The following is a 144,179-nucleotide window of genomic DNA, read 5'->3' as shown; positions in this document are numbered from 1 at the left end:
ATTTTGATGCTACTTATATAACTAATAATTCTTGTCAATGTTTATAGTGATCAGCCTACTAAGAGCCCTCGTTCATACATACTAACGTGTTGTGTTGTTTGCATTTCCTTTTAGCTGTTGTACAGTTGATGTTTGTTATTTCAACTAAGTAGTCGCTTCGTCTTTTCTCTATAATATTTGATTAGTTATTTCTGTCATGTTTTCTTAACCCTTGATATTCGAGTTTTTGATTTCGTTTTGACCTTGGGTTTCCTTGGTGACAATATGTCATAGTCTTCATGAAGTAACTACCGAAGGAAGTCGAGTCTATATACTTTGTAAACTTTGAGAGCTCCGAAACGTATTTATTGTTGTATTTGTCTCCGTACTTAAATAGGTATTAATTAGAAATTTTAGAAAATTTGCTGACATCATTCTAATTAAATATTTCAGCATTTTTTTTGTTATATTGGCTGCAAAAATTGCGTTTATTACCTGCTAAAAGTACTCATTTTGTTTTTGAAGCTAGGAGGTCCGAGTGTCAATATTTGAATACTCTGATTTTAATTACTACTTGTAATGATTGTTTAAGAAAGACCGAACCACGTAGAGTTGGGTAGAATCTTTCAATCACAGTTTCATAATTACACTCTGAGTCGATGCGTTCATTTTTGTACGTTTTTATTTGTTAGTTTGGTTCAAATTAATATAAACGGACACCATTTTATAAAAATCAATTATACTTAGTAGTTATGAGATAATCATAAGTTGTCGAAATTGTAAAGAGAGACGTTTTAATAGTTCGCATATCCATTAAAAACTTTTTGAAACTCATGCAATACAGAGGTTTCTTTGTTCAATTAAAGAGCTAAGTTCCTTCTACCGACAGACGTGAAGTTGTGAAAATTGAGACTTTTTCGCACTAATTAATTTGCCCCTAATAAACCTTTTGTTAATTAGTCTTTTTTTTGCTTCTTTTCACAGATGGGTTTCCCGCCTGATTTATTTTGCGAGTGTCAGAAAATTTTTGTAGTTTTCTTTTTGTATGTCAGATATATGTTAAGTAGATATTGGTAGTCTATAAATGTTTCTTTTTTTCATTTCTTATAATTCATTTTCTTATTCATTCATAAGACCATTTCTTCATTTCTAATTGACCCTGCTGTCATCACAAGATGTAGGTACGAAAATCGAATAATTCCTTCACAAAATTTTCCTTAAGATGTAAAGTAACTACAAGAAGCATTCTAATAAGACCTGGTTAGAAAATACAGAGTTGCTTCCCTTCACACAGCATTTAAATAACTTTATAACCATTGGATGGCCTTAATCTTCGAAAAAATCTAGAGAGAAGTGTAACCCGTGAAAATAATGTTTTGATTACCAAAATGTTTTTTTAATTAGCTCCAATTTATGCATTATTCCAAAAATGAAGTCAACGTAAAACAAGAGGAAAAAATTTTTCAATGTTCACACAGACATGACACAAGACATAAGACAGACTGTGCACAATAATCATCATCGTTTGTTCAGACACCACCACCCCCGGACGGAAATCGGACTTCAACTTTTAATGAATAATAAGACGCCCTACAAACATTATTGTACACAATAGATATACTATATGGTACCCTGAACTTTAGGTAATTCATATCAGAATTAACTTCTTTTTCATTCGCCATTTTTCAAAACATCATATTAACGATTTTGCCATTTTGTTGAAGTATTACTCCACAGAATTGGGCAGGAACAACCTTATGGATGTATGAAAAAGTATTGGTGCCCAATAGAATGCTGAAACATATAGAAGCATTGTTGGACCTAGAAGGTCTGCTGGTTTGGACCCCTCCTTTTGTCTTCAAAATTATGTTAGGGGCAAAAATTGACAAATATAGCCTGAAAATCTCCTTTTTTGCCCTGTCCGTTATAACCAAATCTCCGCATCTGCACTTTAGGATGTTTTTGGTGTAAAACAATAAGATAGGAATGTTCTCTTTAATTATCTTATTATTTCTTCCTTTTTTACTTTTCAAATCAAGAATTTGTTTTAAAAAAAACGGAGGTTTCGGTTATTCTTTACTTTTAGCTTTATCAAATCATTGTCTGTTCAGGCGAAATTTATCATAATCGCATTTTTTTTCTGCATTCACATCCCACAGTTTATTCATTTCTTCAAATTTTCCATGGGAAAGTAATATTTATGAAATGACCTTAAAATAACTCTAAATTACACTTGTTAGAAATAACAAGCCTATGACTTTCTAAAGACGGCTTTACATGAATGTTTGCTTAGCTTAAAAATAGGTTAGAAGTTCCCGCCAAAATATGGCCGACCCATAATTATCATTGTAGCCTCCTACTCTAAAATTGTCACTTAATCAGTAAATATATAAATAGTGAATTGACAACCATTGAAGCGTTGTTATATTGACATTATGACGGAACCTAATGGAATATCCTTTATTCTAAAGAATTGTTAATATTTGTTTTAAAGAACAAGCCAAACTTGCCAAAGGATACAAGCGCTTTGTTGACACAGACTAAATATTGACACGACCTCCTCAACACAGAAAGTCTGTCCGAAAGAAGCTTGAATTTATCGTAATTAACACCTGGTATTTGAATATCTCGTTAGCTGATACCTGACTAATGTAAATTAGAAATTCCGTACTCACCTTTTTGTTTAATTTAATGATCAGTTGCACACCTGTGAATACATGCATGTTGGCATTTCAGATTACTTGGTAAATTTTCTCGCTACCTAAATTTATTTTAAAAAACCGCTAAGTCGCTTGTTGAAAGATAAGACGTATAGAAGATTACTCATTAGAGGAACACTTGATTTCAAATAATTTCGGAGAGAAAAAATATTCATAAATTTGAGATAGTTATTTAAAAATATTTTTTTTTCAGCATTTTGATTTTAGCTTTTATTGTCTTTTGTAACAACTCTGAAATCCTTTAAAAAGAAATGGTAAAAAATGAAATTAAATAGCAAAAGGGGTACCTATGAGAAACCACAGTTCAATCAATAACTCAAATCTAAGTCAGATTTGAGATTTTATATAGCTTTCGCTTTTATCAGGACGTTATCTAAGGTTTGTGTCCTTTGTCACCACTTGAGAAATCTGTCCATTGGTACTGTTACTAAATTCAACCCCAAAAACAACCTTGTTTTACATTATAAATGTGAGAACCTTAAAATGGTGTTAAGGATGCATGTGGTATAGATATTTTTATAAACGTATTAATAGCACTCAAAGAAACCGCCGTGTTTTAGATGAATGTACAGGACTCTTATAAAATGCATATTTTTCTACAAATTTGAAGGATGTTTTCTTAAACATAACGATTATTCTAGTTCTTGCACTTTTATGTTTAGACGAAATCACACTGTCAGATTTCTGTTTAGACCAAGTCACACTGTCAGATTTCAGTTTAGACCAAGTCACACTGTCAAAACTTTTTTGGCGCCAGTTAGTCACACTGTCAGGTGGTGTCTGTTTAGAGCCTGTCAGCCTCACTGTGATGTTTCTGTTAAACTTTGTCACTCTGTCAAATTTCTGTTTAGACCAAGTCACACTGTCAGGTTTCTGTTTAGACCAAGTCACAATGTCATGTTTCTGTCTAGACCAAGTCACTCTGTCGATTTCTTTTAGACCAAGTCACACTGTCAAGTTTCTGTTTAGACTTCGTCACACTTTCGGGTGTCAGTTTAGAGCCAGTCAGGCACACTGTCAGGTTTCCCTGTCCCCCGTCTAGAATAAAATGTTCACGACATGTGTTTCAAGGAGTAACCTCTCACCAGCAGGATTAGAATCAAATATATAGGAAGATTTAAATCCGAACATCACGTGTATATAACAGAAGCACTCAAAACTAGAGCTATCGAAAAAGGAAGCCAAATTCATCATCGAGAGCTTCAATTATGTTCAATGCAAGAAATGAAAACGACTGTTTTAATCTATCAGCACAATATCCCTATCTAAGTCGCTTACACCTATTTGGAAAATTGGTGTAATAGTCCAAATTTCTAGAAATGCGCATGAATTAACGTTGAGAAGATAAAACAAAATATTTTGAATTGTCTGTGGCCAAAACAACAACATCAAAATACACAAACAAAATTCATCATGGCCAGTCGTATATATTAAACCACTACTTGCAATGTACCACACCACCAGAATCGTGATATGAACTGAAATTAGTTAGTTTTAATAATATTTCATTATTATTTCAGACAAGTTTAACGGGCTTAAATATAAATATCAGCAATGGTTTTTAATTTTTTTTCCGAAAGCGTTAGTTTTCCTCTTTTTTTCCATTATAAATTATATTAGTCTTCCCTGTCAATGTACTGTCTTGATTTAGCTATATACATTAACTAATTTACAATTGACACTCATGTTTTACAAAAAAATGATAATATATGATAAAGCCAATGTTAAAAATAATGAAATTGAATATAATGAATATCACAAAATATCAAAAACACAATAATACTATCGACCATAAATATATAAAAAAAAAAAAAACTATCATATATGATATTATATGTCCTGTCTGTTTCAAATATCACTGAAATATCAGCACAAATTAAGTAAATTAATATAATGATTAATAGAACAGCCTTTCGGGTGTTTCTAGAAAAGCAGAGGACGCTCACCCTACCGTTGCATCTGGTCCATGCTACCAGTTTTTAGTGGAGTCCGAGTTGCTCATTTGCTTTTGTTACTTTGTATGTATGATTTGAGTTACTTTATGTTCTTTGTTGTGTATGTCTGTTTTCAATGTCTGATCTTTGTCCCTGGATTACATTCTTTTGATTACCGCTATAACCTTGGTTCCCTTGATTACTCTTAATGAAATAAACGGACTATAACCAAAAAGTAATTTTAGGAGACACATAACATAAAACATTTTGTCACGGCGAGTGTACTAACAAATCGATCTTAACTTCAGGTGCACTGGTAGGGTAGAAGGTGTTTTCTTCTATAAGAAATATAAGTTGAACCACGCATGTTATATCAAGTTAATCAAACCCACATCTAGGATGCCAGTAGGGTTAAAATTTGTTCTCTTTTTTCGATATCTTTTATTTGTTTGTTGGCTTGTTTTTTATTGTTCTTAATTTTTTAAGATCTATCTGCAATGGAAAGTCAAATGTATATCTGTCGTAAAAGTTGCGTACTTGAATGTACACCAGGACTTGATATTGACTACGTAGTTGGTTGACATTTCTACAAAAATGGCATTAACCATGCAGTATATGTCTTTGCTCGTATTGACATTCTATTAAATGTAAAGACAAGGACATCATAAAATCATAAAAAATGTTCCTCTCTGATGTCATTATTCACAACAACTTTGGAAGTACTTTACGATTTTTACTTTTGAAAAAAAATTCTAAATTTTACTCACTGAAAGTGCTTTAGTGTTTTTAAAATTGCACAATTTTTGGCAATATGCATGTACCAAATATGTCCATTTTAAACCATATTTCAAAAGCAGCTGAAACCTAAATGTACATGTACTTATATTTTTTTTTTCGTATATCACATTATGTAATGTGCTCGTCAAAAACTACTGGGTTAGATAATTTTCACTACTTGAAATATGAGATCACATTACAAGGACAAGTGATTGCTACTTGTACTAATATTTCTCGTAAATCACTTTATGTATTTTGCCCCTACTTACAAAATTCCTTAATCCCTATAGTAAGTAATACGATATACCCGTTATAACATATTAAGTGTTATTTATTTTCAAATCAAATAACCGCAGTAATACTTATTACATAAGATGTTTATTTTCATTTTATTTACATCTTAATCCCATTTCATCCATCGTTTTGATCTATAAATCTGCTACCACTCTAACGTGTAAAAACCAACAAGTCTGAGAAAAAGTGTTTGTTTATAATCACTAGCAATTCACACTGAATTCTTTTCCTTTATTTAAAAGTAATCATTGCTTAAGCGAACATATTTACTCGTTAACTAATTCTCATTCAACTAAGATCTACTCGTTAGAAAAATTAACAATAGTCGGTGAATAGTATAATTTTCAACGATTCTTTACTTTTGAGGAAAGAAAAATAAAAAATGGTGAGATTTTCAAATGTTTGTAAGTTATTCTATTATCTTTTGTTCCAGAACGACAAAGCTCATCAAATATTTGGATCTTTTCATTTTCTTCTATTTGCACTATTTCTGATTAAAGACTGTGTATTTATATAAGAAAATCAGGAATTCTAAGGATCCTTTATATATCTCTGTTGATTTGTGTATTTTTCCACAAAACTTCTTTCTTTGATACTTTGGAATCACTTCTATTGCTTTAGAAATGTTTCTTTCATTTGGCCGACTTGACTTCTCTAACAATTTGTAGAATTACAAAGCCTCCTTATTCTATTTGCACAATGATAAATAGTTTGGTAAACCTCTTACATCTGTAGGCATCATAATTTTATCAAAACAATTCAAAATTCTATGGGAATCTGTCACCTTTTTGTAGATAATACACGATAAATAAAGCAAAAATATCATCCTGTATCATTTCACTGAAGCTTACAATTATTATTAACAATGTATAGACATTCAGTTTAAGCCTTTTTTCTATTGTTTTTTTTCTCTTTCTCGATATTTGCTTCCAACGGAGTTGCATAAACAACTATTTTTCACTTTCCCATATAAATATCTTGATTTTGGACAATTTGTTCAGTTCAAGCTTATTTTTTTTTCATTTATAGTCTATTTGTCTAAAACTCTTTTCCACATTGCCCACACTTGTGGAGTTAAAATTCTTTTTCACATTGCCCACACTTGTGGAGTTAAAACTCTTTTCCAGATTGCCCACACTTGTGGAGTTAAAACAAAATCCTATACACTAGTAAAAATTGTAAAAAAAGTTTTCAAATACTAGTAAGATTTTTTTTATTTTTATACTAGTAAAAACTCTTACTTTGGTTAAGATGTTAACACTAGTAGAGAGATGTTAACACTAGTTAAGAGATGTTAACACTAGTTAAGAGCAAAACATTCTTAACCCTGCCGCATATTTTGCGCCTGTCCCAAGTCAAGAATTGCTGGCCTCGGTATGCATTGTTTTGTTTTCACTTTACGTTTACGTTTCTGGAGGATATGGGGGGAAACTATTTCGCTGTACCTGTATATAGTGTTGTTTTTGTTTTATAATGTCTTGTGGTGTGAGGGTTTCCTCGTTATTCTTTGAAGACCCATGGGTGGCCTTAGGCTGACATTTTCATTCCGATGGGGTTGTCTCTTTGACATATTCACAATATCCATTCTCGTTAAATTTCACTAGTAAAGATAAATAAAATCTTAAACAAGTAATTAAAAAATCTTATAATAGAAAAGATGTAAAAATAAAAAAAAGATATAAATAAAATAATAGATTCAACTTGTTATTTAGAACGTTCAGATATTTTAAGACCTCTTGGGTACTTAACACCTTGGCACATGACTGATCCAAACATTGAGGATAAATTTCACTATTATTTATGGTAAATTTTTGTTTTTGTTTTTTTTTCCTTTCTTGTAGGCCTTTATGTTGTAATCTCAACAAAAGTATGGCTTATTCGAATTCCAAATGTTAAAGTTGAATATGTTATGAAACATTTATTTCATCCAGTTATCTCCCTTTTTTATAAGAGCCATGATTTTCCATGTTACTATGAGTGGGAAATGCTTTATTTACTTCAAAACATATTTTTGGTAAAATTTATGATATTGTTCTAATCATTAAAGTCTTCAAGGTGATGCAAATGCAATGCATGCTTTAAAAGCGGAGGACGCTTACCCTACCGGTGCACCTGGTCCATGTCCCAGTTTTTTTTTGTGGAATCCGTGTTGCTCATTTGCTTTTGTTACTTTGTATGTATGATTTTAGTTACTTTATGTTCTTTGTTGTGTATGTCTGTTTTCTATGTCTGGTCTTTGTCCCTGGATTGCATTCTTTTGATTACCCTATAAACTTGATTCCCATGATTACTCTTTAACATCACCCCTTGTTTGACTGATTTTAATGTTGTATGTTTTTCTTTTAAGATGTAAAATTTCTTATTTTCGATGTATAAGGGGGATTGGATAAAAGAAGCATGTGTTCAAACGTCAAAACGTTCCACTCTTCACAACAAATTGAAATAACCAAGATCTGCTTTAACCAATTTTACTTCAGTTATATGTTCGAAGTACGTATTTGAAAATAACGTCAAAGTTGACCATATTATTTCTTTTTACAGGAAAGAGTTTATACAAAAATTGAAAATGTAAACGGTTTGCATAAAATTCAAGCAGTGTAAACTTTTACGTTTTCTTTAACACGAGTTAGTATTCAAGACAAAAAAGACATCTAAAATGTACAAAAATTGAATTTACGAAAAATCACTTTTTAATTTCAATTTTTATTCCTAAAGTCTGGACTCCGATGAAATTTTTCAAAAGTAGTCACTGGATAAAATGTTTTTTTCTAATTTATCTCGTGTAAATTGTTATTTATTTATGGGAACGAAAAATTAAAAAAAAGTCTTTTGATAATTAGGCTTGACATAGTTTATTATATCAAGTACCAGAAGATCGTCCCGATCAAGGTTGGAAATCCGAAACTGGAAAGTTATTGATGAAACCTATCACTTTAATCAATTACGGGACAGATATGATCAATTTCAGAACATGTGTTACATACTTAATACCTTCGCCTCCTGTTGTCAAGTTATCTATATCAATTTATCATAGCAATTTACTGTCGCAACTCATGTTCTTTATTGTAAAGTTATCAAAGGAAATATTATTTTCTTCTTCAAATAAATATGAAAAATGTTTCTGAATTAATAAGGTCCAAGATTTAGTCTTTCAAATGCTCGATATAAACGTTATAAGCGAACATTAAGACGAACCCGTATATAAATGATGGGACATGATTTTAAGATAATTCTACGGGTTTGATGAAGATTTGCAAATTGTTGAAGTTAACTTTTGGTGATTTTATTCAAATTATGCTTCTGATACATATTAATTTAAATTAAAATAAATAAACACAAATATCAATGTTTATGGCTCAGTTATTAATCACATGATAAATCGTTATGATTCTTACTATTGCTTAAGAATAATTCTATATTGCTGATTTTTTATCAATAATAAATGAATAAATATTATTAAATATTACATTTGTACACTTAAAACATGATATACTGTATCGCAAAATGAAGGAACAGAAAGTTATAGTGATATGATCTCAAACACATGACAGTGTTGTAATAATATCTAAAATTAAATCAAACGAAAAAACATCTCCCTTAAAATAAGTAAAAAAACCCAACGTACTGCACTGAAATAAATTTGTATGCCATAGATTTAAGAAAAAAGACTATTCTGAATATGATGGTGCAAAGAAATCAGAGTATAGGTCTTTTTTCTACCATACCCTGATATTGCAATTTATAATACGAACTTTCCTTTCGAATATAGTTTTTCAGTTTGGTAATTTTGTTATTATCTTCATACCGTTGTCATTGTAATTACTTAATTTATTATTCAAGTATTTAAGAAGCATTTAGACTATGTGAAGGTTTTGGTCTATGGTATTCTTAAGATGTTCTATAGTGTCTTTCGTGTTTCTATGGTTTCCACGTGTATGGTTATGTACATGTCCATTCTCAAATCTCTTTCTGAACTTTTTCTTCTAAAAAGCATTCAACATTATTAAAAATACTTTTGACAAAAACAATAGTATTGAGATTGCATTGTAGTAAGTGATACTGTTTTAGTTGACTGGCTATTAAGTTAAAAAAATTACCCGAAAATTATCTCTATGCCGCCAATGTGTTCTGAAATAAGTTGGAATTGACTCTAAAATGCAATGACTGTATTTTAACAATTGGAAAGTCCGCAAAAATGCTGGAATATCACCTTCCATCTCCCTGTTTCTAACATAGACTAAGGTTAAGAATAATTTTGTATGTATTCTATTTTCTCTTGACATAATTCTTTATCTCCTGAGTTTTTTTGTGTTTCTTTTGCGGTACTACCTGCTTTCCATACTGTTCATTTCACACGAGCAGGTGCTAAATATTTGTGGTCTTGTCAATGTTTATATTTTCATTCACACTTTTTCTACAAAAATATTATCTAATATCGGTACTTTACTGTGGCTACATAACGCTTGCAGTTTTAAAAAAAATCATCCATTCATTATTTGTTTTTAAACTTTGCCTGATGATTAATTTTACCACAGCAGGGATGGTTTTAAGAATTTTTATATGGCTCTAAAACAATAAGTTATAACTAATGACGTTCAATATTTAGCACTTTAATGATATGTTCGTAGTTTTGTTAAGTCTTCTGTGTGTGGTGGTTTCAATTTTAATTAAAATGCGGAAATGAGAATCAAAACATCGAATTTCTTTCATGACTTGCTACAGGCGACACAGTCTAATTATTAAAAATCTCCTAGGGTCGGGGATGAGTGCTTCTTTGTTGGACATTTTCCAATTTCTTTGATAAAAAGTGTAATTATATTTTCCTAGTGAGGTGGCGTGGAGTTGTTGACACACATGAAAGTTTAAAATTCTAAGTTAGGTGCATGGTTCCTCAAGGCAATGATATTCGAAACAGTAACGTCCTCTAATAAAAGACAGTAACATAAGATACTCGAAATCGCCATTAAAGAGGACACTTAACCGTTTCTGTAATTCAGATGGCATGCCAAAAACAAACTTCTAATCTCAATTAAGCTAAGAAGTTTTTTAAAGGTCATTAGGTGACGGATGACTCAAACACCATGTGCTGCTTACAGTTTGAATATAAAGAGACTTCTTTTAAATTGATCAGCCAGATTGGACAATGCTTAATTTTTACTATCATCCTATGATTTTATTCATTGTTTAAAATTATATGAGACTGATTATTTTATCAACTCTATCAGGGAAAGCTTTTGGCTTACTAATATGGTTTAAAGTTTACTTGATACCATATAGTAGAAGCGGCTTAAGAGCAAATTTTTCCTTACATTTAACTTTGTTATGATTGATATACACTATTTTTATTTGGTGTAGATGTTTACACCTCAGTTGAATTTATTTGCGTTGGACTATATTCAAAAAGACAAGGAAATTTTTGTTATACTATGTTTTATATTCCTCTTATCTTGTCTTTCTGTATCGATAACCGAGTTTTATTCTGGGTCTAATATGTTACCCCCAAAAGTTTTGGCAGGGTATCTGACAGCGACGTTATGTGTGGCTTGTGAATATATTATTTTATTAAATTGAAATATAGCCATTAGAAATGGCTGAGTGCGTACCTTTTATGGCTATGAATGAATATTGCATCGGCTTAATTCAATGGATACTCGGCGTGATAGAGAACAAGAGAGAATAGGACGGCCATAGCAACCATTGTATAGCCGCCAATAATTTCAATCAGATAATGAATTTACAGAGCGATGAGAGTTATTGTCAAGAGAAAAAACTTAAGTTCGCTGTATGGGTTAGCTGAATGAATTATTGTGTGTAGGCATAAATAGGTTGTAATTTCATTGGAAGATTTAATTCTGCTTTAGAGTAAAACCTGCTGGCAAACGTCAGCTGGGTTTTTATTTGTCATACAAACCGTGATTATGCTTCAATTGAACAAGCCATAGTCACAATAAAAGGAAATCCTTTACTTCTTTACTATACATGCCCATATAACTTTTGATGAGGTTTTCTACCATAATAGCTCTTTCATTACAGCTGAAATACTAAATCCGTTTTTTTCAAATCTTTCGATCGAATCCTGGTTTTTGTATTGATAAGTTTAAGTCGTCAAACTCTGTCGTTTTCATTTGTCTGCCACACTTCTATTTATAAGGAACGGAATTATTTCAATGGATTTTTGTAATATTTTTGTTAAAATCTGTAATTTTGTGAAGTTGATTTCTTTTTGGATATAACTTTCATTATTAGTTGTGTGACTTCGAGTATATTATGCGGTAAGACATATGGTTTGTTCCCATCGAACATTTCGTGATATATTCGAATTTTCATATATCATTTTGAGAGCATTTAAAGTGAACACGCACTTTTCTTTAGTTTCAAGTTCACTACTGTACGCTTATGGTAATAGAATATGTAAACTACTATTCATATAAAGTACATGTATGTATAACTATCTGTTGTTTAATAATAATTAGTTAGCATTTTCGTTTATTACTATTTTTTTGTAATGTCGTTACTTGCCCAACAAATTGTAACAGAAAATATTAACTTTGTGAGGTCTGGGTCCTGAGGTGTAAAAAATTTGTTATTTTCTCTGACGTCAACAAGACATGCATCAGTGAGCATTGATTTTTCCCTTACATTTCACCATGCGGGAAGGCACTTATACTAACTGCAGGACTGTATTACACAACTAACCACACAAGTCGCAATGCAAAGAATTTTGTATGGAGATGCAATTACTCAATCCATTGTATATATAATAAGTGTCCACGAAAACTTAAAACAAAGTTATCAAAAGTACTACATTCAACGTTCTCAAATCATTAAAATATTCCTTAAAATACTATACAGATAATTTAATTTAATACATAACATTTACCAGCACGTCGTGTCTGACTCTCTCATCTTATCACAAGGTTCAGTTAGATTCCTTTTTGTTTTGTCATTGTTACATTAGAATATCTAAATATCGTTAATAATGTGGTGTTTCATATCACCCTTAATTAAAGCATGTGTTAAGAAAATTTATTATTCACTCTTAAATCTTTCATTTCAATGCGTCGCATTCAAATATGTTTTTACATTTTCATCCTAAATTAGTTTGAAACACTGTGTTTTAATTGTGTTTATGTTTTTGTTTTTTTTTTTAATTTTTTTTTTTTGTTTTTTTTGTTTTTTGTTTTTGTTTTTTTTTTTTTTTTTGTTTTTGTTTTTTTTTTTTTGTTGGTTTTTTTTTACTTTTTAAGTATTTAGACTGCCTTATTATTAAACTATTTCTGTTTGATTTGTGTTTAAATATTTTACTTAGATCAGTTATCTGTATATTATTTACAACCTTTTTTCCAGGCGGGATATTAATTATTTCTTTTATAAACTGATGGGCAAACAACTTTGTCTACATAAGATGTGATTATTTACTTTGACTTTATAAATCCATGGTGATGATTTACCGTATTATTTTAACAAATATATTTCATTATTTTTATATGTATTATAACAAGTTTTAATTTTTATTTGTTTTGAGTATATAAAAATCAGAACAATTATAGCATATTTAAATAACAATGTTCGCAGGCTTCTGTATGGAATTTTAAACAAGAATTTTTACTTTATTGTTTTCATGAATATTAATTCAAATAGAAACATTTCATTATAGTATAAGAAAAATGGTCATCACTTCTAATCTATTTCCTTTTTAGCAAACAAAATTACTGTTGTAAATATACAAGTATTGATATTTATTTTTTTTATATTTGTTAAATTGAAACAAATGCAGTTTCAATGAACAAAAATTAAATTGATCCTTATTCTGTTTAATATTTCTCGATATTTTTAACCTATGTAATATTTGACATTAGCAAAATAAAAATCCGTTTGATATTTTTGAAACATATCCTTTTTTTTTCATTTTTGTTCTGTAAAATTGTTTACAGGATGCTTGCAGGAATAATTTTATATACAAGAAAAAATCAAACTTGAACAAACATAGTACGACGCCAATAAAATAAAAAAAAGTAAGTGGTTTTATTCAATAAAAGTTTTTCTCTTTTGAAACATCAAAAACCTCCAAAAGAATAGTTTGTTGGATCAAAACATTTTCATATTTTTTTCTTTTTCCTTTAGGCAACTTTAGCATGTTAAATTGATGATACAAATATTTTTTTTAACTATTCTCATCTTACTAAACTCCCCAAGAAAGTAGTTATTATATCAAAATTTTCTAGATGTGATATGATTGAATGTAAGGTCATGATTGATATTAGTTATAATGAAGATGTAAGATTTCATCAAACTTGATCTAGCCAACATAAAGGGCGAGCAGCTCTAATCAGCTAAATAGATGGCAGAAACTGATGAAAATCGCTTATTATGAATTCTCAACATCTATCTATCACTGGGGTTATATTGTGACGATAAAAACCACCAAGATTATCTCGCCTATGGCCTTTGTGTCCACCGTTATTTTCCAAAATTATACTATTCAAATCAAGGATAATATTCCACAGTGAATAGGGTAAATGACGCTCTCTAACAATGGAGGAGAAATCTGATCGTGTCATATATTTGATCTGGACAAGATTTCATCAAATGCCCTGATTACTGATCATTGCTTCCTAACCTTAAGTCATTAGGTGGTAAAATTTTACAAAACGATACATTTTAATAAAACACATCATGGTGTTGACATAGGCTTGATTGGTAAGGAAAAATCGTTCTTTGGCAAAGCAGAATATAAAAACATTGCCAGAAGACAAATAGTACCATTGATTAACTCTGTTGGTTGACCCTGCTCTCCTTTGATACAAAATGTGGTCTTATAAAGCCCTTCTTTTATCAGAAATTGAACCGAGAGATAAACTAATGAAGTTATGTTATTTGGTTTAATTATCCATAAATTATAGCGCCTTCTCTCTATTTAATTATTTTAGGTTGTCACCACACAAAGAAATATTGGATTTATTATTTGTTATTTACTTGTTAGTCTTAATTTTCAAGATGTATGACTTGGAAACAAAAGCAGAATATTTAGGTTTTTTCTGCATAATTTCTTACAATAATCTACTTATTTTAATATCGTGATTTAAAATTTCCTTTTTAAGCATTCGAATATCTCAATAGACTTTCAACTGTGCTTACCTATTCAATTATCATATTGTAAGCTTGGTACGAATTGTTCTGCATTGTCTATATAAAAATTATATACCTTTCGCACGATTAGAAACGAAATACTTTAATTCATCAATAATTTGCAAGTCATTATCTAAATATTTGCTAAATTTTATAATTGAATATTTTACAAAAGATCATTTCAGTTTTTAAAAGTGGACTTAAAGGCCATGTAACCCGTATATTTTGTTGTAAATAAGGGTCAAAATATCAAAAACATTTATTTCATTGCATTGTGGCAAATCAATAGACGCAAATCTGCAGATTAAGTCAAATTAAGTGTTTTCTAACAAGATAATAAATTAATACCCTTAAACATGCTTTATGTGGTAGGGATTGATTTTAGAATAATTATAATTATCACATTTAGAGGCGCTAAATCAGCCGCTAGACTGGGCATTATCTCTTGAGTTCACCAATTACTGAACCCTAATTATTGAAATAGAAAATTAACATCTTTTACCCGTTGTGGTTTTAATTGAGATAGATGCCGGAGACTTGCCTATCAATATTGTGACAGTAATTGAATTTTGTTTTGACATGATTTTCATACGTTTATTTCCTATGTATGGTGTAGTAGAGGGCTACTGGATTTATTCACTCTCTACAGTCTTAAGGTGTAAAGTATCATTATCAGCTATTAATATTTCCTAATTTCCGATTTTTTTTTAATTTGTTTCATAAATTGTTTACGAACGTGTCGAAAACAGGTCCATTTTCGTGCGTAATACTATAATCAAGATGTTTATTGCTGTAAAAAATAATCAAACAGGTTAATACTTTTTATGTTCTTTTTAACTATAAATTTTACTTTCCACAGTGTGGCTGTTGATATATTATATCTTGTATTATTCGTATTATTATCGTTTGCATTATATATTTTGTATAAGTAAACCTTGATTAGCACACTTTTTACTATACATTGAGACTGAGAGTTACTTTACATTAAAATAATTACTGATGATTTACAAAAAAATTTAACTACAGAATGCAAAAAAAAAATAATTCAATAAAAATGTGGTTTCTATGGATCATGAAAATAGCCATAGTTTGAAAATGATTTACTGTCTTTATATAAATATTAATGTGATTTTCAGTATAATATTTCAAACGTTTAGAAAACGATATATATTGACGTAATGGGTTTTGAAACACCAAACTATGAATTTTAGATATCAACATGAATACAAATATGACAGAAAATTGAATAAATAACACCATTCAAAATCGTTTTATTAATAATATGCAAATAAATATTGAGTTACCTTCGTTTCTTCTTTTCAAAATTTATATTTTTTTATCGAAGTCTTAAAGAGCCGTGAAAAGTACATGTATAGGAAAAACGTATAATGCCTTAACGGTGTTTTAATAGTAAGACATCACAAATATACTTTTATATCATAAATACAACAATACTCTAGCAATGAAAATACATAAATGTAAGCCTTTGTATGATTACAAGATAAAACTGTTTATTATTCAGAAAATAATACATTGTAACAGTAGCACAGTGCATTACCGTTTCTTATTTATTGGATTAAATGATGTATACAAAACAAGAATGTTTCTTTGCAATAATGCGATTTTGAAGAGACACAATTACAAAAAAATTCTACATTTCAATACTTTGAACAAATATTTTACCCATTGAAGGCTACAGTAATCGTGTCATATATCGGGTTAATTGCTCACATGTGAAAGTGTCGGTGTTCGTGAACAAAGGTGTTTTACTATTGGTAAATAATAGTGTTTGTATATGTGATTTGCTTAAACTGGTGGTTTGTAACCTTAATATCATATAAAACGTGCCTTATTAATGTTGAGACTGTATATGACATATGAATTTGTACTTGAATGTTGCATTCAAAAGAAATTTATTTTATGTATTTTCTTTCATGTTTGGAATGATACTTGCCTAGTAGTAAATATTTAAATTTTCAGTAAGACTAAAAACTGAATAATGTGTAAATGATTCGATAAAAGGACAGAAGGAAGGATAAAATCGCGGAAAAAACTTTTGCTGTAAAACGTATTCTTTGGTTTGAATAGCAGGGATGATATTCCGTTTTTTCTTATATGTTCAGTTCGTAGGCGTATATTTAGGTAGATTTTTCATGATAGTACAATGAAGTATGTACACATTCGTCAGTGAACTATATTTTAATCATTCTTTTATCACATATTTTTGAATAAAAATTGCTGCCATTTCATTTCAACAGAAGTGTTGGTGTAAAATTAATTGCATTATATTGCTTATTGTATAAGAATATATGTTATGTAATTTGTCCTTTGCTTATGCCAAACATTTTACCGTCTTCTATCGTTCGAATTCAATGGGAAAATTCTGTGGTCTTGGTTAAGCTTAAAATCATATAATTAAAGTAATTATTTCGATTGGTATATTGTGGGTGAACTCTATTTGTCTCAATCAGCCTTTGTTTCTCTCGTCAAAACATAATACTTTTCTTTTTATGGTTTTTTATCTGTTCGCGACTTGACGCGTGGAATATGAGTTATATTTTACTAGTTGAAAAATGAAATCTGAGCCATGGAGAATAAATCATATTTTTGATAAAATCTTTCACTTTTGTATTAATTGGGGTTTTTAAATATGTTGGACAAAACGATGTGATCTAATAAAGTTCCAGGTCTATCTGAAATGTCAAAAATATGAGAATACCCTTCTGTATGTTGATCGTTCGACGAAGATTGGCCAAACCAGTACTGACAACAGACAACCAGCTTTTCTATGAGAAAAGATGATGAATCGTAGTGAGGAAAAATCAAAACAAAGTGATGAAAGTTGGTAATCAATTATCTCCTCCTTTCGGTTTTTTACAAGCCTGAAACATGGCTAATCAGCTGATTGGAATACATGAGTGACCTTTTTAATTTTAAGATCAATCTTAAAATCTTAATTAATTTGTAATAAAAAGGAATATTGTTTCTATATGCTTTTTTAATATATCCCCTACAAGTATTAAAGCAAGTAAGAAAGCAAAAATATACTCAACCCAACCAGATGCATTTTCTTTTCTTGCCTATATTCATTAATACGACTTAATATGTATTTTCCTCATGGATTCCAGTTACTTCAGTCGTTACATAAGTATACTTCATAAATTTTATTCGACCTCCGCTATTTGTTGGAGGAACGAAAGCTTATGACAGATGCCTTAGTGCATTTTATTGTTCAATTCCTTTTTGTCTCGAAACAAACGTTAACCCAAAAAAATGTAAACGATAGAATCAATTTGTGTGGGTTTTTTTTCTGTTATATTGTTTTTGATTTTGTTTTTGGTTTTCTTTTTGTTTTTTGTTTTTTGTTTGTTTTCTTTTTTCCTTCCAATTTTTTTTTCAATCAAATTTAATTTGTTTTGAGTTCTGGCTGATATCAATACCTGTATTAATTCAAAATAACTCACATTTTTATGTTCTCATTGCAACTGTCAAACGAAATAAACGCCTTGAGATGAAAGTTTACGAAATATATTTGTGTTAGTCTGATGGATGAATAATAGCTAGATTTTACTGAGTTTGTTCCATTTATGAATATTTAAAGTCAGCTCAGAAACGGCAGATTTACTGCGCCAGAAAACAATTTGAAGCAATCTAAATGACTTATTAACTATCAATGTCAACGTTATAGTACTTCCGGTTGTCATTTTCAGCCGATCACGCTTGTTAGTTATTCCTGAATTAATGTGGTCGCTATGGTGATACGTGAACGGCTGGAAAAGAATGCAGAAGGCCAACCCCTGTCTCGGGTAATTTGGTGAGAATCATTCCGAACAAAGGTTGATCACTAGTCCCGCAGTGTCATTAAATTGTTTTTGAAATTGTTGCGACCCGTCAAAGTTCAAATATCATAAATCTTTATTGGTAAATAATTATATCGGCTTATTTTCTATTTTGAATTTCAAATTAAACGTTGAATATATAATTGATTTATTATTTTGTAAAACACACGTAAAATATCGAGCACTTTCTTTTTATCATTATCACATCAATATCTTGCATAAGACAACAAATTTGTACATGTCTTCGTTGTGTTGTGAATAATAACAAGGATAAAATACACATTTTCCATTCCAATAGTGGAGGTCAATAATTGGTTTTACAATATCATTGACACGTTTGGTATTGTATGTAAATATACATGCGTTTGTTAAGTTGTTTATATTTTAACTACATCGTTCTGTAGCTCGTACTTCAAATCAGTTAAAAACATTCTTTTAACAATTTAATCGAGCGGTTTAAATGATTTAACTACTAATGGTTGTTAACCAATAATTGTTCTTAGCTAACTGTTTTGTTTTTTTGTTTTGTTTTGGTTTGTTTTGTTTTGTTTTGGTTTTTTTGATTTTTTGTTTTTTTGTTGTTTTTTTTTATTACTACTGTTTTAATAATTGATAATAATAATTGTATCATAATATATTTATTACTTATTATACAGACAGTAATGCGATATTTACATGTAACATCACTCTTTCATGTGTTTATACTGATGCTAATCAATTAAGTTCTTCATTGCTTTGAAGGAAGGACAAAATGTCATCTCCCAAAATAAACTATATTTAATTTACTATTTATACTATGTGCTATTCATCAAAATAACATTGTACTTTTCACTTTTTTCAATGTCAATTCTTTTTGGAAATCGATCTTTTATACACGAATAGGTTCATGTCCTGTAGAATTTTCAACCCTAGTCTTTTTACTATTATTCATTTGCCTTTATGTGTTAAAAATTGTTTAAGATACCAAGCCAATTCATACGTTTCTATCGATACATGTCTTTGTTGGATGACTTGCCTTTTTTAAAAGGTCAAGTCACTTTTGCTTCGGTAGCTAAGACGAACGAATACTGATGTTAATAAAAGTGTAAATACAAACTTTAAGGAGGTAGACCCAGGGTAAGGGACATGACTCCTGAAATCAGTGATATATTTATATCATATTCATTTGCATCAAAGCCTATCAAGCTTTCATTTGAAACCGAATGAAATCAATCCAAGTTACTTTGATGCTTACACGAGATTGATGTAAAATGCTGAATATAATCGTTCCAGTGATATGTAAGAGTTGTTTTTTTGCATACTTTGTAAAATGTTCAGTACATTTATTGGTAGTTTTAGGCCAAAAGACATAATAAAATGTTTTAGCAAAAATTGTCGATATATGAAAATAAACACTGCAGACAACATTCATTGCCAAGAAAAAGAAAGTTTTTTGTTGGAACCTCAGCTTATGCTATGTATTTTTGTTTTGTTAACAACTCAAAAAGAAGATTTATTTGACGAACATCTATATAACTTGCTAAACTAACAATTAAAATTGTAATTATAACATATGCTGAAACATGTGATACTTCTTTATGGAAAAATGCATTTTAATGTGTTTTAATACATGTGTTGTAGTTTCCCATAATAAGTGAAAAACGGTATCTTCCATATCAAATAGTAGTTTTCTAAATCAATGATTTTATCAGAAATGACTTGACAAGCTTATGTCATAAAACAAATCGAATGTCTAGATTTCAATTATTTGATTCAATTCAAATATTAAAATTTCTGAAAATAATTGTTCTTTCAATTAGAGAACAATATCATAGTATCCCAATTTTGTCAAAACTACTTAACTGATTAGGGACGAAATGAAGCAAGCACCTGAATGCTATTTTATAATGTCAAGGATTTGTACAGAAATCCTTTTTGAATTTTGTCAGGCATAAAATTTGTTCTGATGATAAAAAGAAAAAGTATTGAAGTTTTGACATCTTTCCAATATGAAGATAATTACGCGGTGCATTCAATAAAGCTATTATGCTTTTAAAAATACATATTGTGGATCATTCAGATAAATATTTCATGCTCTGCAATACTATTTGTATTTTTTCACAAGAAATTAATTTGTACAGAAATATATCTCCGTCATGTATTATATGTGCGTGTAGTAGTATCCCGCCTTTAGATATATATATATAATTATATAGCAGTATAAAACGTATTACATGCATCATTGAGTTCTCTCTATTCAATGATGAGATGTATTTAATATAAAAATGATTTCTGTTCTTAGCGACTATATCTAAACATGATTTTTTTTCTTTTTTCAAGTTCATACACTGCATCTGATTTCCTAGTAAAACTTTGTTTTGCATATTAAACTTCCGTGTGAATGTAATTTTCAAATGAGGCTAACATATATCCATCGAGTATTTCATTGTGGTTGTCTTAGTTTTTCAATGAAGTCAGTTTTGCTTTTTTGTAAAATACTTCAACGAAGATACAAAATTTCTATCTACCTATTGTTGTCGATTTTTACATTATTATTTTTCTTTGCATTGTTTCAATTTATTTAGCAAAAAAATAAGAAAAGTGGGACAAAAATAAGTTTATATCGAACCCATGTTTAAATCTTAATTGTGACTTCATTTCTTATATAATTATTTCTTTCTATATTGTTTTTGTAATTGTTAAGTTGTAGAAAAAAAACAAGGAATTATGCATTACTTTTTCCATAAGTAGGTTTTACAATGTATACTAAGACAAGGTCACCAATATATGCAGAACATTTTTCTACTCTATGTAAGTTGCATCTCCAATCAATTTTATTATATATGTAATGTAAGCCCAGTTAATCCGATTATGCCGCGTGTCAGCTTTTCTAGTTTTTTATCTTCCAGGTTGTTGTATTTTACATAAATGTCTGCATAAATTTTCTATGATGTTTTGGAATTCTGCTCATTGAAATTCTCTATCTGTTTTCTAATGTCATGAAAGAAAGAATTTAAAGCGTGCGCCTGTTGATTTTCTATTTTAAAAGGTATTTCATCCCTGACTAAAACATCTTTACTATCTTGTTAGGCGACTGGAAAGTGCAACGTATGCTGCTTGTACATTACATGTAGTATGACGTACAATGCACTTTTAAGAGTAAAAATCAAGCTGAAAACGTGAATGAACAATAATTAATTGTGTTTATGAAAACCGCAAATAAAACCGTACATAAGAAAAATAGAAATATGATATTTAACTATTTATCAAAGATGAACACCGTACCTAAATTAATATTTATCTTCATGAAGTACTAATTTGTATCTGTTATGATTATTTTAGTGTCTTTCTTTGCGTTTCTGGATCCTCGAATAAATATACCACGTTAACATGTTACTGAATGTACGTCACCAAAAAAATGCTGCTTTTTTGCTGGTTTCTAAATTTTGAGTTTGCATATATCATTTTTCCATTAGCTTCTTATTTTCCGGGTTGTAACATCTTAATACAAATATCGTTTCTAGTTTAAAAGGTTTTTCTTCTATGTTTTCTCAATTCTACTTCTGGCCAAGATACAAAATGTAATCAAGTTTGGTTCTAAACGTCTTGTCAATGATTCATTTCTAGAAGAGCAGAGGACGTTTTCCATACCCTTGTATTTTGACCAATGTTCAAAATTGTTAGTATAATCAGGGTTACTTATTTATTTATTGTTTCTGTGTATATTTTGTAAGCTAATTTTTAGTGTCAGTCTCTGTAAGAAACAGGCAGTGAGTGAAATATGTATGAAAAACCCACCATTTTGGATGTTCATTTTGACTATTTGCATCATAAGAAACAAGGAAAAAGCAATATTTTGCATATCATGTTGGTGCATTGAGTTATAATTTCATTGAAATGCACTGAAAAAGAACTTAAAGGACAGATAACTCGGCCAAAAACCTCATTTTTTTCTGAATTTCTGAGCAAAGCCAATGATGCAGAGATTAAATAATATAATTTTCAAATAAAGAAAGTATCCTCGAGTGATATAACATTGTCAGGTCGGTGGGTTTTTGACATGCATGGTTCTGATTTTTCCATTTTGCCTTATTCTTACAAATACTTACACTTAAGGTGTTTCTCAGTTTTGTTGCACTTATATTTGTCCCGGGATTATGGATATCCTGTTAATCGTCCAAACCAAATCTTCTTTGCTTTATCTTATGGAACTTTTTTAACATCGTCGATCCCTTAAGTTTCATTTTTTAAGTTAATGGTGATTTAGATATGATTAATTTTATATTATCTGACAAAAATAACAAGTTTTGATTAGCGTCTTGTTTCAAATCTGATTTTGAGAATGAAAATAAACAAGTCTTGTGTTTTTAGAGTGAAAAGGGATGATACCATTAATGAAATAACAATTACTCATTCGAGAAATAAAGGAAATTGTTTCTTTGTGATAGCATGCTACTACTTAGATTTTGTAATGGCGTTATTATTTTTACATTAAATAGTAACGACACTAAGAAGGTCGTAACTTTTTATATATTTATGTTATGAAAAGGGGGGAAACTTTAAATCTGTTTAAGTTTTATTTTATTTTTATCAGTAACTTTTCAGTTTTGAAGAACTATGTTTATATAATGACATAGAAATTTATTCATGATATTCAATATCTTTATGCAGTGGTATATCTTAACTTACATCGCAAATATAAAAAAACATCTTCCGGGTAAAAAAACAAGTGCAACATATTATAGTAAGACATGTTCAGTTTACATATATGCCCAAAAACAAGTCTTGTTTCAAGATTTCGGAATGTTTGGAATTCAAGAAAATATGTATTATCCCAAAATAAAATTGACAGTGAACAATTGTACTCTCAAGCGCACGCATTCTCATAAAATGTGATTGTACACGACAAAATTGTGTTCCACTATTCAGAAAGATATGAAACAAGGAAACAAGAAAAAATATCTCCAATGAAAAGACTATTGTCTGTAACAAAAGGAAGTCATTTTTAATGTCACATATTGACAATTTGAACAGACAAATATAGGCAGACAAAAATTATTGCAGTGTGTAGTATTTAAAAAGGTTTTTTTACATTAGAGAAACCAGATAATTTTAGGATTACGAAATCTACAACTGTGTAGCTTTTTTGCAGTAATGCTGTAATACTAAATAACTTAAGATAATTAAATAAAGTCGTAAACCTTAATTGGAATACGTGTTTCGTGATCCCTGGAAAACAACTCTGCCTATGAATACAAGAAGAGAAAGCTCTGCCATCAGTTGACCGGTGAACGAATTATCTTTAAATTTGAAATGAATAAGTTACAAATGAAGGCAAATGAAATAAATAAAAGGCACAGAAAACGGGATACCGGTCGGGGCTAACTTACTTTATTCTCATAATCGTCACGCGAAATTCTATTTAAATGCTTTTATATCAGCCTGATTTCATTAAGTCTTGCCAATTACGGAGTAATCTCGACCGTACTACAGCGTTAGAGCGCTATAACAGGGCTCTCAAGGGGATAATGACCAAGTGCTTCCGAATTGTTTCTTTCCTATTATGTTCTCAAAGCACTTCTGGTACACGGAAACATATCCGTGACCAGGATGAAGATGGGTATTTGATGACGTAATGCTTCATGAAGCATGTGAAATACGCGTTCTGTCCACATATTCATTTTGCCTAATGAGACAGGGGAAAACAAAATCGAAAACAACAATTGTAATAATGGAATGAAACTTATTTAAAAGAAATGTGTATTTTGGATATCCAATTGTAAATGTTATTTGGTAGTTGTTTGAGGCTTGGAAATGTATTGTGAAAATAAATCACATTTTTATTGGCATATTTTTGTATAAAACACTGATGATTTTCAAATACACAAGTATGTATTTTTTTTCAAAAAAAAATCATGAAAAAACATAAAACAGCGAAATGATATAAATTTTGTAAATTCGAATAATAAAACAAAAAATAGAGACGCAGAGTCTGTTTTCCTTCGTGCAGACAAGGAAACTAAATTCAGCTAAAACAATTGGTTAAACAATGAGGATATTAGACGGAAAATAACGATTTTTTTCCATTTTCTGGTGACGGCAAATCCCTGTTTGTTTCTTCCGGTACACCTATGAGGAAGTATATGATGATGGTGCGTCAACACCCAAAGTCACATGGTGCACTTCATGTAAATTCAAAACAAGCAAAGGATGGCCCTAAAAAGAGTTTGTTTTTACTATTCAATTTTAAATAGTACAGCTTGAATACTTTGCTCTGCTGTATTTTGCAAATTCCACAATGTGTGTGATAAGGCGAAATGGTTATAAAAAGAAAAACAAACCTATATGAAAAATCTTACAACATCAGTCATAAACCATAAGAAAAAGCTTTACAGCGGTGAACTTCATACATATCAAACTATCAACATCTATACAAACTAGAAATAAAGAACAATAAAATTATTTAGAAATAGGCCATTGATTCAGTATTAAAGAAAAGTATGAGTGTACAACTTGCCCTGACAAATTACAGCATTGAAATAACAAGTACACACAAATGTAGTCCAATGCAGAAATTATTATCTAATAAGGCATGGCAAAAATATGTTAATATCCATTGGAAAGAGAAATTAAGGCAAATGTGCTGAAAATTAATGAAGCTTATTGAAATATGGAATTGGTAATGGATCATGCAATAGTGAAGCAAGGGTATTAAATAAATATTTGCATTACATTAAAGATTTGATTTGAAAACAAATCTTTTTTATCAAATCAACCAAAACGATCCTGCATTTAAATAATTATAGGATTGTATTTCTATCAAAATATTGAAACCTTCTCTGCATTTGGTTCTTAAGCTTGCTACAGTGACACAATTTCCAAAACCATGCCAAAACTAGTCCTATTATGACATTAACAGTGTTTGAAAATGTTATTTAGAACATAAATGACTATGTTTATTTATTGCTGACATTTATGCCTCACAGTGAACAAACCATCTGCAACACATGTGCTACAAGACAGATTAGTGATATAGTAAATATATGCACAGGCGTGACTCGGTATACATAACATAATAAAAAGTACATGGCTATAAAAACACCAAAAAAAATCGAAAAAGTTAATCTATAGTAGAATGCATGAAATCTTGTGTTTGGGTCAATGTTTTAAGGAACAACAATTATTGATATATTCTGAATGATTCAGGTGTTAAAAGAAATAGATACATAAAATATGCTGGTGGAAAATATGACTAAAAGAATTAATTTTCTTACTATTTTTGTTTGAGAGATAATCAAAAAAGTGATAAATTAATGGTATTTATTACAGTAGTGGACCATGCTTGTCAAGTTTGTGTGTGTGTGTGTGTGTGTGTGTGTGTGTGTTCTGAAAACAAACTGGTTAATTTGGGTAAATAAGAGTAATTCATTGACTAAAACATAATACTGACATCAGGAAATGTCCCTTATTTATTCTACCAGTTTTCTTCTTTCCATCGCTGAAAACATGTATTCTATTCACTACAGTATATTATATGAATATATAAACAAAATATGTCTTTTACTGAGTAAAATATTCATTTAACAGACACCAATACATGGTAACAAAAATAATCTTGAGGACAAAAAGAAAAGAGAAAATAATATATGTCAAAAAAGTATTTTCCAAGTGAATTCCAAAATATTGCTTAATTAATAGAATAATCATTGTCGTTTTCTTTTTGACCATTTCTTATAACTATTGCCTAGATTTTATAAGTTGCCTTCTTTTAATAACAATCATGTATAAACATTGTGAAAATTTCTGATAAAAATATAACAACATTTATTAATACAATGACTTTTAACATAAAAATAGTCATAAGTAATAATGGTAAAGACATTTCTAAATTACCTTTAATCACTTTGCAAGGTTTTTTCTTTAAATATAACACATCATTTTAACTGTGGACTTCATTAATGAAGATAAAATCGTGAATATCTGATCAATTTATTCATTGTCTTGTATTGTACGGTAAATCTGTTGCCTTCATTGTAAACCACAATACGTGATCACAGCAGTACAATTCATATACATTTAGTATCTTTATTATCGGAAGATTGGTTGGGAGTTTTCTTAGAAAGTGTGCTGATGCAATACTTAAAGCGTGTAGGAAGAATCATGAAATAGATTGGAAATGCAATCAAGTAAAATCACGATTAACACAGTACAATTATTTCAATTTTAAACGTTTAGTGACAAATAAGAAGAATACCAATAAAAAAAACCTTAAGCATACATTGGGAATACAGGGTAAAATATTAACAATACACACTGACCAGAATTTTACTTAAAGTTTTAAGATTGAAGGTTTTAATAGAGCAACACAATTATTACCACATAAAGTGAAAGATAAATAAATTGTATCAGAATTTTAGTACCAGAGAATTAGTGCAGAGGTCTGGATACAGATTTTTTGGACATCACATCGAACAACCAGAACAGCCCAGCAGGGAGGTACATCAGTCATCCATAACAGCCCGGTAGGCAGGTACGTCGGTCATCCATAACAGTCCGGCAGGCAGATGTCCATATCAGCCCGAAATATCCATAATACACAACAAATTATTGACTTGCAGTGATTGGTAGTGAAATGTTTAAAGTATTGAAACATACGTTAAACGTGAAATGACATTATGTTGTTCATATTATATGCAATAACACACCTCCATCTATATAAACTATGAGTGTTCCGAGGTTGTTACGCGTTTTGTATGAACTAAATCATATGATATCCTAAATTTCTTTTAATTGTAGATGGATAGGGTAAAGTCAGAATAATGGCATCCTGAAACAGTGTTTTATCTAATACAAATAAATCGATGATAAAACTGTTCAATCACAGACTTTTTGAAGTCCATGAATACCAATCTGCATGACATTCTGAACTTGATAAACCGATCGTCTGTCTAAACCGAACCAAATTTGAAGTCTAAGAGATGTTTGGTTTAGACAAGTTTCACTGTGTATTACAACCAAAAGAAAACTAATGATCAACTGCACAAGTTATTTATATGTTGCGTAAGACTTTGCGTCTGCATAAATTTTTAACTGTAATCGAAGCAACACTTACAGATTCTATTGGGAAAATTTTGGCTGAATATATCAATACACGAAAGTAACAATGTTTAAGATTTCACGTTTGGAGAAATTAATCAAGTTACACAATGAAGAAATGAAAAGTTATTGGAGTAAGTGCGTTATCATAACAAAGCATTTTAAGAAGAGAATGTAGTAGGATATCAACAGAAGTAACCAACATTATGTACAGCAACATTGGCGGATCCAGAGATTTTGAAAAAGGGGTGGTCGTCTATGCTACTTGTACCTGCTCACTTTTGCCCAAATTTTGCACGAAATTAAGACAAAGTTCAAAAAAGTTCACCACCTCTGGATCGACCATCGGACAAGACAATTCAAACTGGACAGGGCAACGTCGACATTGGTTTTACTTTGGTGGTTCAGGGAAAACATTTAACCGCAATTAAAGAGTTTTTTCCGAGTATCTAAACAATACAAACTCGGGAAAAAAATATTATTTTAGGATAAGCTTTTTTTTGTTTGAAGTTTGAATTTTCTACACAGATCAAAGAAATAAATATGTCTATTATTGTACATCAATAAACAGCTATCTTTATCACAATCTGCAGTTGCTAAATCACTGTATGTCCATAACAATGATTCTGGTGATGTCGTCAAACATTCTGAGTTAATAATTCTAAAATGAAGGTATTTATCATAAATTAAAAAGCATAGATTCATGTAAATAACAAAAGGATGATGTGATTGTAAACATCTGACACATATCTTTATATACGTAATATTTATTGGCAAATATGAAAATGTAATATTAACATATGTGATGGAAATCAAAGGATGTTACATTTTCTTCTTGTTGTCAAATTATGTGTTTAATGTCATTGCTGTAGTGACTGCGGGCGATTCTTTCAAATGAGGCAGAGTGTTAAACATTTTGTTTGTAGCAATATTTTAATCACGGGCCAATCAGAGAGGTCGTAACAGCTTGCACATGATAATTACCAAGGTCGATATTAATACCGAAGATGACTATTATTTTCACATATGTTTAGGACAACTGGAATGAACTTGAGATTAAGACCTAGAGAGACAATTTCTTGTCTGTATTGTTGTAAACTTTCTATTTTATCTTGTAAAAGAAGGCTGTTCAGGATTAAGAAATAAAATATATATTTTATAATGATTAAAACATTATAAACACATGTTTGGGTTGTTATGTTTTATATAAAATTAACTAAAGAGATTGAGAACGTGTCAAAAAGTGTTGTTTTAAAACTTAGTCGTGATTTTGTGCTTGACTGCTACGCTTCAAAACTATCTAATGTTACGCTCTAAGAATCCACAGCTTGAGACAAGGTTAAACAAGTTTGAAACAGCGAAACTATTACGTGTCCTAGAGAATCTGGAAGATAGTCAGACCTAAAACCAAAGCTGGCATCACAAAAAATGAATTAATCAATGCTTGAACTATCAGAGTGCAAGTGAAGTAAAGGGGTGATTAAATATTCAATTAATAATCCTAGGGGCTGACAGTCCCATCAATATTAATGAAAATCTCCGCAGTTTGACTCTTAAAGGATTAAAATCTGTTTAAATATTTGATGTGACGTCGCTAGTAGAGATATTTTCAAGTGGGAACTTTACAGCCCTGTTCAATGGCAGGACTTGTAAGTGGAGGGTCCATTATATAATAGGTCCTTCTGAATGATGGCGATTCTGGTCGTAATTGTTCCAGGAACAATACAAACAAAGAAACTCGATTATTTCATTCGTTGCCTCCCCATCATTGGAACGGAAATTAATCTCACCTGTACAATGGATGGTCCTTCATTACATCAGGTGATTTTCTGGTTCAAGAAAGGAATTTTAATGTAATGAAGATGTCCAGCCTTGTCCACTTATCTTAACGACAACATTGTACCAGAATTTAAAATTGAAAGACGTTTCAAATTCCATATGCAATTTAAAATTCAATTAGAATAGGGTGTCCATTGCCCCGTTTTGATCTAGTCCCCTGACCTTCAAAAATGCTTATCACGGATATTTTTGCTTACACTCTGCTCATTTTTGTCTATACACAGGAGATATTTCACGCCAACTTTAAAAAGAAGAAAAAACGATGCTTGATACAAAAGTTTGTTAGATTTAAGGTAAATCAGAGCTTGAAAATTACCCGGTATGTAAATATAAAATATCAAGAAGCTTTGATTGGGGCAACTAAATGCACACAAAGTACAATAACACAATTCAGACTCACCAAGAAATTTGTCCATGAACTAGGATTTAGATTCATCGATGGGGTGATCGTAAAGAGTAATCAAGGGAACCAAGGTTATAGCGGTAATCAAAAGAATGTAATCCAGGGACGAAGACCAGACATGGAAAACAGACATACACAACAAAGAACATAATGTAACTAAAATCATACATACAAAGTAACTAAAGAAATGAGCAACTCGGACTTCACTAAAAACTGGGAGCATGGACCAGGTGCACCGGTAGGGTAAGCGTCCTTAAGCGTAAGTTTATAACTGGTGCTACTGTATAACTTATTTTCAAAATTCGAAGAAACATTGTACTAGTATTAAACTGCAAGAATAAGAACAATTTGTATGCATACAAAGTAGTGTTTCTACGTGTCATCAAGAAAATAGAATATATATAATCATTCTTGTTTATTATACACGTTAAGGTCATTAGTAATGTTCGTAGAAAGGAAAATCAAGGGAAACAGCAATGGAACGGTAATTAAAAAAAAACGTAATCCAAAGATAACGACTAGACAAGGAAATAGGCACACACAACAAAGAACATGAAATTACCGAAAAAAGACACGCACAAAGAAACAAATGTAAATGAACAACCCGGATTTCCTAAAAACTGGGAGCATGGAGCAGGTGCATCGGTAGGGTAAGCGTCCTCTGCTTCTATAGAAACACTCGCCGAGTTGCTCATAAAATATCACGCCAGGGGTAGATTAAAGAGGAAAATTATTACACTATGAAGAATTCAGGTGGATACACAATAGCGGATGATTTTATCTTGTAGCAACAACCTTGTATATAATTTTGTGGCAACATGGTCTGTCCAACTTACTCTTGTGTAAGTCATGGAACCCGTTTGAAAAAAAAACTCTTGAAGTAAACTCTGATCATTGACTTTCTTTGCTGTCATACTTGATCCAAATGTCACTAAGTATATGTACCATTTTACCTCACAGAAGAGAATTGTTTTGTCAGTGTAAATAAATATTTGTTTTTTATCTCATGGGTGATGTCATTGATATCCGACATATTTGCTGTTCACTTTATCATAATATGGTGCGGTCTTCATATTTTGCTTTAATGACTAACGTCATTGATTCCATCGATTTCACTCCTCTCTTCCAGTTGTGCATCTTTAACTTGATACTGAAAAGGGGTAAAATCAAGGAGAGACGACATTTCGAATTTTAACCAATTAAGTACCAGTCCACGTAAAATTCAGACACTGCCAATAGTAAAGTGATTCATGGCGAAGAGAAACTCTCCAAACAAACCATGCTTTTTCAGTCTACATATGCTATACTTCCACATAATGATAATCATTTCTGCATTCAGATCTGCACTTTTTAGAAATTCATACATTCATCTCCCACTGAAATCAACCAAATGAAACCAAATCAAGAACGATAACTCTTGCATAGTGCAAATTCCACGTGCAATCTATATAATTTTTATCTCAGTAGTACAACAACTATGACTGGTTATGTGACCAGCAACTGTTTCTGAGCGAGAAATAACATTGAATTTGGTGGGTTTTGACATGCATGAATCACCTGCTGTCTGATAATTACTCAAGTGCAAAATAATCGCTGGATACAAACAGATCATGTCTTAACCCCCCCTCCCCCACCCAGCTCCCCGACCCCGAAGAGAAATAAATCAAACGAATTCAAAATACATCGATAGAGTTAGCAGTTATTAGTATGCCAAAAGCGCTGAAGATTGCTTGCCACTGATTATTATAATACTATAACTGCATTTGTCTTCCATTTTTTATTCATAATTGAATAGAATATAAGTTCAAAATGAATAAACAAGTATTTACATTTACATTTGGAAATTTGAAATATGAATCCGTGGAATAACCTAATTAGTACAAGAGTACAACACTAACAACACAAACTATAAGAAATCTCGAATCTAAAAACCCCGGAATGAAGTATTATGTATGGAAAGTACGTATTTTTATAAATCATTCGAAAATATATTCATGTTTCTATCATAATGGCATAAAATGAATGACGGAGAATTATCGTGCTCCGCGTTTACATGTAAGATGGTCGGTTATCGGTAATGCTTTTCAAAAAAATGACCAGACCCTATGATGTGGACAGTACACAGTAAATCCCACTCATTTTTTCAAACTCATGATGACGTCAGAGAACAGGGATTTTTTTCTGTATCAACAAATGATGAATTAAAATAAATGTTCCTAGCAAATCAATTAAAATATGGACAGACTTTAAGTTTTGTTTGATGCATACTTTGTTTATAGTTTCGTTCTTACTATTTTCGTCCTTGATAAATTAGCATTCCCTATTTTTTTTTTAGAAAACATGAAATGTTGATTTTTTTTTTTTGATTTTTTTTTTTGGCATTTGTCACCCACTGCTTAAATCTTCCATGGATACCTTCTTAATTAGATTGTATTTACTATAGATTCTTTCGTTCTAATTTTCAGTACAGTAACTGGTATACATACTCGTATAAATTAAATCAGTTTTAACCAATTTTATGGAGAAATGTACCTTTCTCGCGGAAGTACCAACTGAGCTTGCTAAGAAAATAAGCACGAAACGGTCTATTAATATTTTGCATCGAAGTATGGAATACATGCATTACTATTTTTTAGATTTGAAATAGTTGAGAATTTGAACAGAAACAAAATGGTTAAGCAGGAGAGTGACAATACAAAATCACGTTTACTAGACTGGTGCTATGTATAGTTGATATTTAAGTAATCACATCTGTAAAAGTTAATTTATTTTCGACTGCACTAGACAAATACATAGAAGAAAGAGACGGGTCGAAAAAATCCATTGCATTTTTATGTCGGGAAATATCCAATTTTAATCTTCTTTGCTTATTTCAGAAATTTGACCTTAAGCTATTCATGGTCGCCTCATTTCCATTGTCAACTTCAGGTGTTCTTAAAACCCCGGTGTTAATTTCCGCTACGAGATCTCGTGCTCTGCCAGTACGAGGCTAATTAAACTGTCCATTCCAGGGCCACTTCCTGTCACAGAACCAGCATGCCGGGCTCCAGACTCCCAACACTACGAGCTAACTAAGAAATAATTAGGCTGTTACGATAGAGAAATTCTCTTGCTGGGGTTAATTTCATCAACTCGTTGCCTTAAGTGGGTGAGAATTTCTTGGAGACAGATGAAATTCTAATTAAAACTTTAGTGCAATATGATTTTATTTCCGTTTCGTGTCCTTAATTAGGGTCTTAAGAGTCGGTCCACCTAAGAACCATGCAAATATCGTCACATTTCTTATTTGTTTTCAAAATATCAACAGCAAGTGTATGTTAGGTAGTGAAAAAATAATGGACTAGGTCAAAACTGTTTATTTGAATTCCAATGGAAAATGTCCTTCGCTATTTGTTTTTCATGAAATGATTGTTTAAGTGATTTTTACCACCTTCCAAACATCATGTTATTAGTTATCAAAGCACTGCTAGGAAATTCTGAATGCATATAAATCATTTAAAATGTTGCCAAAATATACTAGTAGATTTATCGCCTACTGCATGATTCTTCAGTAAGCTTGTAACTAAATTTTCTTGGGGAAAAAGCTGAGTGTGTTGTTATTGATAATAATTTAGGCCATAATACAGGTTCCTACCTTTGTGCAGAAACAAATCCAACAATACCTGAACTGTTTTCGGTTTTCTAAGAACATCTCCGTTGCCCAAACTGATATGTCTTGTATCGGATGTTCGGCAGCACTTATTTTGTCTGATATAAAAATAGGAGATGTGGTATGATTGCCAATCACAGTCATCCACCAAAAGCAAAAACAACGAACAATTTCACTTCTATAGTTCACCACACGGTCTTCAATGATGGGCAAAACCTATGCAATAAAGCAAGCTGTAAAAGTCCCCAAAATAAATTAAGTGAAACTACTCATGTAACACTAAAATAGATCTTATCTTAAAAAAAACGTAAAACGAATAATAATGAAAATAAAAAAACAACGACAACCACTGCACTACAGGTTCCTGGCTTGGGCCAGGCACATAAAGAATTCTGCGAATTTAAACGTTTTCGTGAATTTTTTTAAACTTTTATTTAACACAGGCAAACGTTTCCGATGCAACAGAATATGATAGATTAGAATAGAATATTTCATTTTCCAATTTATATCCAATAATTTTAAAACATTGTAAATGTTGTCTTGAAACTAAAGGAATCGGAGCCGCGTTCTTTTAATATCTCTCAGCAGAACAACAATAGTTTTCGTTTTTATAGAATTTTAAGCAATGGGGAGTAACTTTCTACAAATTTGTCATCCAACAGACTGGTTATTATCAAATTAGAGTAATGGACAACAGTAGACTTCAAATCTAAATATACAATTTATTAGAGCCGCGGTAAGTACTTGGATACTTCTAAATGACTTATTTCAAAACATTCAGGGAATTACCGAAGTTAAAATGTTAGTCATTTTCCCTTTCCTTGCAAAAAGGGCTTGCATTCGGTAAATATGAAAAATGACTATTTGTTATGTCTAAAGAGGATGAAACTATACATTTACTTTTTTTATACTGTATTGTTTATTTTGATTTGTTGCTTGACTAATTTGTTTCTGATTTTTTTAGGATTGTATTGACAAATTATGAAGCTCAATGCAGTAGCAGTTTTATTTTAAGCCCGGTATAAGATTTACTTTCATATTTTGTTCCGATACAAAAAAACGATTTTCCAATTAGGAAATTTCCAGAAAATCTGAATTTGTTTTATCTTATTAAGTAGGCATATCTAAATTAATTTACACGTGTCAGAAATCAAAAGAAAATAAACTTCATTCATCGTTTATTTATGATATTCTCTGATCACATGATTTCCTTACTTCCGGTTTACTGGTACAGAAAATATGATAAACCAAATTTAATTTCGACCGACCCGTCAACGATAGACTAAAGTCTCAAACTGTCTATCCTTTCCTTTAAGAAATAATTGAATTCAACCCACCGTAAATAAAATGTAATTTGTAGAAAACAAAACCAGCATCTTGCACATGTTGCCCGCTGTGCTCATCATATCATCAAAGGTGCGAAATTGGATTACCTAAATTAGTATTTGATCAGTAATACGTTACAAATCTCGACCAGAAAAAGGAGTTTCTCTTCTGAGTATTTATTTCTGTAAACACTGCTTTAATTTCCTCTTGTTAATAAACTGTTTAAGACGTTATGTACAAATATAAGTTGTTTGAAGTTTTACATTTTGCGAAGACAACACAAAAATAAGACTCAATATTTTGTCACAGAATGCTCAAACGATAATACTTCATTTTCTTTGCGTAAAAGCGTGGCGACTTTCTGTTCTTTGAAACATTGAAAATTGCCGTTATTTATGCCAATAAGATAAACCCATTTTGATAGACTTTTGTGGGTCGTTACAAGCAAACTACGGATGTCTCGTATTTTTTTTTCATAATATAAGTCATCTGTATTGTCCGGATTTTCACGGCTGAAATGAACTTCTCATGAGATTGGTCGGACTACATGCTGGTTTCTCTGTATGGCGATAGTGAATCTGACAGGAAAACGGAACCAGTAATTGTTCGGTATTAGGAAGGTCGGCCGGATTTTTATGGCTGAACTTTACTTCGTAGGCGATAAGCCATGCTACATGCTGGTGTTCTGTGCATTAAAACACCAAAACCAATCGATCTATATCGGAATAAGCGGAAATCCTCAAATTCAGGTGTGTCAATTTTGAACATTTCAAAATCTTTATCTGTGTGTGAAATACAATAACATCAGTTATAATTTTGTTTTATCTACAAGATATATCTCAGTTTTGACGATTATGTTCTGTTTTGAGACGGAAACAGTTCATTATTTCACTACGTTATAATTTGATCGCAACGAATTTCAATTCGCCATTCAGTCGCCCCTAAGAAATACAAAAGGCCATTCGGTACGTGAAGAAAGGGGTTGCGTGTGGCATTTTATAGAAATATAATAAAGGTGTTAAATTCATTTCTACGGGTCTTTTGTCTACCCTACTCATTTTAGGATTTCAATTAATAGCACGAATACTAATGAACATCAGGAATTATAATTTTACCTGATAAAAGGGATTACTGCTCATTCTTATGCTCAAAACAATTTTTTTCCGAGTAGATACATCAAAAATGCCAACTTTTAGTTAATTTACCGCGGAACCACAATAGGACAACACAAATTAATGCCAAAGACACGATCTCGTCGTGCAATGGCACTGTTTGAAAATTCATAACTTCTATTGTCAGCTTTGCTTGTAGTTAAGATGGATAGCATTGTGAGATAAAAAGAGTAGCAAGGAAAGTGATTAATTTGCTAACATTCTGATACTCAATTCCCATTTGCAAAGAAAATACAATGCTCTTTTAAGATCTTTATATCTAAACAGGGGGAATAGTAGCTTAACATCTATGAAAGAAACAACGGTACGAATAAGACACGCAAAAGTAAAAATTGCGCTTGTATCTAGAGCGATGGCTTTCATTTCATGCCGATTTTAGGGAACATTGCAAGCTATGTTTTAGTATTTGCCATTCACTCGTGAGTACGTGGAAAAGGGGGTCATGAGAAACAGATAAATATAATGATGTTTATAGTTTAAAAATTCTTGAAAACTACTATATGGGCTTAAGACAAGACACAGACCCATTCTTGGTAAACAACTGAAGTAAAAATCTGTAACTCCGTGTGTTTTCTTCGTCCATGTTATTTTTTTTTATGAAGTCAATTGAACAATGAATAGATCTTCGTAAAACATAAATTATTTTTGATGAAATAAAGAGCCAAAAAGGTTAGAACCGTCTCTCCATTGAAGACTGAATTGTTTTGGTCAAGAAAGGCGTAGAGTTGACAATAGTACATGTAACGGTATAAAAAAAAAAAAAAGATTAACCAAAGTACTGTAGTAAAAGAAAAGGAAACGGGTATGGTTATGTATCACCGTATGATCTAAACACAAAATAGCAAATAGTTCAGGGAAATCGTGCACCTAATTTCGGTGGATCGGCCATCATGCATCTCACAATGCTGGGGTCTTTTTTTTTAATTCAAAAGGACAATAAAAATGATGTGCTATTTCTCAGATCAAAGGGATAGATGATGGATGGTTTGTTAAACCTGTAGATTGTAAGTATTCGAATCAAGCCTAGATCACGGTTGTGGGTAAATCAACAAGGAAACTGGTGAGCGTCATTAATACTTTTAGATCTTAATAAGAAATCCTTCAATTCAGGTCTTGAATGCACATTTTGTAATTCCGACTGTTAAATCGTTTAGGTACCAATGTCCTTAACATGGACGTCTTTGTTTAGTTTGTTAATGTTCATAGCTGCAATTAATTTTCAATTGTAAAATTAACATCGATCCACTTCAACACTGTATCTAGCAGACGACTGACCTATTGATGTGTTCGATGGTCACCGAGGTGTTTCCGAATGTCCTGCCAAGTTTATTTCCGGCATCAATACTTTTGTACCTAGCATTTATCATTGATTGGTTTCGCTGTTGGGTGATTTAATATGGTATCGAAATTGAATACAAAATGAGACTTTTTAGCGTAGAACTTTCTCAACGTAGCTGTGTTTTGAACCCGGAAGGTGACGAGTTGTTGTGTAATTTCTGCTAAAACAGCAAGCAATGGTCTGGAGGTCTGCTGAGATTGCTTCGTGAAATATCCATGTAGTCAAATGTTGCACCGACAAACGACTAATAAATATCTTTCCAGCTTGCAGAGAATTTTGTTTGTAAAGAGAGGGGGATGAATAAGTGTTATTTCTTGTTTTTGTTTTCCATTCTTATGTTCTATATTGCTTCTATAAACACAATTTCTTCTACTAGCCTCTCGTAATTACCTTTTACAGAAACAACTTGGTTTTGTGTATACAGTCTCAGCAATCGTTTAGCGTTTATATAGTGAAAATATTAACATCGTCACAATACTTTCTTTTTATATACGCAAAACAACTGCTTTTGGGTGCAAGTAATGAGTATATATAAATCTTACTCTTTTAAAATATAGTTTGTACACTGCAGGGAATTTTTTTTTTTTTTTTTTTTTTTTTTTTTTGATTGGTAGCTTCTTTCAGTTCTGAAACTGAGGATACCGATCCTATAACAAACAGACCGGCTGCATTCCAAAGTGTATTGTTTTCTGCACTCAATCACCGCGGTTTGACTTTCACGGTCGGAAATCAGCGTTCGAGTATCTTATATATATTACCTAATGAAGCAGAAGTGCGTCCTTTGCTTGTATATTTCTTTTGAAAGTAATCCGACTTCATCCTTTTACGATATCAAGCTATACAAGGTCGGGCAGATGGAATAATCTATGGACTTCGACGCCAAAACCGGGGATTGAAAAATTGTCATTGAATTTTCAATGTTTTGGCATCGTTTGGCAATTGTGTTTCATTTACTGAACGTCAAAACATCCAATAATAAAACCGAATTAAATTCTTTTTATTGACTCAAATGAGATGTAATGAGTCGAAATAAAATTCGAGATTTGGATATATTAGTTACGTGTTAATTAATAAACAGCTTCTTATTCAAAATGTATTACATTTTATTGACGGAGATTTTCATTTCATTTAAATTTAATTAAAATTTAAACTCAGGTTATTTCCCTTTAATTATTTATTTGACAGAAACGGATTTTAGTCAATAACTTTAGAATACCTGATCAAAATTCTAAAAAAGAATTAAGTTTTTTTTCAACAGACTGTATTTCCTTTCGATCTATCCTTGTCAATTATTTCACTCTCTTCAATTTTCATTAAAGCGGAATTAATTTTTCCAAACGCTGTTTGTTACAGGACAAAATTTTAATAGGAACATTACGATAAAAAACTTACAAAGTTCTTGATATTTTGTCTCGAAATTCAAGATTCTGTTGCGTTTGCGGTATGGTGATGTTTCAGTGACAAGTATTAAATATTTATAAATCTTACACATGCAAACTATTTTCAGGTGACTTTCACATGATTTCATGATTTGGGATTTGAATGTCGTGCTCACGGAATCTCGTCCCTTGATTTACCTTTACTAGGCTCGTTTTCATACGTCAGCCCCCTCCCCTCCCCCCATCACCAATACAAATGGGAAAACATTAACATTTTTTTTTTAATTGAAATCCTTTTTTTTTACAAATTCAACCCCAATAATTGTCATAGCTCGCTTCGCTCGGTCTTCAATTCTTTTTACCCCTTCCCTGTAATCGTATATCCACCCTTGCTTAACGTTCTATTCTAACCCACGGAGTCCCATCACTAACATTATATCTTGGTCATTACTATTGAACGGTGCACGAATCTTAATGTATCCTTAATGTTTCCTTGAAATGTATCGGGCTTTATATGGAAGACATTTGGTTACGAAATAGTGTTTAGTCTTATTTTTTTGCTTCTTTCGATATTTTAGTTTTATTGTACTATCTTAATTTCATCCGCTAAACATTCTTGCAATTGTAGTGCAATTAATATAAAGAGAAATGGATATGGGGATTATGTCAAAGAGGCCACAACCCTACCGGGATGAAAAGACACAAATAAGTCTTCAATGAACGACGAAGAAACCCTCACACCACTGAGGAGGCCGAAGCTGGACCCAAAACAACATTATACACAGATACAGCGACAGTCTCATGACTTGGTTGTGAAGCATTTAAAACAAAAACGCTGCACGGTAAATCCGAAAGTATGCAAAATCTCCTTAAGGACAAAATATGCAGACATAATAATGAAAACTACTTTTAAAATTTCTGAATATAAGAGAGATAGTAAGTTATAATAACTAAACACATTTCAATTGTGCTCCAAGATATTAGTGTGTCCATTTATTGCATTTTTTACACTTAAAACAAATAAAATTGTTCGATTTAATGGTATAGTAATGACTTGTTACATAAATGATTTTTGTTCAGAACAAACTTTAATTGAAATGGTAAATTACTTATCCTAAATTCAACTATACAAGCGGTAAAATTGACTTGGAGGAAAACAATATAAATTTCACGATCTATAAATTTGGTAAATAAGACATTAAAAGGTTGACCTTTGGGCTATTTTTCAAGTGAGGTCAAAATTCTCAGTCTAAAACCGATTATTTTTTTTCCGCCTGAGGGCAGTGTTAAGAGAATTAGTTACGGTTACGTTCCAGAATGAGGCGTTAGTATTTCCGATTTGAGTGTTGAAACAAGCGATAAATGAGACGGCTTTGTCATAATACCTCAGCTGCATGCATACCTTTGCTGTTATTCTTACACTTTCCAATCACTCCGTATTATATCATTTCCGTCCGCTAATGGACACAATTTCATTCTGGAATGTGAAACCACTCTGAGCACTACTTGGGTACGGATCGGCAGTCATTAAAATATGACGATCTTCATGTCAGCATGTTCAGTGCGTATTACTCTTAATTCAAGTCTTAAAATGCATTCTGTCAAAATTTTGATATAAACCTCAATGTAAGAAGCAATAAAATGGCATATTTTTACTACTCAAGATATTTCTACGCTTCAAATGAATGCATAGCAAAGAATTAAATCGGTATTTATAAGGGTTTTTTTTTATAAAATTGTGTTGCATAGTTTGTCTTCCAAAACAAATACACTCGGAGTTATTTACTTTTTAATACATTAATTTCATTTCTAACAGGTGCAGATTTTTCTTTTTCCGTAGCCCCTCATTAAAAATGCATATATTTCCATAAAATTGAACGAGTGTCACTTTCATATATCCGTAAAACTTGGGCTAAGTCAGGAAGCGGTCTGGGTAAGATGTTCAGCATTATCTTTCCCGAACGCACCTTAATCTGCATAAAAACTGACTACTACAACGTTCTTAATTCGAAATCCCTTTTATACAAGAGTAAAATCCTGTATTATATACCGTTAATGAGTTATACTTATTCCGTTAATAAGGCCAGGATTTGAATTGCATTAGAGCGGCTTTGCTGAATATTTGTGTTGAAAACTTAATCATGTTTGAGCGAGAGAAAGCTTTTAAGAAAAAATCCGTGTATTTCTTAAGGTCCATTAGCAAATGAGTAAAAAGCCTAGAAACCGGAATAATTTCTCAGACTTGTGTGTGCTGACCTCAGAATAATTAACACAAAAGTAAATTTACTGAATTTAGAAATAAGAGTTTTTATAAGGTGTTTTGTAATGTATAAAAAATACGTGCGAAAAGCAGACTCAGTATATTGTCATAGAAAATAACCTTTGATAGGGAAATATTTTGGAACCCTATATGCTGTTACATCAACCAAACCATTTTTTTTTCTGTTAGAGTTCTGGTTTGATATTTTTTTTTAAATATTTACTAATAATACGTCATACAAATGTAAACCAAACATTCAAGTCTGTTTTTCGTGCAATTTTTCCTTCATAAAAAATAAGTTAATACAATAGAAATCAGTGCGGCTGACTACTTAAACCAATTTAATCTAGCTTCTATAGGTGTCACTCAATTGAAATAAGCAGAAAAATGCAATTTTAAACTTTTTTTATTTCAAACGACAAAACTGCAATTCTGTTATGCATGTAGCTTGAGTATGAGAATCCATTCTAGATGTGTCATTGGTTTCAACAGTTTATGGTGCTTCCTAATATTCCCTTGAAGAACAAGGCTATGGGTGCAAATGCGTAGAAATGCCAACAAAACCATTTAATGGGGCTAATATTCCCTTGAAGAACAAGGATATGAGAACAAACAAGTATTAAACCCGCTTAATGGGGATCGTTTTTGCTAAGAGAATTCCTAATAAGATCATAAACCATCACCTTAACATCAAAAGGTTTATTTTGGATGCTTGTCGGGTCCATGGTACTCGGCTCAAGGGAGTGGGTCTTGACTTTTCTGATTTATGTTCATTCCTCTTGGCTTATGAACTAAATAATTCGTATGTCACGACAATTAATAGCTTATTTTATCTTTGCAAAAACATATATTATCGTTGTGGGGGCATTATCAAAATTTATCACCGGGTTTTTCGATAACTTTAACCAATAACAGTAAATACTATGAAAATAAACACTCCGATGACTAGCAACCAAGATTTATCTCAAACAGGAGAAAGTGTTAGCGACCAAGCAAAAAGTCTGGACGAGCAAATCCTTCAGTTCCCGTGAGAAGCCAAAACGATATATATATATATTTATTCATTTTATCAGAGAAAACTTGGAAATGACATTAGAAAAAGTTTGATGGACACTTCCATGTATTTTATTGGGCTGACTTCTGATAACTTTATATATATAACACAAGCGTTGTGAATATTGGATCATATTCTTTTATTGAACTTTTTATGTATCTATTTTTTTTTTTGTATTTTATCTGCTTGATTCTGGTCTACATGAACATAATGAAGTTCCAAAAAATAGAATACTTTTACTCCTGTAGTGTTCTGTTTAGGTAACTGTACATGTAAAACTTGTGAAAAATGAGGGATTTTTAGTAATCCAATATTTCCTGCTTGTATTTATTATTATTGTTTGTTACTTCTCAGTTTTAGCGCTATAAACAATTCACAATTAGATTCGTCCGTAAAACAACTAATGAAAATTGCACACCTGCGATAGGACATGTCAACACTGCTACGGGGTTGACACAAATACTGCTGCGGTCACTAATTGGAAATAAAATAAAATGTCCAACTGTAAAATGTCTCAATGTGCCCTTTTCCCTTGACCTAGTTCTTGACCTCCCCACGCATGATTAATCGAGCTCCTGAGAAAAATCCATTCGGATGATCCTTTGACCTCGGTTTCATATTAATGTACCCGGAAAATCTCTGGAACAATAGCCGAACTTCATATTTCTTCAACACTTCACCACAGAAGAATAAGACCCTGAAAATAAATGTATGGGTTATTAAATTGGGAAATTAAATTGTAGAAACGCTATAATCATTTTTTGTAGTCCTCAATACGAATATTGAACCCTGAAAAGGTGAATGCAGTTTTAATGGCACTCTGCAATATTGTGACAGGAAAATGTAAAAATAGCTTAATTGGCAAGTTCCCTTGTGTTCTATCACAATGCATGTTAATAAATATATCAAAAATGTCTGGTACATGTAGCTTACTTATTTAGTTATGATATGTAATTAACTGCAAGCCTCAATGAAACCGAAAAAAAAATGTGACAGCCTTGGAAGAGACTTTGAAGTGTCAAATATTAATGAACTTAAGTCCTGAAATATTAACAGCGTTTGGTCTAAATCCGAGTAGAGATTGTTTTCTTTATTTCATAGACATATTTTTTTTTCTTATGCTGAGAGTAACACTCACATATTATAGTGGAAATTTTCTAGGAAGGATAACTTATGTGATGATATTCGAGTTAGTCGGTTTTTGCATTTATCCCAGTATTCATTTTGATCCATTTTGTGAGAATTTTTTTTTTATTTTGTGTGTATGTTAATGTTTATTAAAGATTATACACTCACTGTATTTTTTTTCTTTTGCTTATACTTAACCATGTTTTCATTTTCTGCTATATCTGTCACCATTGTGTAAATCTAGGCAAATCTTGACCTATTTTTTCTATCTCAATTCTTAATATTAAACCGATTACAAATTTTACACGCCATCGTATTTGAAACAAATGTATCTGACAATCCCTTTTGAAAACTTCCTGCTATTTCAAATGAATATTTAATTAAAGAAAACATTAAGATGCATAGTTAATGCCTTTCAAATTTTAAGTCTTCGGCATGATAAAGTTGTAGTCGATTTCAGACCTGCATGGTTACTCATACATTACTTTACACACTCTGAATACTGAGCCATTTTTACGTATACTATATTTTAAATTACTTCATTTTTATATGTTGATAAAACATAAAGTTTTAATAGTAAACTGGAAATATGACTTAAAGTTATTTCCCATCTCAACATTATCTTGACAAGACATTATGATACAAAGCAAAGGCGAATCTAGGAGGTTTCGGTGGTCGGACCCCCCTTTAATATGTTGTTAATTTTTGCAAAATTTTGCAAAAAATAGAAGAATAATAGCATGGATGCTCCTCCAAAATCTCTGGATCCGTCCCTGAATGGTAACACATAAATGATTTTGAAAAAAAGGTTTCGTGGACTTTTTTTCTTAAATATAATATGTGTTGAATCAGATTGAATAACTTTTAACGAACCTTATGCATATTTGTCTGATTTTAAGGAATTTTTTAGGAGACTGACGTGCATGTACTTACAAGATTGTCATAGTGGATTTGCCATAGTTATGTCGTTTGATTTTTCTTCTGGATTTTCCATAGTTATGTGGTTTGACATCTTCTGGATTTTCTATAGTTATGCTGTTTGACATCTTCTGGATTTTCTATAGTTATGCTGTTTGACATCTTCTGGATTTTCTATAGTTATGTGGTTTGACATCTTCTACATTGGCTATATCATTGTCATAGTCGTGTCTTCTGGATAGGCTGGGTCATGATTTCTACACCACAAAAATAAGCTCTAGAATAGTTAAGTTGGCTGTATAGTCTCAGATGTCCATGTCTTGGCTGTATAGTCTCAGCTAAGATGTCCATGTTTTGGCTGTATAGTTTCAGTCACTATAGACCCGTGGATAATTGCTTGGATAACCCAATGCCAATCTAAAGATAAAACAAAAACATTTCTATATACATAGTCACCTTTTTTAAAATTATACAGTAAATAATAAACACGACGCATTGTCCCTCCCTGAAAATATATGAATATGTAACGGAGAAAATACAACAAAAATTACATTCAAGTATTATAAACATCAAAATAAAGGAAATTAAGTAAAAACTTTGAATACACCATTGCAATATCAATTTAAGAATTAAAAAAAAACATGCGGAAAACGAAAGAAAAACTAGGCCCTCACTTGTAACAAATTCTAGATGAACACAATGAAATCGCATAAAAAGCTTTATGTTAGTTGTGCAACATTTTCCTCATTTTCAACAAAAATACCCAAACAAAATTAGAAACTATGCTAAAAGGAAGTCATCACCCCGATTAGCTTACCAAATAACTATGCTCTGGGAAATATTTAAACTTCAACATTCCATAAAAGGCAAGTTTCAACTATAACACAGCTCCTATTTATAGTGTGTTGCCCCTGCCACCAGCAGAAAAATGGAACAAACATGAACCACCTCATCAATCATGAACAATAAATATTCTTTACTAGCATTTTCAAAATTTTATACGACATCTTAGGCCCCTACTCATCTCAATTATGCCAATTTTGGAGCAAAATCCTTTCCAGTTCCATTAATCAGGCTGCTGATTAATGACAAATCGTAAAACGTTATGGTATTGTATTGTACAACCAGCAAAGGATCCCATTCATTTGTCACTTTACCTATTAAATACAATTAGTATAATTGCATTGAAGTGTGGCTACTAGCTAGACACGCTTTTATGGCAAACAAAACTGTTTCGTTGATGTATGATATTCCTGACCGCAGCAATATACTTTAATGACAAATATGCCGCTTATATTTCTACCAGAATTACTTTCATTCCAGATCAATTGCCATTTTTCCAAGTTAGACCTCACCAAAACCGTCTTGGAACCCTTTGATAGATTACCGGAAGTAAGTTTTGCATTGATTGCTGGGAAATGACAATACCCACTTACGGTAGTCGTTAAATGATTTAAGGTCAACAAATTTGTTCGTTTTAAAATACCCGATCAAATAGCGTATAACACCATTACTCTTTTCATTTGCTTATCTGTCGATCTGTTTTATAGAGCATTGTTGCAGTAATCGCTAATGCCTTACTAGTTTTTGAATTGAACAAACAAACATAATAGCGACATGTTTGAAGAACGGCTCAGGTTGATACACAAACCGTCACTATCGAGTACTTTCTTCTTTATTCCCTATTAGATATCAGATTTTCAACCTATTCATCATTGAAAATGATGTATATCTATAAAAACATAAAAGGGTATATTCAAGAGTTCGATCCCGAGTCGTTCCGCCATTTTATACACAAGAGATAGCGCTAATTGTAAACAAACTATCAAGAGACCATTAGCTACAAACGTAACATGACAATAACGTTTCACATTAGCTATTATAGCTCTCTTTGCATGATTAGGTTACAGTCATGTTATTTTCTTTTATTGTGCATCATGAACATTTACCTGACGGAGTGAATACCTAGTAAACTTGTTACATTCTTCTCATATAAATGAGGGTAAATACAATGTACCCGACACCCGGAAATGGAACCAAAAGTCACAAGAGAAACGAAACTAAAAAAAAGTAAGAACAGCGCAGAAAAATTTGGTAGTTCAAGATATGCACCTTGACATTTAAATATACACTACTATCTACATTTTGTCTTCATGTTGAAATCAATTTGGACATTTTCAACTCGGCGGGTGTTTCTAGAAAAGCAGAGGACGCTTACCCTACCGGTGCATCTGGTCCATGCTCCCAGTTTTTAGTGGACTCCGAGTTGCTCATTTGCTTTTGTTACTTTGTATGTATGATTTTAGTTACTTTATGTTCTTTTTTGTGTATGTCTGTTTTTCATGTCGGGCCTTTGTCCCTGGATTACATTCTTTTGATTACCACTATAACCTTGGTTCCCTTGATTACTCTTTCATGAATTGTCATAACTATTTATTGTTTATTTATACACTGGAATCTTGAAATTGCGTACTACGACAAATACACATACCAAGAAAACAGTAAACAAAAGTTTATTCTACTTATTTTGCATGAGTATAGAGCGAATGAAACGACGTAAGTCTCTCGTATATGGAGTCCATAAGTCTATTTAAAACGAAGTACTATTGATAGATTATTCTTTAATATTGAAAATAGCAGGTAAAACAATTGCAGAGAATAGATATGTAAAATATCAAATCAATGGAAACAGTTGGAACGACACTAAAATACGGGGGAAAATTGGGGAAAATATTATGCTTGGTAGTGGATAGTTAGCGACAGATTTTTCGAGAGCACCCTTTATTGCCCGTTGGCGTGTTTTTGAAGTAGGCCTGTAAATATTCATCTGAACATTAATCATTTTATGTAAAAAAGTGCGTAATAGAATTCTTACTCAACATTTGATACTTAAAATGCATAATTTAGTTGCAGATGAGAATCGAATATTTAAATACAATCAAATTACATCATTTAAAATATTGATAACATCAGGGACTTGTGGGGAAACGTTTGACAAATTACGGTTTATTAAACTTCAATACAAACTTTGAATTTTAAAACATAAGTGTAGTATGACAAAAAGGTGGCGAAAATTAATATTTTGTACAAACAGAGATTAGAGTTTACGGGTTTGTGCCTGTGTCAAGTCATAAAACAAAGGCGTCTTTATGATGCGTCACACCATGAAGATTTCCACATTTAAAGCCTATCTCTGGTAATTTTGAAATACCCTACTAGTTAAAAACAATAGCCGATACCCGTCAAATGTTCAAAAACACTTGAAATATGATCATGCATGCTTTAGTCCGTTGATTTAAAACAAGATAAGAGGAACAATGGAATGCTTCCCCTTAAAATTACAGATTTTTTTTACATTCCAGATATACCAAACAGACAAAAGGATTCTAGTATGTCGTACCATCACAGATGGTTTACTTAAGATGCGTGTGTAGAAGATGTAAATCAATGGAAGTTCACTAAATTCCCATGATACGGAAAGCGCGGACGTAGGAAAAAAGTTTTTTTTTTCTGTTCTTCCTCCAGTTACAACTGTGCTTGTTTGACTTGATGGGATCAATTATATGTACTCCATATTCATACTTACACCTAGCAACACCGCAAACCATATACTAGTACATTTGTAAACAGTCTTTAATCAGTGATATTTAGAAAGGAGTTATAATTATATGTTCCCTATGTAATATTAAACGGCTCATGTTAAAAAAAATATCCCCATTTTCCCCACCTTTTACATCACACAAAAACTTTAAAATAGTATCAACGTTTAAGAAAACCAAAATATATGGAAACACCCTAAAACCACTCGTTTCAAGCATGATCAATTTAAATAAAAAAATATCAACTTATTTTATGCTGTTATACGAAACCTTATATCATCGTGCTTTACTCATAAACTGGTCTTATAATTCCCAGAATTACAATTTTGTCATTAACAAAAAAAAATGAAACGTTTGACTCAATAAAGCTGTAATTGCATTACTTTTTGTTGTGTCGTTTATAATTAAACAAGTCAGTAGAAATATCACCATCCCTCGGAAACTTGACAAGAACAATTGATTCCGCTATAATTTGAGTTATCCGCCCTATTTCCCCACCAGCATCCTATTCAGCCAATTAGGCCACAATTAAATCTAAATGATAGACCCTTATTGTTGGAGATTGGAGGCTGAAATTGATTCCAATCCTTCTTCTAACACGGTAATTACCATCAAACCTTGTCAATTTCAATCATTGTTTTATCATCTATTAATTATCGGCTTTGGAGAAGACAACCTACAAATTAATTGATTTGTGAGGACGAACGTTCAATAAGGCGGAGGATTATGTTGGTTAACTAGTGTTGTTAGTGCTCAGATCTGTATCAGATGTTAGTTATGATAGCCTAGTCTGCTTAATGGTTTGTTCGATATGATAGATGCTTAGCACGTTCTGTTGTTGAGCTTTTTTTATCATCATGACTGTTACACGCAAAATATTATGGGATGGTCGTGATGTAATAGGGGATACAGACAAAGCTAAAAATTGACAACAAATAAATATGTATTGAATACTTATGATTTATAGGAATCAAACAGTAAAAATAGGTAAAGAGCACACTTTCCACTGATACTGAATCCTTTGAGTCAGCTAAATGTATATAAACAGGCCATGTGGTTTAAACCATGCACACAGTGGGCAGGGAGGGGGAAACATCAGAGTTGTCATTTTCTCAGTTTAAGAACGTTACATATCATCACATTGTTTTGTTTTCGTGACAAAAGAAGGTACAAGATTTATATCAGGTTTATAGACAATTATATGGAGTTTCCATTTTTTCATCCACATTTCTCCCTGATAAAGTTATAGAAACATCAAACCCAGTGACACGGGAAATAAAAATTGACGGTTCATGATGACGGTGTAAGCCACATCGAGAAAAATCTATCCTAAATATCTACATATCGCAATCGAAACATTTTTTCACAAAATTCGGTGATTACAAATTTAACCATGGCGACAGTCAGACGGCTATTCGTAGGAGGTCAGTATACAAGCAAGTAAGCGGAAAACCATTAGATACCCCTGAAACCCTTCCACGCAAGGACATTCGGAAGGTATCAGTGACCTTCGATCATAAAAGATCTGTCTAAAACGACAGCATGGCGGATCATGTTTCAGAGATATCTTTAAAATCAACATATTCTGTCGTAGTTGTATGACGAAGATAGGTTTTTGTTTAAAGTTGTCACGATAACTAAAAATTTGTGTTTTAAAAAAGTTAATTAAACAATTACATGAGAAACTCCTTGGGAATTTCATAATTTGTGTACTGAATTTTTATTAACTGTCAAAATCTGAGTAATTTTACTTTTAGTCAACAATAAAAATGAAAGTAAAATTTGTGACCATCCTAACATATCTCTCCGGGACGTAAATATGCCATTAGCGACAAAAAAAATTATATACTGCAAACGTTTAACTGTCTTAACGAAAACTAAAGACAAAATATGATCACTCAGAATTCCTCGAGAAGAAAAATAAAAAGAGAAAACATTCGAAGTATTATTGAGTCTCATGGGGACAAAGCAAAGCACGAGTCGATAATCAAAGTCCAAAAGCAAATGGGCAATAGCCAAAACTATATCCATGAATATTGATATGACAAACTACTGGCTAAAGAACATTCAATTATACTATATAAATTATAATACGAATCTTAGCAAGTCTTGTTAATCATATTCATCAGGGTTTTATCAACTTTTGACCATATGACTTGAGAAGTCAGTGTCGGATCCAGAGGAGGTGCAGTGGGTTGGCACTCCTTTTTAATGGACGATTTTTCATTTTCATTTGCAAAATTGGCAAAAACTGGCAAAAAATGTCCTAGAACCCACTTTTCTCCTAGAAACTTCGGCTGGCACCCCCTTTCAAGGTGTCTGAATCCGGCCCTGGAAGTACAAACTGCTTGTAAACACACCCAATTTGAAGATTACAAAACGAAATTTTATGCGCAATAATTTTGATATTATGAAATGCTTTGAAGTGCTATACCTGTATCTAGGTTTACTAATGCTAATATTCTTAGTGTCCAGAACATGGCGAAATATGTAAGAAAAACATGTTTCGTTCAAACTAAAAATCCTATTTCACACTAGCGAAAATACAATTATCCATAGCTAACAATTTATATATGCATCAGTAAGCAAATTTACAAGAATGTTTAGTGCCCTTAAGTTTTAAATTCGTCAATGCCAGCATATATTGACTTGGACGGGCATCCAAAACAGCCTTTAGCGCCAACGAGTGGTAAAAGACACTTTCGCACTTACGTGTTGGGAAAATGAATTATAAAAACTGTGACAAGATATACGTGAATCTCAATCAACACACCGCTTGGTAAACAATCTCGATGCACTTTTGGATCTGCCAAGATGTGCATATGGGTTGTAAATATTTCTGAAAGTCAGGCCATTGTAAATGACTCAGATGATTAATGTCTTCTACTCAATGTGTGCTTCTTAACACGTCATAACTTAACGTTTTATGTATCTTAGAATTAGTTTTGTTTTAAATTTTCAGTTTTAAGTTTGCTTGGTTTTCGTCCGGTGTTTGTTTAGTATAACCTTAAACTAATTCTTATTTGTATTGTAGTACTGTTGTGTACTTTCTGTGTAAATTAATATGTGCAAAAGCTTTTAAGTTTGAAGTAGCAACATGTCTCGTTTTATTCTCAGCGAATTATCCCACTCCACTTTCCAAATATCTTCTTGATTGTTATTTTCAACTTATCAAATAAAAGTTTGCTCTTCAATAGATAGCCTTGAAATGTATTAAGTTTTGCCCTATACCATTTTCTCAATGCTTTATTTAAAAAAAGAGAAACATCATTAAGATTTCTGACAATTTTCTGCTCCGAAAGTTGTAATTCTTTTGTGTCCATTCTACCGACTACATGACAATGGCGGATTTTACAAAAGCACATCCCATTGTTGGTAGTCGCTCTCGTAAGCGCTTCTGCTGTAAACCGATCTGTTTCCTTTATTGTAAAAGTACATCCGTGTCATTGATGACTTCCAAAGCTTGGCTTTTGTTATGAATATATAGACTTATTTAGAATGATATTTTATGGTGTTGTAAACATTAACTGTGTGTATATTCAAAGCCATTATAAGCAGAAAGTAAAAAATTGTTATTCAAATGAAGGTGAAATTTCTTTTGTGCGCAATGTATCAACTAATACGTTTTACAATAAAATAACATAATACTTTGCTTTTGTTCGGGTCGTACGAATGATTTTCGTATGAATGTCTGTTAACCGAGTGTACATAAATTGATCCCAATAAAAGATTACGATCGCGTATTGTAGAAACCATGTAATAGTGACCCAGTAAGCGAAATAAAAGTCGAAAACATGAATGGAAAAAGGTTCACATAAGGATAAACTGTCCTTTATACCTTCTGAATAAAAGGTCTTTGTAAAATTTTATTTTGTGTACAAGGGATTTAATCAAGGCATAGATTCATTCCTTAATAACCCAATATGTCGATACGTTTTTATTGTGACGGGGAATAAGTGGAACTAATCGCAATTGGAAACAGTGCAGAAAGGTGAATGAAAAGGTGTACAGTAATAAAAATACATCATAATGTAAACAGCTTACCGATGGATTGAACAAACAATATCGGTAAGAAATCAACTCTTTAGTAGCAGTCTTTATAAATATCAGACAGGGGGTGATTTATGTATGTCAAAAACCCACAACACTAACATGTATTTCTTATTTAGAAACCGTTACAGACCACATAACCAGCGTTTGTTAGCCATTCGGTTATACAATTACAGTTTTGAAGGAAATATTGATAAAAATGGTACATAAAATTTGGACTTAGCAAGAGTTATCGTTTTTGATTTGGTTGATGTAAGTGGGAGATGAATACAAAAAATGTATATGATTTTCCCAAAAATACAGATGTGTGCAAAAAAGAAAATCATTGTTTGATCGGTGGATTTTTTCTGCATCCAGAATCACCTCCAGCATATAAGCAGTGCCATAATTTAATTTGGATGATTACTTATCTTGGAATTAAAACGGTTGTACACCTAGGAATTCTGATATCCACGTGTAAATATAAATCGCAAATATCGGTGAATTTTTCCATCCAATTCTCTATCCCTTTGACTTCTTTTACGTGTACAAATTACCAAAGAAATAAGCATCTGCCCTGCCCCTTATTAATGAAATGAACAAAACTTAATTTTCTCGAAAATTTGAACAATAGCTTTATCACAAGTGTATTTCAAATGGGGGAAAAAATTAAACAATGGTCGGTTTTTAAAATCGTAAAACTATTTTTGAGACTACAGCTTTCCCTTTTTCTGCATAAACAAGGAAAACAGAAAAAACAAACGCGGATGTCGTCCATTTGTTTTCTGTTTATGGATGGATGAAGTTTTTAATGGAATCTGTAGGGGAAGATATTTTCTCTGTTTCATCATATTTTTTCTATGAAAAATTAATGATTCAATTGGTATTCGATGTAAAAAGCAAAGGTTGAAACAATCAATGGTAACGTTATCCATGGGAATGTGGAACTCGAATGAACATATAATTATCTACAGTTAAAGTACTAAACAGAAACCAAGATTGGAGGCGTATGGCGAGATTGATATAATACCCGGATCGGTATTCCGTACTGCTGAGATACCGGAAACCATCTTTGACTGTGGTCCCACTGTCTGGCGTAACTGTTGTTGAGAAAAAAAGTACCTAGAAACCTTTCTTGGATTATGGTTCGATGAGGTTACAAAGTTTAATTGAAAATTGATATTTTACAGTGGCGATGTTCTAGCTCTTTCATTTTGAAAAGGTCCTGCTAAGCGCTAAAAGTATTGGAAACTATTCCATGGAGAAACATGTTTTTGCCTTCTAATTACATCGAGGATCTGCAGTGACATTTCCCTGTCAGTGGAACTACATCGACGGAGTCGGAATGTCATTTTCAGATTAAACAATTTTGCAGTAAATCATTATTCATGAACTCGAAACCCTTACAACCTGGATTTCCCTACCCACATTCTATCACTGATAATATGATAATAACCAGGGGAAAATTAAGAAAGACAACTCCAATCAAAAGTCACTCGGTCATTTCTTGACGTTAGGATCGGAAAACTTCGTTCAACTTCGGTTACACACGTACGACGTCGAGGACATAACTAGCTTAATCTTCGTTACCACTTTTACACGAGAACCGGAGATAATAACAGATTTCTCTGGCGTGAAAACAGTAGGAGATAAGTCCACTCTAATAACTCCAGTCTGCACGAGTGTGCGTCAACACTTACGGAAGACGTTTGACGATATGTATTACCTCGAATCTTGTGTCAACAACTCGCGATAGTGATAGTGAAAAGTACACATTTTCCTAAGCATGTAAACTTTATCTTGTCAATTTAAAGAAAAATTAACCAAACCAGTTATAAATCATTATATGAAATCGTAAACCTAGATTTACTGTCTGCATCAGATTTGAGATATGAGTTTAAATTGACAAGATATATACATAACACCCTTATTTGGACCCTCATAGGGGTACAAGTTTCTGGCTACAGTTAATAGAGATAAAACTGCTTTTTAGCATGGATAAAAAATGCTACATAGCAGACAAAAACGTCAACGATAGTCGCAGCTTTGTGGGGTATTAATACCCCACGGAATGCCAGTAGCTGATTTTATACGGTTATGAAATCCTTAATTTATCCCCTCAGCTCCGTTTCTTGGTATCGGATGTCAGACCAATTTGAACAATTTATTTTTGACTATGAGAATATTATGTAACTTAAGACAATCGAGATATTAGCTATCTCTATCAACACTTAGACAGAAAATAGAGAATTGGTATACCTGAGGATTGATACAGCATTGTTTATAACACCATGATTTGAATTTGTCAATGACAGGGGTATACCTAAATCCACCATCACGACACCGGTCTTTTTGACACATGTTGTATCAAAACAAAAGCAATAGTAACGAAGAAGATAAAAGTCCATGAACTTTCCATTTACTGTATTTGATAATGAAATTAAAAGTACCAATGTATACAGTAGGAAAATGTAGCAACGAGCCTTTGAAATAACGGTATAAGTTTACTTTTTAAACTCCGATATCATTCTAAATAGTTTTTGGTACATTATCATTTTTTTATGCTGTTTTTTTCCCTCTGTGTATAGTTGAAGACTTCAATTTCATGCCCTCTTTCTTTAAAGATGAACCCTTTTCCTGACCGACTCCTTGTAGCTGAAGTTTGTTTACAGGCCTCATATCATCGATCAAGTAAGAAATGATAAAAGTCAACATACTACCGTATTCTATCTGAAGCTTATACGATTAGGGCCTATATCAGAGGGGCTATAATCTGAGTTCGGTAAATTCAATCTAACCGCGAATAAAATGTATTACCACGGCGGGACCTGACAACGCCTGGACCGATAGATCTAAGCAGATAGCCGGAGAGAAAGCAAATCCCTTACATAGCAGTCTTATTTACATTGATAAAGTATGACCCTATTCCAAAATTCTCGAATTCCATATGACTTCATCATACCCGCTTCCACAGGTGTGTGTTTTTAATTTCCACTTTGTTTTATTAAATAAAACCAACATTTGAAAATTTATCTTTGGCTTTAAATAAACTTTACAGAAATTATTGGTGATTTGAACAGATCAAAGGAAACGCACAAATTTGTTAAACCGTAAACAGGACATGTTCTTTACGTATATAGCGAAATCTTTGCATTAGTTCATAACGTCACAATAGTTCTGAAGTACATGTAGTTGAAATTTCATCAGTATTGTATACTTAAAGTATAAAAACGTCAAAGTGTAAAGGGGCAATTAGTAGATTTTTGTATAGTTATTAACGACAATAAATCCTAGAAACCGGCTTGGCCAATACACAACAAAAATCAACCCGAAGTACTTACATAATCTTGTATTTAATTATCTTTTGGATCTTGCACTTCCTTTAAGTATTTGGTTCTATAATGCTGCAGTATCAATGGCGGATCCAGAGGGGGTGCAGGGGGTTGGCCACTCCCCCCTTTTCCATTGGATAATTTGTCATTTTCATATGTAAAATTGACAAAAAATGGTGAATAATGTCCTAGCATCCCCCCTTTTCAGAGGAACCCCGACTGACACCCTCCTTTTCAAAGTGTCTGGATCCACCCGTGAGCATACAGAAATTTACAATATTTATATAATTGGTGTTTTGTATTGTTTCACATCTTGAGTTTGCATTAAGTTTAGAATATTGAGACTTTGTCATAGAAAACTTTCGTGGGAAAGTAGTGGAGTTTCATCTCATCAATAGCACTTCTAGTTATAACGTTGTCTAAATCGCCTTTTTTTCTACCAGATCTGTTCAATTTTTTCTTATCATTTTAGTATGCGTTCTACTATAACGAGACATTGCGGATCTAATATATTGTACTGAAAGATCACTTTTCTGTTCATACTCAACAGTTGGTGACTGGAATCAGCTGAACTTAGAGGCAAGAAATGCCAGGAACATAGGCACTTTCAAAAGAATCTTTAAAGGACAACGAGAAAAAAAACTGAATACCTCAATTTTGGAGAAAGGAAAGTTAATTTTATTCATACCAGGCTTACAAACATGTGTGGTGTGCAGCTCTAAAATACTGACTTATTTTATATTAATGTGGTCCCATCCCTTCTTGTAGTTGTGGACATCCTTTCGAGGATTGCCCTCACTATTTTATGGAATGCAATTTGTATACCGAATACAGAAATTCTCTGCTGGCACGGTTAGCTGGTTTTAACGTTACGATAGTATTTATGTTGGCTGGTGCGTGTGTTCTTCACTTCATAAAACGAACAAAAAGATCTGAATAATACTGCCATGGTTATCTCTCACCTCACTCCTTTTTCCCAGCCCCCTCTTTTTATTATATTCCCTTTAGTTTCATATCGTCCGTGTTGATTAGAATTGCCATTTTGCTATACTCTTTTATTGTTTTTTTTATATACTAAACTGTCGTCATTTTGCATTATTTTGTAATCATTGTTTGTTTGGGAGAGGACCTCCATAATGTTGTTATAACTTTAGTCCAACCTGTTTGCTTGTACTTTTATGCAAATAAATATGTTTGAACTAAACTATACTACAACAAAGATACCGTTCACTAAAAAAGACATGTTCGTTCATATACATGTATTGATAAATTGAAGTATACTCCTGTGAAAAATGTTCGCCTAATAATGAGCACTCTCCGGGATACCTTTATTCAGTTAACAGAATATGTTTCATGGCATGGATTGCTCTACCAAAAGTACGGGAGCGTATACGTTTGGTTGTATCTCATCTCTCCTTAAGTTTCGTATCGTATTTCAAATAATCTAGAACTAAAGTACATGTAGCAGTCTTTGTAAGAATCATGCAGATTCTGTAATATGTGATATACCCCAGAAAGGCTACACATTTTTTTTAATTAAGTTACGTTATAGATCTATATGATGAAATGGATAATTATTCTTTCCTGTCTGTCTGCTCTTAGGAGATAATTCATATTGAAAATCCAACAATTTCTATTGTATTTTAGTGTCATTTAGGATTTATCTCCCTTAATTTTGAATTCTACAGTGCATTCTATATATTTTTTATCTTTTAAGAACAATGTTATATGAAAAGCCGCAAGTTAATTTCTGTTTACTTACGCATTTTAAACAAAATATCAAAAATAAAAAGTATGTAGGCTTTCCAACTACGTATCACATTTTGTATGATTCTTAACTGGAGTACTACTCAAAAGGAAAATCTACCAACTTCAACACAAGTAGGCTCTGAATGTCTTTCATATTTTATGTGTTTCATACATGTATTTAACCGACTTCTGATTTATAGAGTTCATCTCTAACTAATCAAAACGTAAAGTAGAAAAATGCGATGAAGTTCGACTTTACGATTGGTATATGGACGGAATGTTAAAACATTTGCTTAACATTTACATAACAGTGTACATTGTACACCATTATCCGAATTTTTAATAATGTGATCCAACATCGACATGAAAAAAATCAAGGCATCACAAATCTTGAGAAGTGACTGATGGACAGACGGACGGACGACAGATAGCACAATCCTATTTTTTTAAATGCTATCAACTTAGCTCACGAGTCATTGACATGACAATCATTTTTCTCCCATTTTATACATATTATGTGCTATGCAAAAATTTTCTCAATAGTTGTCTCAAAGTAAATGCATTTGACCGGAGAACATATGCGTTTTTTATTGTTAAGAATACCCTCCAATATAATATTACTCTAGATCATGTCGATTTACAATATCAATGTCCATAAACAACATTTTTGTAAAATCGTTATGATGTGATCAATTTCATATTGAGGAAAAAAACTATTTGCGTTGAAAACTACATGTATAGTTACATGTAGATATTAATAAGATTTGTTATTTTAATTTTCAAACTTTTCATGTGATTGTATTTTGTATAAATACTTTTCAAGTTTGGGTTAGCTTTGTGTTAGGAACTATCATTTTAATTGTGAAAATATCTTTTTATTTGGAATATGTATATATTGCTCGGTTTGAAGCGTTTGTAAATATCAGTTAAGGTATTTTAATAGTAATAAGACGGCTACTTCTATGATAGAAGCGTATTCATTCGGTTAATATTTCTAAGACAATATTGAAAAGGGATAGAAATCCATATCTTTGGTCCTTGAAAACGCAAAACTTGTACTGCACTTTCGCTTGTAATGAAGATTGACATGCATACAGACACGCGGACACTAAATATGCTTTTGATTTCAGTCGAACTGCTCTACAATATAACTGAAAATCTAAGGGAATGCTAGAGCTCAAACTGAACTTACCAGGCAATCAAAGATAAGAATCTCGGGGGCTAATTTTTTGTCAATTTTATAAATGTACCAAGACAATAATTTCGACACTAAATTGTACTTTTCTAGGGAAAATTTCAAGGAAAACTTTAACAACACTAGAAACAGTAGCATGGATGTATATTTCTAAAATACACACCAACAACATCTGATGCATAACTATCAAAAGAAGTCAATATCTTTCTGAAGTTCCATAAAAATATCCGTATTTTTTCTCATTCACATCACTTAATTGATTCATGGGATTCTTTTGTGTTAATAATATCTGCATGTGCATTGTCAGGTGCGTGTTTTAATTGAATAATTCGCAAACACATTACATTTTTTTGTGTGTACAGTACCGTCAAGATTGGGGAAATTTTGTCTTAAAACGGGAAGTATATACCCAGGGTCTCTGTTTAAGACAATGTAATTTTTGACAGTGTGGTTCAGGTATAATTCGACACTGAAGAATGTTCAAATAGATTAAAAATTCTCAAGATATACATTTTGAAACATGACCAAATATTGTGTAGCCTTTAATTATTTTGGAGGCGACAACCGATAAATCATATATGTTATGTACGGGTACTGGGTAGATTGCCATTGGAGTGTACCTGTTGTTTTAGTTTTAATTTAAACATTGCAACCGAACCCATTAAATCGGTCGAGCAAACACAAGTATGAGAAAACTGGTAAATCAAGTAATTTTAAACCTAAGACTGTCTAAAAATTACCCCGTCCTGCCGAAACATTAAATTGTCTAAACGCATGACTAAGTTTTCTTTTCCACCTGGTGCGAAAACTGTGATTAAGTTTAGCTTTGGTAAAATAATAACATGCCTAGCGCTTTCTTCAACTGAAAATTTTATAGGTTTTTTACTTTATTTTATTTTAGCAAGTATTCCTGAATTGGAAAGTTTTAACGACTAAATATACATGTACATTTCACCGACGAAAACATCAAAGGTTTTTTCGGTTATGTGTATTGGATATTGTAGATTTCATGTCCTAATAAATGTTTATAACAACTACACCAAATAAAGCTTAATTGTGTATTCAACCAGTTAAATCATTTGAAAAGTTTGAAAGTTTCTTTTAAAAGTTTTTCTTCTTTATTTTTTAAGAGAATAAATTTAAATGTCATTCATTACTTTCGCTGCGGACAAAAATAAAATTATCCTTATATTTCTCTCCGCCAATTTATGCTATGATAGTGATAAAATTCGAAAGACAATTGGTAATATCGTAATCTCATTAAGTAGATACTGAAATCGTAAATCTTGTTTCTCTGATCCCATTTGATCTACAGATTACACATCAGAAATGCTCGGCAAATGATTTTGTCGCCTAAGCGATAATGCTACTTCTTGGTGACTGTAATTTATTGGCCAAACATGATAGATTGCAAGAAAATTAGCTAAAACAATTTACCAGAGGGGTCATATACAATATGCGAAATTGGAACCCGACTAATTAGATCAGTAAATGATCCGGAGAAATTCCGTTTATGATTTAGTATTTTACAATCCCATACGACTGTTTCATTTCTTTCTTTCATTAATGATGCATCTTAATTTGAACATTCTTTAATGTCGATTTCTATGAAAAACTCGCAATAAAATGATGATTTCTAACAACCGGGGCAACATCTAGATGAGAAGATTGTAAAATTGGCCTATAATCGGTGTGAAATGCTGAAGTGGGAGATCCGGGTGATCCTTAATGATGGAAATAGATCAGTATGAAATCTAACACGACATGGCATTATTCCAAACATTATGGTTTTTTTTTAATTATTTCTCATCTTTGATTTTGGAAGATCGTATGAAATTCCACACTGATGTATTCCGACGAGAATAATTCCGGTTTATGGGTAAACGTGAAAATTCCTTCAAATGACTCTCAAAGAAGTTATAAATGATTTTTTTATAAATTTAAAAACAAAATGAATGTATTTGAAAATTTAATATATGATTTTTTTAAATTTAACCATTATAAATAATAAAATTTGTTTTATCAAAGATTCAAATTTTCAAGTTAAAATTTAAAAAGTTCGATGAAGTTTCGAATTTTTATAACTGCCTGAAGAGCCATTTCACGCACGTTTTCTCGAAAGTAAAACTACTTCGATAAACACATAAACTTGAGCATACCTTATTCCGTTTTAATTTGTCATTGTAACTAAAAAACAAATTTAAAAACCTCTTATATTTTAAAATCACAAGGTACTTGAAACTTGAAAAGTTTTGTTTAAAACTATAAAACATGCCATTCAAATTGAATGAAATTTTTGTTAGCATTCCGTTAAAGTTTTACAAAATGGATACATAATTTGTCGCGCTTCTAAACTTCAGTGGAACAAGGTGTGCCCAACAAACGACTAGGTGACCAAAACTTTCATATCATGAAATAATCAAAACTAATAATCGAATTGTTTTCAGTATTTTTGTTCATTTAATTTTGCATCTCTGCATTTTCAAATAAACAATATTCTTATATACAAAAAATGCAAATAAATTTTAAATAAAGGTAAACAATTAAAAATAGCAGAAAACTATATATACGGATCGAACGTTATATATACGTATTAATATTTAAAAAAAAATAGGTATACAAATTTGTCCATCTCCGCGACCTACTTAAATATACAGATTCGAATAAATTCTTAACAAAAAAAACTAAGTAGTTGGTTTTAGTTGAGGTTTTTACGTAAAAATTGAGCTTTTTACTAAATTGAAAAAAATATAAAGATTAAAAGAACAAGACAGGGACGTTACACACAAACAAAAACAATTTCCAACAATACTTACAAAACTAATAGTAGTGGTTTACTTTGAAAAGTGAGCAAATTATTAAAAATAGGTGTCAATTTTTTTCCTACTGTTTCCGAATTTCATCGAAACCCGAACTATATTATTATGCTAAACAATTTTCTACAAAAGTGGTCTCGTTCAATAGTTTATATGAATAAATACAGATCTCTCTGTCATGATTGTAATAAAATTATATAAATCTAAATTCATAAATTCAGCACATTTTTTGCAAAAATCGCACCATGTTTTTTTTCATCAAAAGTTATACATTCAGTCATACACGCACGCGTTCGTAAAAACATTTACTCTGAGTTTCACAAGTGAAACAATGAATACATTCTTACCAAATGTCATGGAAATCGGTCTCGCCACTCATTCAACACATGTAAAAATGGATAAACAAATGTATATGAGAAATATAATGTTACCATCACACGCAGCACATATATGGTCACAAAACAACTAAAAAACATACGGTTTTACATGTGTGTCAGTGGAACTGTATTATTTCCCCCTGTCGCTTCTGAGGATTGTTGATAGTGTTGCTGCATAAGTCTATGATGAGCAGCCGCTTGGCTGTTTGGATCGTTGGCATCGCCTGGTAAATACATACTAATCATTTCACGTAAATCTCCCGCCTGCCTGGGTGCTCCTGGAACTTGTGAAACTCCTCCAGACTGGTTCGGTTCCCTTTTGACGGACGGGGGAACCTGTGACGGAGACATGGTCGAGTAAGGATTCATCCCTACGGACATAGTGTAGTTAGATGTTCCATTCATGTATGAGCCGGTTGTCATCTGATTTGCAGACATTTGTTGAGCAGGAATAGAGTAGTTACCGTATTGAGCTAGTCCCATTTGATTGGCCATGTGATATGCGTTCGGATCGTTCATCATATGCATGGGGTATCCGTTCGGCATATAACCATTCATCCCAGGGTACATTCTATTTGGATCTGATTGTAATTGTCCTCCACCGCCGGGCATTCCTGGTAGAGCATATTTGTCTTTTTTCATTAGGGTCTTTGTTTTCCTCCTTGGTCTGTACTTATAGTCGGGATGGTCCTTCATGTGGATGGCACGAAGACGTTTAGCTTCGTCAATGAATGGTCGTTTTTCAGATTCGGATAAAAGTTTCCATTCGGCACCAAGTCTCTTGCTGATTTCAGAATTGTGCATTTTCGGATTTTCCTGAGCCATTTTCCTCCTTTGGCCCCGTGACCACACCATAAAAGCGTTCATGGGCCTTTTGACACGATCGTCAGTTTTGCCTTTTTGGCCCATGTTGTTGTTATTATTGTTATGTTGTCCATTCATGTCTCCCGGAGACGGGGGAGAATGTACTTGTTGTTGTGCTGGATGTTGATGCATGTTCATCCCTCCTGTAACGGGCACGTGCATTCCTTGAGATGCTGGGGGTATGGCTGTAGTTGGTCCTTGCTTTTGTAAGTCACTTTCCATAATATGAAGTTAGTTCACAACTTCCACGTGTTTTATACAAGTCCAATACACTGATTATAATATGTGTATAAAGTCAATGGATCCTGAATACGCTCAAGTCCAATAAATGATAAACTTCAATACAACCCTTTCAGAGACAAACTGTAAAACAGGTCTTACAATTCCAACTTCTTATTCTTTTGGCTAATACAGTTTACTAAACAAGGAATATTGATTCGACAGTGAACAAATAGACACGAAAACATCCAATCAAATTAGTCCATTTCGAGTTTACGGTGTCACGATTCATAGGCTCCTATGCGATTTGTTTCACAATAAGCTAGGTGAAAGAAGAAGGGGGCGGGGCTTACCTGTTGAATTTTTATTGTCGTGTCCAAACAATTGAGTGAATTCAATCGTGTTGAGAACCGCTCAAGTCGTGAAAAGTGGGCATGGTCTATATTGACATGTAGATCGAAAAATTATCCGTTAGAAATTTTTACAGGTGTTATTATTTTTATTATAGTTTTCAATATATTTTACTACTTCAACAAATATAAATTTCTAATTATCATAAAATGCATGGTTTTAAATGAAAAATAATGAATTTATTTTTTTTAAATGGTGAGAAAATTTGAAAAGAAAAACTGTTGTAATTAATACTCACACAAAGACACACAAAGAAACTAATTTAGACTCTATGATTTATTATTATTTTACTAGAATACGCATAAATATAATAGCTTTGGATTTAATGCTTGTACGGAGGTTTCGAGTTAATAGCATAAAACATGAAATAAAATAACCATACTATATATAATTTTATTAAAATATTTAAAGTCGTATCATAATCTCATTTTTCTCAACATATGAAAAAAAGTTTCTTTTTATTTCTTGTTTGTTGAATAGTTGTTTTTTATGGAAATGTTCGATACACCATGGTCACTATTTGGTTATTTCCAAATTGAAAATTTATCATACAAATATTTTACGAATACAAATTATAGTATAAGTGAGACTATAAAGACCATCAGGAGCAATAACTGAATGAAATGAAAGATCTTTTTACAAACCACATTTTGTTAATTTTAAAATTTAGAATGTTGGTTATAGAGATTTTATTGGTATTATAAATGCAACTTTTAGAAACATGCTAATCAAATTAGCTTTAAAAAATCACCTACACTGACTCAGAAATTTAAGCGAGCGTCCATGATAGACACAAGAACAGAATCAGGAAGGGAGACCCAAGTCGATGATACATTTCAAAGCATCAACATTTTCATTCAAACTTGCATAAAACCGGCATCTGTGTTCATTTATCAAGTTTTTAAACGCAAGTTGTGCAAAGTTGGCAGCCTGCAGAATTTGCACACCGTTGCAATTTTCATAAGTTCAATGTGTTAGATAATTATCATTAGATACCATTTTATCTTCTCCAATTCAAGAAAGCAATCCTACCTGACTCCTTTGTTACAGATTTCTTCGTATCCCTTTTTACATTTAAATGTGTTAACCGTTAATTTTATAAACACCTCTAAGAAACTCCCGTGTTTAATTGTCCGCAAATATAAATATCTTTCAATATACAAAAGTTACTCTTTATATAAGAGAGTAAAAGGGATAATGTATTTATTTCTTTGATATACATTTGTATAACACTGTATAAAAGGTTTCAATTACCATTTTTGTATTGTATTTTATATCTACCGGTATTGAAACGGGCAAACAATGGTCTGAATTGAAAAGGCAATGAATAGCCATTGTGTGCTGGTCAAAAGACGAATCCAAATAAGTCTAGAACGACTCTGACCTTTACCGTGAGGACATAAATACAATTAAAAATTAACTAAACTGACCCACGTTTCAAAATGTAAATAATACCACGTGTTTTTATAGATAGATTGCAATACACAAGAGTCAAAATAAATTCACTTGTGATGATCTGCACAATGTTGCGTAACTATTTGATATTTTAGAGTTCCTTTCGAATACAATTTCAATTCGTGTTGTTAATGGTTATGAAACGAAATCTGACTAACTTTCAACCAAATACATCTGCAGTATAAGTCCTTTTTATAAAGAGAAAATTAGTTTTCAGAATAAGAATTCCTACACGAATGAATATGATGCACAAAAAAAAGAACTGTTCTCATGTTTCAAAAAAAAAGTCGAAAGAAAATAGCCACGGCAAACGCATGTTTCAAGTGCAATTTCAACATGTATGTGTTGACAACATAATGTTTTAGACAACTGTAGTAAAAAAAGGTCATTTTCATACACTCAAATAATTATTTGAATAACTTTGCCATTACTTCAAAAAGGTACCTAATTTTTTTATTTATTCTGTACAATATTCTTAAGAAGAACGTAGAAAATAAACAAAGTTAGATCGAGTTATCGGATCTTTAAAAACAGGTCAAATCTTACTAAAACAAAAAAAAACAAACATATCGAAATATAAACATATGCACGTGTTTTGGGGACCACTTCGATCTAAAGTTTATCAAATCTACCCCCATCTTTGACTTGGGAAAGCAAAGGATTAGGTCCGTTATCCTCCGCATTGTGCCCTAATCCTAGACATCGTGCGTTGTCAACGAAATCTTAAGAAATTGTGGATTTACATACAATAACAGCTAATTACGTTGGTCAACTGAGAAATGAGTCAGCTATGAAAATTTTCTATTTCATATGTGAAAATTAAGATCAAAGGAACCCTATAGGTAAAAACTGTGTTATGCATTCCTCACTTGATGAATGGAACCTTAATTTAGTATTAGAGTTAGTGTCAAATACAGGTTTTTATTGTTTTTCTTGGTATTTTTGGTATTTTCATTAAAATTGTTACAACTCTATATCACCACAAGAAAAGAAAGGTTTTACCAATAGTTAAAGTTTAAATTCTTTAAACAAATACGAATATTGAAACAAATAGAAATAGAATTTATCCCCATGGGTATTGTTCTAATACGATAAAATCTGAAATGTGTTGGAAATTTTGTTAACGGTTAATAAATGTCAATTCTATATTTCGAATTTAAAGTCAAGTAATTGTACAATTTGGTATTATTTAGATTAAAAGAGTACCTCCCTTTTTGTCATGTGTATTGCATCAGTTATAGCCTATTACATAAAATTTTATACGATTGCATATCAAAGATGTATATTGCATGTAAATATGTCTGCATAATATTCTAAATGTCTTAATTTTCTCCGTAAAAATAATTACACAATGCTTTAGACTTTTGCCTGTTACTTACATAAGGAGAATTCTTTAAAAGTTATCCACAAATAAAGAAAATATACATATTTTTGGTTCACATTTTAATTTATAAACTCAAAATGTAAAATTACAAATTTATATTTATGTTTATTTCATCTATTTTAAGTGTAGTTAAATATGAATTTATGGATTTGAGCCGTTCGATGATATAATAAAAAAAAATAATTTAAACTTTTTCTTAATTCACGCTAACACGAAAGAAATCCGATTCTTTCCTGATCCATGTCGGTTTTAATCTGCATATATTTTCCGCCAAGACGGAATAATTTCAATAATTCTATAAAAATCTTTTAATATCATCATTTTGTAGAAGCGACGGAAAGTGAAGATGGGATATTTTCTAACAATAATAAAAGGCGGATACGATTAATTGATCCCATCTTATTAACGGGTACATCTCGACAGGAAAACCCCGGAAAATTAAGGTAAAAGTTCCTTCAATTATCAAATTATAGAAAGACAGGAAACGAATAGGTTGAAAATTAATTGAATTTCAGGTTGTTGAGTATATCTATATAATTTTTACCATGGTGTGAAGTTTATTCTAATTGGTACGAGGAAATAATTAAATTATCTCAAATGTCTGCGGGGCATTTTCCCCATTTTAACATGTTTTTTTTCTTCCTTCAAGCTCTTGTCAAGTTTCGAAAAGGTGACAAATTTGAGATCAAAATTCTCTAGATTAATCAGAAGTTACAAATGTTTGATTGTTCTGATAATTGTAACATACACCTCGGACAAAATTGACACCAGTTCGAGTCGTCTGTATTACCGAGACCGCCGACAGTTTTCCGCGGGAATGGAAAAAATATGTCTAACCGAAAAAATACTCAAATGCAGAAATACTGATCCCTTGGAATGGCCCACTTAATGCAATTAATTGTTTTCTGACACATAATCTCATTTAAAATGTATTTCATTAATGTCAAGTTTTGACAGAATTTTAAGTAAAGATAATCCCCATATTTTGAGTAATTACCAATTATGTGTGCGTGTTTCCAAAGTATTATGTAAATCTCCCACAAAGAAGTACTGGGTTATTTATATTTTAAGGGTCTCATAAACTCAGCTGTAGTTTTTAATGCATTTTCCTCTCCTAATTTTAAATTTAAGAAAAACAATATAATTCTGATTTAATATTTACATTTGAAAATGAAAAGTATAAAAAGAAATTTGAGTTGGTGGCCAAATCACACATTGCCCGATATTCTAACTCCAAAAGGATTGCTAATTTGTATGACAATTTTTTTCATCAATATAATTTTATTAAATAATAAGCCGCCCGATCTCTACCAGAAGCACGTTTAAGCTGCTATTCTACCAAACAAAATCCAAAATGCCGCTTCTTGAATTATAAAAAGTTCTCCATATTTGCAAGTTTCTTTCTATTTCTGAAGTAGAGTTCTTTTGCAACATAAGCCTGTTGTATAAATATCTAATATTTTACAATTGCCAGAGACGGGAATGAGAAATTTAAACGCTTCTGTAATATCATGTATAAACATAGTTAAGTATTTCTCCAAATAGATACAGGGGTGATCGGTGGTGCGTAAAACACTCGGTATTAGGTTTAACCCAAATTTTTATCGCCGCCATCTTGGATCAACAAAGCAAATTTTAAACATTTGGGGGGTTAATTTCAAAATTAGTCTTTTTCATCTCAGTGGTTACAACAAGATTGCACATAAAAGAGTCTATTTTTGACACATTTGATGGATGGTGGTCGCATTAAGATGATTAGAAAATTCTTGTTTCTGAACCTCGAACCGTCGTTTGAGAAACTACATGTAGGTGGCTAGTCCGCACTTCAACTTCCTGAGGCATAAAAATCAGCGGTTACAGAAAATCGAATGCATGTTATAAAATTTACAGTATTAGATTACATGCACACGGTGACAGTTTAGCTTGCAGCATGAAGATTTATATCATGAAATATACTCTCTTGTCAGATTTCACACCTGGTGCCAGCCTGAGAAAAAAAGCAAACTCATAACCCTCAATGTCAGTTACTGATTAAACTGATATCGATTTCAATCATCAGCTAAATAATCTAAAATAAAACTTACCCATTATTAGGCTCATTTAATTTTCCTGACTCTCCAAAAAATGTTAATCTTGGAAACAAAACGGAGATGCATTTCACTTTTTCATCCTTAAAATTCCTTAATCAAACAAATTTCGCCACCCTACAATTAGAAAGATTTTTGTAGTAACATCCCTCAAAACAAACTTCTAACTACTTCTGAAATAAAACTCAATATAAACTCTAGTGGCAGTATCAATATACTTTATTTTAAATAAAGCCCTGTTCTCTTAGGCAATATAATATGTAACAGGATAAGAAAAGTCTCTTTCAAAATTCTAACAATATATTTTGTATTCATAGATAATAGTAACAAATTCTTTTCAATGTACCATTATACTGTGTATAGCAACTACTATAGATTTTTCACGGTCGGAACAATATAAGTGTAGAGCTCATATGAATAGGCTATACCGGGGAACAATTGGGTCTACGCAATCTAGCCGTTAATTTGGCCTATATGAGTTCCCATGAATATGATATTTAATGACTATATAACAAAAAGCGTATTAAGTTATGAAACTATTTAATTTGTCGCAATTTGCGTCCATTTGTGCGCAAGCAAACGAGAACAAATTAAACCCAATAGCAGTGGATCGATGATTCTTTAGCTAAACTAGGGAGGCTGTTTATTCGCTATTAGCAATATTGACATAAAATATGGACTTTGGTAAAAATGTTGTGGTGATGTTTATCGGAATAAAGGATCAGATGTAATTTATTTTAAATTACCTTTTAAATTCGTATTATCACTTCGATCAGAGAAATGTAAACGACCCCAACATTCATATAAGACTGGTTGGAATAATTTCTACCCTTCAAAATATTTTTATTTGAAATAATTACAGTTGGTCCTGAGTTATCATGGTTATCTATAACTAGTATTATATGCCATGATTTTACATAGTTTGACGGAAGACATTGCTTTATTTATTACCTTTCGGATTTCGTTTCGCAATATTTTCTGCTTTTAATTTGATTATAATTACCCCTTATTAGACTAGGCTAAGCATTTAAAATAAAGGCCAGATTTTTGTTATATATTTTATGGGGATTATGGGGTGAAGGATGCATTGCATAACCTTATGATATAGATTATTATGTAATATTCGAAATCATAAAAATATTTCTATTCACAACGTGAATTTTAAGGACAGACGTAGCCAAGTACATGTATGCAAAGGCGTACTTTGTTAGAAGATCAACGTTTCTTTACACTCTAATTTTCTATTTACGCCCAAGAGTCCAGAAAATTCTTTTTGAGGTGAAGGAGTCTATAATGCCTGCAGCTATGGTAATAAATATTGTATACATGTATATATATTCCACAAATTTTATTAATAACTTATATTTCTATTTTATTTCAAGTTATGTTTAAACTTTGTAATTCACATTGTTTTCAGACTGTAAAACCGTCCTGCTAAAATCTAATCCCTGATTATAAACTTTGTGTTTACAAGTAAGAAATTAGTTCAGTATACCTGGTGTGTACTTAGAAGATTAAGTAAATTGTTTTAAGCTATTAGCAGCCCAAGCGTTTGTTCTATAATCCCCTCATTAGTGGCCCCAGGTATTCGTCACACTATGGTCAAATTCCCTTTGACCTTAAGTTGTTGTGTCTCTAAAAATGCGGGTTCAGGTGTGAAAACGCCACTGTCACTTCTGAAGGGGTTGACACCTGTGACACCCAACTACTAATGTTCCGCCTTTGATCAACCTTACCTGGACTAATTAACGAATTTAATTATCGATTTTAATTTGTTGATTAAAATCTTTGCACTCGGGTTTATTATTTTAGCCATATGCTTGGATATAATTTGTTGACATAGCCCATGTTCAGAAAATATTCAGAAATGACCACTGTCTAAATATTTTCCAAACGTCTCAAAGTATTATTTTGTTTTAATCAAATTTAGCTAATAGGGTCTAATGGTAAAACAAACGATATAAAGTACCAGCTTAAGGTTTGAAGTGAGTAATTTTTGATCGAAACAGGAATACTTATCCTTCAAGTTTCAGCTCTTGTAAAAATGGGATAATGTGGGAAACAGGTTACGTGATAATGACTTAGCATAAACATCAAACTCTCTGGCAAAAAATGGAAAGTGTGTTTTAAAAGAAAAAAGAAATCTGGATGTATTCACACGACCGTCTAGTTCAATTAAAAATACAATCATTTTTAGTTTTTGATCGTTGTTTGGTTGAAATGTATAACTGGATAATGATTTTTATGATAAACAAATCGTCAAGGTCGGGGTCTGGTCTAGGATGGAACTGTATTTGGATATAATTTCCCAAATATATCCGCTTAAGTTTCTTCTCAATGACAAGAAAGTAAGAAACTCCAAATATGGACAGTTGTTTCAATTGTAGTTATTCTCAACTTTCAGTTCATTTTAAATGTAACAAATTGCTGCAAAAAGCATATATACTAAACCTAAGAGATATGTATTGCGTATCCTAGAATACAGCAAGACAAAGTATAACTGAATATTATAGCAAAACTTTATTTTTATAAACAATGTCTAAAGGCACAAAGAAACAATCCTGATTAAACATTGGCAGCAAAATTTTCTTTGAAGTTATTGTTCATCAGGAAATGAGTATTTACACAAACAAATGCTTTTAAAATATTAAAATATCAATAATAACCTATTACTAAAACTTGGCGCGAAAGTCAAAATGGATTCAAATACTATCTGGAAATGGAAAGTCCATTGATATGGGCTTAACCCTTATCCCGTTACAAATCCCCTGTAATTCCCCGTATGAGTGAGACATACCCCAGTCGGTAAGAGACGAACTCTTCGGCACACTTCTAATGGTCATCTTCAATCAAATCTATCCACACTTTATCTCTTGTTTCGAACTTTTATCGCCTAATACTGTTAAGTTCACCAAAACAAAGGCTTGCCTTATTATATATTAACGCGATTTCTGTGAATATGTTATAATTGTAGGGATCATATTTTTCTTTGATCAGGGGAAATCCTTTATCTTTAATGAAACAGATAGCTTCTTATACCGGTTTTTACTTATTTTGACCGCCACGATCGGAACTGCACTCAGGAATTTGTGAATAGTTTTAGCGGGGTTACGAAACCACGTGTTTGCCTCCACGACAGAAATGAGACCATTCGGAAGATTAAGTATTTTTCAATCATAACGACCGGTCTATACCCGCAACATTTATCAACGTTTGTCAAATTTGTTACTATTTTAATCATTCTACTGTTCCCCTTGCTAGAAACACTGTTCATAAATGTTTGCAGTCAATCTATCAATGAGCTTGGTACATTTTACAATCATTAAAAAATCCTATGACTAAGGAAAAAGGCTTTCTACAAAAATTTGATAGAGTGTACATGCATGCAGTTGCAAATCTTGAGATTTAGAAGGGGCAGCTGGGTTCTAGAAAAAGGTGAGGTTCAATGCGACACTTTTGCTTTCCCCTGTTAGTGCAAACGCTCCTCAGTACATTTATGAACTCTCGAATCAGAAGAAGAAATGATTATATGGGTTTTTGTCCCGACTGTATCTAAAACCGTGCACTTAAAATCCCGGTCCTAGCTAGTAAGCTATGTAAGAAACTTTTACAGACAACTGAGTTTTACAAAACTTTTAAAATCAATTTAGATGTCATGTAATTGAATAGCCCAAGTCTAAAACAAATCGGACCAGCAAGATTTCAAGATTGGATCTGATATTTACCTGAAGAAACAGTAACACTTCAGTTAAACAGCAAATCTTGATGTATAAATGTTCATGAAGTTGTATCTTGATTAATAAAATTATCGCCATAACCCATCGGGGAATTTCGGTCTCCATCACTCAATTACATGCAATTATACGGTTTTTGACAGTTTCAGCCTTCGGAACGTCTACGACTTGTCAAATTTGACAAGATATTTTACCGTTAACTGACGTCTACATTGTTTTGAACACATCCTTAAATTTTCATATCTGAAGACGGTCTATCATTGAAAACAGACAATCTGAACTTTGGGAATTATCATTCATTGAAGCAAGTAATTTGCCTGTGTATCGAAGATCACAGAAATTTAATTCGCTTTTTATTAGTGTGTTGTCTTTCTGAATAATGCTACCATTTAAGAGATTTCTGCACGTTCTAACACTGACAATGATAAATTTACATTTTAGAATCCTTGAATCAAGGAACTATTTTGACAAGTACCTGACAAGAAGCGCACTCTGTTGTTAAAGATTGACTTCCGGAGCGCGTGCTGGTGAGACCGCCGATCGTTCATCATACCAACATATTATTTCCTCTTGACCAGATGATTAATTTTGCCAATTTTAAAAACAAGTATTCGAGAACTACTCTTTTTAAACTATAAGTAGGGTTCCAATGTTATTCATTATGAGGTACGAAGCTTTCATTGGAAAATCCACTCAGCACCAGGCCAGTATTAAATAGCTGGCGATAAACAGTGTTTAGGTCACCATGGACGAAAATAGCCATTATTTTATAGGACAAATTGCGGATAATAACAGTTATTTAAGTACAAAGAATAAAACAAGCAAACTAAATTGATACCTATCCGCAACTTTTACTATATAATTTTTGGGTAACCCCCTATGATCTGATTTCAACATTTGATAAAGTTCACCGATTTCTGTCTGATAGAATGGTGATAACTACTTCCGGTGTTCCACAGAGTAAAGATGGTGGCATGCGAGACGTGTATAAAATGGTTCTGGACGAGATAATTATTGGCAAAAACTTTAAATTATCAATCAAAGAAACATAAAAACAAAATAAAAAGAATACACTAAAAATAAGTTACCATTATACGGGAGTCTCAAAGGCAGCTTTGCTGTAATATAGAAAATGTCTTGAAGAAAGGACTTAAACACCAAGTTAGGAGAGTTGGTATTCTTTCAAAGGGAAAAATTTAATTCCTGCACCTTACTATGCAAATTCCTGCCAAGACTTAATAAGATGTCGACCGACTAGCGCATTGTATATAGTGAATTATAGAAAGACAGTGATTCAAAAACAAACTATCCGAACGTCACCAAAGATAAATAAAAGCACATTCCAGTTACATATCGATGTAAACTTAAAGGTAGATAAACAAGCAGGCACACCTTTAGAAAGTGAAAAAAGTGACATTGTTTTAGTCCGTCGTCTTAATGATCTGCCAAAGAATGATAAAAGACATTAATAAAATGGGCTTATCGAGCTTCGAACTGGATTTAATCTCCAGTCCTTGTTAAGCTTAGCAACTGCAAATACGGATCGTTCATATCCTGTGATATTTGAATGAAATAGATTTGTATATAACATTTTTGGATTTTTGTTTCTTTAAAAGTTAAATCTGGTTCATTTTAAGTAACTAGCTGGTCTGAATTTCTTTAGAAGATAAACAACTCCTTTCAATTTTATTAGCATCAGCTCGTTCTACTCTTGCAAAAGGTACTTTGTATAATGTTTCAAATTTCGTCGCTATATTACTTTGACATGCAGCTACACTTTACATTTCAATTGTAACTTCCAAATTCCATAGAAATCATTCATTTTATACTTAAAAGAGAATTGCCGTGCAAACTAACATATTCCTTGCCCGTAACACTGGTACAAGTATTAAATTGATTTGTGTCAACGGGGGAAATACCAGAAGGTGTATAACAAAAAAGAGTTATCGAAAGTTCAAAGGAAAGAGTATAGGCAGATCCAAAGGGGGGGTGGGAGCGGTTAGGCCGCATCTTATACTCAAAAGTTTGGTATATTATATTGTTAAAATTTGAATATCACTGGAGTGGGGCATCCTGGCAAGTCAGCGCATCCTTTTTTGTAAATAGCTCAGCCAAACATAAGCTGTTGCAACTCGACTATGGAAAGACTAACTTTAAAGCATATAAGAGGATGCATTCAAAGGATGTGGGTGACTCATCATAATACTCCCTTTTCATTCAGGTTTGGAGCCTCGTTGTAATGTAATTCGGAACAAACATACTATTTTTTATAGTTATTAGAGCTAGAACCATCCCAGCAGAGTAATTCTGTTTTCTATTGTGTAGAGCAGTTCAGAGAGTAAAATTGTGAATAGATATCTGGCAATGCAATAACAGAGAACAATACAAATCCCTCAGCAACCAAATAGAAGACAGTTAATTCTATTGGAAATCTCACTCATGCGAGATAACGCGAGATTTGACTAGAAATCAATTGGTTTCTCGGTAAAATATATAAATATTGTATTTGGATATATATTTCGAGCGCAAAAATTGCAATCAGTCATACGAATAAAATTTTAATGAAAAAAAGCTGCCAAGGCCAAAATGAAATGTAGAAGATTTAAATTTACTTTCGGACAAAAGAATGCAATCAAAGGTTCCCAAAGCTCATCTGCTATCGCGAGATCTCGCCCGAGACAAGGATATTATGTCAAGTTTCCAATAGTCCTCTTAATTACTCACTTTTTCATTTGTCCCCAAACAACGTAAATTTCAGTCAATTTCAAATCTTAGTAGATCTGAAATTTAAAGATGTCTCATTTATACATAGGTTGTAATTTTATATGATATTAAACATTCCGGACAAAATATAGAAATTAATAATAAGAATTCTTATATATCGCTGAACAAATCTACCTCGAAATGGCAGAGTCATAAAACGAACAATAAAGTTGTAATCACATCCTTGAAAACTGAATTGATTTTATCAAACTTAATTCCACAAACTAAATTAAAGTTTTGTTGTGGCGAGGTAAGCAATCATGTAATATATAGTGGTCGAATACATGTATAACATAGAATATGAATGTAAACACAGACCCCTTAATACAGAATATGCATGCATATTTGCTTAGGAGTAAATAATGCATCTACTCAGTCGGTGAGTTTGTTGTAAAACTGCATGCACTCTGCCGGCGAGTATGTTGTAAAAACTACATGTACTCTGTCGCTGAGTACATGTATATTTTAAAGACATGTACTACATATACTCTACCGGTGAGTATGTTGTAAATATTACATGTACTCTGTCGGTGAGCATGTTGTCAATACTGCATGTATAGGGTATGTAAGTCTCGTCATGTGACCCCGTGATTTCACAAGATTGGGTCCTAGTCCACCATTCAAAAGCATCGAGACTTGTCATTTAGAGAGTGTTGAGGGCAAAACATCTTTTTAATACCGATAAAAAATAACAATTATCTATTTCTACACGATAAAGGTATTAAGCAAAAACATAAAATAGAAGATTTTGCATTGTTATACGGCGTTTCGAGTACCCGGAAGTAAACAATAAAATGCAGATCGGTCCTCGGTGTTCAATACGTTCTACGTCGTAAATTCCGGTAAAGAAAATGAAACTAGAACGAGACTTACATACCCTATTCTACCGGTGAGTATGTTTTAAATACTGCATGTACAAGGTATTCAATCGAAGAATATGTTGTAAAGACTGCATTTACTCTGCTGGTGAGTATGTTATGGGAAGGGAGCGATGTAATTTTGTGCCTGGGTAGTCGACCTAAAGGTAAACCTCGCTATATGCTATACGGAAATAAGACTCCAATACGATGGTAGGGAAATAGTTTAATTGAATCAGTAGTTACAATATTCTACTGACATACGTATAAGATACTTGGACAAACTGTGTTTTAATGTACGAGAAGTGTATATTATAGTGCCAAGAGAATGATCGCCATACAGCCACAATTAGCGTTACTGGTTGGGGATAGTCTGGTGTACAATCAATTAACCACTATTTCGGGAACCAGTCACCTGCACACACAAGAAAGTAGATCGTTATGACATGAAGTAGTCCCATTATTGCACCCTATCGTTCTCCTAGCTTAGTAGAGGTATACAAACTGGTGTTATGTGAAAGCTGATCGAATCAGCAGTAATCTATAAACTTCATTTTCTTTATTCAGTGTAGGGTATAAAATTCTGAACAAAGACTCTACTCCCCTTGATATGGCTAAATTTCAAAACAAAAGTAGTGATTTCTGCACCTGTCTACTTTCACTGATAAATTGGTATTTTTATGAGAGTTAAGGTAAGGAGTGACCACTATAATGAAACCCCTCCAGCACCATCTATTATGATGAAAACAAATTTGAGCCTTTCAAATAGCTGAATTTAACATAGAAAGTAATGGAGACCAGAAAAAGAGGTATGACACCTATATATAGGACGCAAAATCAACTGTATGTTCATTAGGTCATTCTCTTAAAATTTAATACATGTACAAATTCATCGACGAACACTTATAGGCCGTTTCTTTTGTCAGTCCCCTAGTTCAGACCGTCATACAATAAACTTTCTCACTATATGGATTTTTAAACGTACGCAAAACGTATTGCGCATGGGTACTTGAAGTTCCCAATATAACCTTGACACCGACGATGCAAAAAATCCATTAACAGCAAATTTTTGCAGGGGTTAAAGGTGAATCCACTCTGGTTTTCAAAAAAGCGTCATGCTAAAAGATTAATATTGATTAGTTTCATAATAATTTATTCTTTTTCTTTTTTAATCTTTTCTCTCACACAAACTTGACCTGTTGACCGAAATTCAAGTAATTTTGATGAAGAGTGCATGCATAATATTTAATCATTGTAATATTAGAATCTGTGAAAACAGACTTGTCTCCCTTACATTCCACTAGTCTCCTCTGTGACATTAAACTCATCTTTGAGAAAAACTATGAAATTTCAAGATGTTGATATGAAACCTTAACAACGAAAAATGAATCAATCTTCAGAAATTGAAAACGAGAGAAGTTGCGTAAACGAAATACCAGTCTAAAAACACTCATTAAATCAAGGAAAATGTTGTCTTTGAAAATCAGGGTTCAGCATAATTATTATGTTAATATGATTTTAATGTGGGGTGAAAGAAATGAAAAATTGGCAGATGAAAGAGAAAGCCTGGCCTACATTTATTATTAAAAGATGAATATGAATGAAGAGTATAACATTATATTTACGTCAAAGGAGATATAAATGACATTTTCTGTGAATATAATGGAGCGTGCAACAGCTATTTACACGAAGATTTCTCCGTTAAGTGAATTATGATATTCTTCTAATAGTCTCAATCGTACTATGTCACTACCTATTAAAGAAATTTTGAAGTTGACAAAAATTTAAAGGTGCAAAAATTATATTTTCTAATGTTTTTTTACCTCAATTTTTAATTGAATAATCAATTCATGATAGGCGGTAGGCATTGAGAGCATTTAACGGGTCCTTACATTGCAACAAAGACCCCCGCACCATTTTCAAAACATCAGATTATAAATTTTGTTTTATGGTTTTGATACACAATTATCAACATGTGCACGTCATGTTCAGACGGCAAAGTTTTGTCTGGAATGGTATGGATACCAACATACCAATTATAAATAAATATTGCAAATTTTGGTATGTTTCAATTAAGGAGTAACCGTTCATTAGCAGATACAACATTAAAACCAAACACAAAAGGAGATCGTTTTTATACATGAAGTAAATAGAAGCCAAAAATAGTTAAATAGTAAGTCAAATCCAGCACCAAGAAATTCTGCTATATGCAATACAATGATTGATGTCTCAGTGTTTTAGGGGTTTTGAATTTTGTGATACTGTATACAATTGAGTAAATAAACCATGAAGAAAAACCTGTTCCATGACTGATCCTTTAATTACAATTTACATTAGTGCGAAAGTCAAAACAGAATCTGCTCCGAAATATTTTTGAAACACTCCGTCAGTTGTATTGGACGGCTACCTAAAAGAAAGGTTTGTCAGATAGAATAGTGCTTTAAATTTCAGACTTTCTTGCAATGGCAGAGTTAAAAAGAGTACGGAAATATCTGTAAACCTTAACGTGGAAGGGCTTCATTACAAATTGACAGTAATATGTGACTTTACTTTAGTAAAGATTGCTGTAGACCACACAAAATCCCGTTATATATTCATGGGTTTCACCGCGGCACGCGTCTGGGTATTATTCTGGAACTCATTTATACTCTCGCAACAAAACTTTGTTTGAAACTAGATCCACCTAAAACCCTGTCTTCAAATTGATGATCCCGACCTCGACTAATCTATTATGTAAAGTAACAAATTTCCTTTTTTAAATTTCTGCAACAAAGAACAAAATCAAAGGCATTGTTTAGCGTAAAATTTACAAGTGATAATTACGAGGGAGTTTGTAAGAAAGGGTTGATTTTTTATTAGTTTGGGGCAATATGCTTGTAATTGTCTGAAACTATGATCCGACAGGTGGGACCTAATGCTGAAAAGTATACCCCGACCAACAATCACCACCTGAGGAGATTCATAATATAATACATGTTTTCTGCCGCATAACAAAAGAAAACGCAGAGTTTATGGAAATGAGAAAGAAAATCAAATTTACGTAAAACCATGTAATTTCAAAGTTTATGCGAAGGAGGAGGAGAACCGCTTTATCATCTTCAGCAATGTCCATTAATTCGAAAAATGATAATTTGATCCCTTGATTAAATTAGAAAAAAACAAGAATTTTAATTTAGAAGATAGATCATTATAATCCAATCTGTTCTAGAAAAACATGGTCTTCTATACCCGTAAACTCCATAAAACATGACACTACAATGTCCAGTCTGTATAGGTTTATGGAGTAAGTGGATACTTTGTGGCAAGACCTAATCTTATGCAAATCAATGTCATATTCATTGAATAAATACATGATTACAGAATTTTCCAACGACGAAGGCAACAACACTGGTCTGTCTGTGTAAAGCATGTGTCTATACAGCACACTTGAGGCTGTGTACATACTAGACAGCGTATCTGTTTCAAATGATTGGCAACATGATTTATTCATTCATAATTTCAATTGTGTTCGTTCTTTCTTAAGTTTTTAATGTTCTGTTTACTAGTACATTTGTAGATTGAACAGATTTTTTTTCGTGAATCTCACGTAAATAAAGGTTGGATTTTGCCAACAAACACGAACCACAACCTTTACAAGTTTTAAATTCTACTTTTCCCTTTTTTTGACTATAGCCCAGCTAAAGGAAGGATATACTAGAGAGCACTTCGTACTCCAAGATTTATTTCGTCATGAATCCTTTGTATTCTATCGATACACCAAATTGTGCTTAACGTTATTTTTTTCGTGTCCACATATCTTTTTTTCATTATACCCTTATTTCTGTCAATTCTATTTCAAGAATTGATGATATCGTTTCACGTGTGACTTTGGTTGTGCGAGACCACCGCGCGTCTAGTTATCTTACAACGAAGAACAGAAACAGAAGTAAAATATAACAGAGCAAAAATGTCCAAACCGCAAGTAATACCTCATTTGTATTTCATCGCGTTGTTCGAACTGTTTCAGGAGTATCCAGCGAAGAGAATAGACAAAAAGATAGGATTTAAAACTCACTGATTCAACCAATTGCTACAAATTATTCAAACAAATTGTCAGCTCATCATCATTACAAAAACTAAGCTAGCTGGGTTGCTGTGTCATGCGATTTCTCGTGTCAATCAAGTTATAGATACTGTTGCTCATAAAACTGGCCGCAGTGATACAAACCATAAGGGCTACTACTGAGCTGCTTGAAAGCTGTTGAACGTTCCTCGGATGAAATCAGCAGAGAACCGACAAAGACAGCAATTTTAAGTGATTACCGCATTTTAAAATACAAAGAGTAAATATGATACGAATAAATAATCCAAATATGATCAATAAAATTAGATAATTTTTTTCTAATTCGAAAAATGAACGTCAGGTGCGCGTCCTGTAAATGATTATCATTTTAATTGATAATATCTCGAAGCTGCTTCGGTCATTTAATACGGTGACATCCAAAAGATGCCATCGATAAAAACAAGCGATTATCTTGTCCAATTTCATATTTAAACACATGATAATAAATTTTAATTCCTCCTTGACGAAATAATTGCAGGATATTGTTTCGGATATTTTTCTACAATTCCCATGCTTGTCACTGCACAAATTGATCAGTTGTCACAAGCCGTAATTAATACAAGCTGCTGATAGCGTTTCATGGATACTGAGTTTCGTACAGTTTGGCATTTTCAACGAGATTGAAATTTTTTCTGGTAACAAAACTCCACAATATATACAAAAACAATTACTAATATAGCATAGCTCCCACAAAGACTCAAGTTTCCTACAATTAAGTTACGACTAAAAGTGTCTTAATTTTACAACATGTAAAATTTATGTTTTATTTCGATTGTTTTTCGAGATAGCAATCAATGATTCAATGAAATAATATAAACCATAAACCGTTATGTACGGTATCGCAACCAGTTATGTATCATTTTGAGAAACTTAATCTGAAGCACATGTGAAAATCGAGTCAAGGTTGATTTGATGCAAACAAATCGTATGCAGGGCCGTTCGATGACGGGGTTAAGACGACCACTCCCCTTTGAAAGCAATAAGAAATCCGATGAAACCGTAAAACTGTGGCAAAAACGAGCTTAAAATTGGTGAAACATTATAGAAGTCAGAACATTTTGTTCAAATAACACCCTCTCCCCTCTCCACACCTTTCGGCTAGTAAACATTTTTAGTTACGGGCCAAATAAAGTTCTACAGAGAAATCATAAAATCTCTTTATTTTTAGGTTTTGAAGTAACAGTTTGTATTTGTGACAGGACAGGTTGAGACTGTGGGTATAGACAGCCAGGCTATACCAATGAAGAAATTTAATTCGACCTTTTAATTGTTCCATTCAGTCACTATATGTAGGTTCCAACAATATTCCATTCTACTTTCTGTTCAGATTACCCTTCTTATCAGCCAATCAGATTTCAGCTTTCACTATCTTGAAGCAATAATCCAATGATTCTGAAAAGGTCATCTGAACAGAAAGTAAAATGGAGAATTGTTAGATCACTTGTAAAATAATTCAAATGAACCAAAAAAGGATTCTACTAAATAAGCACAATGTCCACTTAAAGCCCTCAATGCATATAACGATGGATATATCTAGAATAAGTCGTTATTCATAAGAATGTAAGTTTTTTTTTTTTTATTAAAATTGACATCACATTCCCTATATATACGATTGATTTAAGTTAGAGTTAAAGAAAAAAGAAATTATACAAAATTTACGAAGACATCTGTTATCCTTCTTCCTGGTCAATGTTTTTCTATTTTTTTTTCAATTTTATTTTTTAAACAATTAATCGAGCACCCACATACGGAAGTGATCTGTTGATCAAACAGAATTTTATCACAGATATTGTTTTATCTGAAATCATTCATATGAAATATATTTATGTTCATCATCCATTTTGTAATTTGAATCATAACTTAATAGTTAGCCATTTGATCATAATGTGTTTGAGACACATTTAAACTAAAACAGAAATCGAACGTACCTAGGGATATTGTTCTAACCTAGAATTAGCCGAGCATATATATTTTTTTCTGATCATCACCAACACATTATTTATACATAATTTACAGATTATTTTTGCATTTTTCATTGCTATTTTCCCAGCACGATACGGTGTCATATGTATTTTATCAACTATACCATAACAACAGGACACGCTGGACCTACCCAGAAAACCTCATTTCACTCCCCAGCATGATCGAATTCCCCAGCACGATACAGAATATATAAGCGTTATTGATAACTGTTTGTTTATATTCCTTTCTTCTACAATTTACCGTTCTCTAATGAAGCGAAAACCAAAATCTTATTCATTCACACGCTTTTTATTCATCCTGAAGTTATTAATGCACAGAGAGGTTGTTGTCTGAAATGTACCTTTTATTATATGGATACATCTGTAGAAATGAAATATTATGTTCATTTTCTTCTTTATGACCATTTTTACGCTATAACTTTTAGAATATTTAATTCAAGGATACTTCTTGCAGTGTAAGGTCATTCTAAGTAAATATTGAAACTTTTAAGTACCTATTTAGCAACAAAAGCGCATCGGAGAACAACCTTTGTTGAATAAGTTGCACTTTTCCATCAGCGATCTACATGTAGTCTCCCGTTTTAGATCAACGATATTCTCTTTGGCTTGTTTTGTGCATGTACATGTAGTTGTCATACCTATATGTACTTGGACTTGCGACTAGCAAGGATAAACGGATGCACCCAACCTTCATGCGATTAGTTTTGACATGAAGTATACATTCAAATTTTTCTATTGAAAGTACAAATTCATTTCACCCTCTTAAGGAAAAAGGGAGATTACTCGTTACATTACAAACATGTGAAGATTTCACTGCGTTCTCATTCAAGAGCAATTCTAGTCCTTGGCGGATTTATGCAGTTCAAAAGTTTAAGGAAAAGGGTCGTTTCGAACAGGGACAGTCGGCAACAAATATTTATAGACTGGAACGTCGTTTCAGAGAGTTCAAGAAACGAATTATGTTTAAGGAATTCCCAGAAAAGAGGAGTTCAGATGGTTCCTGACCATGCAATTATAAATAAAATTGCATTAGTTCTAGACCAAAAATAGTATTATGAGTTCGTTTTAGATCGGTCAGTATCTTGCCAACATAGGGTAAAACAAAGGTACACCAGAATCAACCTGTATCATGTAAAAGCTCTATTGAGTAACTTATATTATATCAAAAGTGCAGATTGCAACTCTTTAGACTGAACAAGTACTTTCACGGAAGATTTAAAAGAGTGGAAAACATTGAAAGACAAAGTTGGGAATACCAAAGAATAAACGAAGGGAAAACCTATAACACTGAGAACACCAAAGAATAAATGTTGGGAAACCTTGAACGTCGGGACACCAAAGAATAAACACGTGGAAAACATTGAACGTCTGGAACACCAAAGGATAAACGCGGGGAAAAGCTTGAACGTCTGGAACACCAAAGGATAAATGCGGGGAAAACCTTGAACGTCTGGAACAACAAAGGTTAAATGCGGAGAAAACTTTGAACGTCTGGAACAATGGATAAACGCGGGGAAAACCTTGAACGTCTGGAACACCAAAGGATAAATATCGGGAAAACCTTGAACGTCTGGAACAACAAAGGATAAATGCGGAAAAAACTTTGAACCTCTGGAACAACAAAGGATAAACGTAGGGAAAACCTTGAACGTCTGGAACACCAAAGGATAAATACCGGGAAAACCTTGAACGTCTGGAACACCAAAGGATAAACGCGGGGAAAACCTTGAACGTCTGGAACACCAAAGGATAAATGCGGGGAAAACTTTGAACGTCTGGAACAACAATGGATAAACGCGGGGAAAACCTTGAACGTCTGGAACACCAAAGGATAAATATCGGGAAAACCTTGAACGTCTGGAACAACAAAGGATAAATGCGGAGAAAACTTTGAACTTCTGGAACAACAAAGGATAAACGTAGGGAAAACCTTGAACGTCTGGAACACCAAAGGATAAATACCGGGAAAACCTTGAACGTCTGGAACAACAAAGGATAAATGCGGAGAAAACTTTGAACGTCTGGAACACCAAAGGATAAACGCGGGGAAAACCTTGAACGTCTGGAACACCAAAGGATAAACGCAAGGAAAACCTTGAAAGTCTGGAACACTAAAGGATAAATGCGGAGAAAACTTTGAACGTCTGGAACAACAAAGGATAAACGAGGAGAAAACCATGCCAAGAACAAGACAAATTGCATAATACAAAAGAACTAAAAAAGTACACGCCGAAAAACGAACATCTCGAACCCTGCTGTAAACAAGAACAAAATATGAGAATCTTACATGGTGGATCAAAACGTCAGCTATTCTAGCTGACAAATCAAGTGCTAGTGGAACCCCTTGCCCGTATATACATCTACAAGATATCACAACTTGATAACACTAACAATGCGGAACACAATGATTAAAACATCAAATGAAAAAAAAACTATATAAATACTCATACTCTAGACCCAATATAGTCATCATAGCGACATTCATTAAAAGAGTTTCAGAGAATTAGATTAAAGCGGCTTTGATAGCATTCCTAATGATTGATGAATTTGCCTTTAACTAGAAGATAAACGATCTTATTTGTATTATGACAATTTTAAATTGTTTTTGATAAAGTGAGCAAGTGTTTATTATAAGGTTTTACAGCTTCTGATAACATTGGTTATTGGCTGAATCTCGCTCAAATCACGCACAATAACGCGTTATCTACATCTGATATCGGTTGCGGTTTTGTTCAATAGCAAAAGACTTGCGAAGGCGATAATTAGCAGACAAATGAATAGCCTTAGTGAAAAGGAATATTCTTTTGGCATGGAACAAAGCCACGAGCATAAAATTGTGGTAAAAGAAGAACCCAATTAATTAAATGACGTTCTAATACCAGCACGAAGCTTAAAAGCGAATGTAATTTTGTTCTACTTTCGTCAGCTGAGGTTCCTACTTATAAAACGTGGTTCTCTTTAAACAGGTGAAAGTTGCACAATATAATTAAATTTTATGATATTTTGCTATCTCTTATGAACATCATATAATATTTTGCAATCGCTTACTGCATGAAGTGCCACCTGTAATATTAAAAAAATATCAAAGGAGTATTATTTTCTCTGCACGACCCATAATGACCCAAAACCGCCATCTTTTCCCACCTTGCAGTGTCGTCTGTCATCTGCTTCCGATAAGATCATAATCATTTTAAAGTTTGTATATATTAATATACATGATAAATTTGTTTTCAGGAAAGTAAAAATAATATTTCTTCTAGCCTTAGTACTAATTAATCGAGACTGATTATTAAAGAATAAATATTTAAATGTTTTCAAGACGATAGCTTTCAAGATTTCTATTTGACTTGTAAAGTAGACAAAATCCGAAGATTCTAATCGTAGTAGAATCGTAATGAGGTGGCGTTCAAAGATTGTAAGGAAAAATTTGCATAATATCACTACAGACATTTCAGGTGTATCTGATCATACAGTAATTAGCAAGGTATTTCATTTCAAAGACTGATTTTCAGGGTCCGTTCATATGTATCACCTTACACGATGCCAAGCATAACCATGTTTGAAAGAAAGATTTATGCACAACTATCGATTGTCAGACTCGCACAAAAATGCTTTCTCAATAATTTCCAAGCATAGAATTATTAAAGCATGCCGAGCACAAAAGCTTTCGGTCCTTCTTATGCCCTGGTAAGAGTTTTCTTCATGTGCCGTGCGAGATAACACTGAACTTAAATATTTACGAAAAGTAAACCATTAAAATATCGAAGCACAAACATCAAACAAATACACGTAAGTATTTAAGGTCCCTTAATACGTATTTTATGCATGTGCCAATGCATTATTGATGTTAGTTTAAATGTTTCCTCCTTTTCCAAAATATTTTTTTCTTAATCAAAATAAAGCTATTGGAAGGTAAGGAATGTGTTTAAAATCTTATGCTATCGAAAAAAAATCACGCATAAGAAGATGATTTAGGGATATGGGTTCCAAAGGACCCCTTTCAAAAAGGCACGGTAAATGATGACACCAAAGTGGTTTTGGGGCTTCTATAGTTCACTTTGTAATGCTCAACCATGTCTACGTTTTTTTATACTCAAACGCCTTACTAGATAGAAAAAAATAACAACATTTTCCAACAAGGGGGGTCAAAACCCGCGAACCCCTGGATCTATAACTATCCGTGTAAGCCAAAGGCGTTTCCATAAAGGTGTCCATGTTATCATTGTACACGTTTGACCATATTTTCGCTCAAAATTAACAAAATTTTCCAAATGGAGGGGGTCGAAACGACGGAACGCCCTGTTCGTGTTAGCCAAAGACACTATCGTCAGATTCCTGGATTATTCCCCCAGGTAATTTGCTGCTGATGAGAGGTCACTTCTTAGAAAAACATGTACAGTATACCAAAATTATCAATATTTACATGATTGGTATGTTTGTATTGAAAAAAAAGACTGAAATATGTTATTCCAAGTGGAAGATAAAACAGTCAAGGACATGCAGCAGCTTACAAACATTTAGCGCACCGTTTTGTTTTATCCTTAGTATCTTCATTTTCAAATTTTTATGATTTAAAAAATACCTTTCCCTTTAAAACGTACATTATGTAAAAAAGACTTCAAATTTGAATATAATTACGAAAATATTGTCTTCTTCATTCGTTTTATCTCTGGGTTTTGATATTCCAAGCGTAACATATTATTTCTTTAGAGGCTTATTAATGTTCACTTATGGTTTATTTCCATGCACCAAGGACGTGTAGAACCAAACTTCAGTCATCCAGATCAAGATCGTAAAATAATAATGGCAATATTTCAAACATAAATTTCATTTTAATTTTCCTTTATGACTTATATTTAAGCCACATACAGTGACAACTCACCATGACATGCATAATATACAATACAGGTGCGTATAGAAGGGGTAAACCAAGTGATTATAGCTTATTTATAAACAAGAGACAAAACCTTGATTTCAGACACGCAATCTCCCTTAAGAATGACAGCAGTATAATTCTATAAATAAAATTATGAATGATTCGACATACGTTTCTGTTCCAACCCATTTAAGAAAACACAACGGCACCATTCAAGTAAGAGAATTAGTTTTATTTGAGTTTTAAGATAGAAAGTGCTCAGGAAGTGAAAGATGTTATAAGTATGATGCATTGTAAGCTCTCCGATAATGTGAAAACAACTTTCAAATGTTAACCTTCCCATTGCAGTATATCAGACAAACTACTTCCGGTTCATGCTACAGTTTGTTTGCCATATTCGTCTGTTACCGGATGACGTGCCTCGTTGCTTTATACTTTTCCTACATTGGATGTCGTTATTTTGGCACTTTTTGACGACAGTTTAATACCGGTTTCTACTTCTACTATTAACTGTTAGAACACCAAAGCATTTTATACGTACGAGACATCGAACATACAACAGACGAAGAAAAATACCACAAGTCGTGGGGAAAATCAAACACAGCAGACAAAGAACAAATGAAACCACACAACCTGGGGCGTAAATATACAGCCGATGAAGACTAATTGAAATCATAAAACATCAGGCGTAAAAATAGCCGACGAAGAATAACTGAAGTCACAAAACGTGGGGCATAAAAAATAGCCGTCTAAGAATGACTGGAGTTACACAAAACAAAGGAACTTAAACTTTCACAAATAAATAATAGTATGATCCCGACAGAAAACCGGGCGAGATCGGGTGTCATAATGCTTACAAAGATTTTTTTTAGTAAAAGAATGTTTAGTGCAGATTTTCTAAACCTGTTGACAAAACTCTTTATAGAAACAAACAGTACTAATAAAACTGAAATCTTACATCTTTTAAAGGGAAGAAATATGTTCTGAACGTGATAAATGTCACCCTGTTTCTGATTGAAAGCTGCTGAGCCGCACTAAGTTAGACGTAGATTTTATGGTTGACGTTTGAATGTTCAGCCAGTAAGTTCTTCACGGGAAGGGCAGTATTTAAGAATTTAATTTTCCGCTTCGTATTTTGTCGGATTAAAAACAAGAAACTCACTGTAACTTAACTAGAAATAACACTAAGTATAAATTTTTCACGATTAAACCAACTGCGCAGTTTTTGCACGTTCATGCACGTGTGCTGAACCTTTTGACCTTGGCATCGGTGACATTTTGAAAGTTTTCCACTTCGGATAAATTTCATTATAGTTACATAAATACGTATTTAGTGAGATAGCGGTATTCCTTTGAAATTTGTCTACATTAAAATGATACACCAGATGTTATTCATAAAAAAATGGGCATTTTTATTTTATCAGTATACATCAATGAAGCAATACAGTGAATTTGTAAATTCCACTGAAATCTTTTCTTAACTAACTCCTTACGAAGTTAATGAAATGAAAATTTCAATTTCAGATATCGTTTTTTAGGTGTAACATATTTATCACCTATTTATTTTTCTCTCGATAACCGAATATGGAAAAAGATACCATAGTAGTTACTTTCGAGAGACTGGCATTAACTTTCATTCCTCGATGATCAAAGAGTTGATGCAGGGGTAGATCACTCGGAGAACAAAAAGTTAGGGTCAGAAGGATTTCGGAACCCGCTGCGTAATCGAATTTTTAATATATTTTGTATTTCATAACAAATTAATTTTCCAGAATTATAATAATACTGATGAGAAAAAAAGACGATCAGACTCTAATGAATTAATCCGCTGGGATATCAAATGATGAAATTATACAACTGTTCCCCAATTGCTAGATATTTTCTCTGCGTGTCGTAGTCTATTTTACAAATACGAAAGACAATCATGTTTTTTACCTTTTACTGTAAACTTTGATTTTTTTCACTTACCTAAAACAAAAATAAAACATATACAGATTAGATAACATATGGCCATCTGAAAAATTATATGAAACTGTAAATAAATAATTTTGCTTCAATCATGCAACAGTATATACGAACATTTTTATACATGGGGCAACATTGCTGTAGCTCTCTTGACATATTTTGGTAGAACTCTTCGTTGCTTGATTTCTTGTATATAATAATTAATTTTTTTAATCTTGAGTTTTCTTAACATTTGGTTATAATGCCGCTGGTAAGATGTTACTTCTTGAAACACGTGTACAGCGTACATATTTCATGATTGATATTTTTGTATTTTATTATTAGATGCAGAACTTTTAAATGGAAAACTCCTGTAAAATTTAATAGTTGGTACAGGGCAAAATACAAGATATGTATTCACAAATTTAGTCCGAATATTTTTTTAATTTTTTTTAGAAGATGTTGATAATACGTCGTTTCTTGTTAAAGGCAATGAAGGTGAGGTATCCAACATTTAAAATGCCTTCAACCAGATTTCATTTTTAAGTCCAGCACTCATTAAGAGTTAATAATATTAACATGGAGTAGGCATGTATACACCTTATACATTTCCGAAGGTTTGTTTGTGACTGAACAGTCATCTGGCCAAGCCACAAAAACTATAGATAGACCCCCCTTGAAACTATAGATAGACCCCCCTTGAAACATAAAAATGACCAAACCACTCGACTTCACGTGTAAAGCACAGCATTTGATTGTAAAAGTTGGGTTTCATGGTTTCTATTTACATACCCAGAAACTGTTATATCACTCGTAGGAGTTTTAAACCCATGGTACGACAATTATTAAGATTACATGGCTATGGTTTCGGGGAAAAAATTTTGTGGGTAGCTAAATTACAACGTTCTACCAATATTATGGTAACAGTTTAGTAAGCAGACGGAAGTAGATTGTATGTAACCTCGGGCGACAAAGAGCAGGTCTTTTTTTCTTCTTATTTGCTCGAGACTAATATGGTCTAGTTTTAGATAAATAAATCATAGAAATCTACGATGGCATCTAACCATAAAGGGCAATGAAACCGTAAGATTAATAAGCGGGGTGTTTAAATGTTAAAATTAATGGACATAAACAAACATTTAAAAAGATGATGGGTTCCATTGGCTTAATGCTACCATGTTATGTCTTCTTTTCCTCTAAATAAAGTTACAGCGGAATGTAAATTAATAAAACTATGAATAGTGTTTAAAGAATTAATTATGAACATATTAGGGTTAACTACATTATTATTTATGGCTGTATATGAATCCAAATGTCGCCATTTTTTTCTCGAATTATGCAATTCAAGTTGACGCGTAAAATCACTTTAGTTTAACCAGTTGTCCCAATTTCAGGGTGGCAACCGCTCATTGAAGCGAATGCACAATACGTAATTTACAAGGTACAATTATTGCATTTTTAAGATCGCTTTCGTAATTTTAACATTCCGAGTTTTTGACGTGTTCAAAACAAACAGCTAAAACTTCATGAGAAATGATGAAAATGAAAGTGAGTTTATTTGCACTCTAAAGATGGTCAAATAGTCATACATGTAAATAGGAAGTGTTATACCTTGCTTTTCCATGTCTAACAAGGAAGACCGTGTTGAAAAATTAGTGAAAACCTCAAGCTACAGTTTTTCCCTGAAATCCTTGACACTTGACTGCCCAGATCGACAGCGGTGTCAAATTTGGGAATTAAAGTCTAGTGCTGTTTAACATATCATGATGGCCCATATATGACGAAGAAATGTGCTGATATATATATTTTGCAGTAAAAACAATTAAAATTCTTATTTGAAACAAGCGTTTACTTGATACTTAGGAAAACAACAGATCGAGGCATAAAAGCAGTTGTTACACGATGTGTAACTCATTAAATACTATAAATGTGACATAAATCAATGTAAAACGAGAAAAGCTAACACAAAATACAAAACTGAAATAAAACATCGAGGGTTTGATACATTGTTGGTCGTGAATACGCCACAAAATCCACTGTATCATCCGTACGATTTAAAAAAATATAACATCGAGGGTTTGATGCATTGTTGTTCGTGAATACGGCAAAAAATCCACTGTATCATCGGTAGGATAAAAAAAATCGAGGGTTTGATACACTGTTGGTCGTGAATACGCCACAAAATCCGCTGTATCATCGGTACGATAAAAAAAACCGTTTATTTTGGCTAGTTTACTTATTAGTGTGTAGTCTGTTTCTGTATCATGAAATTTTGAGAAATGAGTTATTTCATTGCGTAAACCACAACTACCTCAATCTAGGATATTATTTTGGTGGAATTGTTTTAATTAATGCGGTTTGAATGATGACACGTCGTAGAGAATGTGATGGTGTATTCTAATTCAATCTCAATATTAATATTTTCTAAATGCGTAATGAAAAGACTTGTACATATGAATGTCTAACAAAGACCCAATAAAATCCCTATTGACAGAATCAAATGGACTGTATGTTCCCAATAAATTCTGATTTGATTAGCTTAAAATGTAACAAAACAATAAATCAAACGAGAACATGTATTGGGATGTAATTTTAAAATTGTCTTCGCTCCCCTTGGCTTTTGGGCAGCTGATGTATAAAAAGATAATATCACCAAACGAACAGAGTCAGATCGTGAAACATCGAGGTCAATGGTTGAAAAGATATTAGATTCTGTTCACAAACAGTTATCTTTTAAGCATGAAGATAAAAAGCTTGAATGATGCAATTAAAACAACGATTTCTGCTTCATTTGTGTCGGCTTTTCAGACGGGTCTCGATTCGTCCCATATCTCAAGCTGAGCAAATATTACAGTCATCTCCAATTAAGGTCACGTTTAGGATTCATTTGTCGAATCGCCTTTATTTCAAATAAAAACAAAACAACGAGGCTGTGTTCCAGAACAAACGATGGCAAAGGTCGCTTCTAAATGGAAATATACTTTCTCTTTTTCGCGATGTAATCTTGACTGTTAGTACACGGAGTGAGAGAACACAACAGTCATTTCTGAAACTTACGTTAAAGTGTCAGTTTCTGAATAGTAGTGGAACGCAGAACGCAATGGCCATTTCAGAAACTTACGTTAAAATGTCAGTTTATGTGTGGGGAAACACATAAACACAATGTTTTTTTTCAGAAACTGACATTAAAATGTCAGTTTCTGTGTAGTGGAACATAAAATGCAATGATCCTTATAAAACTGATAGTGTTTAGATCAACAACACATTAAAAAATCAGTTTCATAACTGTATCGATTCCAAAATTTGTCTTGTTGGCAACCGTAAAGGAAACTCCGTAAGAATCTAATTCGATATATACATAAGCGGTGAACCACACCTTTAAAAATAATACGATGTTATACAGTAATCTGGTTAGTATTTCTAGAAAAAAAAGAAAAATGCCAATACCTCCAGGGCGCCTGGTCCATACTCCCAAGTTCTTGGTGGACCCTGAGTGTCCATTTCATTCTCTTTTCTGTCAGTTGTACAGTCGTTCAAGACTGCGTTTCTTCTCCCTTTTCCCTTTTTAGGGGGATGTTTTGCCTTGTTTTTTTTTTTTTTTTTTTTTTTTTTTTTTTTGGGGGGGGGTTTTGCTTTTTTGCTTCTTGAATTATTATAGTATTAAATGTTGTTATCCTTGATTTAGCTTTTCTACAATATCAAGTTTTCATGCAGGTCAAAAGTTCCTATGATATCTTAAAAGAACCATAAAGTAATGGCTTTAACGACCCCATTTTGTCCTGTGATCCCTTGTTGTAATATTGTTTTTGTCCTCTGACCCAAATAAAATTGATTGGTCAAAGTCGAGATTGCGATACGATCAGACACGGGTACTTCCGTGAGACAATAATGCATCATTCCGCCTTTCGGATTCAGTTCATGCCCCTGACGGTAGAAAGATTCAAATTAGATAATTATGACAAATCACACCAAACCTGCCAAAAAATATCTCAATGATATACTTCAACTTTACAAAACCTATCAATAGTTAAAGAATTATGTTTATTCTGTAATATTCTGGGTTTAGTTTCAGTGGGTGGCAAGTCATCATTCATAAAAAAAATCAAAGAAAGTATAGGGAAATTTAAGTTTGTTAATAAATAATAAAGAATCGAAATATAAAAAAAAAACAAAAAAAAACAACAACACTACATGCATATACTCGGCAAACAATGTTTATTTCAACTAAAATGGCCCATACTAGGAGACAGGTGTTAGTGCAGACACTTTATGTCTAGCAACAGAAAATGCAAATGATTTTCGACGAACTGTCTGCAATTCTAAAGTTAAGCATGTGTACTCTTCCCATTAGCAAGAACCAATCTGAACGCTGAAAATAATTAAACGTGACTGGTTATAATGAAAATATTAATATTCCTTTTCCAAACATTTCAAAAACTGTTTACTTCGAGTGTGCAGTCTTGTCTTAGCGACCACCTGTATTCAGAAACAACCTGTCTTAAAAGACTATAATAATTACGATATTCCTATGTAAAGCATTTTCGACTCCCATGAAAGATCACCTAAGCATAGAGACAAGTTTGACTGTATTGGAAAAGTAAAATGTCGTTTTGTTACAAATTTGCTGACAGCCAAAGGAACGTTAATTCATTGGTCTTTGTTAAACTTCAATATCTCGACCTTCTGTAATATTCTGTAACCTACTTACATCAATAAACCAACTATCACAAAGTTCATTCATAAATCTAACTAATTAGTAAGAACCAATAAGTCAGAAACACCATAAGAAGCACTTTTACATTTCTGATTTAAAATACAAATTAAAAATAGAAGCTTCCAAATGTAAAAGTTGACACTTGTTGGAAACCGTGATAGGAAGTTTAAAATGTACCCAATGAATTATATCAGCTGACGGAATGACGTGAGGGTTTGAGGGTATAATCAGGGCTGCTCATTCAGTCGAACAGAACCCGACAGACCGAAAGAATTCGTGAAACAGGGTAGATAGCGAGAACCCTGGAACACTTCTACGCATCACGGCTACTTAATATTCTTAATGTATATTTGAGCTTAAGTTTTTCGGCATTACAAAAAATATAGAGTCGATAAGGTGGAAACTTTATCCATGTTTTATGTTAAAGTGCACAGGAGACCTATTAATATGATAAACAGTTTTGTGTTAAGGTGTGTCAGTTTTAAGACTACGTTGATCATTCATGTAGAAATTCAATCCAAGCTACCCAGAAGTAATCGCCCACTATAACGACCCTTTAAAAACATATGAGGTGTCACGTGAGGATCCCCATGGGTATCTTTCTGGGGAAATAGTTGGGTGGTCATGTAGTGTTCCTTCGGGGCTGACTCTACATTTGCATATGCAATAGAACAGTACTTGCACAATGCATATACAGATTTTGTACGGTTTGCTTTTCGGATGCATTTTTGTGTGTGAAAATTCCTACGAAACCCTTCGAATATGCTTGAACCAACATGTTGTATCACAGGTTTGGATTTTCATAGCCCTGGTTTTCTTGTTCAGTGTGATGTACTCTAAAATCCGAGATCACAGTTCCTACTAAGCTTCATATCCCTTTAGTTAGTTAGCGTTGTAAAATCCGGGAACTACTTGTAAAAAATCTTGGTACATGAATTAAAAATAAACTAAATTTTGTTTGGTTTATACATTAAAATTGTGGTAGTCCAAATTTCGAAAGCTAAACGTAGAGTCCTGTTGACGTTGTGGGCAAGACGGTTTGTAGGTCCGTGCTTTAGACAATGTTCTATTATTGTAAGAAATATATTCAACAATTTTTCTGCATCTTGTTGATTACAATTGCACACAAAGAGGTGGGTAGCTTGTGTTCTTAGCCGGCTAACGGCTCTCAGCCTTCCACAAAGTTATAAGCTATCATCGTGAATCTGTGAGACATAACTATAAATATCCTACGATATCAACTTGAAAGTGCACAAACAGATTACAATTGTCTTCTGCTGGATGAAATCGTTAAAAAATCTTCCGTGTAAGGAAAGACCAAGCTTTCGACAATTATTGACAATACATTCATTCTACAAAATTTTCTTTTCTACTTGATGTTAAAATATTAGTGTAGAGAGGGAGACCGCCATGATGAAAATTATCATCTGTTACCATAGATTTAATAACATATTTTAAGCAAAAATATTCCTGAATGGACTTTGAATTTCTTAATAAAATTAGACAAGATATCATCACTTTGAACACCTACAGCCACGCGAAATTAGAAGATTATATGACGGAGAACAACATATGACTCGGCATAAAAAATTAAAAATTTGAAAAGTGTGCAGTTAAGTGCTGAAATACAAATTATTGTATTCAATTCCCATCATTGTTGAAAAGTAAATAAATTATCATACATTATGATGGTTGCATAATGCACCATGTTTCTCGTTTAAATATAATAGATTTGCGTCATTAAATATGAGAAGGGTAGATTTTTGTGCGGATAGGAAAGACTATTAATAGTGAAATGTTGAGTAAAAAAGACCATGGTTTACTAGTAATGATATTTCAAGCTATCATAAAACATAAGATATTGGCCTGGTCATGTGATATATCGGTGGGTCACGTGAAATTGCTTAACCCTAACCAGGATACTGTGTACTTTAATGAAATTAGGCCAATAGGCTGTAAGAAAGCTGACAAGATTAAAAAAAACACTAAAAACTAAGATTTTAATGCAAATAATCAACCGAAGACATCATTCTTGTGTTCTTACCCTTTTCGACTCATAAGCGACTGATACTTCCGAAAATAGAAGCAAGCAAAGAATATAGCCGTCAAACTATATGTATTTTAGATTGAAGTCGTCTGCTGGGAAACAAAAACAGAAATCAATCACAAAATCTAACAAATGAACTAAACTGGGCTAACGAACAGTAAGTAACTTTAATATGTGCAGTTTTTTTAAGGAGGTAGACCTAGGGTAAGGGACATAACTCATGAAATCAGTGATATGTTTGTATTATATTCAATGTCACCAAAGCTTCTCAAGCTTTCGTTTGAAACAGGATAAAATGAATCCAAGTTAATTAGATGCTTACATATTATTGATGTTAAATGCTGAATACAAACATTCCAATAGTTTTTAAGAGTTGTGTCCCTTACCCTAGGTCTAACTCCTTAAATATTCAATGCAACTCTTTTTTTCTTGTCCACCCATTTACACCCTCAATTCACGGGAATTCGGTGTCAAAGGGTTGACGTTAGAGTTTTTCTCTAATCATATTTTGATGGTTTTTTCTGAAAATTTCCGAGTACCGGTGTCGATCACGTCCAAGGCTGACGAAATATATGGGTCGATTTGGGTGTTAATGGTTAATTCTTACAATGTATGAATATTTCCTCAAGTTCAGTATCATATACAATTAATTGTTTGATCAGCATCGAAATAAAAAAAAAGATTCACACCATTCAAAATGAAAATTAGAAAAAAAATAAGGAAGAATATTTGATAACGAGGAACTATTCCTTTAAATGTTGAAGAACAGATCATGAATAAAAGCTTCATATTTAAGAACTGTTAAAACGACCTCTTTTTAGTTTAAAATATTACTGCATTATTTGTTTTTGTTGTTGATAGTTTTTCTTTGTTTGCTTGTGTGTCTGGTTTTCTTTGTTTGTTGGTTTCTTTTTGTTTTTTGCAGATTTTCAGTGTAATATCGATTTTATATATGTAGATCGAAGTTTCCTGGAAATTAATCCTCGGTTTCTCCGTTTTAAGTGGCACCATTTAACATCCACAAATGTAGGAATGAAGAATCAGTGCTGCTGAATCAGTCTTCAAATTTCACATAAAATGCATGCAGTATTTATCTTTATCCAAAATGTTTTTTCTTTCTTTGAACCTGTCAATTTAGCTCTTCACTCCCCCTTTTCTATGAATTCACATGGTTTTATTACTTAAGTTTCAATACAACAGTACACAAAATGTATGGTATAAACATCTACAATATTTTTGCAGCTGATCGTATGTATTTTTAAATGTGGTTCAATTTTATATGCCGTTCGGGTGAAGTGCTAAACACGAAAAGCACTGCTTCACCCAATGGTAGAATATTTCTAACTGACTTATCAGGAAACGTATTCAACCAGATAGGCGGCTACTTTAGTGTCATGAAATACCGAACCTGTGAAAATTAAATACCTATCCAAACTGCACACAACCCTTGCAAGCACTTTGAAAGGGCTTACAATGTCACTGTGGCGTACATGTACTACGTCATGTACCATACAAGGACTTATAATCTATTTTTTTTTCTGACTTTATATCGTTTAGGATAACCACGCAGTATGGGTGGACTAATCCCTGACTTATACATAGGACAGGATATTCAAGCTCGTGAAAGAAGTTCCAAACCATGAAATGTCAGGTTTCAAAAGAAACTGATTGCGCCTTTCTCAAAAACGTTTAAGAAGATTATGTGCATCATCTGAAATAACTGTCATCAAATTTTTACATAGAAATATGACACTGAAACCCACTTTTGGAAAATTACCCGTGAAATCAAACTCTAAATATAGCAATAAATAATAGACTGCATTTAATTACTGCTGATTCCTGTTAATGTATTTCGTACGTACACATATAAATATTTGAAAAGAAAAAACAAAGAATCTTCTCTGGCATATAACCGGCGCAGGGGTAGAGAACCGGGCCAAATTAATCAAAAACAAGTAAAAACTTAAAGATTTAAATTCGTTGAAATTATGGAAAACCGTAACCGGTAACATTTTTGACAAAATTGGGTTTAAAATAAGCTATAGGAGTCTTCCTCGAACAGGCGTGAGAAATTTACTGAACCAGTGGTGAAGAACGTTAAACTGATATAATATATGGCTGATACGATCGGAGCTCGGGTTCCAAAACATTAATTATACCACGAACGCATGCAAACCCTGAATTTATTGACATTTAAATGTATATGAAGCGCAATGAGACAGAATAATGAACATACCTAACGTTTTAATTTTAACTTAAGTTTTTAAATAATAATATTAATCCATGTACTGTGGGATGGTATGGAGTTTTTAACGTTACATATACTCTGCAAATTAAAAGGTGATTTCTTTTAGAAAATAATAAGAATACAAATAAACAGCTCCGCCCTATAAAAATCGTTTCTTCTTCTTTTCTCTACTCTACTCTACTCTACTCTACTCTACTCTACTCTACTCTTCTCTTCGGTTTCCCTCTCTTCTCTTTCCATTCTCCCCTATTTCTCTTCTCTTATAGTCAATTTCCCTTCTCCCCTACTTCTTTTCTATTCTAGCTTAGTTTCTCTTTCCCTTCTCCTTTACCCCTCTTCTCTTCTACAATCTCTTTCCCTTCTCCTCTATCTCTCTTCTTTTCTAGTCTCTTTCCCTTCTCCTCAAATATCTTTCTCTTCTCCTCTATTACTCTTCTAGTCTCTTTTCCTTCTCGACTTCTCCTCTATCTCTTTCCTCTTCTAGTCTCTTTCCCTTCTCCTCAAATATCTTTCTCTTCTCCTCTATTTCTCTTCTAGTCTCTTTTCCCTCACTACTTCTCCTCTATTTCTCTTCTCTTCTGTAGTCTTTTTCCCTTCCCTCTATTTCTCTTCTTTTTTTTTCGTCTCTTTCCTTTCTCTTTCACTGGTAGATCCAGAGGAGGTGACAAAAAAAAATGCTAATAATGTCCTAGCACCCTCTTTTCTGAGGAACCCCGGCTGTCATTCCTCCTTTTTAGAGTGTCTGGGTCCGCCCCTATCCTTTGTTTCTCGTCTCTTCTATAGTCTCTTCTCTTTCTCTTTTCTTATAATTTCTCTCTTTACACTTTTGCGGGTTTTTTTCAGGTTCTTCCGCACCTCGTATGAGTAATATCAATAATTGTAGAGCGTTGAGGTACAGGTCGATGAAAAAAAAGAAAAGAAACTGAAACAACGATCTCTGTGCTAATCGTGATCATGATTTTTTGTAACAAAAAAATGAATGAACTGTAACCAAAGAAGTTTTATTATTCTGTAAATTAGAAGAAATACAGCATTTCTGACAGTGATCAAAAGTACATAATTTATATTTCCTGGCTTAACGATAGAATTTCTGATCATTGAAAATTTGAGGGTTTTTTTTGTAAAATGCCTTCATCATCAATACATTTTAATATTTAACAGCATGTGATTATGGGATGCTAGCTGATAAACAGTCAATGATGCGAAATACTGTAGTATTTAACGATATAAACAATGAAATTTTAATGATGATGTTTGACAACACATGGCTTCAGTATTTGTATTTACACAAACCATATACAGCTAATTACGATCGTTTGTAAATTAACTTGCATAATGTGATCTATTTTAAGGGCATCTGTTTTAAAAAAATATTTAACTGCTATAAAAATATTGAATAAACAAAAAATAAAAGAAAGACATGACGTTTTTATAGCAACAGGCTATCAACCTGTTTCATGACCAAAATAGTCAGGTGATAAGATCAAGAGAACAAATGGTACCTCATAAACCCACCAAAATTGATCTAAATTCGATCAGAACATAGGTGCCTTCTAAATTTGTTTCCGTACAGACGTACGGACATCTATCCCACAGTTGGTTTACAACAAGGAACGGAAACTCCAACATTATATAGTGATAGTATTCGTTTTCATCCGTTTAAAGTTTTTTTAACTAAGTTTGGGTCTACAGGTCTAAAATACTTATTAAAGTGCATTTGTGACAGTCCCTGATGACGATGTTTTGTGCAAATTTATCTCTGAAATCTAATAAGTAATCAATGAAAATTAAATGAGCAAAGTATTTTTTTTTTGTATTTTAATGGCAGTAATTTATATTAATCTTTATTAACAATAATTTCTATTTATTGTAACATATATTGGAACGTTGTATCTTTAATCTGAACCAAATATGGATCTTATAGTCTAACATTTAATTCAAGTTAAATAAAATAAAATATGGAAGTGGGTTGCCCCCATCGCCCCTAAATCACTTAACTGTTTTATATACTCTTTTATGATACAAAAGCAGGCAATGTGATGCATGCATAACTTTCGCAACAACAAAAAATATCTTCCTAAAAATCCCTTCAGATTGTCTAAGCTACATTACAAAAAAACAGCGTCAAAGATGGTAGATATTTTAAAGACCTAAGTTGTAGTCGAATTTCGCTATGAAAAAGGACAGGAAAACTTCCCGCCAAAATTTGTACACTTCATCTCATAATGTAAAGCATTTCTATGTAGAGTACAGATATTGGAATACTATTGTAAATGTTTGACTGCTTTTGTCATAGCAGTTTCTTGTTTAGATTTAGACATATGTAAATGAAGAGTGATGACAACAACCGAACTGATAAACTCTAGGCAATAGTCAAACGCATTATTCACAAGGGAAAGTCCATATAACAAATGGCAATATCAAGAGGAAGGTTGGAAACCATCGCAATGGTCCAGACTTTTCCTAAGAAAATGATGGTTTAAACCAAGATTTTTTTAGCGCAAGTCAGTTCCCATGCTCAATTTCTGCGGTACAACTATTTCCAAATTACATGGACTATACCATGCTCCTTTCAATGTTGTCTAGGAATAGCTAAATTGAAGCTCTACTTAATAGAAAAAAAATAATCCATAGTCAGTTGTGGATCCAGGGGGTGCGGGGGAGGGGGTTGGCACCTCTCTTTTTTTTCATTTGAAAATTTGTCACTCAACAAAAATGGCAAATAATGTCCTAGCACCCCCTTTTCTGAGGAACCCCTGCTGGCACCCCTCCTTTTCAAAGTGCCGATATTTTATTTTACGAGACATGTTCTACGTCATACCAGTCGACATACTGCTGAATGGCCACGATCTGGATTTAAATTTAATCATCAACAGTTTCAATTTTGATACTTTTCCAAATTTGAAACCACACATAATTTCTGTTTAGAATAAAAGTTTGTCAACAATTTCACGTAGCCTTTTTACAACTATTTTCCCTCGTTATTTGAGATATACTTTCCCTTTATTTGTTTTCTATACCCCGTCATTGATCAGACAGTGTAATCTTTCCACACTGTGAAATTTTATTATGTTCTGAATCAATTCAGCACCTCTGATAAGCTTGAAATGGTCACAATCAACACACTGAAACTTGCAGAATAATAGAGCTTCAATATTTATGAATGAAATACCACTGAAAACTATTAAAAAGGAACGAAATACACAAGCATTGTGTGAAAACTGTAGGGCAGTAGGTCGTCTCGATTTATTAAAAAGGGGATTTTACTATAACTATATGCGATAGTATCGGTGTATCTTTTGTGGAGGAATAATAAACGCGTGTATACGATACATTTTCAAAAGAATATGCCTTATAAAGGCGTCATACTTTCAACTAAACACTACTTATAAATAAATTACTAAACATTTAAAGTCGAGTCTAATGAAAGAGCATTTGAAACGAGAAAACAGCTTTTGTTAACTAACATGATGAGTTTCCCGGTTCCAATTCAACAGGTTTTGTTTCTAATATACTTTTATAGCGAGTTTTTCTGATGTATCATTATAGATATAAAATTTTATTAGGTTTTATTATATATAAAATGGAATTTTTACTTTATTTGATTTTTTAAAAATTACTTCAGTTATGTTTCGTTTCACACGAGTGAAAACACGAAGAATTTGTAATTTATATTAACTTCCTTTATCTGCGGATGTCGTAATTATGGAATTCAATGAATTGTCTAATTGTTCGTAGCATGGTCTATTATTTGATCGAGAATTACCAAAGAATACAATTTTCAACTCGTTAATGATTGGATAAAACTTTTATCAAGTCATGTTGGTAGAATGTACAGGCCGCTATCTCACAAAAACAAAATCCTGTTAATAGAGATTTTCTTATTAAGACACAATTTTGGGCAATTAAGGCTATCCTTACGCGGTCTTTAAAAAACATGATCGGTTTTATGTATGACATTCGGGCTCATTATGTTGTCTTGGTGGTAAATCTATTATGAGAGGCTTTATCAGACGGGAAATTATGATTAATTGGTGAAAGCAATTATTTTAATAATCTAAGTTTTTGTAATTGCTGAATGTTTTCGTTTGGTAATTGTTGCACTAATTATTTCAGGTCGATTTATAAAAAAAATGTATGAAATGTTTTGTGGCCCGAGTTCAGTTCTGAACATACATCACCATTTCCAGGCAAATTTGACGTAAGACATGTATTAAAACCGATGTTTTTATGACAGTAAATTGGTCGTGGTTATTGTACAAAATGTAATGCTGATACAGATACGTGGTCTTGATAAGTGGTAGGACATGTAAGCTTCCTGTTTACGGGAAGCAAGCGAAAGTCCAACTTTTCATTTTCCCTTTTTTAGAACATGGTGCTCTGCATAATCTATTTTATACTTTCGAAATGCGAACGCCTGACGTCGAAGTTCATATCTGTATATATATTACATATGGTTTACAGTCTTCTTTGTTCATTGGTTATTATGATCATGTGATGCAAAGGATATTCCACGTACATGAAGCCTTGTTTCTATTTTAAATATATTGACGCTATACTTCTAAATTTAGATCCGGATATAAACCGTTCTGTTCCGTAATTACTCTCAGCCAATCATGGAGGAAGCGGCGCAGACGAAGCAGACAAAAAGAAAATACATTATCTACATATGCAATATGTACATTAAGAACTTTCACTCAATCAAAAAGAAAATACAGTATCTACATATGCAATATGTAAATTAAGAACTTTCACTCAATCGATACGTTATATAGAGACCTGTTAGATTGTCCTCGGTCAATACAATCTGAACAGGTCCATATACAACGTACTGACTTCGTTAAAAGTCCATAATTGATCAATATCTATCTATTTCTTTAATACTATCGAACGAAGTTATTATAACATTACAACCTTTTAGTAACAGTTTTTTTGTCGTAAAATCACATATATAGTTAAAAATAAAGGATGAAGGGGTGGTCACGAGAGGAAGCATACTTTCGCACAAATTACATATTCTTAATCCCTTTCCCTAAGTGTTTGAATTGCACCAGAATTGGGAACTCATTGCGCAAGTTCATGTGAACAAGAACAGGATTGGAATACAGAATCTTATTTCATTGTTCTTTTTCTTCCTTTTTCTTTTTTTTCTTACTTTCATCGGTGCATTTCAGTAAATAACTAATTTTTCTATTATCATTGACGGCAGTTCAAATGACAAAAGCAATCCTTAAAGGATTTGGTATGGTTAAGCATGGTTTCACCGTAAATTTATAATATTTATCACAGGTCTAAACAACGAATCACCTTTTATAAAAAAAAAATGTTGTTACGGAATTCAAAATGTCCTTCGCTCATATAAAAAGTTCTGTTTATTTTTTCTATCATACAATCAAATGATCGTAAAGGAGAATAGAATTGCCAAGGATAATGAACACAAATCAGTATAAATCACAAAGAATTAGAATAGGACTTTTAAGTTAATGAAGCAGTGTATTTTACGAGTTAAATGGTCCACTTTATACTCCCGTGTCTATCTCTTCTTCTAACCGTGTACTATTGAAAAGCAGAAAGAATATTAATATTTAATTTCTTCCAGTTTAATTCGCCATTATGCAAAGTTAACTACAATTGTCGAACATCTCAATATTTGTTCCTTTAATTGCTGAAGAGAATACCTCTATTTTTCTATTTTATAGACTACAATTGGGAGTCTATTGAAAGGACTACAATAGTTTTGAATGACATATGGTAAAATAGAGTACCTTGGGACAGGGAACTGAATGAAAAATTAACGATGTCGCGGGCATATTATTCGTGTAGAATTCCCTCGGCTCGTGTTCTACAAAATGGAATTCCACTATCAACATGTAATCAATTGTATCATTACAAAAAGTTCCACAGGTACGACTTGCCTTGGTTTCATAACAAAATACAGGTATCTCGTTACAACATGCAAGCCATTAGTAATCATTTGAAGCCAGAGTAAATCTGGTCCTGGGTCTCACTCATAAAGTACACAGAGTTTAGATATGTAACTTTTAGTGTACATGTATCACGAAGAAATATCATATTTTTCGCACCTGCTTTGCAGAATTCATTTCAAGAGATTGTGATCTGTGTGTACAATTTGGAACAAGGAAAATGGAAACGTCATGGCTTGAAAGTAGCCTCCAGATGTAGTCTGGAACCAAAGTAGACAGTGTTTTCCAAGAACTTTCTTAAATGAAACACAATAAGATATTGGTCAGCTATCTTGTTTGGTTGAATCTAGTCAGTTAAATTTAACCAAAAAAAACACGATCATCTATAGAGTCTTTATTTGACAATAAGAAGAACAAAAAGCTTGGGAAACCGAAAATAATGTGTTCCTTGACTTGGTTGAAAACAATGGATTGCCAATGTCATCCCCAATACCAACAACACCCCGATTAATGTAAAAATCATTAAATGGTCTTCAGGTTGAGTTTTATTGGGATATTTCTCGGAACACAAGGCCATGTAATGGGTATTTCATTCCTAGCAGGTCGTTTTCTCGATGACGGTTGACAGAATTGTGATTAATGAAAGCATTAGGACACAAAATTTTTGAGAAGTACCAAAATTTGAATTTCAACAAGATACATAAAAGGTGAATTTATTTCCGCTATTTATTTACGAGTGGATGAATCTCCAGGCGGACGAACATCAAAGAAACGAACACAGGTGTCTAATATGCCCATATATAAAAATAATTTCACAAATCAACAAGTAGAACTAAGTGAAACGAGTATTAAATGGGAGTGAGAAAATGTGTTAAAAACAAATCGCTCTTTAATCTGACAAATTCGCCTCCAGTGTGTGAATGTGGTTATCATAATTTTCACCGAAACAAGTGCAAATGGAAAGGAAAGCAAGAAATGGAATATGTGATTACTTTTCCATTAACTGAAAAAATAAAATAATAATTCTAATTACAAATTATGGTTGTTCGGTCCATTTGAAATTGAATTGTTTTAATGGCAATCAGTTTTGAAATATTGCTTTATTTAATTTAAATTATCCGTTATCGGTATTTCATCAATATATATATATTTCTTTCACGTGCGTTGATGTCCCCATTACCACTAAAATAAACACTCGAATCTACTTTTATCAAAGCTTTTCTGAAGTTTCTTACGCTGAGTACTAAGTTTCGTACTATCACATGCAGATATGATACTGTATGTCAGATAAACCGGTCACGTGCCGTGCGTTTTAAATGTAAACACTGCTCATTTCTTGAGATAAAGAGAATATAGACATGTACAATGATAAGAGGAAGAAGATAGTAAACGGAAGATGACAATCACGAAAAAACATTTGGTCCTATTTTTTTTTTTAATCACCATGGAGGTAAGCGATGCAACTTTTTTTATCTCTAAATTGAGGAACGAAGTTTGTCAAACCGCTTATCAATTCCCAAAATCATTAAGCAGAACTAAAACAATGGGCGAAAAACTAGTTATTACGCTTAAAAGTAGATTTACACGATGTACAATTATCATAGGTATCACATCTCGTGACATGAAAGGCAAACGACGGACTAAAACAAAGGCATTATCTACGTTTTCTAGGGGAGATAATTATCGGTAAGCCCTGTGCCATCTAGATTGTGGTGTTTTGTTTCATTGGTTTGCAAATATCAAAATGGCGGCTAGTGTCAGAACAATAGATTTCAGATGACATATCTAGATTTGTCAGTAACTTGAGCTTTAGCAAGTTATTATCAATCTGAGATCTTTGTTGGATTTCTTGTCTTTTGTTTATATTTACCGTTGGAATAACTTCCATTATTTATGACTGTCTGTACATATTAGGGAGCAATATATTACATGTCGCTATGGTAGCAAAATAAATTGTTCTATCAATGATTTTCCTTAATAGAAATATATATGCAAAACACTGTTGATGTACTTTAAAACTATAAATTATTAAGACACGTATAGATTAGAACAGAGAAATGCGTTCTGAAGTGCAAAATGGTAATGGAGTTTTCCTGGTTACATGATGGTGTATTTATGATACTTTTCTGAGGTTCAACACTTATGGAATGTTTTACTGCGCCTGGTGTGTGTAAATGTACATCATAACTCGATTTTTGCAGTACTTTTTGTACGTCCATCTTTCGGTATTTTTGTATTTTCAGTGTACAGAAAGATGTTATAATATAGACGCAAGATTTATTTATTTTACTATAAGGGGTCAGTATATTTTTAGCATTGGGTGGTTTGTCTAGACCATGTGAATCAAGTGACGAGTAAATAAAGAATACATTTTTAAATAACGACTGTTTTCATTCAATTCATGGTCGCTGCCAATATTTCTAAATCTGGTAAAATTGTCATAATATTTTCAAGAAAAATGCCAAAATATTGATACCCACGTGATTGCTACTGAATAAAAAAATAATTCGATAATTGAGAAATAAATTTTCAATTTCATGATACCCGCTGACCCAAAATGGAATTAATTTAGGTTACATCACTTAAATCCCTGTCATATAATGACAATCATTTGATATAGAATTGACTTTTACAATATATATTTCAATCAACAATAGCGCTCGCTGAATGCTTCTTACGACTCACAGTCATGTATGGACTGCCCATATTCTTTACAATTTAGTTCACCCCTGGTGCATTTCAAAAGCGATATTTTCTGGGCAATTAAATGCAAAGTTGTATGACAAAACATAATAACAGATAAAAATACACGTTTCAGTTCCCATTGTCATAATTTTCAAAATAGTTTCAGAGTGATGGGTCTTTAATTGACGGGAAAAATGACGTGTGTGGCCTAAAAAGGGGGCGAAACCCCTAAAAACCGTGTCATAGTATATATAGTACAAATTGGAGACCACATCATAATTAAGTACAAAAACAGACAAAGAAAAAATACAAAAAAATGAATTATTAATATTTTGCAATAGTAAAGGAAATGTCATTCAACACAGCGTTCCTATTAATTAGTACTCATAATCCTTATAATGCACAAACCCTGGGACTATTATCATAGAAAATTGATTTGTGAAAACAAAATGTCAAAACGTTCATTTGGTGCGGACATTTTAATTGATTATTTAGAAGACAGAATTGTCTGGTAATAGGCTCCATGTTGGGAAGAGGCTTCGGCTGGGCAACAGATGGAGCCCAAGTAAATTAACAGCTTCGGTGGTTCAGAAATCATTATATATCTACTCCACAGCATACAGATAAGACATTTGTGTTAGGTACAGACAGAAGATATAGCAACCAAATGCTGTTCTTGTCCATAATATTTAAACGGTATTATGACAGTGTTAGGTGCGATCTTAGTGGTGGCTAGGAGTAAAAGAGTGACTAAAGGTGTAGAGAGAAAAATAATTCGAAGTTCAGATTTTCTTAGTTCATAATATATGAATGCCCGTCAAAAGATCAGTCGAAAATAACAAACGCACCTTTGTCAAAAAGTTCGCTCTATGAAGATTTACGTCACGAGACATCGTAATAAACGTTTTGTAAACCAGAACCAATCGAACACTTTACAAGTATAGACAGTTATCGTACTCTATATATATATACCATCAGGAAAAATGACACGAAACCAAAACTACTAAAATCTATTAAATTCTAAGTTTTAAGTGAGATAAGGTTCGGGTCGTTAACTGCCAACGTACAGCCTTGAGACAAGAAGATATCAGCTAACACCACAAAATCATTTTCGTGTACCCTTGTTCCTGCACCGAAATTACCTCCTATTTTTGGAGAACCTAATATTTAGACCTGGACTAAAGGAACTTATTAAGACCGTGAACGGGCTCTTATCAGTTCAATTTTCACATTTGTAATTAAAGAAATAAACCAAGCCATAACTAGCCATGGCCTGTAATTGTATTGTATACGTATATCCTCTCTAATAAGGGTAATCAACGCGCACTTGCGTGTAGAAAATTTTCTTGTTTGTCAAAAATTGGGTATGATAGTCATTCGACATGAAATAATGTAAAAGTTTGAAGGGACAGTGTACAGACATGGGAGATATTGAAGGCCGTAAAAAATTTAGAATTTGGCTTACACGATAACAAACATAATTTTGGGACGGTTTATGGACAAATACGGATATAATTTGGAAACGTGGTTTTATAAAGAATAAATTTAAAACCAGAAATGTATAAGTACTTCTACAGAGAAGGTTTGAGCTACATTGAAAACAAAGAAGAATCGAGCTACATAAAACAAACTTACATTTTATTCGGCCAAAATTTCAAGTATGCATATTATGAAAACCGCGGGATAAAAAAAATCTTGTTCATGCAAGATATCTGCGATATGCAAGTTTAATTTGTTGGTCATTAAATGTTTCCTAAAAATAAAATGCTCAAGCTGTTTGTGAAGGCGAAAGCAGAAGATAAGTATGTAATGCTTTCATTTTCATTTGTTGTTGTTGTTGCCGCTGTTGAAGGAAACCCGCTCATGTTAGCAGATAACGACATTTTGCGAGAGTATACCATGATATCTACTTTTGAAAGTCGGTAAGCTCACAAGAATTTTGTCAGATTCTAACGTGTGACATTGACACGTCCAAAAGTAACCTTGACCCATCCGAGAACAAAGCCTGTAATGGGTGAATGGCATGGGTGTTTGAAATCGAGACTTAAAAATAATAGAAGCCGATTGACCTTAGCTGTTAAAGAGTCAGCTAAATAAATGCTTGCAATTAAGCAATTTTATATTAATTTTCAAAACATAGCTCATTATAGAGTTCTCGATCACGCGATTCTTACGGATTTTGTGTCTTTTATCTAAACTGCAATGACAACCATTAAAATCATTTTCAAAACAATCTATGTTAGTTTTTGTACCAGTTCTGTCCCTCCATATAGACAGATGTTTAGCTATTAGTCAAAAACATTGACGTGTTGCTCACGATTATCCGTCAAAGCTAATTATATTTCGTTAATCTTTTCCATCTCAAAACTTAATCTAACGAATTACCTAACAGTATTCTCCATAAAAACCAGAAAACGAAATTGTTCAAATAGCAGACAAATCATCAAGTATTCTTATGCTAGTAACACAATGACACTTCAAAGAGAGGATTCAATTTCACATATTACGAGATTTGGCTATTTTTATAATGGGTTTGAAATCGGGTACATTTGTCAGGGAGTTGTGACGATCGATCAAGTATGCGGTACACTGGTATGTCAGCACGATGCTTAGAGATGTGTAATTGACACCGCCCGGTGAGATCCACCATAACAAGGCGATTATTTCGGACTTGATTGATGGTCGTGCCCTTTTTACCTTGTCCTGGACCGGATGTACCTCCCCTTTCCATTCAGAAATTATGTAACACGGATTGGACTACCTAAGAAATGTTGTCGGTTAAATAACTGGGTACTCTATTCCGATTACGATCTGAGAACAATAAGCATGATAAAGGCCATAGTTGGCCTGAGGGCCGACGTTATCCATGTTAAATTAGATTTTATATCGGTGTCCTGTAGTTACTAAATCAAAAATCTTCTATGGAATCTAACCATTTGACAAATTGAGACTTAAATTTCACTTTTCGCTCGTTTGTGTATTGGACCATAGCTATATACAACGACTTACAATATTCAATGATATAAAAAGACATTAAAATTTGCACCTACTTGACTTCCAATATAAGCTTGAGTGGAGTGATATGCATTTTCATCCTTAAAACAGTAACTGCGCTCAAGTATGCATGAAAAGATTAACTTGTCTCGAATCATCTGTATGAATAAAACATAGAAACTTAGTCGGGATAGGTATTTGAAGTTTCTGGTGTGCACAGAATATCAAGTACAGCAGGACGTAGGTGTCTGTTCGAAGAACCTTTTTTTCCTTGGGATGGTATACAGTGAAACCTGTATCAACTGAACCCTGAATAAACCGAAAACCTGTTTAAACCAAGCAAGTTTTGAAGTCCCATCGTGTCAGTCTAAATGTATATTGAAGCTGGATAAACCGAACACCTGTTTAAACCGAGCGAATTCTAAGAAAAGGAGTTCGGTTTAGGCAGGGTTTACTATATACATGTATTAGGGATATAACCATTAAACAAACTTCTCGACAGTATCTTAGTACCAAACATCAAATTTGTTTCGTTCTATGTCGATATTTTTGAAGCCTAATAGAAGAGAAAACTGAGGATCTGCTTGAATGTTATCTTGGACTGGCGTATGAAAGTAATGGAGTATCAGATGCTAAACCAGTGCGGAATTCAGAGTTTTAGGTAAGGGGGGGGGCGCAAAAAAATTCTTGACAGAATTACCCGCTAGGATCACGAAGTAAATGTTTTTTTATGTTTTAACACACACAATTTTAAACAATGTTTTTCTAAGGGTGGGGGGGGCAGCCGGGCCCCCGTCCCCTCCTGGATCCACCACTGTAAACAATCAAGCATACCCTATCCTATATTATTCATAATTTATTTTAAAAAAGGCAGTTAATAGTCTAAACATGACGACTGAAGGACAGAACTTGACAGGATGACAGAATCGCTAAGGTACATTTGTTTTTTCTGGGTGAATGGATCATAAAAAGAGACCAGATTTATGGGTACATTAAATGGTTTAGTGCATCCAGAATATAAGTTACGAAGCATCATAAAAGCAGTTATGGTCCTTGACGAGCTGTTATTTAGAAGCTAATCTAGCAAGCTATATATTGGGAGGAAGTTTTAACTAAGATCTGTAAGGATTGAAGTTCTGATGTATTGAATAACATTAACACGCCACATTTTGGTTCCAATACTTTAAGTCGTTATGAGCTTTCGGGATTTTTGTAATATTGGGTCAATAAGTACACTTGTACAAAGACCCAGTGAATAAAAGGTACAAATATTTGGAACCCAAGTTATCTCCCATGGGGGCGATTTCCATATTTTAACTTACTTTGTTGTAATTTATGCATAAACCAAAATAAACGCTTGATTATTTGAGTCCATGTGCAGGTGTCTACTTAATATATATATATATATCTATCTGAATTGATAAAATTAATCTAAAATGTATGATGAATTTTTATACCTGTATGGTAATACAAACTGCTTAATGATTAACACAGGTGTCTTGATGGTGACTTTCTAGTTAATTTTCTGATCTTAATTTAAGAAACTTTTCAAAACGAGTGACCCATGTCGGGTAAAATTGTGCAGCATTGTACGTTGGAAATTGTTTTCAGTCGAACTCTGTTGTCTTAACTTCAAATGCCGTGTTTACTTAAACTGCCTGAGCTCTGCATCTTATATTGGTGTATATAAATCCTGGCTGTGAATCACATGTTAAGAATGTGTTATTAAAGTAAGATTCCCACCTACAGTTTTATGGAAAATGAGAATATCGGCGGTATTTTAATGAGATTTCAGAACCTGATCCCTATATTAATCGGTTGGAGTGATGTACTGGGCATTCCATTAGCTGTCGTTGGTAATTACCTGCCCAGGTAAAAATCCAGGTGAGAAGAGATTGTTTCAGAGCTTGACAGCAAATAACTAGCTTTGGAAATGGGCTTAATTATTGAAATTTTCTTCTTAATTAAGAAATCTCTTTAATATCTCTACATTTGCGAAAAATGCATTTCATCTGATGTTAGATCAGGATAAAACATTAAACTAATAATTGTCAACAGAAAAAGGACGAAAGCATTACTTTAAAACCATTTTAAGAAGATTACAAGCGTACTAAATTTGTATAATAAAAATCTCTTTGTGTTTGATTCTAGCGTTCTAAGGTCGTTCCGTGCGATAGATTTGAAACTGTACATCGAACCTTCTTATTATCATTTACAACCCTCCTCAACTCAAGGTAAAGTTCAATGCTCCAAAGAGATCAGCTATAACGCAATCTCTGCAAAATTCTAAAGTAAAGGCATTTGGTACAGATAAATGCATCAGGATGCAATACTTTCTAAAATATGATAAATAAGATATCAGAAACAGTTGGTTGTATTAGACAGTTTAACATTTAGCATCAACTAAAAATCAAACAGTCCATCCACGTACTACCTTGAGAAAATATCATTCCAAAATACGGCTTAAAATGCCTTCTCCTTCAAACAACTGCAAGCATTGCATCGTCTCACCGGCAGGTCTGAAACATATGCCTTGCAGACAACCTTGCAGACAACCACCCACCGTCTAAATACCAATAAATAAAATGGAATTGAAGGACCAGTAAACAAAGGAGTTTTAAGACTATACTTATTTTCACAATATAAAGCAAAGTAGATAGATGACACCAGTCGTGATACCAGTGCATCACGCCAGCGCGAAAACACGGATGTTACCAGTCAAGTACCAGTGCATCAGGTCAATCCAGTCAGGGTAACAGTGCGTCGGGCAAGCCCTAAACGGTTTTGGCTAAAAAATGGTACTTCATTTTAACTTAATTGTTGGCTAGTTGTATATGAATCGTTGCTTTCAAAGTGTTATGTTGAGTATTCTAGTTGTTCGCAATATTGGTACTTGAATTAATCGTGTTAATTAGATTAAGACCAATTTAATTCCCAGACGTAGGAACCATAAAAACTATTTGGCTAAAAGAACAACAGTTTCTAAGAACAACAGCATTAAATTAAACAGAAGAAACCCATGAACTCGTATCTTTGTCCACGCACACTGTAGTTTGTAAGAAAAGCAGCATAAAAATTTATAAAAGTAACCCATGAACTCGTTTCTTGTCCACGCACATGTTTGCAAGCATTTTAGTTGCTCATTTCAAATCTCGCTGGGCACACAGAAAGAAATGAGTGGCGCCAAACAGCGAAGGAATACTTCACTTTCAAAACAAGGATTTTACCTTGTTATCTGTATTAATTCAAAAAGACGCACGACCTACATCTGTTGGACATTAGGAATGAAAAAGGACGTATTTCTGAAAGGATTCAACCCTTAATAATAGAAGTCTACATCGTCGGAAAAGTGTGTCTGGTCCATGTAATACAGGATCAAAACTATTGGAATAAAATTGACCGCGATTGTAACCAAATGTCTTGAGAATTCGACTTGTTGCTGACTTGATACTAAAGCAACATATTATTCAGGTCTTTCCCGATCCCAGTGAAATGATGTATTCCCTTAGGAATTGTTAAGACTTGGCAATAATAGACTGCTGAAAGCACAAACCGTGACTCGTGAGGTTTTATATCAAAATTCTCAAAGACTCTAGCGCTAGTATTGTTATCGCCAACAAAGGCTTCTGTATAAATCTCTCCATCTTTTGTTAGCAATGCTATAAATGATAATATTGCTCAATGATATTTTAATAGAATTCAAGATACGGAAAAATCGTGATTTGAATAAAGAAATGGGATTTTCTTAAGCTGTACCCTCCGTTCATTCAATAAAAATGCAAAATCTATATCTGTTTTTCAAATGAAGAAACCTAATCATGCTTGTAGAAAGAATAATATATACAAAATGAAGAGATGATTTTCTTCTATTAATATTAAAAATTATGAAAAAAAAGTTTGAATCCAAGGTCCACAGAAGAAAAATTGAATATACATACTACAAACACCTGTGTTTATGACACCCAGAGAAAAAATAAATTAGCGCACCATACAGATCATAAGCGTTTATTTCCTTTGGCTGTATTGCCATACATATTTGTTTAGAGTTCAGTGCGCAATATAAATAACCTGCAGAAAACCATGAAACATTGCATATCAGACAACCTTCTATAGCTCAAGTATTCATTATAAAACTATTCTTATTTGTTATCAATGATTACTCAGAAGAATCTATTTAAATTCAAATAAAAATTAATGTGCAAGGAATGACGGGTATAATTTTAGTATGTTGCATAAAGGGTGAACAAGTTTTTGTTTTGAAGTTCGGAAATAAGTGCAAGAACGTTATAAAATTTCCCCAAAGGGATAAATTTCCACACAGAAAAGAATCCGCTTGATTCAGTGCTATTAAAGGGACGAACATATAGGTTCAATATTCGTATAATTACAAGGGATGCAAAATCTGATCTTGTACTGTGTATACTTAGAAAATATCTTTATTTTTTTAATTCAGTAGGCATTCAGTAGTTTGAATTAAAAATAGAGTGCAAAAAATGCATTTTGTATTATTGTATTCAAATATTTTTTGGATACTAAAAAATATACTATTTTCAAATTTTGATATAGAAACAAATAATATTTTTCTGAATATTTACAAACTCATCTTAATTGATGGAAACGACTTTAACATAAAAGCAAGTAAAATCGATCTTGACTTTCTTCCTAAGGGATATGAAATTTTTTGTCTTCTCAAATGTGTACTGAGCAAACACCTAAAACCGGCGCAACGAGCCCCGGTCTAGGATTCCCGCAGGCAATAGAGTTAGAACTAGACACACAATAAATACTGAATAACTCAATAGAATTTCAATTCAACAAAACAGCAAGATATGGGAAAATTACATCGAGAACTTGAAAAATAAATAAACTTTTTATAAAAGAGAATTGTTACGGAGTGCCCAAGCGAATCGTTTTATGACATTTTTCAACGCCCTTTGAAAAGAGTTTGAATCAACTGAATTTTTCACCAAAGATCGAATAATAACTTTTACTATTTGTTTACTATAACTCAACAGTTAGCATTATTTGAATTTCGGTAAATAATTATTTTCTTTTCTATGCTGAACAAGATAGAAATTATTACCCCGTGAGTTTCAATCTAAAAAATCTACAATTTGTACGTCCTGGTAAAAAGCTCTTTCATGTTAAGAAGATTTTGTGATTTTCATATGCTTTAATTTTAACCCCGTCTTAAGTAAATATAGCAGAATAATATTTCTTTGTATTTAGGGCATAATTAGGGATTTAAGATTTGAATATCATAATTATTATCATGTAGAATTCTGTCAAAACTAGTAGTGGTGTCAAAATTAACATGAGAAAAATAAATTGGAATTTTAACATTTTCCCCGATCTAAAATTTTCACAGAGCTTTTTTAAAATTAGGATTTTTTTTATATAATTTATATTAAATGGTAAGTATCCTACCGAAATAAAGAAAATTGTCAAATTTTAAGAGTCAATAGAAAATATCCTAATTTCGTAAGCTAAAAACCCTGGAAAATGGTTTACATGGATTTCGCTAAATGTTGACAATAAAGTAGACAGTCGGCAAATTTAATATTTTGTGGATTTCTTCGACTCTAAAATATAAATTAAAACAAACTACAAACATCGTTTTCTTAAGTGCTCCGTGTAATATTATTGAAGCCCATAATATTTGCATAAAAGTATATTAAGGTGGAATTTTTAGTAAAAACTTTCCAATAGTGAAATTTTAATGACTTAAATAGAAAGTTTAAAGTCTTTTATGGCTTTGGAGATGTACATTAGTACGGAAGTCAAAAGTTGATGTTCAGTAAAGTAATTTGAATTAAACTTTAATGAATTAAACTGCATGTTCATGTAGACATAAGGGTTTTCCTTTTAATAATACAGAAATTGAAAAGGAGATTTTTTCATGGAATAGTGGAGAATTGGTTGCTTTAAAACAAAAACAAATAATACCAAAATATTCTGCGCTTGTTTTGGGTGTACTTTTTTAACAATCAATTTCTATTTCATCACTCCATACTTTTACAACAATTAAGATCTGAATTCTTCAACCTAATGATTAAAAATAGAAGTCCCAAGTCCATAACAAGATCATGTTTTTAAATTGTCAAAAACACATGCTTATAGTCGAATATGTTAAAAGGAGAAATGCATTTTAACAATTTTGTGAAAAAAATGTTCATGCCAATTTTTTAAAACATTATTCAAATCTAAGTTCAAGCAGACGAGAAAACCTTTAAATATTTAATTGTGTGTATGTAGGGCCACTTATATATTTTGACATAAAAATCTACAGACATTTTCCTAAATAAATTCCAAATACCTACAAAAGACAGGGGGTAAAGATGATTGCGTGTTTGTATTTTTCTCACAGTGATTTTATATCCGACTATACGATTAACACCCATTATTTTTATCATTTATTGCCCTGTATAATGGTTCCATACATCAGATTAAGGAGAGAAAATGGCCACGAGTGACCGTTAAGTTACGCAATTCTACCGCTATAGCCGACCATAATTGGAAGGCTTTAACACGGACAAATCGACTTCTATTCATACATTCTCCGGGTGCTAATTGAATATATACCGTAATTGAAAGCATTTTCATTAGAAGTTGATCTTGTTATAACAGGTGACAGTTGCACCTAGTTGATTTCGCACGTCTAATTAACAAATTCCACAGATGTCTCTCTACACGAAACTTTCATAAATAGAAATCTTTAATTCTATATATTTATGAATAGGCTATATTAACAGATATGCTCGAATATTATCATAAATATTAACAAATAAAATTGTAGGTTCAGTTTTATTATTTGTAAGTTGTCAAACATTTGAAGACTTTATCCCCTTATTTTTTTTCTTTATAGTGGTGCTTCTACTATAAAGACACAACCTGTCAAACACCCAGAGATACTGTAACCGTATAGATCCACAATTATTCAATAAATATTAAATATAATTTCAAATAAAAAAAATTCTGATATATGAATGGATTTTAACTACGTGTAATATTAAAACATTTTGCTAATATATGAAAACAATATATGTAAATATTTTTTTCTACGAATAGATCCCTTTTTAAAATGGGTAGGCGAAAAAACAAGGAAAACCTAATAACAAATCTAATTTTCTTCACCATAATATTGTTCTAATACAAAGAAAGACAACTATCGGAATTTGCAAAGGCTCTTTTTACAAAAAAATAAATAAAATTTTAACATAGGAAGAGAGGTAACTCTAGGATTTCAACTAACTGAAACTGAATCATAAATAGCAGTTAGTTAGAAATCTGGACTTAAAATCAAGTGTTTTCCTGAATAATTTCAATATACTTTTTATAGACCGCCTGTCCTCAAATTCTTTGTTTTAAAAATCGTCATCTTATTTTCCTATCAGTTAAACTTTTAATTTTTTTTGCCTTTGGAGTAATGATTGCTTTTTGCAAATTATTCTTTGTACTGATATGACTACTGATTTACCTATTATGAGACTATAGCATACGAATGCTATTTAATCACCACCGGTATATTTAAGCCGCAATGGGGGTTGGGGGGTTGGCGCGCTGTAAAACCTTGATTTAACCCACCATTTCGTTTGAAATGCCTGTACCAAGTCCATATACCTATTCTGTCTACATTGACATATTGACATATTGAGATTTATTTTTGACTTGACTTGAAAATGGATCGGATAAGTTTTCGGTACATATATATTTATTTTATTGAAAGGCATTTACTGGCAGGGTTATGGACATAGTGACAGATCCAGGATTTCAGGTTAGGGTGAAATAAAGAATAACAGGCCGACCGAAGCGATAAATTAATCGAAATAAGCGAAATTTCATGAAAAAAAATATTTTCCCTAGTTTATAATTAATATTTTAAATAATTTGTATTGCAAGATGTTTTATCCCCAAGGATTTTTCTTGTTACTTTTTGTGCGTTTGCATAAGACAGAAACGTTGCTATGGAAATACCTCTATCATCAGACCAGACTGGTCCCCACCCAAAGGAGAGGCATAACATTTAACTATTTTCAAAAACTTCGATTGTTTTTGTTATTAGTGAAAAAAATATTCTTCTAATATATTCTTCTAATATATTCTAATATATAGCTAAAAGCTGGTGTACGAACAATTAAAATGCTAACTGTAAATATGTAAAGAAAGGTAACTCTTATCTTCAAACATAACATTCCGTTGTACACATTCATGCAACAGCCAACCAGTTTTTCTGTTGTAACTTTCCTTAAAACCAAAGTTTCTATATTCAAGAACATTGCAAAATTGTTTCAAATATAGGACCTTTCACCCATTAGCGGGCATACGTTTGTTTCTATCTTATGTAAATCTTTCTGTCAGTCTGTCCGCTCCACAATAAAAATTACATTTAACGAGTATATCCTTAAGAAGCTTTATCACATAATAAAGTAGATTTTGAGTTTGAAGATAAGAGTTACCTTTCTTTACATATTTACAGTTAGCATTTTAATTGTTCGTACACCAGCTTTTAGCTATATAATTTAATTTTACTTAATAAAAACATATATGAAAACTAGAGGTGCGATACAAAATCTCATCTTAAAGAATATGGATAGAAGAAACCTATAAGAAACCTGCTTCCAAATACCAGAATTTGACACACGAAATTCCCAGAAGAGCTTTGTTTTCCAAACTGAACGAAGAGTGTAGGAGTCCATTGAATTGACCGGGCCATTAGTAAGTTTGTTGGAAGAGCGTAGAAGCAAATAGCGGAACCTTCTGGTCGGAAAAGAGGGGGCAGTGAACGGTCGGTTTCTGGCTGTGCCTGATCATCTCAGTTGGCGCACCACAGGATATAGTCGTGGACAGCGACAAACATTTAAGGGAAGGGAATCTACCTGACAGTGGAATCAGTACTGTATTTAAGTTCCGTTGTACACAAGACCGTTGAAACGGTGTGGTCTCTACATAACAATAAAATTGTTGACCATCTTCTAGTAAGGGTTAAAACAAAATGAAAGTTTTAGGGGGTGGCAATAAAAGATATCAGCCTGGTAAAACTTCAAAGGAAAAAAACTATTCAGAGGTCTTTTAGAAAAAAAACTGTAATGTATTTATCAAATCTAATATTTATATGTCATATAGAAAGTGACCTATCAACATCAAAAGGAACCGTCTTCTAATGTGACATTTGTTGTAACGATGGAACGTGGTTATTTCAACGCTTGGTCGCACAACTATGCAACACATTTTACTTACTTTAGTTACTTATCGGTGCTGGATTTGGCTTCCTATTTTGATATTGTTGTTTTGAGTACAGATTGTATAAACTTTTAATTTTTGACCTGAACTTCCTAAGTATTTGGTCGCATCGTTCTAATGCTTCGGCCGAGATTACCCCTGAAACGCGTGTATAGCATGATGAAATTTGCAATGTCTATGATTGGTATTTTAATATTTACACAATCAATATTGTCAATTGTTTTTTGTTTTTTTTTTTCACAGACAATTTTGATGACAGTTGTGTTGCATGTAAGGATTTATCGTTGTCATTCTTGAACTGATGATTGCAACCAATAGTATAAACTCAATTTGCGATCGCTCACTCCACAATCGACGCCTCCGAATCTTCAATAACAATAAAGTTACATCGTTAAACATATCCTTACAACACCGGTTGTTGTCCTAAACGTATGCCATATATACGTGAAAGACAGGTGTATAGACAGGTTAAATGTTTTCGTGTAAATTAGCTTCTTAATCAAATGCATAATTGTGTACACAGACATGGAAGTAAATCTCAGAAACTGATATGTCCAGAGACCTTTTTCCTCTACTGATGTCTGAGTTTTAATTCCTATCAGGATCATCTAGTACAAAGCAGGGTCAATAATTTGATTAATCAAATATTCTCGTCCTAAAGCGCATGATATATATGTTGTTGGACGTTTAGATACAATCAATCAATCAATCATTTTTATTATTATTATTATTATTATTATTATTATTTTGCTGTTGATATCGTCATGACAAGAAATGTGTCTGCTTATATCTTGTTTTATTTTCTGTTGTTTAATTTAACCAAAAGTATATACAATCTATCAAATTGGATGGATTATGTGACCTCGTGCACCAATTCAGACAGTATCTTATAGTTTGGTGATTTCCATTTGAATGTGAGATATTTTGTCAAAAACTTAATTTAAGTTTATAGTGTGGATTCAAACGGTGCTTTATCCCAAACAACCAAGGCAGGCATTTTTTCTCTTATTAGGAATAAAGGTGCCGTCATTTTAACTATTTTATTGTCGTGTAAACATAATAATGTTTGTGACAAACAAAAGCCAACATTAAAAGACGATTATGTTCTTAAATTCTTAAGTTTCAAAGTCGCGTAGAATTAATCATTTTAATTCACAAGAGATTACCTGATATTTTTTCCATTAGCTTTTGTTTTCCGATTCATATTCTTTCTTTAGATAAATATCGATATTAGTTCCATATGTATATAGAAAAATTCCCTTACGTTAAGTCTAATACCAACTAGAGTTATCTCTCTTTAGTCAGGTTCGTTGTGTTTAAGGTACCAGTATCGTATTGCATATCCCTGAGCGAGTGTACTCAAAACATGGATGCTATAAAAATATAGTGCATTTTCTTTTTGCCTCTCTACAAACTAATATTTTGTCAAAAGATATGAACAATGACTTATAAAATAGAGCAAACATCACACTGTAAGATGAAGAACTTTTTTAAAAGAAAATCTAACATGATATTATAAAAATGTTCCACTGAAAAGGTTGGTTTGGTGAGTGCAAAACGAAAGTGAAAGTAGGGAAAATGGCTATTTATAGTTCGAGACTACTTTTCTGTCCGATCTTCGTGGACTCACCCTATTTTCTTTCCGGGAAATTATTTTTTCACATGTCTTTAGAAATGCTACATAAGTGAAAGTTTTATTGAATCAATTTACATATTTTTTTAAAAATCCTAAAAATATGCACTTCACTATAAAAGTCTATGGGAAAATTAATACGATACTGAGACCTTATAGACTGATGTTACAGAGTTATCTGTCTTAGTCTACTTTTGTCCTTGGGTAAATATATAAGTGTAACCTTTTTATCCGATTTTTACAAAGAAACTTCAAACGGAGGTATGTATACACTTTAAAGGGTCACAAAGAGTAACCGCTGAAGTTCATAAGGTAATAATGGAGAGCTACTGTAACCGTATATTTCACAATTAATTGAACGAATACTGACGAGACATGTAATAACGGGTGTGCAAGTTACGTGATTGTCAAATTTAATTGGCCAAAATTAAATGATTATATCAAATTCAGCAATAGTAAGTACATAAGAACGAGAAAATTATTAGTTTAAATTTCCACTCTCATGGTTTCTCAGCTGTCTGTGTGACCTTTCTATTTCTAAGTACTATCACACCGAACGCCTATGTTTTCTAAAAACCAATTTACCTTTATAGAGATAAATATCCAAGATAAAGGAATTCTACTAAACTCCAGGATTAGCACGTAAATCCATTTCTATCAGAAATACATTCATAGAAATCTCCAATGTTTTTTTATAGAAATATCCCACGATTCTAATAAAAAGCGGATCCATAGAAGCAAGAAACGCTTCCTTGCCAAGAACAATATTCACTGAGTCTGAAAGCAGACTTCTACCAACATAAATGAGCTCTATTCCCACTGACTAAGAGGAATTTCACTAGCAATTCATTTTCTCATTGAAAGTCATAATAGCCACATGGTAAGATCTTTGTGAACGTTCCTGAATGCCATTATAACTTTTCATTATGATATAAAAGTAACTATCAGTGGTTGCGATAAAAATCCCCTTGTAAACGACTCTCCTTTCAGTCTTTGCAGAGCTATGCCAAACCCGTTACAATGTTCCTTTTCAAGCTAGTTTCAATCGTTTTACAGCTAGCAATAGACCCTATCATATGACTTCATTCATTGAAGAAAAAAGAGAATTCAAAATGTTTTCAACACAGAAACGGAAGGTTTTGTTTCCTTAGAATAACCCGTCATCAAGTCGCAGTTTAACATTTTCATATCAGAAATAAATATATCGCTAGTCGAGTTTATTTATGATCGCCTCATTGTGTTTTTCGTCCTATAAGGCCCAGAGTATAAAAGGACAATTATAAAGAATGTTGAATAGAGGATTTTAGACTCTTTAGTTTCTTTATAATAAACTTAAGACCTTTTCTTTCTGTGTATAGAAGCAGTGTGTGCAGATTGAATTAAATCTATTGATATAAAATGACATACTCTAACATAAGAAATACGATACACAAAGCACTGAATGGGGTTTTATGTTATTCAAAGGGGAAAACAAGAGAATACAATCGTATCAGCCCAATACAGAGCTATATTAACTTTTGTATTATAATACAAGGCGTAATTCAAACTAATATTTAACAAGGCGCGTGTTGGAATTGACTCAATTCATATTAGTTTGTCCCTTATAAAGTTATTAAGGGCGCATTGTTGTGTTTTGTAAACAAGTCCCGTGGAGTCCTTTGTAATTCTTCTATCGGGATTCTATACTGATATCAACAGATAAAATTTGTATAAAATATTAATGTAAAGGGGTATTAGATCATAATGGTTATGATAAAAAGAACTACAGTCCCGGATTCAATCAAATGTTCCGTCAGATTGTTCAATAAAACACATAACAAATAGATATTGTAGTTCTATAAAAACATGTTATTCTTTAGAGTTCTGTAAGCTATTTTGTTGCTCTTGGAAAGAAATGAGTCCCAGAGGAGTTTAATTCTTTCAGATTTTTTTTTCTCATAATTTCATATTTGATGGTTAGATGCTTCAGATTTTTCTAAAATAATGTGTATGTAGAAGCATTTATAAAATTAAGACAAACGACTTACGAATAACTAATATACAAAAAAAGGGAAAAAAAAACTCATATCCGAATTTAATTAAAGTGACGATATTAAAACTTTCAGAAATGTCATAATCTGTTTAATCGATGTACCGATAAATTGTTGTTTTAATTTTATTAATTGAACGAGGAGACAGGAACAAGCCGATGAAAAATACGACGATTTCAATTTTAACGCTGAAAATATATAACTCCAGGACAAGATCGACAATAAAAGTTAGGCCCTATTGTACAACGAAAATTGTCCATGGTTTAATCTTATTACTATGAAAATAACATCCAATATTCTTTTAAATGTTGACGACAGATATTTTCCCAAGAATTTCAGATTTCTAATGGTTTCGCTTGTAATAGTCAACAACATGCGCACTGAGTAGGACGTACGTGCTAGCATTTAGAATCCAGTGGCGGATCAACGAAGGTCCAAGGGTTGGACACAACTTGGAATATTTTGTTAGTTTTGTGTCAATTTTGGCAAATATGAGAAATTAATAGGTTGGAACCCCTCTGGAGCCCCTTTTCGAAATTTCTAGAAACCTCTGGAACTAGTAGGCCACAGGAAATCATGCAATTCCACTCTCAAACTCATTTTAACAGAAACGAGAAGCATTAAGAATATAAAACGATGACCAAGCAAGCACATATGGCGGGGGTTTCGGAGGGTTCATAATTGAAATAATTTCTCAAACGCTATTTGCGATAGAAAAGAACTGCATGTCTCTCTGAAAATATGAGCACTAAAGGATGTGCGCATAGAAAAGAGTCGATCTTCTCATATATTGCGGATATATAGTTTTTGGACTACGGATAGAATAGAAGAAAGATTTTCTGGACTGTGAGAAAAATATTAGAAAAGAAATAATTTCAGGACAACATGATGGAGATAAATCAAATTTTTGATATATTCTTATTGAAACAGTGCGCGCTTAAAGGTTGAAATACAGACTTGTTAAGAAAATGTATGCACCAACGATTAATTGATGGCATTCTTCTAAGTGTCAACAAGAAGGGCTAAATGTTTAAGTTGCATTGTGAACTAGAGCCAAACAGGTCATTTAACATACGTTAGATAGTTGTAATTCTCTATCTGCTAGTCAAGTAATTCTTAACACAGAGTTTTGTACCACTTAAAATTCAAAATATGAGTTCTCCATTAACTGTAAAACGACTAATATAAATGATCTAAAAGAAACAATGGCGATGGCAAAAATATCAAATATGTAGCAAGGCACCTTTCATTTATTAATCCGATTGTATGGGTCATTGAACCGCCTCGACATTCTAGCGACAGGGTGCTCTGAGTGCGGAAAGTCTAGGAGCCACCTCAATATTTTAGCTAAAGATTGCTCGATTTGAGTACAAAAGATCGTGGAACCGCCTCTGTATTCGAGTGAAAGGGTATTTGACCCGAATGGGATAGCTCGTCTAACTCCTTCCGCATGCGACAGGTCTAAGAACCGCTTCGGTTCTAGCGGTTAAGTTCTCAACCTGAGTGCAATAGAAGAGGAGTCTGACTGCAGAAGGTCTTTGACCCGCCTCTTTGTCTAGCAGAAAGGTCCTCAGGTCACGGGGTCGACTGTGCGCTCCATAGGTTAAGTGCTCAACACGAGCGAAGGTCGTACAGCCGCCTGTGTGTTCGAGCAATATTTTGTTCAACCCGAGTGGAAGAGGTCATGAAACCGCCCCGATGAATGTTTTGGGACATACTGATGTGTCTAAGTATAGAGTGACCAGCTATCTGTGAAACGCTTACACTCTGTTCTGTAACAGAGTGTCTTTAAAACTCTGACCCGATATATGATCTAACGATACAAACTATAACACACTGTACATACTACAGTATGCAGCAGGTTCAGCTTGGAAGATCAAATGCATGAAATAATTGCAAATGGACGATAAGCGTACTGTAATTGATAAATCAACCAATCGATGAACCAGCTTATTATGTTGTTTATATACGCGTGACAAGAAGAGGTAATTGTTTTAAAAAATCTTAATTTTATGTCTTATTAAATTTTAATCGACTTAACAATATTAGGAATCACTTTGGGGAGAGTTTAGTTCCATACTCGTTTTTCTTTACATTCAATAGCGCTGTTTTGTTCAAATGGAGCTAAATGCCACTTTATAAGTTGACCATTCAGAGAAACGAATTATGACGTAAAGCAGTTACAAAATAAACCTTATTCTTGGTAAATTTCCAGTTAGACCCATATTAACCATTACCGAGATGCATTGTATTAGGAACCAGAAGATGCATAAGAATTTTTATGTTAAAGAAGTAAAGCGAGAAGTTTACTCAGTTTACTGAAACAGCTTTTTATTTTGAAGTTATGACAAACGCTTAGTCCTTTAGAGAGAACATACAGAGCAATCCAATGGGTACCATTAGAAGCTTTGCACAAGTGGTACCCATTGGAATGCAAATTGCTCGCTGAAAGACAAACAGAATAAAAAGAAAGTAATCGAAGATTAACAGTATGTTTCAATGGAAGAATAAATCCAGATTTCCTTTAAAAAACACACTGCTTGTCCGTGTAATTACAAATTTTCGTACCCGTGAGTATCTTCCGCGACGTTTTTGTATAAAGAAACATTTACAAAAGTATGAGGAATGGTTTTTAAAAGAACCGCGCCGCCTGACACTGGTGTCAATGATGAATCCTGAACACATGTAGATCCCAAGAATGAGACCGTATTGAGAACATGGGAACACATTGTAAACATTTGACAGAGATCCTTATACCACCAGCTCGTAACAAACCCAAATCTTCTGGCTCAAGTACCATAACTGACAACATCTAAAGAGATTTGCCTTCCCTTTGTTGTCTTTCATAGGATGTGGGCAAGTTTGTTTTCTCCTTTGTAATGTTTCATTTTACGTTAAGTGACACTTTATTAAACAGTCAATCGAAGTTTAATCCTCGTTCCGCCCACATGATCATATGTTTACAAAGCAGGTTTAAAAACTTCATTGTGTATTGCTGAGGAAAAGAATTCGGTCCTTAACAATCACGTATAAATGGACTCTATTCAGACCCAGTGAAATGTGGTTTTGTTCGCCACTAACATACTAGTACTAAAGAACTCTAGGCGTTAAATGGCGATGTTGTCAATATTCAATATTCAAAGGCTTTCTCTCAATGACCCTTCTTTCTTCAGCAGGAATAGCCATTCAAATGCACTCTAGATCTCAAAAGAGGAGCTATTTTCAGACTTTTTATTCCATATTATGACTCTATGATTTACTCCAGAATAATATTCTCTTTTATCAGTTTACTCATTCATAGTAAAAGGTTTGATGTGTACTTTAAGTTGAATCAGAAAGGTTTCAAATATTGTTGGAATGTTTTCAAAATTAATCATAATTTGGCTACGAAGATTTTGAAATGAAAAAGCAATCTAACGTCTTATTGTTCATATATATATATATATATGCATCTAGCTGTAAAAAATACAGGCTAGTACCAATATGACAGGACAATAAAGCGTACTTTTAAAAAAAGAAATATTTTCTAAACCATCAACATGAGAAATTATTTACTTACTCACCTGATAACTGTGACTAAGTCAGCCAGTTTGAATGTTTCATCTTTCTTTAGAAAACGAATTTCACATCCAAATCAAGTATTTATGAATTATTTCATCTTTTAGCCACTCAAACGTGAACTCCAATTAATATTTCATAATCCCACGGGGTAATCTATTTACACCACAACAGAACCAATCAAGTAAATCCAAGTGTATCCAATAGATAAAAATCTCACAGTGAAATTAGTAATCCTGAAATTAAAGAAAATAATGTATAAACTGGAATTCAAGTAAAGGATACTAGTACCTCTTGTATAGGAGTCGTATTTCGTGGGTCTTACTGCTTGTTTATTTCTTGATATTCGAACCAATCAGGAAATATAATGTCGATCGTGTAAATATTCGAACTCATATGAATTTAAAAAAAAAAAACGACAAGATGCTCTATCTTAGAAAAAAAACTGCAAAACAAACTTCATTTGTTTCTATGGTGTGGTGCAACAGTAAAATTCCAGTAAATACAGAGTGTGACACTACGAACAGACACAGATAACGCCGAGAAATGTTTAATGTTGATGCGAGTTGAAAGCAAATTGAAATCGTCAAGGAACGATCGAAACACTCGATTAAACCAAAACGATATTGAACACCGGAAATTTGACACTGAAACTTACTAAATGTAACACTTTCCTCCCCTCTTTCAAAACGGTGACCACCCAGTCTTCAAAAATGAATTTTGCAACATTTTTGTCACAAAATGTCACAAATTTATGAACAATTCGATACGTATTCCTTATTCCACAATGGAAAGTTGTCTTCTAAATGAGAATATAACGCACGACCAATACAATATAAAGGGAAACGTATGCTGCGGGGATCAATTTTCGTTTCTTTTCATCAAGATTGAAAATAAAACATACGATATTGTATCCCAAGTTTCGTAATGACTGAGTAAAGAATCCCTTTCCATTGTTGATAAATTTAAGTGTTCCTTTCATTCTAACAATAATATAGTGACTCCATTGAAAACGAATGCATTCAGCAACACAATAGAGTATACAATCTCCTCAAACACAATAGAAATAGATGCAAGAGAAATTTAGTTAAATTGAGGCATTTGATACTATGTGAAAACGAATACGTTTGTTGAGTTTTTATAGAAAATTCAAATTTTTACAATAAATTCGTGACTTTAGATCAAATTTTACAGGAATGGACAATCGAAAGCGTTTATAATTACAACATAAAAATAAATTCTTTAATATCAAAAACTTTAGAAAACGGGATTCCCTAACACTGATTCATTAAATGTTTCAGATTTTTTACGTGTTCGTGAATGGATCTTCCTACATGCTAATGTATTTTGATTTTAGAGCAAAATACCTATACCTATGAGGGCATATATCTGCCCCAACTTGTCACTTAATTACGTATACTCAAATAGACGAATAAGTCAACTTGTCACTTAATTAAGTATACTAAAATGCACAATAAGAAGAACAAATTTGGAGTGTTAAGTTCATTAATGACATCTAGTTATCAATTAATTATCTTATTTATCTGAAAAGTACACTTATTTACCTGACAAGTAGACTTATTCATCTGCGTATGTTGAAAAACTTTATTAAGTTAAAAAAAAAGAAATATGTCTACCTGTCAGATAATTAAGTCTACTTGTCAGATAAAAATGTGTACTTGTAAGATTAATAAATGTACTTGTCAGACAAATAAATGTACTTGTCAATTAATAAGTATATTTGTCAGATAATAAAGTCTAGTTGTCAGATAATTAAGTGACAACTATAGATGCCATTAAAGGTCTTAACGCTCCAAATTTGCTGTTTTAGTATAATCAACTAAGTTACAAGTTGACATATTTAAGTAACAAAGTGACTCATTCGGCTAATTAAATGACAAGTAGGGGCAAAAAGATGCCTTCACAAACATTCACAATGGAGGTCAAAACCTTTTTTTTTAATTTCAGTACAAATAAGCACCACATTGCTTATAAAGCACAATGCTACAGAAGGATATGTGATGTCACCAGAATTCTGACCAAGCATTATATGTTTGGGAAAATGGACATCAAAGAAACAGGATATCGGTAATTCAGTTTGTATTTTGAATACGGAACGCTAATATATTTAAATTTCGCTTGAAACATGAGCAAAATTGCTAAAACGTACCGAATCAACAAGTGATCAATGCAGACCGAAACAAATCTTTAATCTACTACCATTTTCACTCAATGTCAAGTACTTCCGAATGTCGACAATTATGGTCATGTCACTCCGTCTACAGGTGCTTTTCATTATTTAACAAAGTTTAGAAACGGTAGGATGTAAAGTCGACAGTTTTGTATCAAGGTTATGAGCGAACAAGGGTATGTCATGTTATTCATTTAATTTCTACATTCGAGAGAAAACTTGTACATGCTGGTTTGATATTTGCTTACATGCATCCACCCAACAGTATGCATTTGCGTATAGTACATCAGTGCACCCCCCGAATTACAGTTAAATGATTATATATCATGGTCTTCGTAAGTAAGTACATTTACAGTTGATTTATATTATGTCTTCCAATATGTCTAAACTTATGTTTTAAATAATCAAATTATATTTCAGAAAATTCAAACCGATGATTAAAAAGTCAAGAAAAGAAGTGGTTTCCAAAGGGTTTCACCAATATGTCTGATTCCAGTAAACAAGACACAACCGACTGTAATATGTCACAATAGAAATGGAAGACCACACAAACCACAAGTACTTGAGATACTGCAAATACTCAAAACAAGACCTTTAGAAATTTTAATTTTTTTAAAATTAAAAGAAAATATGAAAATTGAAAATAATTTAGATGCCAAACGAAATTTAAATGCTCAAATTCATATTACTTACCATTATTCGTGTCACGTAAATTCATTTCAAAACATCCTATAACTAAACAAGTCCGTCTCCAAATGGTGTAAAAATGTGTCCTTAAAGCAATTTGTAACAATTCTTTAGAATTCTTACACAATAACCCTGATAAAGCCCAAATCATTTTGTAAATGGCTTATTATACGGGAAAATTTAATCCTTTTTCTTTCACTGGGGCGCTTGTTTTGTCCCCATAAAGAGTCTTTTGTAACGAATTTGAGTAGGTAGTTACTTCTTGAATTAATTCATCTAAAATTTGGATGGAAATTAGATTTAACTTTTCCATTAAGATACTACAGTAGATAACAAAACTAGTTTCTTTTCATTTCTTATTTGTATCGAAAACCCTTATAAGTTTTCTTTTCAAAATGCAATGTAAAAATCCTTTTTTGTCGAAAATCAGTCACTGTAAAGAGTTCTCGGGCGCTTACAATAGAAACATACGATAAAACTTGGTAGAAAAATTATCGTATAATTGCAGTTCATCTTTGTTCGTTTTATTTAATTGTATTTCATAAAACTTGCGTACATTTAAAGCAAATGGCTAAAAGCCTCTATTGAAAGTTTCTTTTCAATTGAAACGATTTGAATAACTTTTTGTCGTCGTCCATTGGCACACCCCAGTACCTACATCCGATTTCTTATGTAAGTAGTTACCATGGAGCACAATAAATTCTGGATGGTATTTCGGTACGACCTTAAAGTTCCGGGTGATCTTTATGTGAAAACTAATGTAAAAATGTTAGGATAGAACAAGAAATTGACCATTTTGTTGATTTCCTAGAGCGTCCTTTTATATGCATTACAATTTGTTTTGCATCAATTACTTCAAGGCGATTCGACACTCGTGCAACATGAATATGCAATCAGACAAAACCACAATAAAAACGTTATCGTTTACACAAAAGTCACAAAACAGACAGGAAGAAAGTAAAACAGACGCAGAAACAAACAAAACATCGATACAAAAAGCAATCGCACAGAAACCTTCAGAAAGTGAAAATACCGACAGACCTGAACTGTAGGATAGACTAGGAGCGCTGATAAGGTAAAGCGTCTAGGAACACACCATGTCGCACCCGATGAAAACTTCAACAAGAGTAATATTTTACCGGACTTGAACGCCCTACCGCCCCCCACCCCCCCCCCCCCCCGAAAAAAAATGGACACATTCCTACAATTATTATTTTTCAAACAATCAAATGTGACAAACCTGTTTTTTCTGGCATTTTATTCTAGTTCGGCAATGTCGTTTTAGACAGGTTTCACTATAAAAAATTTGAAGGACAAACGGGTGACCTCTTCGGCCATAACCATGAAGGCTGGCAATGGTGTCAGGACAATCGAAGAAAGTGTCTAGAAGTATATTAAACTTGATGTCATGATCGTCTAGTTTGGAGAGAATTTGCACAAACCATTGACATTACAAAATTCTTGCCGAGTAAAATTTGTAATCGATTTCAATACATCCAACCTTCAAATTTCACAGCAGTGTGCTATAATACGTAACCGATGATCGACAAAAACGCCTCAAATTTCACTTATCTTAAATAATTGCCGTATCAAAGTCTAAGTCAAATTACATATAGCCTCTATAGGAAATAGATTATCATTATAGACCCATAATACGGCAGAGTAAATATTGTAGCGACTTTCATGGTAACGTTTGTTCGTCTACTCGTCAAGCGTAAAATTGAATAGTCTAAACCGCATACAATTCCCGTGACCTAGCAGATCCGGAAAATGAAAATGCACTTTTAATGAAGGAAAATCCAATGATCGACTAGTTTGAAAAGAACTTGAACAAAAATTGATAGACGCACCATAATATGATGGAATGTGGAATTAGACTTCTATTACATAAGTTTAAATAATGTGTAAAGCAACAAAAGGTTTTAACAGACCACATACAGTCTCCTAACAAAGAAATACTGAAGTTAAAAAAAAACGTATCTTAAAATATAAATTAGGTCTTTATTTAAACTTGGATCAAGTCTACTATTTTCGTTCACACTGTATTATGAATTTCTATAGTACACAGAGTCACGCGACAGATAACAAACAACCAAAGGTCAAACCTAATCCAACACTCTCGGAACGGATAAGAAATATCAGCCTCCAGGACTGTAGTATCTTTGTTTAATATTCGGTACTAAGCACTCGTCAATTATGTTAATTATCACTTGCACGCTCTTTGAAATTATCTAAGGAAGTGGTTATTATGCATGCGCAGAGATCGATGGCCGGTCTGTATATTAACACCGGAAAGGGTCATATAGTGAGATGCTATTTATCAAATAGACAGCATTAGTTAATAACTTATAAATCGCAATATTTTTTTTGAAAATAGATATGAGGATGAGTAGATCCAAAAACTTATTTGCTTTAAACTTACATTCTTATATTTTGGGCTAGTTACCCACTGTTACAAATCGTGTTTCAAATAAGGTATTTGTAGGACAGCTTATTTCACTTGATGGCCAATGGTTATATTATATATAAGAGGTAATAAACGCATTTTGTAAACGTTAAGCCCCCTTTTTTCATGTGATTATGAGAGTTAAAATGAAAAATAGAGCCGTTAGATTAAATCATATCTATCAAAAGCATAGCTCTAGATGAAAATGCTGATGATAGTTATGACAACTTTGAATTGATAAATGACGATGAAGACGACAATATCGCTAAAGGCTGGCGTAAAAATGACGATGAAGATACCAACGGTTGATCCTGATATCTACAACGTCGTTCATGCCGTAATAAGAAACGACGGCAATTCCGGTTAATGTTCTACTTTCCGACAATTTGAATGTCTTTTTGAATTCTTAGTAAGTGTGAATTTTATGAAAAGGAAATTATCTTGTCACTTACCTAACATTTTCTTTAGTGTGTGGTCTTTGACCGAAATTAAGTCAACTATCACATTTGTATGTAATCCCTCAAGTAGAAGTCAATTTACACAAGATAACATTCCGAGTCCATCAACATCATCAATGTCTAAAGAAGTGGCACTTGAGTGAGATCCTTTGTTTTGTGGACACGCTCTTGAAGCAATGTAACCACTTATTGAAATTCACTTGAGAATTTTAAAAGTTTTATTTATAAGATTTATAATAGAATCATTGAGTGTAGATTCTCAAACTTAATGCATTTAATAAGATCTTTTAAAACTGGATAATAAATTTCCCGAGAGACATTCATTAATGTAACTGCTAATAGTAGGGAAAATGCGGATCTGTCGATTGGGCTTACATTTGTTGATTATCAAAGGAAAATTTGTTATCAACATCGAATATTTAAACCTTATATCAATACTTCAGCTCAGTAAATCATCCCTTTTCAAGTTGAAAACGTGTAAAATACTAACGAGTGATGAATGGCACTATTATCCACCATAATCCATCCGTATGCAACACGGATCATCAAGAGAGGTTACGAAGGAATCATTTATTGCGAAGAATTCCGGAAGCAAGTATCTTTCCGTTCCGCTAATCCTGAAAGCGTTTTGTTAATAGGGACTTAATTGTGTGCTCAATCAAATGTAACTTGATTCAGCTCCGAATATTAATGTACTTCAATTAGAAATCGTCTTTGTACTCGAGCAAGGAAGCTTCCCTGAAAATTCTATAGGAATGCATAGACAATATTTGACCATATGCCGCAATGTCTGGGTTCGGATTATCACAGAATAGTTTAAGTGTTGCAAAAACGATCCAGGGATGAAAATTCTTTAAGTAATTTTTCATATTATAATGATGTACTAGTAAGCAATCATTATCAGATATCATATCCCTTTAAGGGGTGCATGTTGCAATATTAACGAGATTTTTGTATTATTGAACAACGGTCTTAAGGTTAGTCAAGTAAAAAACGAAATTTATAACTATGATTTCTATTCAAAATTATTTTTGTAGAACAGCAGTTTTAAACGTGCTGCCGGGCACAAGCTCAGACAGACTGCAATACATTACTCTAATCATTCGTTCACATTATAAAAAAACATGATTTAGAGAAATACATGTATGTCTAAGAGTATATACCTCTTTAATTGTTTTTTACTATGATACTTGAATAATATCGAACATGAATGACAAAGATCCATGCGCACGGCAGACTATCCTTTTCAATCTTACATGTCATGTCAACGGCTTAAAATATCCTTAATATGACAAATTTTATAACAAACAATTGCGAAGAAAATAAATATTGGCAATGACTTACCAAAAGAGTGTCGTAAGACAGAGGTTTTGATTCAGAATTGATTAGTAAGTCTCTTTCATTTAAATCTCACGTTAAAATTCAGAACTATGTATACAGACCTTCAAATCAATGTGTCATCGGAAGCCGATACACGACACTGTTTCATCTTGAGTAAAAACTCCTTTGATAAGTTCTCTGAAGAGAAGACACGGAACAAAAAGCAACTCTACGTGTTATTTCTGAAACCCGAACCTTTTTCAATAAAATTTGTTAAAAGCACGCCAAGAGAATACTGCAGCTTTCAATAAAGTCTCCATTCTAGACACAATAGGGCGAAAAAGCAAAAAGAACGTAAATACAATATACAAATGATATCTTTTGCTTAGGAAACAAACACTGTCCAAATTACTCCATGCGATCCTTTATTTCATATACAATAATGAACTGATTACACAAAAGGGGTTTATCAAAGCCTATGGCTTCAAAAACAAAACATATTGTTCGTTGCAAACATTTAATTTCTTTATTCCGAATTGCCTTCATAAAATCATTTATAAAGACCAATTTAGTAAATTTCATGACTGTGAAAAGGTCTTTTCATAACGGTATTGAAACTTAATGAATAAACTAAAAGGTATTTATGAAATATATTTAAAAAAGAGTTTGTTATTCAGAGGAATAAGCCCAGTATTGTCGCTCTTGAATAGAAAAAATCATTAGCAGGGATTGTGTTTTCTGCATGTGTTGATTTCAATCCAAAACCTCTGATTTAGTACTGTAATAAGTATTTAAAAACTGAATTCCAAACTGGATTTGCATACGTTGAAAACTGAAAGAAACAATTGGATCAAACGAAATTCAATGTGGTTCTGTCAAAGAACTATAATTAATTGCTTTTTGAATAAATTTTCCTTTGAACAAACACAAAACAATCTAACTAGATTTTGTATTCGTTATAATAAGGATAGATTTACATGCATTCACAACACTGGGTTCTGAAAAGACCCAATTGGACAAAATCGTTTGAATGCGTGTAAGTTCAAAATGAAATAATGCTGCCTCGTTTTGATGTTGAAATGATCGATGTTGCTTTCAAAATCAAAGTACTTTTGTATCTAATGAATCAAAAAGGCATTGATCAGAATTGAAATGTGACAAATAGCTAAAGAGATTGTTATGTGACTCTATTTCCACTCGCGAAAAACAGCATATTATGACAATACAACATATCACTCGATTATACTTCTTCATTTACAACCCAAAACGAGGTTGTTTTTTTCAAAGTACATATTTATCATATACACGTATACGCAGATGTATGTAAGTGATAGTTCAATGTATAAACCGTATACATGTAGATATACCAATGGCGGAACCAAGATTTTCGAGCATTAATAATTTCGTGCAAAATTTGGGCAAAAATGAGCAAATAAAAGCCTGGGAACCCCCTGGATCCCCTGAAAATCTCTGTATCCACCAATGTATACACATTGATTATCACATTATCTGAATAGTAAACAGCCATGCATGTAAAAACTCAAGTTGTCAGGAACTTAGTGTTATTCCGCTTAGTCTGGAAACATTAACAGCGGCGCATCCAGATACTTTGAAAAGGAGTGGTGTCAGCCGGGGTTCCTCAGAAAAAAGGGGGGTTGCTAGGACAGAACTTGCAATATATTTTTTCAATCTTACACAGTCATGATAATGACAAATTTTCTAATAAAAATGAGGGGTACCAACCCCCAGAATTCCCACCTGGATCCGCCACTGATTAAAACATTCAAATAAAGTATGCTATAATGTAACTTCATGTTAACGTATGCTAGAATATTGTCTGAAGCATCACCACTAACCTATGATTTCACTCAACTGTGTCTATCCAATGGGAAGAAGGGCTTAATCTAAACCTAGCAAAATAAAGTCTTTATAATCGGCTAGATGACCAAGTTAAAAAAATCACTGACTAATCAAAATGAAGTCGCCTTTAAAAACCGGTACCTGAACTCCTACTTTTTTTTATATATTTGTGCCGCTGATCAAAGACTAGGCGGATCTACGGTGGAGGGGGATCACTCTCTTATGCTCGAGAAGTAAGGTTTATTTTATTGTATTTATTGGAAAATCACTGATTTTGGCCACTTCCCTTAGACCACTCAGCGTCCCCTAATTTTGATTTTTTATTCCCCCACTGAAAAGTCAGCGCAAGAACCTTAATAGAATGTTGTCATTATTCTCACCATATGTTATGTTTTGTTTGTTTTTTTTATTATTATTGTTTTGCCAAGATATGAAAATGTAAAATGAGTGTCAAAAAACTACAACTTAGAAATGTAGCTTTACAGCATCTTGAGTGGCCCTATTCGATTAAGGCAATTGTCCATAACCAGGCAATATCGGAACGTTTTCAAGCCTCCTTTTGAAAAGTACCCCGTCCTTATTTTGCAACTAACATACAATAACCATATGTATAAAATGCATGTACAAATATTTTTGGATAACAATAAACATTTTACTGACTTATATAAACACGTCAAGCAACTGTTTTTAATAGCTGATGGTTATACATGTGTATGTATTTTTATGTTCGTTGTTGTTGTTGTTGTTGTTGTTCCCGTTGTTGTGTTGTTGTTTTTTTTTTTACTTCACTGAAATAAAGTTGAAAGCAAGTTCATTATATTGAGAAATAATGCTATCACATTTTAATTTAAAAACCTATAAAAAGATAAGATTGTACTCCTACCTTCATTGCTTGTCAAAAGTGGCGTTCTTTAATAAATAACACACTAAGGTTCACTTCTTGGCATGATAGGCACACGTATAGCTTCCGAAAGTTACACACTTATTTTGTTGTTTAAACCCTGAAGATTTTGTTCAAGAGTTTTGACATCCCAATCGTGTTTCCTGAACTAATTATTACCCTTCTGTTAAAACTCTCCTTCGGTCTTTGGATGTCACATAACATCGATTTTGTGTGAAAAGATTTTCAAATTAGTGAAGATACATTATGCCTCCCGATCTCAAAAGATGGATTCGTTATCATCGAATTGATATTGAAATTAAACGAAGAAAAAGATATTAATCGGATAAGCTGCATTATAAGGATTGAAAGGGAAAGTCGGCAGTGAATAAGACGATAACGGTCCTGAAAGAGAGGCTGCATAGATTCCCTATTAAATAATTCCCCATAAATCAAGAAGTCCCATTCTTCACTTGACGCTACTGCCTCGTAGCACATTTATTTCAGAATGGCTTGATCCTATAATTTAACTACTGACAACAATATTCTTTTGAAATATTTGCGGAAGCGACTAAGAACCGAATTCTGGTATTGTAAGGAAACAACATATATCAATTTGGTCTGTTCGATTGGATGGTTGAATTCAAAATATCACAATTGTATCTATTTATGCATACAACTCCTAATTCTTGTTTTGTTCTTCTATTGTTAATGGGCGTATTTTGTCCTTTAATGGAGATCATCGTGGATACCATTTAACACTTTGAAGTTTCTTACCGATAACATATTTCAAGGGGGTGATACGTGGAGATGTTCAATAGATGGTGTATCTGATCACTTTTTTAATTCCATAGAAAGTCATATTACACCAGTCATTACTAAGCATATGCAGATTCCAAAGGGGGGCTGGGGCCCCATTGTGCACGAAACAAATCTGTTAATTATACAGAAAAATGAAAATCGCTGGAGCGCCCTCTCCCTTTTCTGAATTTCTATAGACCAGCCGCTGAAAAGTCATAAAATTCACACAATTTAAGTGAAAAATCAAACTAAATCTGTAAAAATTGTAGCTACGAAATTCCAATTCAAAACCATAGTATTCAAAACAAGAAAACAAATAATGATAGATTTATATGTGAATGTATTATTAAATATTTCCCTGCACTTGATGATTACGAGTTCGATGATTTTCTTATTACCTTTATTATATAATACCATTAATGCAAGTGCAATGGTTACACGGTTCAGTCTTACTTTTAGTAATAGTATTTTGAATGAGAAAAAAATAAAAGAAAAATTGCAAAAGCCATCCCAATGAATTAGTAACAACTTTAGAAAAGAAATACTTTTGTAGTCACGTGATGCAAAAATAATTCGGAGTCGTCTTCCAGATGATGCAGCTCCGTCATCGCGTATTTGCGGCGGGTTTATAGTAGACAGAGGTCTCAAGGGACGCCCTTCGACATTAATAGGGAAAGTGTATAGTTTTTTGGTGTGGCGGACCTGGGCTATTTTCCCTATGATTCTGACCACAAATAGGTCTAAAACGTTCAAATGCCCGATATTTCCATTAGAATCTGTGGTAATACTCTTTGTTCCAAACATGCAAATTTGTGAAAAAATCAGATAAAGGAAAAGTACAAAAAGTGCAACAAACGTTGTTGAAAGCTAAAGTGATATTGCCTCAGATGAATGGAAAAATTGACGATACGAAACGAGAAGTCATCGCGTTTGTCATATACGATTGATTGCAAGAGTGAACGAAACTGATATTAAGGGATCTTGCTAAACGGTGTTCCTTCTTGTGAATGAGATCAACTATAAAGTCAGCTTCATATGGGTGAATATATAGATCAATGAGTAGCGGAACAAAATTTGTTTCTATTGGAATGTCGATCATCTGTTGGAAAACACTAGACAATTATGCTGTCAATAAATAATTCCAGTATTTTGACATGTTTGATATGTAGAATATTCCAGCTGGGCACAGCCAAAGTCTACATACATGGCATATGCAAAAATATGACGAAAGAAACAAAAGCATTATCGCATCTTGGCAGAGTATGTTAAAGAAAAATGCAAAATTGAAAAGACAGAGAAGCTTTTCATTACACAAAGATATTTTGTCTCTTATTTTCACTTAAGCGGGACACTGTAGCATTTAAGTACACTGCCTAAAACAGAGGTGATTTATAGAAAAGAAAAACCCACCAAACAAATAACGCTTTTTTTTTCGTTCTACAAACGCTACTTTTTACGTAGCAAAAATTCCAGTCTGTATTTTGATCTGCAAAAAAATTCAACCAAGTTATACCAAATCCAGGACGATAACAAAGTGCCAGTTTCATACACAATCTATAATATATTTATTTCGAAAGTGCCAGAACCAACTGGTAAACTTAGACTGGCTCTATGTTCTGTAATTGTTTTTGAATTTAAGGTAATAGTGAATATATATGGGTGGTTTTTGACATGCATGAATCACCTTTTTTTCTACGGATTCATTTAACCATGAAGTATTGGAGCAATAGCGTATATGAACATTTGTCCATATAACACCTGGTAACTTATCAAGTTTGTATTTATGTAATGTTGTTTTGCATCACAATTTGTAAAAAGCGAATGCAGAATAACAGGCGTCGAGAACAAAACAGTTGGACTGTTGTCGATGACAATCTTCAACACCGGAGAATGTGAACAAAATGTCAGTACAGGTAATAGCTGACAGAAAACTTGTGGTGCATTGTTCAAAGAAATATTAATCAAGGGAACACATATTCGAGCGAAAACCAAAATAATATATTCCAAGAAGAAAGACTAGACAACACTCACCGAGTTGTTCATATAAAATGTCACATCCGGGGTAGACGACAGAGAAAAGGAAAACTATGACACGGTGAACAAATCAGTTTTCATGGCGCAGATGGATATACCGTATTGATCCACGAGTTCATGAAGACGACCATAAAACTTCTGTAACGCTTCGTGACGTTTAACGATCCAAAAAGACAAAAGATAAGAAATAACATTCATTTCTGCCCTTATGCCATTTTTTTTTTATATTCAGTCCATTAAAATACATCTAAGTATACAATCATTTTATTATGAGTAATGCTTTGACAATACTGTATTTTGTTTTAATATTTGATGAGACTTATAATTGCTGATTATATCCTAATTGCCTGTGCTTTGTACAGAAATATATAGTTAATTATAGACTTACTTTTTTTTATTTATGTTATGTTTTAGACAATGTTTTTAGCGATTATGTTTATCTAAATTATCTAATGTGAACCGGATCCAAAAAAAAAGTGAAAAAAGCAGCAATTTTTTGTACTTTTTAAACTAACTTTTTTCTCTTATCACCTGTATCAGTAATCTGTTAAACATTTTCGGTCTTGGGAGATTAAGTCAAATAAAGATGTCGCATATTTCATATCAAATTGATTTTGAATTACATATCTTTTTTTAAAATGGTTTCCTTGTCAACAACATATATTGATTCAATTTTAGATGTTGTTTGAGAGACAATTATGGCGCATTTAATGATGAACTTTAAGGTTATGAAATTGATATTCTCTGTAAAGGGAATCTCAAGAGAGTTTTACTCTAATTTAACAGTATCTATGTAAACAAGCATATAAATGTGTTTCTTTAATTTCAACTCCTCATTAATTAGTCTTAATTAACTGATGAACTTTAACACAGGAGGCTGACATTTTTTCCCAGAATGCATCATTATTATGATGTACCTGTGAAACACTGTGGTCACACAAGAAACTATTTTAGAAGTAGAAAATATAATGCAAAACAAATGTATATTGAAAAATATTTTTAAAAAATGAAATTATTTTAAAGATAAAAACTGAGAATTGAAAATAGCTTTTAAAAAATTAATATCATCTGAGACAGCACGGCAAGTCATCAGACAAACAAGTAAATAATACTGCAATTTTGTGGCTTCTTAATGACAAAAACAAAAATGAGGAAAAAATAATAAACGATACAAAAAAGTTTAATTTTCTCTTCGTTTGCTTTGCATTGAAATTTCAAACTCAAGAATATTTATTTGTTTAATTTGTAAAACAAGAATTCTTTCAATAACTTTTGATTTTTTTTTAAATCAATTGAATGGTCTCTAAAATTAAGAGAAACATATACCGGTATATATATATATTGCACGATTGAGTAGTGTATAGAAAGAAATATATAATACATCAGCAGTGTCCATGGCTTGAATTAAAAATAACAAATATATATTTTTATACCACTATCATCTTGTATATATTAACAGGAATGTAAACCTCACTTATGTAAAATAAATTTTCACAACCTCTCTCATCATTTTTATTTTTGACTAACTGTACATTCTTCACAGTTTTAGGGTTGTTTACTTATTACTACATCAGAAAAAGTGCCAAAATTACACCATAATTAGTGCTACCATCTGGTAATTTCGCAGTAGATAGTGTTGCGGACAGGTATCAAAAAGTGCCGTCCGTGCAAGACCCGACAGGGTAGCCAAGGACATTAAAAACCCCTTGGTTATCAAAAAGTGCTTTAGTTTTCGAGTTAAATGGACACAGAGGGTATACTGCTATATCATATATCAGTGGAAAAATAAATCAATATAATTTTTGAAAATCGTACTTATCAAAGTGAAAAACGGTTAAGCCAAGGAGGGGTCAAAGATCAATCGACCCCAGTACACTTTGATAAGTAATTTAAGTGAAATCATTTGTTGTAGGTATTAGGAATAAAGTAACATGTAAAGGTCACATGTATAGAATCCCCGTTAATGACAGTGTTGTGAAGTGCTGAATGTAGATACACGTTATGCAGATTCTGAAACCAAATTGTACAGACAGTGCCTCTTGATATAGATTATAATATATCCATTGGTTACACCTTTCAGACAAAACGTATGTATGTTCAAATTTGCTCTTTGAGCAATACCAGTCTGCGTCCATACTTGCCCCTCGGGCAATACCAATCTGTGTCCACACTTGTTACTTAGTAAAGAATATTTAGATATACATTATAATAGTCTACGGTGTCTTATTATCTCTTAATCAATGAAAATGCACTAAAATGCAACCAATTGTAAGGGCATTCTTTTTTACATTTTTGAAATTCTATGATCTTTACATGTTACTTGTTTTCCGAAACATACAGTGAAGGATTATAAATATCGTAAATCACTTATCAAAGTGTATTGCGGTCGATTGATCTTTGACCCCTCCTGTAATTAATTCAAAATAGCAGAAAACTTTACCACTTTTCAGTTAGAAAAGAATGATATTCAAAAACTACATCGATTTATTTTTCCATTGACAAATGATATAGCCGTATACCCTCCAGGCCCATTAAAGTTCGAAAAATCCTTAGCCGTCAGCAGCAATAGAAAGGGTGATGATCTAGTAGTCACAGATGATTGCACCCTGTAACCGTAGATTTTAAGCAATTATTCTTTCTAATTAAATAATTAAGTACAATATAGGAAAATGAAATTTAGATTCTTCTTGTATCCTATAAATATACTCCACATGTTGAAAGAGGTTCCTATTCCCTCTAATAACGATAATCACTAAATAAACTACCTTGGATAACCGGACAATTGATCCAAACTTTCTATCAAACGCATATCACACCGTATTACCGATTTGCATCATTTTTTAAAACCGGGCGACCCGATGCGATATATCGCCGCCCGCAAGGGTAGTTTCATTGATATCCTTCACAACATTTAGCAATGTGCATCAAATGTATCGACGGTGGATGCATTAAATTTTCAATTTGTGGCAGAAATTAAAACATGAATATGATATACATAATAAAGTAAACAAACGAATTTTTCGCAAAATATATTTTAAAGCTAGAAATGGTATATTATTATCAATTGACATCGAAGATCAGAACTGATATAGCAGACGCCAGATCCTGTAGATTTGTGAAGCCTGTTATCATCTGAAACTATCCCTTACACCGCCGCATGAAAATAGTTCCATTGACATACTTTGTTTAGGTTTAAATGCAAGCAATTATGTCCTTTTTACAGTTATTAAAAATATCATGTTTAATCCCATGTTATTTACACCAATAAACAACTTTTATTCCGAACTAAATATGCTGATTAATTTGGTTAGAATTAACAGCGACCAACTAAAAATAGGTGACCTCTAACCTATTATTAGTACATGTTGTTAATCGTTTTCTTATCTACAATTATAAAACAAATAATAAACCACTTGATGTGATTAACTAGGAAGGAAAATCCTATTATACTATGTTACCAATCCTAGAAAGGAGAATTATTATTAAGAGGGATTCTAAGTACCTATCGAAAGAGCTGTCCACATTTCATGCAGGGTTGAAGCCAAATATTAACAATCAAAGTCCTCATGTACTGAATCAATTTATATCGATTGTTTGAATTTTTACGACTCATATAATCATCAAATTGCAAAAATAGGATCGACTTGAAACGTATATAGGTACAAGCTTATTGTTGTAAATGGTTAATATCAAACTCTTATTTAGATTCACTACTGATTACAAAGGACATTCAATTTACTAGAATTCACGTGGAATCGTAGAAGTGCGCCAATTTGTGTAAAGTTCAGGTTCGATGTCGGTTTACTACTAGGACATTAAACACTTAGATGAATGAAAACACAACTCTAAGACATACTTTATAATTGAACTACTAACTTCTAGTTGGTCCTTATCAGTTTTTTTTTAATTTTCAAATTAAAGTTATCGTCCTCCAGTTCGAAACTATCCGTCAAATCATTCAAAGTTAAGCAATAATCGTTGAAAAAAAAACCTGCCCTTAGATGCATGTACCTCTCAACTAGCTACAACGATTTCTCAGTTGATGAGCTATATGTCTCAAGTACTACAAATTGTCGCATAGACACTGTGTCACTTAAAAGAGCTTAGTTTCTGGGCATCTATAGCTAGTTCCAGAGACACGTACAATAACATGAACGCCAAAGTCTTGACCAGCGTGTCGGTTTAATGCAAATGGTTATTATGCGTCTAAGACTTGATTATCTCGACAGCGAACGACTGATTTATTTTGGTAAATGCATGTAAATGTACGACATGCACTAATAAGAGGTTAGAGGTCAACTATTTTCAATTCGATCGTAACCCGAATAATTCGGTCCTTCTCCGTATCTGTTTCTCTTCTACTCTTGAGGAGTGATCGTAGCGTCACGACAGAATTATTCGGGTTAATTAGATCGTCAAATTTATCAGCATATAAGTTCGCAGTAAAAGTCGTTTAATGGGTTTGATTTTTGCCGTGAATAACATAGAATATACTAAAAATACCTACAAAGAGGACCTTACTATCTGCATTTGAACCTTAACGGGATATATCAATGAAACTATTTTCCTGCGGTGGTGTAAGAGATTAATGCAGATGCTAACAGGCTTTACAAATCTTTAGGCTCTGGCTACTGTTATATCAATTCTGATCTTCGATCTAAATCGAAAAAAAGGAGACAGTGATTCCGATAAAGAAAGAGCATGACCCAAACCGTCACTGTTTCATGTATTTTAGAACAACAGCATTTTAAAAATGGAGACTTTTTTGCATTAAACCGTTGCATGTATGCCAAAATGGTACATTCTATTATTAATGGTCATTGAAACATCTTATGCCGTATCCCTCTGAACAAAACCAAAACAAAAACAAAACAGTTAAACAAATCAAACCAAAATAAAAAAAAACGCCGATTCAAATGAACTGAAAACTGACATCTATATTGAAAACTAATTGTGTACGGATCTTAATCTTAAAACATTTTTAATACGGTCATCGAAGATGAGAACTTTGCCTATACGGTGGCACAGTAATTTTCCCAGGAATGGTGTAGGTCTGTGGTCTGGTGACATTGTTATTTATAGTGGACATTCTATTTGGCTATTTGGCTATGCTTTAAGAAACTCTGTTATTTCAAAACCATATGTTTCTAGGATTATGTGTGATAATGGAGCTGTCGATGTTTAAGGGACTCAAAAGTGCATGGCTAGTGTTTGCTTCATCGGACTTAATTGTTTAAATTATATTCTAAAACTTCGGTGTTAACGTGACAATTTAGATAACTTTTGAAATATTCTAGCTAGACGAGAGATACATGTCTTTAAGAGCAGAATTGATTTCAACAATTGTGGCTCAGGTTAGAATAATTTGACTGACAATTTTGACCTGGAGTCTGCTAAATTGAATTCTGACTTGAAAATTTAGAACTCAGAACAGGTAATTGCCAACTATTAGTTTGTAGTTCAGTTATGTAGGATGTCGGAGAGTTTTTTGTTCAGTCGTCTTTTAACCGACAACGAACCTGAATAATCTTACGCAAACTAGTAACTTTTTTTCTTTTTATGTTATCCTTATTATTGCAATCTGACGATTTTTTAAGCTTAAAAAATCAAACAATCGATATGAATTGATTCAGTATATGAGTACTTTGGTTTGTTTGTTGTTGGAGTCACCTCTAGGACGGCGATATATTGTATCTGTCGAGTTTTTTAAAAAAATAAAAATGATACCACTCGGTAATACGGTTTTGTTTTTTGGGGGTATTGGTTTTTGTTTTTATTTTTGCTTTTGTTTTTTGTTTGTTTATTTATTTTTTGTTTGTTTGTTTGTTTGTTTGTTTATTTTTTTTTTATAATTCAGTTGACTGTGAAGGTAGATTCATTAGGAAAATGTCATTTGTTATTTTAAAAATATCCCGTCTAATACGCTGCCGTAAAAGTTTAATCTCCGATAATTTTATTAAGAAATATGCTGATATAGATGATAGATTTTCATAATGCCGACAAAGCAATTTTCTGTAGTTTTTTTCTTGTATATCATTATTTTCATCTTGAACTTGACGTGTCTTCCCCCGCAAGTTCAAGACTTATTTTGAAGCTGGTGTTTTGGATTTATTTAATTTTAATTGCATTTAATTCCATTGATCAGAGTTCTGTTATCACTTGCGTGATTCTTAGAAAGACTGGTAAATGTTTTAAGTAAGGGTAATATGTCAATACATTTGTAGAGAACTAGGAATATTTGAAATGGCGGGAAACCATTTCAGAAAATTCAATCACCGTCTGTATAGTTAAAAAACGACGGGATTTATTGTGAATTCGCTTCGAATAAAAGAATATATCATATTACTTACTGTCTTTCAAAAGCCAAAAATTAACACACGACAAAAAAAACCGGTAGAGAGAAGTGAGTTACTCGTCTTTTCATAGGATATTCAATAAAA

General features: G+C 32.6%; 1 protein-coding gene and 3 long non-coding RNA genes across 14 annotated transcripts; 2 read left to right on the top strand and 2 right to left on the bottom strand.

The window, feature by feature from the left end:
* Nucleotides 1-41,504: 41,504 nt before the first annotated feature.
* LOC148626379 (uncharacterized) lies at nt 41,505-135,297 on the bottom strand. Of its 11 annotated transcripts, XR_015920055.1 has the most exons (6): nt 125,721-125,882; nt 125,068-125,298; nt 74,190-74,245; nt 67,729-67,848; nt 44,230-44,631; nt 41,505-42,865 (listed from the first exon to the last, which is right to left on the bottom strand). It is a non-coding gene; the product is annotated as an uncharacterized LOC148626379 (long non-coding RNA). The 11 variants fall into 11 exon arrangements; XR_015920054.1 differs by lacking the exons at nt 74,190-74,245; nt 125,721-125,882 and adding an exon at nt 134,908-135,297; XR_015920051.1 differs by lacking the exons at nt 74,190-74,245; nt 125,721-125,882 and adding an exon at nt 132,287-132,575.
* On the bottom strand, nt 60,556-62,607 carry LOC148626382 (transcription factor Sox-2-like). The gene has a single exon (XM_088570339.1). The coding sequence runs from the start codon at nt 62,395-62,397 to the stop codon at nt 61,417-61,419; it is 981 nt and encodes a 326-aa protein (XP_088426465.1). The 5' UTR covers nt 62,398-62,607; the 3' UTR covers nt 60,556-61,416.
* LOC148626381 (uncharacterized) lies at nt 65,930-96,575 on the top strand. Its single transcript, XR_015920062.1, has 3 exons — nt 65,930-66,087; nt 94,829-94,907; nt 96,308-96,575. It is a non-coding gene; the product is annotated as an uncharacterized LOC148626381 (long non-coding RNA).
* LOC148626380 (uncharacterized) lies at nt 119,655-127,952 on the top strand. The gene is made up of 3 exons (XR_015920061.1): nt 119,655-119,735; nt 127,031-127,150; nt 127,674-127,952. It is a non-coding gene; the product is annotated as an uncharacterized LOC148626380 (long non-coding RNA).
* Nucleotides 135,298-144,179: the final 8,882 nt, after the last annotated feature.

Source organism: Perna viridis, chromosome 2 (assembly GCF_037379345.1).
Source record: "Perna viridis isolate PV_CMFRI_1.1 ecotype Kerala chromosome 2, ASM3737934v1, whole genome shotgun sequence".
In the NCBI taxonomy this organism is placed as follows: domain Eukaryota; kingdom Metazoa; phylum Mollusca; class Bivalvia; order Mytilida; family Mytilidae; genus Perna; species Perna viridis.
The sequence above is the reverse complement of the archived record's forward strand: the minus strand, read 5'-3'. Positions and strand labels throughout refer to the sequence as shown.

Excerpts from the sequence above, each read along its gene's own strand:
- LOC148626382 (XM_088570339.1), bottom strand. The coding sequence starts at position 62,397 with ATGGAAAGTGACTTACAAAAGCAAGGACCAACTACAGCCATACCCCCA.